At 46.4% G+C, this 138,171-nt stretch overlaps 21 protein-coding genes; 11 read left to right on the forward strand and 10 right to left on the reverse strand.

Annotated features, from left to right (window-relative positions):
* Positions 1-29,146: 29,146 nt before the first annotated feature.
* GSTUM_00009449001 (ubiquitin-60S ribosomal protein L40 fusion protein) lies at positions 29,147-30,292 on the reverse strand (the record flags this gene model as incomplete). XM_002840711.2 has 6 exons in its annotated part: positions 29,147-29,473; positions 29,530-29,640; positions 29,707-29,804; positions 29,877-29,959; positions 30,092-30,150; positions 30,248-30,292. The coding sequence occupies 6 exons, from the start codon at positions 30,290-30,292 to the stop codon at positions 29,387-29,389; spliced, it is 483 nt and encodes a 160-aa protein (XP_002840757.1). The 3' UTR covers positions 29,147-29,386.
* A 588-nt stretch (positions 30,293-30,880) lies between these two features.
* Positions 30,881-31,684, reverse strand: GSTUM_00009450001 (uncharacterized protein). XM_002840712.2 has 4 exons: positions 31,617-31,684; positions 31,339-31,566; positions 31,144-31,276; positions 30,881-31,082 (listed from the first exon to the last, which is right to left on the reverse strand). The coding sequence occupies exons 1-4, from the start codon at positions 31,640-31,642 to the stop codon at positions 30,999-31,001; spliced, it is 471 nt and encodes a 156-aa protein (XP_002840758.1). The 5' UTR covers positions 31,643-31,684; the 3' UTR covers positions 30,881-30,998.
* Positions 31,685-31,876: 192 nt separating this feature from the next.
* Positions 31,877-33,584, forward strand: GSTUM_00009451001 (uncharacterized protein; the record flags this gene model as incomplete). XM_002840713.2 has 4 exons in its annotated part: positions 31,877-32,667; positions 32,724-32,910; positions 32,970-33,414; positions 33,471-33,584. Exons 1-4 carry the CDS (start codon positions 31,965-31,967, stop codon positions 33,582-33,584), a joined length of 1,449 nt encoding a protein of 482 aa, XP_002840759.1. The 5' UTR covers positions 31,877-31,964.
* Positions 33,585-33,731: 147 nt separating this feature from the next.
* Positions 33,732-34,205, reverse strand: GSTUM_00009452001 (uncharacterized protein). XM_002840714.2 has 3 exons: positions 34,176-34,205; positions 34,015-34,116; positions 33,732-33,960 (listed from the first exon to the last, which is right to left on the reverse strand). Exons 1-3 carry the CDS (start codon positions 34,183-34,185, stop codon positions 33,923-33,925), a joined length of 150 nt encoding a protein of 49 aa, XP_002840760.1. The 5' UTR covers positions 34,186-34,205; the 3' UTR covers positions 33,732-33,922.
* A 190-nt stretch (positions 34,206-34,395) lies between these two features.
* Positions 34,396-36,204, forward strand: GSTUM_00009453001 (uncharacterized protein). XM_002840715.2 has 5 exons: positions 34,396-34,442; positions 34,517-34,903; positions 34,956-35,029; positions 35,085-35,585; positions 35,637-36,204. Exons 2-5 carry the CDS (start codon positions 34,531-34,533, stop codon positions 35,874-35,876), a joined length of 1,188 nt encoding a protein of 395 aa, XP_002840761.1. The 5' UTR covers positions 34,396-34,442; positions 34,517-34,530; the 3' UTR covers positions 35,877-36,204.
* A 174-nt stretch (positions 36,205-36,378) lies between these two features.
* On the forward strand, positions 36,379-37,186 carry GSTUM_00009454001 (uncharacterized protein). XM_002840716.2 has 4 exons: positions 36,379-36,476; positions 36,527-36,586; positions 36,642-36,767; positions 36,864-37,186. Exons 1-4 carry the CDS (start codon positions 36,446-36,448, stop codon positions 36,917-36,919), a joined length of 273 nt encoding a protein of 90 aa, XP_002840762.1. The 5' UTR covers positions 36,379-36,445; the 3' UTR covers positions 36,920-37,186.
* Positions 37,187-37,352: 166 nt separating this feature from the next.
* Positions 37,353-39,359, reverse strand: GSTUM_00009455001 (uncharacterized protein; the record flags this gene model as incomplete). XM_002840717.2 has 2 exons in its annotated part: positions 37,353-37,974; positions 38,032-39,359. The coding sequence occupies 2 exons, from the start codon at positions 39,357-39,359 to the stop codon at positions 37,512-37,514; spliced, it is 1,791 nt and encodes a 596-aa protein (XP_002840763.1). The 3' UTR covers positions 37,353-37,511.
* A 735-nt stretch (positions 39,360-40,094) lies between these two features.
* On the reverse strand, positions 40,095-44,154 carry GSTUM_00009456001 (uncharacterized protein). XM_002840718.2 has 5 exons: positions 42,560-44,154; positions 42,037-42,483; positions 41,385-41,898; positions 40,639-41,340; positions 40,095-40,576 (listed from the first exon to the last, which is right to left on the reverse strand). The coding sequence occupies exons 1-5, from the start codon at positions 43,374-43,376 to the stop codon at positions 40,168-40,170; spliced, it is 2,889 nt and encodes a 962-aa protein (XP_002840764.1). The 5' UTR covers positions 43,377-44,154; the 3' UTR covers positions 40,095-40,167.
* Positions 44,155-44,461: 307 nt separating this feature from the next.
* Positions 44,462-47,527, forward strand: GSTUM_00009457001 (uncharacterized protein). XM_002840719.2 has 8 exons: positions 44,462-44,907; positions 45,009-45,042; positions 45,103-45,257; positions 45,318-45,500; positions 45,553-45,718; positions 45,796-45,939; positions 46,048-46,818; positions 46,869-47,527. Exons 1-8 carry the CDS (start codon positions 44,737-44,739, stop codon positions 47,246-47,248), a joined length of 2,004 nt encoding a protein of 667 aa, XP_002840765.1. The 5' UTR covers positions 44,462-44,736; the 3' UTR covers positions 47,249-47,527.
* Positions 47,528-55,292: 7,765 nt separating this feature from the next.
* Positions 55,293-58,277, reverse strand: GSTUM_00009460001 (uncharacterized protein). XM_002840720.2 has 12 exons: positions 58,032-58,277; positions 57,907-57,974; positions 57,703-57,822; positions 57,407-57,646; positions 57,077-57,352; positions 56,894-56,926; positions 56,568-56,825; positions 56,413-56,511; positions 55,965-56,357; positions 55,744-55,911; positions 55,572-55,694; positions 55,293-55,519 (listed from the first exon to the last, which is right to left on the reverse strand). The coding sequence occupies exons 1-12, from the start codon at positions 58,219-58,221 to the stop codon at positions 55,349-55,351; spliced, it is 2,139 nt and encodes a 712-aa protein (XP_002840766.1). The 5' UTR covers positions 58,222-58,277; the 3' UTR covers positions 55,293-55,348.
* Positions 58,278-58,351: 74 nt separating this feature from the next.
* Positions 58,352-58,942, reverse strand: GSTUM_00009461001 (uncharacterized protein). XM_002840721.2 has 3 exons: positions 58,850-58,942; positions 58,666-58,780; positions 58,352-58,587 (listed from the first exon to the last, which is right to left on the reverse strand). Exons 1-3 carry the CDS (start codon positions 58,879-58,881, stop codon positions 58,537-58,539), a joined length of 198 nt encoding a protein of 65 aa, XP_002840767.1. The 5' UTR covers positions 58,882-58,942; the 3' UTR covers positions 58,352-58,536.
* Positions 58,943-73,248: 14,306 nt separating this feature from the next.
* Positions 73,249-74,086, reverse strand: GSTUM_00009464001 (40S ribosomal protein S17). XM_002840722.2 has 4 exons: positions 73,965-74,086; positions 73,764-73,900; positions 73,507-73,704; positions 73,249-73,442 (listed from the first exon to the last, which is right to left on the reverse strand). Exons 1-4 carry the CDS (start codon positions 73,972-73,974, stop codon positions 73,344-73,346), a joined length of 444 nt encoding a protein of 147 aa, XP_002840768.1. The 5' UTR covers positions 73,975-74,086; the 3' UTR covers positions 73,249-73,343.
* A 1,913-nt stretch (positions 74,087-75,999) lies between these two features.
* On the forward strand, positions 76,000-77,122 carry GSTUM_00009465001 (uncharacterized protein; the record flags this gene model as incomplete). XM_002840723.2 has 3 exons in its annotated part: positions 76,000-76,027; positions 76,132-76,368; positions 76,422-77,122. The coding sequence occupies 3 exons, from the start codon at positions 76,000-76,002 to the stop codon at positions 76,934-76,936; spliced, it is 780 nt and encodes a 259-aa protein (XP_002840769.1). The 3' UTR covers positions 76,937-77,122.
* Positions 77,123-82,152: 5,030 nt separating this feature from the next.
* Positions 82,153-85,221, forward strand: GSTUM_00009467001 (uncharacterized protein; the record flags this gene model as incomplete). XM_002840724.2 has 3 exons in its annotated part: positions 82,153-82,172; positions 82,239-82,965; positions 83,024-85,221. 3 exons carry the CDS (start codon positions 82,153-82,155, stop codon positions 84,251-84,253), a joined length of 1,977 nt encoding a protein of 658 aa, XP_002840770.1. The 3' UTR covers positions 84,254-85,221.
* Positions 85,222-87,851: 2,630 nt separating this feature from the next.
* Positions 87,852-88,202, forward strand: GSTUM_00009468001 (uncharacterized protein; the record flags this gene model as incomplete). The annotated part of the gene is made up of 1 exon (XM_002840725.1): positions 87,852-88,202. One exon carries the CDS (start codon positions 87,852-87,854, stop codon positions 88,200-88,202), a length of 351 nt encoding a protein of 116 aa, XP_002840771.1.
* Positions 88,203-88,317: 115 nt separating this feature from the next.
* Positions 88,318-89,760, reverse strand: GSTUM_00009469001 (uncharacterized protein; the record flags this gene model as incomplete). XM_002840726.2 has 5 exons in its annotated part: positions 89,681-89,760; positions 89,521-89,625; positions 89,220-89,466; positions 88,580-89,137; positions 88,318-88,514 (listed from the first exon to the last, which is right to left on the reverse strand). Exons 1-5 carry the CDS (start codon positions 89,705-89,707, stop codon positions 88,318-88,320), a joined length of 1,134 nt encoding a protein of 377 aa, XP_002840772.1. The 5' UTR covers positions 89,708-89,760.
* Positions 89,761-92,474: 2,714 nt separating this feature from the next.
* Positions 92,475-96,092, forward strand: GSTUM_00009470001 (uncharacterized protein). XM_002840727.2 has 6 exons: positions 92,475-92,847; positions 93,010-93,373; positions 93,436-93,465; positions 93,523-93,547; positions 93,595-93,742; positions 93,833-96,092. The coding sequence occupies exons 2-6, from the start codon at positions 93,040-93,042 to the stop codon at positions 95,771-95,773; spliced, it is 2,478 nt and encodes an 825-aa protein (XP_002840773.1). The 5' UTR covers positions 92,475-92,847; positions 93,010-93,039; the 3' UTR covers positions 95,774-96,092.
* Positions 96,093-96,702: 610 nt separating this feature from the next.
* Positions 96,703-98,265, forward strand: GSTUM_00009471001 (uncharacterized protein; the record flags this gene model as incomplete). The annotated part of the gene is made up of 5 exons (XM_002840728.1): positions 96,703-97,010; positions 97,112-97,363; positions 97,439-97,707; positions 97,782-97,969; positions 98,020-98,265. 5 exons carry the CDS (start codon positions 96,703-96,705, stop codon positions 98,263-98,265), a joined length of 1,263 nt encoding a protein of 420 aa, XP_002840774.1.
* Positions 98,266-103,482: 5,217 nt separating this feature from the next.
* Positions 103,483-106,943, reverse strand: GSTUM_00009472001 (uncharacterized protein; the record flags this gene model as incomplete). XM_002840729.2 has 5 exons in its annotated part: positions 103,483-104,817; positions 104,859-105,536; positions 105,612-106,022; positions 106,085-106,367; positions 106,437-106,943. 5 exons carry the CDS (start codon positions 106,941-106,943, stop codon positions 103,778-103,780), a joined length of 2,919 nt encoding a protein of 972 aa, XP_002840775.1. The 3' UTR covers positions 103,483-103,777.
* A 9,129-nt stretch (positions 106,944-116,072) lies between these two features.
* Positions 116,073-118,262, forward strand: GSTUM_00009473001 (uncharacterized protein). XM_002840730.2 has 3 exons: positions 116,073-116,227; positions 116,276-117,951; positions 118,006-118,262. Exons 2-3 carry the CDS (start codon positions 117,451-117,453, stop codon positions 118,009-118,011), a joined length of 507 nt encoding a protein of 168 aa, XP_002840776.1. The 5' UTR covers positions 116,073-116,227; positions 116,276-117,450; the 3' UTR covers positions 118,012-118,262.
* Positions 118,263-119,162: 900 nt separating this feature from the next.
* On the forward strand, positions 119,163-121,686 carry GSTUM_00009474001 (uncharacterized protein; the record flags this gene model as incomplete). Its single annotated transcript, XM_002840731.1, has 4 exons — positions 119,163-119,409; positions 119,484-119,585; positions 119,656-120,164; positions 120,244-121,686. 4 exons carry the CDS (start codon positions 119,163-119,165, stop codon positions 121,684-121,686), a joined length of 2,301 nt encoding a protein of 766 aa, XP_002840777.1.
* Positions 121,687-138,171: the final 16,485 nt, after the last annotated feature.

Raw genomic sequence — 138,171 nt, forward strand, 5'->3', positions numbered from 1 at the left:
AACCAGATCAACACGACCTTCTCCAATCTGGGAAAGATTCAGGGCACATCCGGCCTGAGATTGGTTGTATCTTTTTAACCCTGGCGGGATATTCTGTTACTGAACTAGGCAACCAGCTTGACAAGGCAAGGCTTGACCTGCTTAGAGTATTGTTACTCCTGGAGTTCGAGTTCCAGAGGAACCTTGTCACAAATGTGGTTTGGCAAGGAAAAGGTTTTCACATGACCATATGTTGAGTGGAGGAATGCGTGGCTGCACAGAAGATGTGGAGCAGGAGTATGTTTGTAAGAAGGATTGAACTTAGTTGTATTGCTCAGGCAGTTACCTGCTGGCTAAGTACAAGTGGTAACCATCGTGCATACCACGATCTAACCCTATATCTATAACTATCTAAATCCTAATACTACCGGAACACATCCCACAACTCAGGTCATTGCCCGTACATAGTAACAACACTCAACACTCCCCCTACGGGCATTACCGTCCACTGATATCTAAGTAAAAATAGAAGTAAAAAAAAAGTAAACACAGACGAGAAAGGTAAAAGTGTGAAACAGGAAACTAAACTAAACCAGACTAGACTACACATATGAACGAACTCAACATGCTTTACCAAAATTTAGAGGTTTCGTCAATCCATCTGCGATCATATTATTAGTTCCTACGTACTTCATAGTAACATCCTTTCTATCCTCAATAAGCTCTCTCTGATCTGACAGGCGCGTACCCCGATATGTTTGCTGTGAGATTTATACATCGTGTCTTTGAACGTAGAAAGCGATGCTTGGTTATCGTTGAAGAGCCTACTGACTAGGAGGTCGTTTCCCATAATTTCCGCAACCAATCATTGAAATCATACTAGCTCCTGTATAGCAGATGCACTTGTGATGAACTCTGCATTGGCGGTGCTGGTGGCGGTTATTGATTGACATTTCGAGTGCCAATGAATTATACCGAAGTCAAGAAGAAACGCATATCCAGACGTAGACTTGAACGAGCCGGTGTCTTCTGCGAAGTCTGAATCGACATAGCCTTCGAGAGACAGCTCATTATCTGTTTCTCCCCCCAGACTGAGCATGAGTCTGAGATGTTTCGTTCCTACCAAGTAGTGTAGAACCTGTTTAGTACAAACCTAGTGCTGTTCCATAGGCTCTGCATTAAACCTTCCAAGGTACAAGACTGCGAACGAAATATTGGGTCTTGTGCCAGTCACAATCCATCCCAGGCTGTCAATCAACTGTAGATAAAGCGTCTTATCACAGAGGACGTCGCCTTCACGTCGCAATCCAGGTTTCTCCTTTTCCATAGGCGTACAGACGGGTTTGCTTCCAGCCATACCGAACCGTTCCAACACTCTCTCAATATAATCCTCCTGCGTAAGGGAAATCGAGAATGTCTCCACCTCTCTAGCCACGACCATCCCCAGGAAGTGATCAACTGTACCGAGATCTACCATCTCAAACCGTGCCTTCAGCTTCTCACCAATGGAGACCACATTCAGAGCGGTCCCTGTGATAAGTATGTCATCGACGTAGAGGGCCAGTATCATGCTGTCTTCATGCTGGTAGATGCAACAGTCGAATCTCCCCCGATGGAAGCCCAATTTGTTGAGAAAGAAGGAATCGATCGTCAAGTACCAGCAGCGGGGTGATTGCTTGAGTCCGTAGAGACTCCGATTTAGGTGTGCAAGGCATGCCCCAAAAATATGCCGTCCAGTAATGTTATGTAGATTTCTTCCTCAAGCACGCTTCCCAAAAATACTGTCACGACGTCCATCTGTTGTATAATGAATCCTTTCTTGGCCACGATCGATAGGACGATTCTTATGCTGGCCAGGCTTGCCACAGGTGCGAAGGTGTCTGTGAAGTCGGGTTCCTCAACCTGACAGAATCCCTGAGCTACCAATCTTGCCTTGAACTGGACCGTCTCGCCGGACAGATCGAGTTTGCGTTGCAAGATGAGCTTCATTGGAATTGCTTTCTTGTCCTCTGGGATCTCCTCAACCACCTTTAGTACCTTGTTCCTTACCAAAGAGGCGTACTCGGAGTCGATGGCCTTCTGCCACTCCTTTGTATCTTCAAATTCCATTGCTGCTTTGTAACTTCGCTGTCCAGCTTCCACCATGTAGACTACGGATACCATCGCACTGCTCGATCCAGCAGAAGATGACACATTCCTACTGCAAGTCCGGCGTCCTGTTTCTTTGATCACTGCAAGCTCGCCTTTCCTTGCATTCTAGAAGGCACTTTTCCTATCAGATTCCAATTCTTATAGTATCTTGGGTTTCTTATCTATGGGTCTGGCTTCCGGTTCTGGGTCTGACTCCTCACGTTCTTCCTCCTCTTCACTTTCATATCTGAGTATCTCCTTAACTTCCTCAGCCGCCACGCTGTCATCCTCCTCATCGAACTCGTCACCCCAAGCCAGCTGTTCTTCCCACAGCTCGACAGCCAGAGCTTAGAAGCGTACAGGCACCTCGCCTTCAGCTGTCTGAAAGCTGAAGTAGGATGTAGATTCCTCGAATTGAACCTCACTGGAGATGATGAAGCGTTTTCGTTGCAGGTCATAGAGGCGATACTGGGAGGTTGTTTCTATATACCCAATGAATATGTATTTCTTCACCGTCTTGTGGAGCTTCTTTCTAGTCTCCTTGGGCACTTGTGCGTAGCAAACGCATCCCCAAACCCGGAAGTGCTCGTAATCTGGTTTCCTTCTGTACCATAACTCGAACAGTATACTCCCGAGACGAATTGCACAGGGTGGAAGACGGTTTCGAACGTACATTGCTGTTATAGTGGCCTCAGCTGAGTACTGCTTGGGTGCGTTGACGGCGTGCAGTGACGCTCTGGTTGTTCCTATCACTGTACGGTTTGCCCGCTCACTGACACCATTAGACAGCAGGGTGTACGGGGTCATTCTCTGCATCTCAATTCCTTCCTGTTGAAGTAGATAACAGAACCTGTTTAATGTGTATTCGCCTCCCCCGTCTGTACAGGTTTACAAATTGATCTTCCTTGTTGCTTCTTGACAAGTGCTTTGTATTCCTTAAAGCCGGCGAAAGCTTCGGACTTCTTCTTCAGAAGGTAACCTATTTTATATCTTGTAAAGTCATCCGTAAACATCAGTAAATAGCTGGATCCTTGGAGAGATTTGGGTTCAATTGGTCCAGCGATGTCACTGTAGATCAATTCCAAAGATTGTGTTGCTCGTGACATTGCGGGGACAAGAGGGAAAGGTTTGCAGGCCATTTTCCCATAGACACAACTGGCACAAACACAGCAGACCACGCAGTGTAGTCTTGGGATCTCATTTTTCTCCATAGAAAGACGTCTAACCGCGTCCATTCCCAGATGTCCCAATCTAACATGCCATAAGGCGGCCACTTTCACCGCTTTTTCATCGTTCATTGGCAACTCTGTCTCACTCATCAAAATCCAATCAGAGCTCACGCTGTGCTGGCAGGTCTGAAGGACTTAGAGTCCTTCTCTCTCTATCACCTCAATGTGAGTTCCGTCCTGTTTTCATAAAATAGCCCCTCTCCCTGGAAGGAACTCCGTGCAAACACCGGTTAACTTCAGCTGAGAGACAGAGAGGAGACTATACTTGTTGCAAGCCGGAACATGCAGGACGCCAGCGATGAGGAACGCTGTTTTCCGTTTCCTAGTGCTGTCCTAGACCACTAGCTTAACGTCGCCCCGTCCCAGCGCATCAATTTCCATGTTGTTCGCTACTTGAATCCAGTGTTCGTCCTCAGGGATCGGAGTGTAGCTGATGAAGTCTTCCCTTGCACCTGTGATGTGGGTGCTACAGCCGCTATCGAGGAGCCACTGCTGGGTGCTCACGGTGAAGGCAGATGAACTGTACGCCGTAAAGAGGGAATTGCTGCATTGGTTTGCTTGTGCCGCCTGGGCGGCCGTGGTGACTTTCTCTTGCCGGGTGCCCTTTGCAGTATCTGCCTTAAGCTTTCGACACTCGCTCTGTCGATGCTCCTCCTTCAGGCAATAGTAGTAGGTCATCGATTCCTCCCTGCTGGCTTCTGAAGATCCATGCCAGGATTGTCCATTCGCACGAGACCAGGTCTTCGAATTTCCGAAAACCCTCCCTTTCACTGCAAGAACTGAGTCCTTCCCTGCGGTTCCGCTTCCGTCGCGATTAAGCGAGGACTCGCGTGCCTTGATTACTGCGATCAGGTCTTCCAGTTGGTCGGGCTTGATGATTGTGGCCTGCAAGTCTCTCTATTCGCGCCAGGATGGAGGCAGTCCATTCAACAAGTAAAAAGTCTTCTTGCGCGGTTTGATGGCTTCTTCAGCCTTGCGTAAACACTTGATAATACGCTCCAATTCATAGATGTATTTGATGGCCATTCTGTGAGCTTTGAGACTGCAGTCGAAGAGTGAATGGCAAAAGTAATCGAGTTCTAACCCAAAGACTTTACGATACCCCTCTACGAGCTTGTCCCACAATGACTTGGGATCCTTGTCATAGTCGTCTGAGGTATATTGTGCACAGATGTGCGGTTCCATGGCGTTGCGGATCTTCGCAGTTATCCAAATGCACTTGCGCTAATATTTTAGGTAGGCAGCCATGACGGCCGCGTCAGAACTATCTTCATCAGGCACAATTTCCTTCCCGGAAACAATCCACCACATGTCTAGCGCTTTCAGTTGGTCGGACATTCCTGGCACCAGGGGCCGAAGTTCGTATCACATACGAGGGGGAAGGCAAGACGGCCCGTCGAAGAGTATCGACAAATTCAGACATAGTGTAGAGTATAGAAGAAAAAAGAAAAAAAAGAAAGCAATATCGCACATAGCTCATGAAGTGTATAGTAGGTCTAGAAATGATCCGAAAAGCAGCACAGTATTGACAACTGTCCATCGGATGGGCGATTTCTGATAGAGAGTGGGGGTCGCGCAGAGGCTCATAACCTGTTGAGTGGAGGAATGAGTGGCTGCACGGAAGATGTGGAGCAGGAGTGTGTTTGTAAGAAGGATTGAACTTAGTTATATTGCTCAAGCAATTACCTGCTGGCTAAGTACAAGTGGTAACTATCGTGCACACCACGATCTGATCCTATATCTATAACTATCTAAACCCGAATACTAGTGGAACACATCCCACAACTCAGGTTGTTGTCCGTCCATCGTAACAACACTCAACAAGATAGTTATGAGTCACAGGAATGTTATTGTTTCACACATATGACTCATTCAAGTCATATGATTTGTTATATGTAGAATTTGTGATGCTTTTACACATGGCTCAAATATGAGTCATGGGACGTGAGCCGGGCGAGTGTGTCTAGCGAGTGTGCCTTGCACATATGATTTATAATTCCCACATGACCTCATTATAAGGTTATGGGTTTCACACATATGACTCAGATGAGTCATAAGACTTGTGTATTGCGTTAAGATTGGCTTATAGGTTTTTACACATGACCTCACGATGAGGTCATGGGTTTTGAGCCTATGACCATTTTAGTCATATGAGTAGTTTGTTATGATTGGGTTTTGCACATGTGACCACTTTAGATCATATGACTACGGGCGGGAAGAATACTATATGAGGAGGCCAATGCGGCCGAGGAGGATAGGTTCTTCACGCTTTGTTCGAAGTACTTTTCCTCGTCCTTGCCGTCGCTTCGCCCCGAGCGTTTCTTTCACACTCATGGTAGGCCTTGATGCCTTTGATTCTGGGCAAGATATGTGAGTTCACTCAGTAGTTCCTGGGGTCCTTGGTGTTGAGGTCTGTTCGCGTTGCGTGGCGGATTACTTGTTTGCTTCTCGTTTCGTGGCCTGCTGGGTGTCTCACAATACTAGCACTTTGAGCTATTCATCACGGTCGCTTATGAGCCCCTTTCGGTAAAATGTCTTCGGCTTCCTGTCTATCGTCTACTCGCAGGTTTTGTGTTCGTTTAGGGGGATTGAACTTTGTATTTGGGGGGTTCATCCTTGTCGTTCTCTGGGCCAGCTCATGTTCTTGTTGGGTTTTAACAGAGTCCTTAGTTTTCACAATACAAAAGCCCTGGGATTAGACTGATAACCTTCCCAAGTCTCAACTCATCGTACCGGCCACATCTTTCCTCAGGTGGCAGGACGGTACCCGCCCAGCCCCTCCTCGTTATGTTTTCGTTTCTACAGTCGGAATCTTACAATGTTGTTTATTACCGTTCCCTTGGAGCTTTTGTCCTTGCGGCATATATGGTGGTTCAGTCAGGTGTCTCCTCCTCGCTACGGTAGGGATGGCTTTGACCCTGAAAAGTCTTACCCCCTGGTGTGGTTTTACATTGCTACTTGGGGTGGTGTGGGACAATTGGCTACCAGACACTTTGCATTTTCTGTTCATTTAGGTGGTTCGGTTGTAGTCTGTAGTTAGGAGCTTCACCCATTGCAAGTGGGGCCTACCTTCTGTTTGTCTGCTTCTGTTTGTTCGCTCTCTCCATTCTTGTCGCGTCAGTTGGGAATACCTCTTGCCTGTTGTTCGGACCGTGCCTGTTGCCGGACCTGTAGGGCTAGCTTTGGCTGGCTCTGCCTACTCTTTCCCGGCTCGGTTAGACTTCGGTTTGGCTGGGTTGGACAGTCTGGCTGGTGCCTATGCCTTCAGGTATTAGTGCTGCCTTCTTTGTGGCTCTCAGCTGTGGCTAGTGGGCCCCCTTCAGCTGTGCGGTGTTGAGGGTTGGGACTCTATTCGTGTAGCCAAAACCAATAGCTACCTGATAGGGCTAGGTATAGGTTGTCCTGTGGCTATCAGATGGTTGATCTGTCTGAGGGGCTGGGGGGCTGGATGGGCTCTGTGGTGTCTGGCGTGTGGGGCTTGAAGGGGGCTGATTGGAGGGAGGAGAGGCACCTGCGAGCACTAGTCAGTCCTGCGTTAGGTTGGGCGAGGCCAAATCAAGTGTTTCCAGTCTGGCTTAGGCTATTGGGCGAAGCTGCTGAGTGCTGCAAAGCTCCCCGATGGACCGGTTAGCTGATGGCCACCTGTGTGGATAGTGGGTTGCGACCACCTGGTTGGACTTGTTTGGGTCTTGTACGCTGAGTTTTGTAGAGTTTGTTTGGTTTCTTTGGTTGGGCTACGGGTTGGGCAGGAGGAGGCATGGCAGCACAGGTGGGAGATAGGCCCCACTGACCTTTTCAGTCTGTCACCACCTCTATGTACTATTTTTTTGTTTATGTTGGTTTGTTTGGTAAACAGGCAGCTGGTACGGATCCTCCGTACCAGTACGCTCTTCAGAGGCAACCGACAAAGTGGGTTCATAGGATCGACGGCCAGGCATGCCGGTGCGAGAGGTTGACATATTGGTTGCCTCCTCCCTGCCATTGTGTCGCATGTAGTATTAGTTTGTGTGTGTTTTGTTGGTTTTCTACTGTGGAAGAGGTTTTGCGTGACAGTTTTTGGACCGGGTGGTAGTGATTTTATGTTTGTTGGACGAGGAACCTGGTTAGGCTGGTCTTTTACTCGGCTTCAGCTACACTTAGTACTCGTTGGCTTCATACTAGAGGGGCTACGAACTTGGACCGGGGCGGGCTCTAAGTTGTTTCATGGTCTTATAATTAGTTCTCGTGTGGGCATGACTCGAGGATGGTAGGTGCGGGGCCGTAGACTTAGTTAGCTTAGAATTAGTGGTATACCGGTTAGCGGTATCTCTGTACCGGCTGGGGCTCATGGTATGCCACTGTTGGCAGTACGAGTTTAAATAAAAGTAGATTGAATTCTAACTACTTTTCCTACTTATTACTTTAACGAATATAAAACACCTTTATGATCTTTATCTTTATTGCAACATTATTATTACGCCAAGGAAAGTCCTTCAAGAAGAAAAGTTAGAGAAAGCTTACGATAGGCATTCTGGATAGAAGAAAAAGGTCTTGTACTATCGGTAACGTAGGCAGAGGCCTAGTGCTATTGTAAGAATAAGGAAAGAAACAGAAAAAGAGCAGTATCATTCCCCATTGCCAAGAACTAACTATTCAAGGAGGGATCTTTACATTACAAAGATTCACCTAGTGCGACACCAAACAATCCAAGATGGCATCCTTCAACCCAGATAGGACAGGAGATATCAACATTGACGATCAAAACCTAAACCTAAGGGGATTCAGCGGCACACTAGATCACATTTCAGCAGAGCCCTTAAGGGCAGCAAGCCCAGTAAGCCCAGAGAAAGGATCACCAATCGATTGCTCTCCCGCATCATCTCTAGGACCCAAGAGAATGTCGGAATCACCAGTACCTAGGCCATAGGCCCCCACTAACCTGTAGTAGGCACTAGCATACTTGGAATGACTGAGAATCAGTTTCAAGCATTTCTAGAAGCAACACGAAACACAGGACAAGGAAACATCCAACAACCAAAACAAAAAAACCTGACACATACGAAGGAGCCAAAGACAAGCTACAAATATTCTTGGTACAATGCGAAGGGTATTTTGCCGTTAAGGGATATGGAGAACACCATGATGAGATCAAGATTCCATATGTGGAATCTCTACTAGGGGGACTTGTGGGGCAATAGATCATACCCTTACAAGATGGAAGAAAACTGAGAGAATGGGTCACTTACGAGGAGTTGAAGGCGACACTCTTCGAGTAATTCGGGGATCCCAACGCTAAAGAGACAGCAAGAAGAAAGCTGGAAAAATTCCGACAAGGATAACAAACCTTTTCGGCATACTGGAACGAATACCGACTACTAGAATACGAGGCCGAGTTTGATGATGCTACCCTCTACATCATCCTCCTAAGAAACTATCCAAGAGACGCCAAGAGGCATGGGGAATCTCCAACTTACGCTACACAATAGGAGAACAATTTAGACGATGGGCGATCGATAAGGAAAGCAAACTAAACATGGTTCAAAGCAACTCGGAAAATACTATAGCAAACAGGGTAGTCTAATCATTCAGGAATGTGGACAGAACCTTCAAACCGCAAGCAGCTCGAGGTGAAAATCGAGTATTACCACCCGGTGAGCCAATGGAGTTGGACAAATCAAGAGCAGAACCTGCTCCAAACCTGTCTAAGGAAGAATACGTCAGAAGAATGAACGGGAAACTCTGCCTAAGATACAGAAATGGAGGACATCGGATATGAGAATGCAGAAGCCAACCCGACAGTGGGTACCAAGGCACCAAAACTGCTGGAAATAATCGCTTCCAAAATCAAAAGAGGAGCAATATTCGCAAAATAATCACAAAAGATTCAGCAGCAGAAAGCGACGAGGGTCTCCAGTAAACGGTGGTCTGGGAGACCCAAGATGTGGACCTGGAAAACCCATCAACTTAGCGAACTACTACGCGGCACTACACACACAAAGAGGAGATGAAGACAGAGATCATGTGATGATCAAGATGAAGATATACAACGAAAAAAATGAGGAACAATATATGCTATGCTCGACTCCGGGGCTACAGAAGATTTCATCAACAAGAAAATTTACTACAAATATGGCCTCCACACCAAACAAGTAAAGAAAGCGAGACATGTAACGTGTTCGCATGGTGCTAATCACGTTATCGGTAAAGGTACGATAGTTGGCAGGTGGCCTGCTCTTCCAGAGAGGAGGCGAGAGCTGAGAACTAAAGGAGGCTTCGAGGGTGTACTGAGGAACAAAGAAGTAACCGTTCAACCAAGTATATTGAAATACTGTCTGTCGAAGTCTGCCTTTTCTATCGTAGAAACAGGAGGTCTTTAAATACAGAAATCTGTTCATGTCTAGCATGAACGAAACTAATCAAAGGTATCAAGCGATACACTTTGGTAAAACTTCTTAAGTATCAAAGCGATACTTAAAACAAAACATAAAACAAAACCAAGTATCAAATGATACTTAAAACAAACCAAGTATCAAACAATACTTAAAACAAACCAAGTATCAAAGCGATACTTGAAACAAAACATAAAACAAAACCAAGTATCAAACGATACTTAAAACAAACCAAGTATCAAACGATACTTAAAACAAACCAAGTATCAAACGATACTTAAAACAAACCAATAACCGAGTACCCGTACCGGTTACATTCCCCAAAACAAAACAACTGTTTAAACAAACAAAACCTAATAATCATCAAAAGCGGATTCCGAGAAACTCATGGCTTCAGTTTCCGCAAGAAATTCCTCATCATAAGTATCACACCAGGGACAAGAGGAAACTCTAAGGAAACACTTAGACTCGAAGAAATCTAAATCACAGTAGTCACGAATACCAGATTCGTGCTGTACATCAACCCAAGCATGATCGCAATCAGGACAGTAGTCAATCCAGAGGATTTTGAAGTAGGCTTCAAGTTGGATAACATCGCGGTTCAACAACAGTCCAACAATCTGTTGTCGCTGCCTCACATTGAGCTCCACATAGTTTGACATCGTTATGGTATTCGGATGGTGATAGGTGACTAGATAAAGTTGTCAAAGGCCTGCTCCATAGCTTGATTCTCCTCATCGCTGCTTTCGAACTCTGACTCAAAGTATGGTGCCCAAAATCCATCTCTAGCTTCGAGTTCTGCGTGCCATCGCTCAGTTTCTGGCATTGTAGGTGTCCAGCACATGGTGATATAATTGATTGTTGGGGGGAGGGATTCATTTGGCATGTTGTCTTTCCACCATCCGTTCACCATATCCATAGTGTGCTCTAGTCCTTCCAGTGGTTCCCAACTGTTTTCGCTTGTCGGATATCCTTTCCATTGGACTAGGAACTGATCATTTCCATGCCAAATACGGTGATCTCTGATTTCTTCAACTTCCCATTCATCCTTCTTATCGATGATGATAGGTGCAGGCCGAGAGTGGGTTCTTCCAGGAAACTTGGAGTCGTCATTTGGATGGAATCGCTTGACAGCTGAGGCGTGAAAGACTGCAGTATTGCGGCGGTTCATGCGTCCATCCATCTGGACAGTGTAGTTCTCTGTATGCTCGTCAAAGGATATGACTTTGAAGGGTCCGCGCCATCGGGGTTGCAGTTTCTTGCTGCGTCCAACATTGGTAATGAATATGTTACCGTGTACCATCAGCATGTCTCCTGGTGAGATGGGGACATGTTTGCATCGTCGTTTCTGGGCAGTAGTGGTGCTTCAGAATCGGGCAGCCTTAACAGCTTGGAAGGCATCGTTCCGAATTGCTTGGTGGCGGTTTAGATGGTCATCAGAGGCAGGGACTGAGGAGTTCTTAAATAGTGTTGTAGGTAGGAGGGGGTATTGACGACTAAAGACTGCCTTGTATGGTGACATCCCCAAGGTTTCTGAAAATCCGGCGTTGATATATGCAGCGAGCTCAACAAGGGCTGGTTCCCAGTTGGTTTGTCGTTCATTGATCATATTCCTAATTCCGGTTTTAACTTCGCGGATTTTTCGTTCTGCTTGGCCATTAGTCTCATGGTGTCCTGGGGCAGCCATAATGTGGTTTATTCCGAGGGAGGTCAAGGTTTGCTTCCAGAATCTGGCGGTAAAGTGGGGATCAGCATCACTGACAATAGATAAGGGGTACCCGTGGGGGGTAAACAGGTATCGTTGTAGGTTATTCCAGGTGTCTTTGGAGGAGTCGGTAACCTTCATTGGTATTAACCAGGTGTATCCAGAGAATCGATCCACAGCTACCAAGATGGTGTCATATCCGGCGGACTTGTTGAATGGTCCTGCGAAATCGATGGCATATGATTCGAATATTTCACATGGTAGTTGGAGGGTCTGTGCCTTTCCTTCAGGTAGTTGTGTTCGCTCCTTGTTTGCCTGGCAGAGTTCACATTGTTTGACAAAATCGCGGATGTCCTTTCGCATTTCAGGCCAGTAAACATATTCTGAGGCATATTGAAGGTTGCGGTCCGCACTGTGGTGTCCTTTGTTGTGAATCTCGGATATGACATATTCTCGAAAAGTCATTCCATTGAACATATGGCCTTTTCGTATGTATAGGCAATGTTCACCGTAACGGGTACTGGTAAAGACCATTCCGTTGGATATGTTGTAGGGGGCGAGGTCTCCATGCCTGGAGCTATCCATGGCTTTGAAGTAAATCGGGTCATGGCAATATCCTGCTATCATGTGGCTTCGGAAAGAGGAGGTTAATTCTTCTGTGGTCTATCTAACATCTCATTCATCCTCGATTAGGGATCCTCTTGTTGGTTCGATAGGGGCTTCCTCTTCCTTAAAGGTTTCGTAGAGTTGACGCCGATGCTTGGGAATAGTAGTGGACATGACCGAGACAATGGTTTCATTGTTATATACTCGTAAGGGTCCACCATATAGTGGTCGTCAATCGATTATGGGAGGAGAGGATGGCGGGGCTGACTGTGGGGGGTGTAAATAGGATATTGCATCCACGTAGGCTGCTGCTTGTTCGAGTTCTTCAAGACCTTGGTATCGTTTTGGAACAGGATTAAGGGTATGAGGCGGTTGGGTCGATTCATCTTCATTGATCACCTCTTCTGCTCCTTCTATGGTGTCGAAGCTGGTGTCTTTGGAATCCTCAGCAGGCATATAATACAGTCGCTGGTATCTGTTGCCGAACTTGATCTCAGTCTGGTTAAAAGGGCAAGTGTCATAATAACAGTGGGGCCAGTGGAGTCTGCTTTGTTCAAGTTCGTGAGGAGGTGTGCTGCGGAGCGTGCAATTGTCTTTCCATTCTTCACCAATGTCCTTTCCTCGTTCTGTTCCGGCAGCACTGTACATGGTGTAAGAGAAAGGATTGGAGGGAGTGGCAGAGCTGGCGGCAGCCATCGATGGTTCTTGTTCATAGGAGGTGTCGTCAGGGCTGTCCTCACTTTGTCTTGTATGGTCGTGATCAAGGGAAAGGTTTGCGAGGTCTTGATTCTCATATAGGCGGGAGAGAGCATCAGCTAAATAGTTCGTTCTTCCAGAGGTGTAGATAATTTTTGCATCGTATTTGCTGATTTCGCCTATCCATCTTGTTCTTCTTCTTCCAGGTATCCTTTCTGTTTTAAGATTAGTGAGAGGTTGGTGGTCGGTAACAATAGTGAAGGTATTGCCCATGAGGATGTGATTGAAAGCGGCAAGGGCATCAATCACAGCAAGGGCTTCCTTGTCTGTTGTTCCATAGTTCATCTGTGAATTAGTGAACTTTCTGCTGTGTAAAGCCGCCGGTCTTGCCGTTTCATGGGAGGCTCCTTGTCCAACCCATGCCCCAACTCCAACATCCGATGCATCAGTAATCAGCCATATTGGTTCTGGTTTGCTGTAGTCGATAGGTTGTATAACGTTGGCGTTTTTTATCAATTCCTTGATGTTGGTAAAGGCTTGGTCATGAGTGTGGGTCCAGATAAATTCTGCATTGCCGGTAAGGTCTGTGAGCGGCGCTGTCACAGTGGCATGGTGTGGTAGGAACTGGGCAATATAGTTGACTAGTCCTAGGAATCGCATGAGTTCTTTTTGATTCCGGGGTGTCGACCATTCCATTAAACAGGCTATTTTTCCTGGGGCTGCATGTATTCCTTCATCATCTATAACATGTCGTAGGATATCGAGTTTATCGGCAAACAGGATTGATTTGTTTCTGCTAGCATAGAATTTAGCTTCCCTAAGTTTGGTACAGACCAATCTTATATGGTAGGCATGTTCTGTTTCGGTGTTCGAGAAGATGAGAATATCATCAATGTAGACCCAAACAAAATGGTGGCGGTATTCGCTTAGGAGGTTTTTCATAATTTGCATAAAGGTGGCGGGCGCATTCATATCACCTTGTAACATAACTCGGCTAATGAAACTTCCGAAGGGTGTTTTGAAACTGTTGTAGCATTCGCTTTCTGGATCTAATCTTGTTTGGAAGTAGGCATCGCTTAGGTCAATCTTACTTCGGAATCTAGCCCGTCAAACTGCATTTAGGATCTGAGTTTGGTTTGGGATAGCGGAGCTGTCCATAACTATGTGTTCGTTCCGTAGCTTGAGATCAACCAGGGGGCGGATTCTTTTGCCATCTGCTTTGGGTTGAACAAACATAGGAGCGGCACCTGGGGCTTCTGCCCGGTAGATGACTCCTCTTCTTTGTTGTTCGTTGATCCAATCACAAAGTGGGCTTTTGTATGCGTCAGGAATACAGTAGGTGGGTTGGTTTTTGAGATTGGAGGGGTCTCGGAGGCGGATGTGGTGGTTCACCTCCCTCATAGGCGGTAGTTCTTCGGGTATTTGATCAGGGAAAACATCAGAGTATTCATCCAATAGTTTTTGGGTAGTTGCTTCACAGACTGCGGCTCGGTACTCTCCGCTTGTTGGCTTGCATGAGACTCTGACCTTCTGGTCTGGGAAATCGATGGTTGATTCCCCACATCTGATTATAGCTTTGTGGCAGTTCAGGAATGGCATGCCTATTAGGGCATCGTATTTGGCTAAATTTCCAATCAGCATTTCCTAAGGGGGTAGTATAGCAGAACCAAGTCGAATGGTGGCACTACAGGTTTTATGGCTTGTGGATCGTGATCCTTTTACTGCCATATTGACTGGTATGGGTTGGTTAAGGTCTCGGGTTGGGAGTCCATGGACGGAGACAAAGGCATTACTGATCATATCTCTTCCGATTGCACCAGTGTCAAATAGGACTCGAGCCCTTTTGCCATTGATCAGGATAGTACCTTCCAGAGCGGTGTGTGCTTTGAATGTAGCCGGAGGTCGAACACTGTTGCATTCCACATTGATATATCCGATATGGATCTCTTCATATTTACTGGATTGGGCCTTATCGCTTTCAACATTGTTGGCCGATGTTTCTTGCTTAATTGCCTTTCCTTTTCCTTTCTTCGTAGGACAGTTCTTTGCCATGTGTCCTGTTTTTCCACATTCAAAACATTCTCCTTTTTGCCGTCTCGATTCTTTGGAGGATTTTGTTTTCTTCTTGAAAACCCGTGGGGTATCGTCTTCAGAGTTGCTGGAGGCTTTGTGTTGTGGCTGGCTGTTCCTACTAGAGGATGTCTGTGTTTTGTAGGCCTTGGTCTCATGGAGAATGGCGTCCTTTCGTTCTGCTCTTGCAATTATTACTGCAATATCATCGCTGTCTTCCTCGAGTGGTTCTACTTCTCGCCGGAGGGTAGGGTGCATGGTGTCGTAGAATCGTCGCTTCAGGATGTATTTGGAGATACTTCCTCTCTCCATCCGGTCCTTATACATTATTAGGTCCGTAGCCACATCGGTGATTCGCTTGACATGCATTCCGTTAACTTGCTGGAGCTGGGTTGAATTGATGTTGTATCAGGAGCGTTGTTGGTTATAGAGGATTGGAATCGTCCTTTCAGGTAATCGAGAACTGTAGATCCTCTTAATCTTACGTTCCCGCCGAAATCCTTATAGCATTGGTGGTATGCGTCGGTTGCCTTTCCTTCACAGAATGATCCAATGATAAGTCCGGTTGTAGGATCTTCCACATCTTTTCCTTGTAAGAGTAGGAAGTGTGAGAGTTCTGTTGCCCATCGTTCAAAGGCTTCAGGTTTGAGGTCTTTTCCTTCTCCTGTGAACTTTGCTGGGAGGTGGAGTTTAAACTTAGGGGGTTCAAATGCTGCGGGTACCTCCTCTTCTTCAGGCCTTGCCCTAGATTTCCCTCCTCCTGAAGGCCCTCCTCCTGTGCTAGCCATATCTGATTCGCTACTAGATTCGGGGTCGATTGGAGGTTCAAAGGAAGGCTTCTTTGCTGGGGTAGAAGGGAATTCTCCTGGAGGTTGTGTATCTTCCATGTTTGCAGGATCGCCCGGCTCTTTAGCAGAGCGCTGGGGTTGTTTCTTTCTTGTTAGGTCTTGCCGTGGGATTTGCTTCCCACTCCTGGTCGTTAAAGACTCTATCTTGGGTTTGAGATGAAGCCGAATGTGCTGTGATTCTGCCGCTTCTCTCCGCTAGCGTTCTCAGGTGGATATCGATAGGTTGATCAGGCCTAAATCCCGGGACAGGTTCTTAACCACTTGCTGAGGTTAAAAAAATGTAACGTGTTCGCAAGGTGCTAATCACGTTATCGGTAAAGGTACGATAGTTGGCAGGTGGCCTGCTCTTCCAGAGAGGAGGCGAGAGCTGAGAACTAAAGGAGGCTTCAAGGGTGTACTGAGGAACAAAGAAGTAACCGTTCAACCAAGTATATTGAAATACTGTCTGTCGAAGTCTGCCTTTTCTATCTTAGAAATAGGCAGTCTTTAAATACACAAATCTGTTCATGTCTAGCATGAACGAAACTAATCAAAGGTATCAAGCAATACACTTTGGTAAAACTTCTTAAGTATTAAAGCGATACTTAAAACAAAACATAAAACAAAACCAAGTATCAAAGGATACTTAAAACAAACCAATAACCGAGTACCCGTACCGGTTACAAGACAAGTCTACCTAGCAGATGGAAAGCCAAGCACAATGGGTCCTATAACCCATACAGTGACAGTACCTATGAACATTGACAGCCATAGGGAAATGGCAACCTTTCAGGTACCAGATCTCAAGAACCATAAGATAGTCCTAGGAATGCCATGGTTATGAAAATATAAGCGGACGATAGATTGGAACGAGAATAAGATGACCTTCATCAGCGAACTGTGTACTTCATGATGTCTCAATGGTGCACCTGTAGTCTACTCAATACCGATACAGGAAGCGGAAGAAGAATCTTAGCATGCAAAGTTCGCCGAGATGCGGCAAGATAAGAGAGTCCGGATACAAAAACTGGACCCAGAGGCCAAAATGCCTACCAAGGGTTCGAAAGGGGCAGCAGGACACGACCTGTATGCCAATGAAGGAATCAAGATACCTACCAATGGGCAAGTAAGGATAGAGACAGGAATAGCCATCAGACTACCAGAAGGCATCTATGGACGGATGGTACCCCACAGTGGTCTAGCAGTCAAACATCGACTCATGACCACGGCAGGGATAATTGACGTCGACTATACTGGTGAAATCAAAGTGGTCTTAGCCAACCTGGCTCAAGAGAACTACGAAGTCCAGAAAGGCAATCACATTGCACGGTTGATCATTGAAAAACTCAACAAAGAGGATCAGCACAAAGTAGATCTACTGGAAGAAACCACAAGAGGAGACAAGGGATTTGGAAGCACAGACCAAAACCCGCCCGATACAACAAAAAGAATTGAGATCAAAGAGATTACAGTACAAGCCTTTAGACGGTACTATTGAAGAGGAGATACAACAGGAATTCTCAAATGGACATACAAAGACGAAAAAGTGGTGCTAGCGAAAATCAACATCAGCATGGAACTAGCAATTCAAGACAAGAAATACCTAAGCAAAAAAAAATAGAAAGAATTGATTCTAAAGGAAAATCATCAATTCACGAACCTATTCCGAGAAGAGGAAGCTACAGAGCTACCACCTCGAAGACCAAGAATCGATTACGAAATTCAGCTGGACAAAGATGAGAAAACTGGAAAAACAAAAGAGATTCCCTACAAGAAGTTATACCCACTAGGAGAAGCGGAGCTCGAAGAACTTAGGAAGTACATTGAGCGAAACCTAAAGTGAGGATGGATTAGAGACTCCTTTGCATCAGGAGGATCTCCAATACTATTCATCAAAAAGCAAGATCAAAAAATGAGACTCTGTGTAGACTACAGAGCTCTCCATTCAGTTACCAAGAAAGATCGATATCCACTACCCTTAATTAGAGAGGTACTAGATAGACTACGGTCAGTAAAATACTTCACCAAGCTTGACATCAAGGACATATACCGCAATATACACATCAAGGTAGGAGACGAATGGAAGACAACATTTGCCTCGAGATACGGAATGTTCGAATACTTGGTTATACCTTTTGGACTAACCAATGCACTGGCTTCATTCCAAAGATGGATCAACAGGGTACTCAATATATACCTGGACATATGTTGTATCGTATACTGGGATGACATACTCATCTACTCGGAAAACATGCAATAATACCAGAACGATATCAGCGGTATCATGGCCACAATACCGGGATCGGGAATGAAGATCAAACCAATACAATTCGAATTCCATAAAGAAGAAACAGAATACCTGGAATTTATCATCAATCGAAGTGGGGTCAAGGTCAACCCAGTCAAAACAGCACCAATATGGGATTGGGCCAAACCAAACAACAAAACAGATGTCCAATGCTTTATGGGATTCTGCAACTTTTATATAAGATTCATAGAGGGATTTAGCAGGCCTGCAAAACCACTCTATAACCTAACAAAGAAAGATAAGAAATGGGAATAGGGAGAAATGGAACAGAAAGCATATGATACAATACGAAAGCATTTAACATCGGCACCTATATTGGTTGATTTCGACCCAAACCGAAGGACAATGATCGAAACGGACACCGCAAAATATGTGTGCTCAGGCATACTATCACAATAATGCGAAGACGTAAAATGGAGGCCAGTGTCTTACCGATCCAAGATAAGGACCCCTGCAGAGTGCAACTACGATGTTGCGAACAAAGAACTATTAGTGATAGTTCAAGTATTAAAGGAAAAAGGAGATGAAAGGAATTGCTCTGGGTTTATGCCAATGGGAGGATGAAAACATGTGGTACAACAGAAAACAATAGATTCCAGAAAAAGAAGAGATAAGGACAGACATCATATGATAACACCACAATATCTGAATGGCACGTCATGGAGGAACGGCTAAAACTACCTAATTCATCACAAGGTCATTCTATTGGCCAGGACAGCACGAAGATGTCAAACGAGATGTCAAAAACTGTAACATATGCCAAAGGACGAAAACGGCTAAACATGCACTATATGGATTACTGAAATCAAACTAAGTTCCCGAATGACCATGGGAAACAATTACTATGGATTTCATCACAGACCTACCGGCATCGGAAAATTGCGATAGCATCTTGGTCATGGTGGATCGTCTGACCAAAATAAGTCATTTCATTCCAGTCAGAACAGCTATCAACACGAGGAATTTTATACAAACATTCTTCTGAGAAGTCTTCCAACTTCATGGCCTCCCAAAGAATATCATTACCGATCGAGGAATACTATTCACATCAGGACTATAGAAGAAAGTAACAGGAGATATGGTGATAAAAAATAGGCTGAGCACAGCATTTCACGAGCAAATAGATGGACAAATGGAATGGGTAAACGCGATACTCGAACAACATTTACGAGCCTACGTCCATTACCAACAAGATGATTTTGTACAAACTGCTATCTATGGCTGAATTCGCATACAACAAGGAAAAACAAGAAACTATCGGCACGACACCCTTCTTCGCGAATTACCCACAATATCTACAAAGTCCAACCACATATCATACGATTAATAGTATAATACCAGACAAAACAGATATGGGAAAACTACAGGAGACATTACAATACGAAATGAGTGAAGCACAACAATGGTAAAACGTATAATAAGATATACACCAAAGACGTGATCCAAACATACAACTGGGAGATATGGTATGGCTAATATTACGCAATATCCATACAACACGACCATCAAAGAAATTGAGCTACAAGAAAATCGAACTATTCAGGATACTGAAAAGGGTAGGCAGCCAAGCTTATAAACTCAACCTTCCACTCACGATGCGAATACACAACACATTCTACATCTTACACCACGAATTACACAATGATAATAAGTTTCTCTTACAAATAATTATTCCTCCTCCTCCAATCGAACTCGACGGAGAACCATAATACAAGGTCAATGAAATAGTCGATTCTCCCTTCTTCCACCGTCACCTCCAATAACGCGCAAGTGGACGGAATATTCGCCCGAATACGATAAAACTTGGTACTTCGCATACAACTTCGAACACGTACAAGATGCCATCTCAACCTTCCACCAGTAATACCAAGGCAAGCCCAGCCCAGGTAACGATCATGTTCAACCAAGACAAAGGCAAGGGAAATGCTTCCACGCTATTGCAACAACATCAGGGCTGGGGCGATAGCCTCAGCCAAACCACACTGACCAGTCCTGAATATTCATTCATGGGACCGACCGACGAAGAACTCAGGGAAAGGGAAAAACAAGCACAGTATAACGCCATATCATGGTCGGTATGCTACGATGATGGATGTCCCACACACTACGGGGACAAGGAAAATTCGGGATAGTTCCCAAGAGAATACAAAAAGTTCAGTCCGCGCCCAGACCATGTTCTAAAGCACTGGAAACAGTGCTTCAACACCAGGTGCAAGATGCACAGGATGAAGAAAATCTCTACAGGATACTATCTGCAGAAGGATGGGACAAAGACAGAGTTGGAAGGAAAAGATGCCACGGTATGGCAGAGAGCTAGGGCCTCGAGGATGAGGCCCAGGGAGGGGGGAGCTCAAAACTCCTCAACGGAAATGGAACTGGATGTCAGGAGCCTATACAGGCAACTCCGAGGACTCCAGGAACAACTTGGTCTGGCTGAAGCCACAATTTCTGCAAATGACAAAACGATCGCAGAGCTATGACAGCTGAACAATGTTCAGAGGCATACGATCGAGATGGCAAACCTCACCTTGGAAATGGTAAGGGTAAGATGGAGGGAAGCGAACGACAAGTTCAATAGGCTTTGGAGGTCCAGGCACTCAGCAGGACAGAAACTATTGAAGCTTGGAAAAAGAGCCTGATAGGACTCAGGCTTAGGTGGAGAGGAGCTAATGTCATGAATGTACCTTGGCGAGGAAAAGGTTTTCACATGACACATGGTTATGAGTCACAGGTATGTTATTGTTTCACATATATGACTCATTCAAGTCATATGATTTGTTATGTGTAGGATTTGTGATGCTTTCGCACATGCCTCAAATATGAGTCATAGGACGTGCGCATGACAAGTATGCCTTACAAGTATGCCTTGCGGGTATGCCTTGCACATATGATTTCTGTTTCGCACATGACCTCATTATGAGGTCATGGGTTTCACGCATATGACTCAGTCAAGTCATCTGACTTGTTTATTGTATTATGATTAGTTTATGAGTTTTGGCACATAATCTCGCTATGAGGTCATGGGTTTTGAGCATGTGACCACTTTGGTCACATGACTAGTTTGTTATGATTTGGTTTTGCACATGTGACCACTTTGGGTCACATGACTACAGGCGGGAAGAATTCTATAAAAGGAGGCCGATTCGGCCGAGGGGGATAGGTTCTTCACGCTTCGTTCTAAGTACTTTTCCTCCTTCTTTCACCCCGTATCAGTAGTGAAGGTTCGGTGTCAATCCAATCAGAGTCCTTGATTTCTATCTCACAATAGGCTTCAAGTTTTTAACTTCGAATACCTTTCAGGGACTTTATTGTTATACCTCCTCCTACGTTTGCTGGAACTCTTTTCTTCCTTCTATTGATTCTTTCGGTTGATCACTACGGTCACCTCCTCATGGTCGCAATGGCTAAGCGAGTCTCTGCCCCCTCTGCCATATCTGCTTTATGTTCGTCAGTGGTTCTGTCTCATGCCGTCAAGAAGAACTTCGCCCTAGAGGCCGAAGTCTCTCGCCTTCGGCATCACATCTCCATCCTTTCTCAGCGATTTCATTGCGCTGAGAAAGAGATATCTGCCTTGTTGGCTACCCTCAAGAATGAACATGCTAGTAATCGCGGTTATCTCACAATGTTGGCGGCTAAAGTTTCCACGGTTATCTCCATTTCGCCTGCCCCCTCAGTCACTTCGGTTACTACTGTGATCTCAGTTGGGTGGGGTGGGCTAGACTCTGAGAGTTCTCAGGGTCTAGCAGAGGAGCTCCCTGGGGGGAATGTTGTACTGCTGGTTATCTCGGCCCCTCCTGCAGCTTCGGTTGAAGTTGGTGGTATGGATGGCCCAGTTCCTGATTCATTGGAGCTGGTTGAGGCTCTTGCTCCTGGTTTGGGTGGAGTGGATCCTGGTATGGTGACACCAGCCGCGGTGGTATCACTCCCTTCAGGGGGGCAGGTCCCTGAGTCCTCTGGGGTTGAGCCTGTGGCTGGTTGGGGTAACGCTTCTGGTGGCGTCCCTCCTGTGGCGGTGGGTGGTAATGAGGGTCACTCGTTCACTCCTGTTACTAGACCTGCACCTGGGGGTGGGAAGCGGAAAAAAACACAATGTGCCGGGTCAAACAAGACCAGATCTCACCAGTGCCACTTGTCCCCAACTCAGAAGGGTCATCACCTTCACCAGTTCGCTACCGCAAACCAGCTACTACAGAGTCCGCGGCGGGTTTGCCGCCTGAGGAGCGTGCTAAGGAGTTAGAGGAAGAGTTAAATACCTGGGCTTATTCGGTCAAGTGACAGCGGCTTGGGGACTATTTCGTTCTGGCTGCTTCCGTCGAGGTTTTTGGGCTACACTGCCACTGTGGTGCCCTCCTGATTCTCTACAATCGTTCGTACCCCCTCAGCTAGGTAGCCTTTCGTCCTGCAAGTCGGCTTTCCCTCAGATCTACCCACTTGGGAGTTGGGTGTTTCTTTTGTTTGGGAATGGGAACAGGTACCAGGGTGGTCAATGGGGTGTCCCGGAATCATTAAGTGGGAGCACTCAGATGGGTATCTACTGTGGAGGAGGTTTTTAAGGGGTCACATTCAGGTAGCAGTAGTGGAACTTTTGTATTTTGGACAAGTAACTTGACTGGCGGGTAAGCTGGGCTGAGGAGGACTTTTCTTTACCGTTGATGGCTTTGTATTTAGTGTTCATGTTAGGACATAGCACAGGCATGTTTGAGGTACAGGATTAGAGATTTAGTTAGTTCGTAGTTAGTGGTATCCAGGATGTGACAACCTGGGGGCCCAGCCCTGGGGTCCATTGTATGCTAGTATTGGCGGTACGAGTTTAAATAAAATTGTATTGAATTCTAAGTACTTTTCCTCCTTATTACTTGAACGAATCTAAAATACTTTTATGATCTTTATCTTTATTGAAACGATATCATTACGCCAAGAAGAACTCTTCAGCAGAAGAGTTAGAGAAAACCTACCATAGGCGTTTCCGATAGAAGATAAAGGTCTTGCACTATCAGTAACGTAGGCAGAGGCCTAGTGCTATCGTAAGACAAAGAAAGCTGGAGAAAAAGAAGAGAAGTATCGTTCCCCATTGCCAAGAACTAACTATCCGAGCAGGGATCGTTATATAATGTCACAAATGTAGCTTGGCATAGAAAATGTTTTCATATAACGCATGATTATGAGTCATAGGTATGTTAATGTTTTGTACATATGACCACTTTGGTCATATGACTTGTTTATGTCATAATTTTTTATGTTTTGTGCATAACTTAATTATGAGTCATGGGACGTACACCTGGCGAGTGTGCCTTACAAGTATGCCTTGCAGGTATGCCTTGAGCCTATGGTTTATGTTTTGCATATGACCTCATTATGAGGTCATGGGTCTCGTGCAAATAACCTTTTTAGATCATCTGACTTGTTTATTACATTATGACTGGTTTATAAGTTTTCGCACATGACCTTGCTATGAGGTCATGTGATTTACACATGTGACCACTTTGGTCATATGACTGGTTTGTTATGATTTGGTTTCGCACATGTGACCACTTGAGGTCATATGACTTGGAGCAAAGAGAGCACTATATAAGGATGCCTGTACGGTCGAGGAGGATAGGCTCTTCACACTTTGTTCTACATACTTTTCTTACTTATTACATTAACGAATATAAAACATTGTTATACTCTTTATCATTATCATGACCTTTATTATTATTACGTCAAGAAAGCTCTTCAAGATGAGTTAGAGAAAGCTTACAGTAGGCATTCCCGATAGAAGGCATTGGTCTTGTACTATGGATAACGTAGGCAGAGATTTAGTGCTATTGTAAGGCTCGAACAAGAAAGACAAAGTGTAGTATCATTCCCTGTCGCCAAGAACTCACCATCCAAAAGGGGATTGTTACATAACCTCCTATACTACTTCCAACTTCAAAGTTGTATTACTCTATCAGATCTGGTCCAATTTCCACAAAATCACCAGGAGACTATTCTCCTGGTTCTCCTCTACCCTCCTTTACATCCTACAGACAATTTCTGGTCAACTAGATGGTGGGAGCATATATGGTGTTACAGGAGCATCTCTGCCAGTAGACTTTTACTAGACTGATAGCAACTGTCCAGGCAGTAGCCCATGATGCTAGGGACTTATAACAAGATAGGAGGGGCGTGTTAGCCACGATACCTCCAAGTTACAGCTTGCTCAGAGCTTAACTGGTTGTGCGGGAGTGATCTGCACAACCTGAGATTTGAACATCCTATGTAATTTTATGTGATAAATAATTTAGTAACTTCTCCTGAAGTCCTATCTAACAAGTTACTTTTAAGGTAGTGTAACTTGGCTCTCTAGCAGGTTAACTCAGGGCTTACGGTAGGATAACTCTGGTTTGAAGGTAGGGTAGCTCTACACAGACTTACTGTCAAGCAATTCAGGGTAACTACTGCTCCTCACTAGTACCTATGAACTTCTTAGTATAGTATAACATGTCCAACTGATGTACCTAACTAACACTACCTCTACTCAGTAGACTTTGGGCAACCACTGTCTACCACTATTCCTATTGTGATAATCTCTTGATACTGGTATTGGTATAGGTTTGGCTAACTCTAATAGTACTCTGTAGAGTCTCGTTACAGATATCTTTGGCCTAGGCTATAAGTAATAGATCATTTTTATACAAAGATATAATATTGAATATTAGAGGTTTTCTATGATGAGCCAATACATTCTCATCCACCCTATAATAATTAGAAGAGTTTAGAACTCTCAGCAAGTACAACTAAAGAAGCCAATAGACTTAGTGTTATGTTACAACTAGGCTAAGGAATTTTTCATGGTTGCGGGAATTATTACCAATACCAGATAAACAACTAATACTCTATTGCCTAGAACAATCAGGAGTTACCAATCAAGAGATGATCTGTCAATCTGGTAGAATAGCTTTCTATGAAATATTAGGAAGTGATTCAGAGATTATTCATCAGTTGGATCAGCAGTTATGGAGGTTTAAAGTTAGTGACCTAATATGATTGCATCATTGACTACTTCTGCAGACACAATTCGCAGATGAAACTAATCATTTTATCCATACAGGAGACAATTGGAGCCAATACAGCTTGACATGAGAACTATGCCATAAGTCTAAGAACTACAAAGTTCAGATAATTACAATTGGAAACTATACTGTTCCCTCATTGGTATAATAGTAATTACTGAAGAGGGCATGATAGTTTCCAGAGTCTCCTTGTATTTGCTCTTCTGGAGAATATCCAATATTATGAGTTATAGTTAAAGAGGTACATAATTTGTATGAGAGATAGATGTAGTCTGTAACCGGTATGAGTGCTTGGTTATTGGTTTTGTTTTATGTTTTGTTTTAAGTATCGTTTGATACTTGGTTTGTTTTAAAGTATCGTTTGATACTTGGTTTGTTTTAAGTATCGTTTGATACTTGGTTTTGTTTTATGTTTTGTTTTAAGTATCACTTTGATACTTGGTTTGTTTTAAGTATCGTTTGATACTTGGTTTTGTTTTATGTATTGTTTTAAGTATCGCTTTGATACTTAAGGAGTTTTACCAAAGAGTATCAATTGATACCTTTGATTAGTTTCGTTCATGCTAGACATGAACAGATTTGTGTATTTAAAGACCGCCTGTTTCTACGATAGAAAAGGCAGACTTCGACAGACAGTATTTCAATATACTTGGTTGAACGGTTACTTCTTTGTTCCCCTGTACACCCTCGAAGCCTCCTTTAGTTCTCAGCTCTCGCCTCCTCTCTGAAAGAGCAGGCCACCTGCCAACTATCGTATCTATTACCGATAACGTGATTAGCACCTTGCGAACACGTTACATAGTCTGTAAATACTCAGATGTGGAATATATATATCAAACTACCTTCTGAGCTTTTAGATATTATCAAGTAACAGAGAAGAGATCTTAACAATATAATATTGTTTTTACAATTCTATATTCCTTTATGTGGTTCTTAGTAGTCATAAACGAATTGAGCACACCTTGGATGTTCTTAGACAAATCTCCATCTACAGAAACAAATCTCAATCAACCTAGACAACTCTGAGTCTATACGGGTTGTCTTCACCTAACAGCAATTGAACTCTCCTGTGCAACATCAATGACTGCACATTCTATCGAAGTGATATCTTTTCGTACTCTCCCCCCTACCAGAATCCTCTTATTTGTACATAATTCTTTCCTGACAAGCTGCATTTTGAAGACTAATTGCACGAGGTATGGTGGTTTGAAGAAGGTAGGGTGGTTGCAATCAATGTCATTACTCAAACATGGTCGCACTTTATCCCTTGGACGGTGTGAAACAGTAAAATTTGGACCATGCTGCACTAGTCTGAAAAGGTATACTTGGCACTTATAAATGCACCGAGTGATATCAAATGATGGCGGTTGCAAGCAAGCGAGCAACTCAGTCAACAAACAGCTCCGTGAGCCAGAAACCCAGGTAGATACCACTATTATACATGATATTAAAGTAATAAAAACACAAAAGATAGAGAAAACAAATACAGCTTTAACCCTGTTGACTGAATATCTGTTTATGTCAAATCGTAAAACAGCTCTCACAAAGGAAAATCTCACCGCCCCGCCCCGTACACCCAGACTGTATTCGTGGTGCTCAAACTCCTTTCTGCTTCATTCCTCTTAAAGTAAATAGACACACAGTACATGCAATGCAGGAATCTGGACCTTTTATAAATGAAAGTCTATGGTCACTTTTATTGCCAACTAGTGGTGGAAGAGAGGTGTGGTGTTGCAGCTTGCTATATCGAGGGGAGGAAGTCTTCCGAGCATAGTAGGACTTTCCTGGCTGAAGCTGCCTTTGACTGTATTTTTTAATAATGGACTCGGTAAGCACTTGACAAAAAGTACGTGATGAACCAAGCTGGTAGATATGGGAAAAAGAAGGAAGATGAGAGAGTAATAGGTAGGAGTTAATAACCATTGTATCTAAAAGCCAGTAGAAAATGAGAGGCCAGTTTCGTAGGCATTTTAATTGCGTAAAATAGTAACTCCAATATTGATCTGCTAGATCTACTCCTACCTTATACTGGTTGTAGTCATTGGTGATAACTGGGATGGGAACCTTAACCCGTTTAAGTGGACCAAAAGCGCGACGGATAGCAGGACCATTACTACTAGTCTGCCGAGGTTTCTTCCGCTCTGAGATTATCTTGTCTTGGAGCATGTGAATAGTACTTAAGAAATAAACAGCACTGTTATTCTGCCATTAGACCACAAGGACTTTGCCTGAGGAATCAGTAATTCCACCAGAGACTTCATTCTATGGAATAATTTTCTGCTTGTCATGAAGCTCTTGGGGAAAAGCTGACTGGGTAACTCTTGCTGTACTACAAGTTCCAATTCCTAAATCCCTGAGCTTTGCTAGCAGTTGCTGTGAGGTGAAGTAGTTGTCCATATAGATATTGAAATGTGATCCAGAATTATAGGACAGACTGTGGGCAAGCTGGAACACAGTTGAACCAGTACGGGTAAGGTCTTTTTCCAAAATCACTCCCGTAAATGAATCTGATCGTGATGCGAAGATCTAGTTATAGGTATACCCTATATCACATAAGGCAAACACCTTATAGCCCTCAGTGATTGGCTTACTTGGCATGCGGTACGTATGGTGGCTGTGGCCTCCAAATCTTATCATCATTTCGTCGATTGTAACATTGGAAGCAGGAAAATAGAAGTGTTGAGATCGAGATTGAATCATCGTATTTAGTGGCTCAAGCTTCTGAAACCACTCTGCACATGACAGTGGCAACTTTGGGTCTGATATATGTAGGTATCGCTTTATTTGAGTGAAGCGTTCCTGGCTTATCACACGCATTATTCTTCCTTCTCCTCTCCAGCTCTTGGCCCAAAACCCCCTACTTCCACTCTCTCTCTGCGCTCCCATATAGATTAAGAGAGCCGAAAACACCTGGATTTCAGCTTCAGTTACTTTCCTCCATGGACGACACCAGCATGAACACATTCCACCTTTAGCCTGCTCTGAACACCCTTGTCCTGCACCTTTCTCCTCTGCATATAAATTGGTACCATTAACTAATACATCCACTACTGCTGAATCCCAAAACAGCTCGAATACCCGTAAGCCATTGGCCTTGGTGTCCTTCCAAGGTAGCAAAGGCTATGCAATATGATCAATTCGAGGAGCAAGCGGGTGGTATGAGTGAGTTATCACTCGTTGGTGTATTTTGTTCTTTGGATCGGCACCGTAAAACGAATTAGGGGAGAGAGAAGAATGAGGTTCTCGTAGTTTATTTGGCATCTCTGATATTGTATAGGCTTCTGGTGCTGAACTTTGATTTTTTCCTTGCACCAATCTATGATCTCTGACATTGTCATCTACCAATGTGACCTTTCTTTATCCAGAATAGTGTCTTCTGTGCTAGGTATAGCGTGACATGGTCCGAATTTTACTGTTTCACACCGCCCAAGGGATAGGCCCGAGTGGGACAGTACTTTTGACAGGGCAGTTTATGTGAAATTTTTTTGAATGGTAGACTATGTCTCAGCCAAGGATGGCATCCGAATGGTATGCACAAGAATGCATAAAATAACACCTGATCGCTCATGGTTACAACGAGATCGAAAGGGTAAAAGTCCTTAGGTTGCTCACAAGTCACAGGGCAAATCTGACTAACCCATCTTCCACTTAGATAGAAATAGGAATCCTGTGAGCTACTTCTGCTGGACTTTCCCTTAGTCTACCCCGTGTCAAGGGATGAAGTACCAGTCCTCGGGTATGAGTGTAAATATTTACTTAGTATGGTATAATTGCCATAAAGTACTGGGCCGCAACAAAGGTACCAAGACCAGCCTCGGCCAAACATCGACTTATAGAGTACTCGAGTATACTGGAGTAGTTGGCAGATATGATTCTGGCATGCCTCTAGTAAGAGACTATTGATGGGGGTTGTTAGTTCGTCTCTCTATGTCAGGGGCTCTGTCAATAAAGTTTTGCGCTCCGAGTGTCCTTAGCACTGAGGGACAAAAAAAAAAGACTTAGCGCTCGGGGATGGATCATTTGGTAGTCAGCCACCAGGTTGTGGGCAACGATGCTCCCCACTATGGTGTGATTGCATGATCTGGGGGATCAAAAAAAGGATCCCAGAATACTCCGAAGAGGAATCTAAGGCACCACTTTTGGACCGCCGTGATGAAATATCAATCGAACATCATCTGTGCACAAAGAAAGAGAGGACACCAGAGGCTTATGAATTCACTTCCCTCCTAGTCTACAGGCCCAGGCCAAAAGAAAACAAGCTAAATCCATTAAGTAGGCTCCGAACTTCTCTCTGACCCACAACGCCCCCGGGTCCTGCCGCCGTCGTCATTTGTTCGGGAGAGGCAAAAGGAAAACTGAAACACAACCTCCGAAACCCAGAAAAGAATAAAAGAGAAACACCACGTTTTTGATTCGGGAGGCGGGGATCGTTTATTTGAGCTTCTTCTTGGGGCGAAGCTGATTGGTGTGTCCGCACTTCTTCTTGCGGCAGTTGGTGGCTCGGGGTGGCAGACGGGCCTAATACAAGTTAGTTAGCTTCATCCGCTATAATTTGTAGCCCAGAAGATACATACGTAGCACTTGCGGCAAATCATCTTCTCGCAGTTGTACTTCGAGGCGAGGGCTTTAAGGGAAGGCTCTATGATACCACCACGGAGACGGAGGACCAAGTGGAGAGTAGACTCCTAAAACACACAAATCGCGTCAGCCGGCTACCTCCACCAGCAAAAGCAAAATTTGCGGACACATACTTTTTGGATGTTGTAGTCCGAAAGGGTCCTTCCATCCTCTAGCTGCTTTCCGGCGAAGATCAAACGCTGCTGGTCTGGGGGGATTCCCTCCTTGTCCTCTATACTTCCACAAACACATTCTTAGCCTCCTCCCTTCCTTCGTTAAAACATCTAGGTGTCGGGAAACGTACGGATTTTGCTCTTGACATTGTCGATAGTGTCCGAGGACTCGACCTCCAGGGTGATGGTCTTGCCAGTCAAAGTCTTGACGAAGCTGTACAGTATGTCCCGCGGTTAGTTTTACCGTAATTTCTTGCAGAGCTGGATCCAGATTTTTTTGTAAAACACTCACATCTGCACTGCTTCATTTGTTAGCTTGCGTTCTATCAGGGCTTCTAGGATGCACGTACTCTTTGCTGTTTGTTGGGGGGTCGTTAGTTGGTGGAGGTTCGTGATCGCTACCTTCTAGTAAATTAGACGGTCGACTTGGGAAGTTTGAGTGGTCCGGAGTGCGGCGCCACGTGTAGGAAAGCAGTCACGGCTATCGGCCGTGAGTGAATACGGGCATTACCCGGCTTTCAAGTTGAGGATGGTCAGCTGACGACATAAACTTACCAGTATGATACGAGTACTGTAAATCTATGATATGATACTTGAGTTAATTTTTTTTCTAGGCATCAGGGCAAACGAGTTTAGTCTAGACTACTAATTTAGTACTAGTACCATACTATGATAAGCTTGGGCGTTTTGGGATATGGTGACTAAGCGAATACTGAGTACGGTACTATGAGATAAAATTCTGGCTAATGATTAAGTTGAATTGGTTGGGTTTTGCCCGGCACAGTGTGAGTGAACGCTCTGCAGATATCATAATATTATGATATCATACTTGTACTTTGATTAAGGATGCCGGGCATTGGGGGTCAGGTTATATGGTGCTTACAATCCAGCTTGGTACCTGCGGGACCTAATATTGGAGATCTAGGCGACGACATTGAGTACTCTGGATTTTGCGCCAATTTTCCTCTGGTTTTCATAGTTTGCTGTCTTCGTATAACTGGACTATCTAATACGCAAAAACGTCCTACTTTATATACAACTCAACCTTATTGATTTCGTAGCTTGCGGGTTGGACAGGCTGGTGGGAGTTGTAGCTAGAGGGTATCGATATAGATTAACGTAGATATATCCGCGATTCTATGATATCCTTGAATTGTTGCCCATGTACAAAAACAAATATCAGAGGTTGTGGCATATACCACTCCTGGGTCAATGACCGTGCCTCCATGCTCTAGGTAGATCGGAGAGCTATCTTATTTTTGGCGCCATATCGGGCTCTCCTTGAGATGTACCGGAACCTCACCCTTTGGTGTATCCGGAATGACTTTCTCGAGTTTCTATAATACGGAGATTTAGCATTCTAGCGTCCTAGCTCATAAAGATGGAGGGTAAGCTTACCAAGTTATTAAAGACACACTTGTTGTATGGCTTCTCTTCGGCTCTGCACGAAAAAAGCTTGTGGTTTGCCTGATCCAGACATTCCCAATGCGCTCTGAATTCCTTCAGACAGTATTTATTGATATCCTCAAGCCTACATCACATAGTTCAATTGGTTAAGCAGAACGTGAACAGGCCCGGATAAACGATACTTACACTGAGGAAGCACATCTGGTAACCTTTCTCCCCTCTCTTAAGCAATCAACTGGCCCCCTTCCCTTGGCTTCATGCTTGCAAAGCATGTAGTCCTCGTTATAATCCTTGCATCTCGCCCCGATGAAGTATGACGCCGATAGGAGCGGGGCGGATGTTGCACCCACTTCCTCAACCTTAGGGACGGAATCCGGTAGAGGGGTCGTATCTATCAAGACAGCGTGATGGAACCTATCCTCCTCATCAGTCTCACTCAGCTGCCGAAATTGGGGAAGACGAACTGTGGTTCTCGAGGAGAAGTCGACATGGCGAGTAAGGGGCAACTTGTTTCAAACTGTCAGGAACGCCGTGGGGACACTCTCTTCTCGCTTCAACAGGGAACGAGCAACCGGCTCATTTGCTGCTCAGCGGAATGCCCACTTTGATGAGTAAGCAAATTTGCTCCCCCCACAAACGCCAAACCCTAGAAGCGCCCTCTTTCCCACGCGTCGCCCTCGCGTAGGAGCCATTTTCGCTCCTATAGCTGCCCACACTCTTGCATCTCCCATCTGTTTTAGCTTCCCACTCTACTTCCCTCATCCACTTTTCCTTCCCCAAACACATCTCCACTATAGAGAATCATCGCGATCATGTCCCTCTTTGGCTCGACCTTTGGTCAGCCTCAGCAGCAGCAGCAGCAATCCCAAGGTGGCGGCCTTCCCGAACAGCCAGCTGCGCAACAACCACAACAGAGCGGAGGACTCTTTGGTGGCGCTCCTCAGCAGCAGCAGCAGAGCACAGGCGGTGGTTTATTTGGCAGCCAACAGCCGCAGCAGCAGCAGCAGCAAGGCGGGCTTTTCGGGAAACCTTCGGGGCTTTTCGGCCAACAGAGCACCCCAACAACCCAACAAGGAGGTGGCTTATTCGGAGGTGGTCAGTCTACTCAACAGAGCACTGGTGGCGGCCTCTTTGGTGGCGGCGGTGGCGGCGGTGGGCAACAGAGTGCGGGCGGAGGAATGTTTGGCAGTCAGCAGCAACAAGGTGGGCTATTCGGTGGCGGTCAGTCGAGTCAACCTACTGGAGGTGGGCTCTTCGGAGGACAGTCAACTCACCAACCCCAGCAACAGTTCGGCCAGCAGGGTGGATCACTGTTTGGCCAGTCGCGAACTGGGGGCGGCCTTTTCGGTCAGACGCCATCTCAACCTCAGCAGCAACAACAGGGTGAGCTATTTAGCAATTCAACTGCAAATCAAGGACAGCAGCAAGGATCCTATATGAATTCTACTATGGGCGGATATGGACAGCAATCTATGTTTCCTATGATGTCGCAGTCTATGCGGGTTCAACAACAGTGTACGTGCTGCGTCAATGCCCATCAGATGCTCCCAGCACTAATTTCATGATTGTAGCTGCAAATGTGATCGTCGATAAACTTGGCAGAATAAAAAATGCTTGGGATACAGGACATCCAGACTATGCCTTCAAATTTTATCTCTATAATCACGTTGGTGAAGATAGGGCAAATATGTACCAGAAACCTCCGGCTGATGATTTGGCGGAATGGGAGAAGGCCTGGGTCGAGAGACCCAATAAAGGGTGCGTTCTATTTTTATTATTTACGCTCCTGAAGAATTTGCTAACCCTGATATCTGTAGATCTGTTCCTGTCCTTGCCAAAGGTTTCAAGGACCTTGACTATCGTGTCAAGTCCCAAGAGCAACAAGTTAACCTGTTCCGACATCGCCTTCACGAGATTCAGGATAAACTAGCTGCCCTTCAAAGCCGCCATGATTTGATGACAAGTATCAGACTCGAAGATTGCCGTCGTCGACATACTGCCCTTTCCCGGAGGGCCCTATCTCTGGCAGCCAAGGTTCAGGTAATGAAGAACAGGGGCTATGCTCTTCAGCCCGAAGAAGAGCAATTGAAAAAGCGTCTAGAAGCCCTCTCAAGGGCTGTGTGGGATCCAGCAGTGAGGGGCAGAGTGAACGAGATTTGGGCTAGAATGATGGTTGTTAGTGAGCAGGCGCGCATGATGGAGGCTACTGTTGGCAAGGTCGAAATTGTTTGGGATGAAAAACAATTACAAACTGCCGGAAAGGTTTGTCTTCTCATCAGGCGTTCCACACTATATGGATGGCTAATGGTATGGAATAGCTTTTGCAAACCAATGCGGCGGGCTTGGAACACCTCAATAAGGAAGTCAGAGACATTGAGAAGGCATTTGACCAATGGGAAGAAGAACAAAAATCTCGACCTCGGGGATTCTAGTCCCCTGCCTTTTGGAGCCCTGTTGAGAGTGATAATATCTGGTGGCTTTTTCTTTTCTTTTTCGATCAACTATTGCCTGGGTTTCAACCTTATCTTCGCAACTCCTTTCCAATGAGCGGGTATTAATGATATCTGTTTCGAAAAAAATGTATGATAGATGTGCAGCAATTTTATTTTCCTCAGTGGGGGACGACTTGCTGGAGATGTACAAATAATACAAAGCGCTTCGCCCTCAATGATGATTTATACTTCTACCCCTTAACCCATAGCCTCTCGGATTAAACATGTACAATGAAAAAATCGTTGGATACATATATCATGTGTGATGCAGGCACTTTCTAAAGGAAGCTCTTAACGTAATCAACAACGAAGGGTGCTAAATCACAATTAGTACTCTTGAAGCGACCTGTCTCACCGAAGGCAAACATACACAAGTAGAGAAGGATACAAGTCTTAACAGCCCCTTGAATGGCGTTTTTTGCTTCTCGTTCTTGCTCTCTGATTTCCGCCGCTGATGGTGGTGGGGGGCCGACTGAAGGAATTCATTAGCAAGTCGATAGGCTTCTTGGGATCATTTAATAATGGTGGTACCTCCGAACATGTTTTGGTGGATTCTGGGCGATGTCCGTTAGGTGTTGATGATTGAAGTTGGATGGAGAAAGGCTGCAAACAAATGTTTTATCATACGGTAAGCCCTTTTCTATCTGATTTGCATGTGAGTCAAATGTGTCTTGGCATTGAACATGCTTTCTTTGTATGATAAAAGCGCCAAGGTTTTGCGCGAAAGTTGGATACAAAGACCCTGCAGTGACAAACCTCAACTCACAACAACTACATCGCCCACCCACCCCACCATCCGTGAGTATATTTCTTTCAACTCCGTTAAAGCCCCACTTGGTCCCGCTTCCATTCTCACTGTCCTGTGGAAATAGCTGCAGACACTCTAATGTCGGAACTCGAACTCCTTGAACATCGCGGCTCGCCGCCCCCCAATGCCCTTACGGAGGAGAACCTCAACACCCTGAGCCCTGCCCATGAGGAGGCTTCGAAGGCATCGGACAATGAATCCGTTCTTTCCGATATTGACGAAGGAATCTTCCAAGAGTTTGACGACTCCCTCATCGGCAGGATTGTGCCCATCGACGAGGAAACCGTTCACACTATTGGAAAGTACAAAAAGAAGCTTGATCCAAATCAACTCGCAGAGAAGTCTGGCAAAAAGGAGAAGAGGAGACGGGATATTAAGAGGAGAAGGGACGATGTTGAAGAACGCACTGGCGAGTCGGAGCCGCAAGAACAGGAGCTGACTGCTGAAGAGAGTGGGTGTTTCCAATAGTTTGCTTTACCTATCGTCGCTGACATATTACGTAGAAGCAAGGAGGGAGCTTGACCAGCGCATGGATGCTGCCCTAAAGGGTCCCAAGAAGAAGAAGAAGAAGGGTGAAGTATGTTTAATTGTGACCCGGTGCCCTGGAATCGCTCTAATTATTTTGGGTATAGGATCTTGAGGAAATGAACGACGACTTGATCATTGCTTTGAAACAACGTATGATTGACGCCGCAAACCGTGACCAGGAGGCGATCGTCAACGGTCAACAAGCTGTGCATAAGTTGGCGATGCTTGAAGAGGTTAAGGACATTCTCCAACGCCCAAATCTTATGGCGACTGCAATGGACAATAATCTCTTGGAGGCTATGAAGAGATGGTTAGAACCTCTTCCTAATAAGGCTCTTCCAGCATACGGCATCCAAAAAGTCATGTTTGAGATTATGGGCAAGATGAAGATCACTACCGACTACCTTCGTGAGAGCGGTATTGGGAAAGTTGTCGTGTTCTACACCAAGGACAAGAGGCCTCAGTTACATATCAAGCGCGAAGCCAATAGATTGGTTAGAGACTGGTCTCGTCCTATCTTGGGCAGAAGCGACGACTACCATTCTAGAGAAATCCCCATGGCTCATAACGGGCTCGTATACCCGACCCGAGATCCTCACTCAAGTGTTTGCTAATTTACATATTTTTTTAGTGACTCTCGCCTTCCCCGTCTCAAGCAGCGCGGCGATAATGAGGAAGCCAACCCTCTCGCACCTCCTGATCGTAATAAGAACCGCACTCGCGTTCCTCAAGCCATGCCTCGCTCATACGAGATCGCTCCTGCCAGCCGTGTCGTCCAAGGACACAATGCATACGCCAGACCTATCGGCGCAGCAGGGGACGATATCATCCGTCGTATGAAAGCTAAGAAGCAAGCGGCTAATAAGGGGAAAAAGAGCGGTATGATCATCGGTTAGGTAATTGGCGGGGCGTTTGGGGAAACGGATTTGGCTTTTTTCTTTCTTTTTTTTTGTTACATTTTGTTCCGTTCTTTTCACTTTTTTTCTTCTCTACCTCGTTTTACTTTACCCTCCATGTCTTCATAACTTTGTCAGGTGGGGGATTTCCCAATTTTCTAAAAATCGGGCTTCTGTTTCTTAGGTGGCTACCAAGGTTAGAATGTATTTCATTACAGGCATCTGTTGTTTCTTGTATCAATGGCTACCCTAGTTCCATTACGAAATTATCATTCATGTCAGTGCTGTGCGAGCACGATATCATAATATTATTATGAATGTTAGACTACTGGTACTCGAGCGCTGTGCTGGTTTGATATTCCCGCAATCTCCCATAAGCATTCAATGTAATCACGTGATATGAAGCCAATCTGTCACCCTATCGCATCTTAAACCTTGCCGTCGCCGCCCTTCGTTCCTTGAGAATATGTATCATAAACCAAAGCTCCCTCATTCATTCTCACCCTCACCCACCGACCTGAACAACCCACCCCTACTACAGCTACCTCACACACCCAAAGATCCCCAAAATGTTCTTCGGCCTAATGCCCCTGATCAAAAGTCCCCCCCTCTCCATCCCAACTCTAGCTCCCAACTAACAACCACCATAGTGACAATCCTAATGATAAACGCAATAGCGATCCTCTCCGAAGACCGATTCCTAGCAAGAAGTACTTTCCCCCTCACCGGTGAACTCTGCCACATTCGCTAACTGCTTTTGCACAGTCGGCTGGAGTACCGCCACCCCCATAGAACCACAATCATTCGGAATGCAGCAGCAGATCGTCGCGAACGAGAGCATTAAGGCTAAGACTATGAATTTGATTTCGGCGACGAGGACCTTGATGAGGAGTGAGTTCTTTTTCTTTCTTTCTTTCTTTCCTTCTGCGTTTGGGCGGGCGGTGGTACAGGGGGATGTGGGTTAATGCGGGTGGTCTGGGGGGATAGTACCGCTCATTGGGATTAATTCGCTGTTGATTGTTTATGAGCTTTTGCTCGGGTAGAGGGGGAGGGGTGCGGGAGCTACGGTGTTTACTAGGGTGGGATCGGAGGTGGTGGGTGCTAGACTACGGTCGGAGTGATGTCATAGATGGAAGGATGGAGTGTTGCTTTGTTTTGCTATAATGCATAGGGAATGAAATGGAAGGCTGCTGGAAGTTGCTTTCCTTGTCCTTCGGTTTCTTCCACGCTGCTGAGTGGGCTTTCGATTGTACTTGTACGATATGCTTGGAGTGCGTTCGTGGCCTTGATTGAAATATTGTCTCTATATCCAACGGTTGATCTAGAAGGTTCGGGGTGGTGAATTGTTTTTTTTGGGTAGCACTGTGCTGGTAAGGCTAATGGAAAAAGCCGGCTCGGGAGTTGGTGTCCTAGAAACTTGGCTGAACCGGGATTGGGCTTCGAGTGATAGCGGGTGAAGGTCATTATCTCTGGACCGGATTTAAAGGTGTTATCATAACCTCCCTCTATCATTGCCAGGAAGCGCTAATGTCACCTATTGATTTCTATCCCAAGCCCAAAGCCAATCTCCCAACATCACTTCAGCCTATCTCCCTTACCGTGCCCTTTTAAACGCTAACAAATCGTCCTCCCCCGTTACACCACCTCCCTCAAAACCTTCTCCACGGCAGCCTCTACCCTCTCTGCCCTCACACTCCTCGCCAACTCCTTCATAACCTTCCCGACGAAAAAGCTCGCAAGGCCCTTCCTCTTCTCCCCTCTCCCCCCCCCATCCTCTTGTAGCCCACGAAGCTGCACCAGAACACCAACGCTCCGCCCATCGTCATCATCGCTCGTCACGGTCCGGCGCACAATCTCCTCCAGCTCCGCTTCCGACAAGGCTTTTATCGCGAGATTCTCCTGCTCGATTATCTGCTCCACGGTTCTGGTTTCGCTGGGAGAGAATAGGGTTGTTGACAGGAGGGATTTCGCAGTAGCGGAGGTGATCTTGTTGGTTAGGAGGTGGGTGATTAGTGATGAGAGAGTGGTTGGTGTGAGGGGGTTAAGGGGCCAGGGGAGGGCATGGGTTGTTAGCGTTCCGCCGAGTCCGTGGATTAGCCTATGGGAAAGGGGGGATGTTAGAGTTGTGGGGTGGAAATTGGGGGGGGGGGGGTACCAGTTTCCAACTATTTTTCCGACTTCTTTGCCTTTCTTTTGTTTTGCTGTTTCGGCGGTTCCTAACGCGGTGGTGACCTTTTCGACGACGTCTTTGTAGTAGGATATTACCCCTACTTCTCCTTCGTCCCACATCATTAACGTTTGTGCATCCCTCACGTTTAAGTGATATCCCGTTCCCGTGAGCTGTTCGAGGACTTCATCAGGCAGCAGTGGCAACTCCTTCCTCACACTCTCTACAACCCCCGGCGCAATAACCACAGGACCCAGGTCTGGGTCAGGCATATACCTATAATCCACCCCCCTTTCCTTCCCTCTAAGCCTCTTCGTAGTCCCCTTCTCAACATCCCAACCCCTCGTCTCACCCTCGACCACCCCGCCGTTCTCCAAAATCCGCACCTGCCTCTCCACCTCAGCGGTTATCGCCTCCTCAACCAACTTCAGCGAGCTCAAATTCTTAATCTCGCAGCGCCGCCCAAGCTCCTGCACGCCCTTGGAGCGCACAGAAACGTTAACATCAGCGCGGAGCCCTCCCCACTCCATACCCACGACACAAGCCCCCACGGAACGCAGCGTAGCCTGCAACTTCTTCATAACAGCCGAAGCAAACGCCACACCGGGAATGTCAAATGGAGCGGTAATAATTTCCACGAGCCCCGCGCCAACGCGGTTGAGGTCCACCAGCGAGACATTTGCGCTAGCAATCGTCTTGCCAGTGTCCTGCTCCAACTGAACTTGGCGAATGGGCACGCGGACCCCCCCGCTACTCGCGTATGGGGTATCGTGCGGGTACAGCATTACGTGCCCGTCATTCGCGAGGGCAGAGTAGAACTGCGTGATCTGGTACCCGCTCGGTTGATCCCAGTAAAAGTAATGCTTCCTATCAAACCTGGACACCTCATTCACCCTGCACCGAAGTGCGATCGCTGCTCTTAGCGCGGGTAGTAGGACAGATTTATTAAGCCTCGGTTGCGACCCTGGTAGCGCTGCGTCGAAGGGCGCAATATGTGTGTTTGGGGGGGCGCTGATGCTCGTGCTTGACCGGCTGAAAAGCTTTCTAGCGCAGTTGAGTTGCGCGTGGATTTCTAGGCCACAGGTTACCACGTATGCTTCCGGGAAGGTCCTGCACTTTAGGGATTGGCGGGATCTGCGCTCGGATTTTAGCCTTGTTTTCAGGTCTTTACGGAATGTTCCGGTTTCGGGGGATGGTGGAGTGGTGGTTGTCGTCGTTAGTCTTCGGAGGGGGATTGAGTGGAGCCGGAGGCGGAGGTGGAAGGTGCGGAGACAGGATTGGCAGATATATGCCGTTGCGGGGGTGCGGGGTGGCATTTAGGGGGATTCAAGTGTGTGGTTAGTGGAGTGATGGGGGGGGAATGTTTGACGGTTGAGGATTGGTTGGCGGCGGTCATTAGTGATGCAGGGTAACTAACTCTGTACTGTCGGTATGATACTGCTTTAAGGGGAAACCAAGCAGCCGGCTTCTAAGGTATGGATTCCAATTCACGAGTCCCTTCCCAATGCTCTATAAGGAGGGGTGGGGCCTCCTCACTACCTTTAGATTTTCTTTTAATGGTTAACCTAGGAAAAGGATATTGAATGTTCAGCGATACAAATTCTCAGTCGGAGAGGCGAGTGATGGTATATGATCAAGCGGGGCATTTTTGGGAACATGTTGGAAGGCTCCTCAATTCGGCCAGTCTTGACTAGATATATACTAGAGCGCGCACAACTTCCGGACCCTTGGCAGCACCGCCGACTGGATGATAGGTGTTGCCCAAACCAACTTCCCTTGTATCATAAGCCGGATCTCGGATGATGTTGATAGGGCCCAGTTTAGCAACGACCGTTCTGCTTTTATGTCAGCACGGGCTGCCCCAAGCAAGAGGATCTGTTTTTCGTGACAGTAATTTGGAGCGTCCTAGGTGGTCGTGGGACTACAGTATCCCTTACAATTTCGCGAAACGACAGGAGACGGGTAGTCATCTACGAGCACGCAGTGCAACGCCAGGGATAAATCGGGAGACTCCCTAGTTTAAGCTACAGTACCCATCGACTAAATACTAGCCCAGGAAGCCAAACGACCGACTTATCTCTCCCAACGACAAATTTTCCCTTTCACGAGTGACTCTCCACGACTTCACCCGTCCCTGACAATCTCTCCCATAACCCTCCTCTGGAACTCTTTGATAATAGCATCGACCCTTAGTAGTGCACCGGAAGCCAGACCCAGAACCTTGCTCCCGCCCCTTCCAGCAATAACAATCCCACCGAGCCATTCCTGCGTCTCAACTAGCTCCTTGGGATGATCCCTCGCGAGCCCTACTCCGTCCTCGGAGTTCAACTCCAGCATCGTCAGCAATGTGAACAGCAGTCCTTCTAGCACGGTTTCCTCATCAGTGTGGCGGAGGCTGAATGTGACCTCCCAGATCTCTCTGGTCATTTGCGGAAGTGCGGGTGCGGAAGGACCGGTTGCGTGGAGGATTATGCCGAGAGTTTTGAGAAAGCTTGTTAGGAGGAAAGGGGTAAAGTGGATGCCGCGGCCGGAGCTGTTGGGTGTTAGATATGCTTTTTTACAGAGTAGTGATAGAGAGAGGGAAGGGGGACTTACTAGTCTTTCAATGCCGCCCACCATCTCCCCGTCAATGGGAAAAAGAAAGCCTCAGCAACTACTTTGCTGAGTTTGTTCTCCGTAGGTTTTGCACGCTTCTTTTCCACCTCAATTCTACTAGAGAATACACGCACTTTGATGACATTCGGCCCTGCAGCTTTATCTGATGCTTCTGCTGCCATAGGCTGGATCATGAGCCGTTCCAGAGTGCTTGTTATTCTTTCTAATGGAGTTCTGGGCTTAGCCTTGCTCCATATGGCGTCTCCCTTGGCGGGAAGGCGCTTGGAAGGGAATAGATCTGTGCTGCTCTTTCCCTTAGCTGACTCGATGCTGAGTGGGAGGTCATCATCTTTAAATCCAGCCAGCTCCCTTGCACCAATTCCGATTGCAGATAAAATACCGGCGCGTTGTCCCATAGAGTAATCCCCTTCGAAGAACAGCTTTGCTAGCAGTGGCCCCGCGATTGTTGGGAGAGAGACAACCAATGCAATTAGAGCTTGCATACGCATCTCTTGAAAGTTGTCCATGTCGTATTTGTCGTGCATCCCCGCGAGGTGTGAGGTGAGCTCGAGGGCATGATCTGTGAGTTCTTTTCCAAAAGCCGCTTTCCGCCGGATGAGGGAGGCAGCTGATCCTAGAGATAGTTGTTGACGGTCGTAGGATTCTGTATCGCGAAGCATAGATAGGAGATCTCGGATGTAGCTGTTTCTGTTAGTGAGTGATGGCTTGTGATTAGCGGGACTTACACTGGTGGGGTGTCCCGTTTTCTGACAACATCTGCTGCATCCTCTTCCGAGTCCTCTGGATCAGAATCTGGCTTTGCGTAGGGCACCAAGTCGTCGTCGTCTTCTTCCTCCTGGCCACCCTCTTTTACCTCTTCAATTACTTGGATCACCGAAGTCATCCTTGCCTTTGGCTGGATGGTTGGGTGCCTTTTCTTGCTGACGATTAATCCTGGAGGGGTCAGTAGACCCGATGCAGACCCGACTGTGTCTTCTATACTAGGAATGCCCTTCCACCATTTAGCCTCTTCTGTAGAAGTTTCATGGACTCCGAAGTTCATCTTGCTCCCTTCCTTATCGACGAGACCAGAGAAAGACTCCCCGACAACCATTCCAAGGAATCGGGCTCGTTCGGACGTAGCTCCAATCCGATTAGATATCCCATTTAAGAACGTTGAAGAACGTGCCATACGGGTCATGAACGCAGGCATCTGGCGATGGACATATCCGGCACAGAGAAGGAGTACCTGAGTGTTCACTTTAATGAATGAGACAAGAGAGAAAGAATAAGCATTTAATATATTTATAGTAGCAACAAATAAATGCACTAGAAGCAACCGCCGACCACCGAGACGGGCTGGCGAGAAGATCAAGTACAAAGAAAGGTCAGACAAACCTTCTTGCTGTAATATGGGCGCGTGTTTGATCCATAGCTGATTTGAAAAATGCTGCAGACTTTTTTCAAACAACCCTTTGAGAGTTATAGCATCCTTCGCTAGAATGGCGATGAGGGCTCTCCGGATTCCTATAGGCTCCCCGATTCCACCGCCTTGACTACCGACCAACCATTCCACTACTAAAGCTCGAAGATCATCATCGCCATCCACTAGAGAGCCTATGAGGCCCGCAATGGATGATACCTTGGCAGCATCCTCTTTCCACCATCCACTCTCGTGATACATCTCTGGCGATATAGAAAGGTGCTTCAAAGATAATTTACGTAGTAGAGAGGCCAAATATGTATGCTTGTTATGCGCCGGAAGAGGAAATATCAATTTGTGTAGTTTCTCTAGTCCACCTTCGGGGCGAATATGAGGGTAACTAAGGTTTTCCACGAATTCATCTGTGATCAATCGACATCAGATGTATTCCCGGGTAATAGATCCGCAACTCCTCATGTGAATGATATGGATATATACCACGATGTCCCAAACTAAGTGCCCTCACAATCACTGAATCTAGAGCCTTCCACTCGGCTTCGTTTGTAATGTCAGCTTTAAGGCTAGCCCAAGCAATCTCCTGACCAAGCCAGGATGTAAATAAAGATTCGTTCCCTATCCATCTCCCCGCCCCTTCATTGTCTGTGTCTAGAAGCCTATCGGCCTCTGCAGCGACGGATAGGAGCTTCCCGCCAGCTATTAACGAAGTAAATTCTTTCCAAGCCACTATTCGTTTTGAACCCGCCGAACCGTGACTTCCCCACTCCCAGATTTGATGAATAAAGCCTTCGACTCTTAAAACTGAGTGTAGAAGATCAAAAAGCTCTTCCATTTGTACGTTGAAAGAGCTCTCACTTGGTGTATCTCCCTTGCCCTTAGACAAAAACCGAAGCCTAGAAACAATTCCCCCAAGTCCCGTAATCGATCTAAGGCATTCCGCTAGCTGCTTTCTCTCCCTTTTCGGAAGGAGGTTCCAGAAGTTGGGCACGGTAATTTCTAGCAGTGTGTTGACAACTTGCGAGGCCTTCGGTGTAGGAGTACGAATGTCATATGAGGAGTGAGGCTGAGCATCCGTGGTTAGCAGGTCAAGAATTCGGAAAAGAAGCTCAGGAGAGGGCCTCGAGCGGAGAATAGAAAGGATATCATCCAGATCGGATATGGATCGAGAGATGGATGCTGGGGTGGTAGGGGCTTCAGGGGAACCAGTCGGCTTGGGAACAGCAGTGAGAAGGGGGGTATCGTTTTGTTGGGAAGAGGGGGGAAGGGTTGAGATTCGGATGGGAGCAAGAAGGTCCATGGTATCCGCCACACGGGTAGGATGTGATGTTTTCCTTCTCCTAACTGTGTAACCGTGTTGATTTGTTTCGGGAATTTGGATTGGAAGCTGTGAGATGGGGTAGGTGCTTGGGCGAGGTGCTGCCTATAGATGACAGTGCTTGTATCATGCCGGTATGAAAGGAAGAGGTCGAAAGCGGAGGATCTATACCGGTACCCTGCCGAAGTGTTGTCTTGGTTTGTGTCCCACTCTCGCACCCAATCTTTGTCCTAGCAGCTGGCTAGCGAAAGTGATCTTGCCCTCTGAGTACTGTATGTGGGAACTTGATTTGTGGTATACTCGAAGAGTATCGTGACTGTTGAGGGTAACTTTAGATCAGTTGTTGAATTCGGAACTTTGCTGTAACCAAACAACACCATAATCCTGGTCGTAGTGCAGCATTGATCATGCCCTCCTTTTGTACTCGTACTGTATGACCCCGACTTGTTGATACTGTACCGGTACTCTTCTCTCCCCCACCACCGCCGATACGCGATCCTTTTTTGCCAATAGTTTGTGCGTTGGCAATAGAAGCTTTGAAATTCGGAATCGAACGAAGGGATTGGTTAGTATCTGTCCGTCCTTCATCAAATCTACTCTCATAGTACTCGTACAGGTAACAGCCTCAGCTGGGACCGATACCAGGTACGGTCAGTATTACTGTACTGTACCCGTACAGTACATTCATCAGGACCTGGAGCACCGGTACCAGCATCTAATCACCCCGCCCACCTCCGCATTTCCGGGGATTGTGGAACGCAGGCCTCTCTGCTCCATTCACAGCATAGCTTACTGGTATCGGGAGGTTGTGAAGCGTGACAATGAAATTTCTCCGTGACCTTGTGACAATGGGTGTGTTTCATGCTTTTGGGTATGGTATTATCATATTCCACATACAAGTACGAGTACTTGACCATACCGGTACCGGTATTAATTACAGGGGCTTTCGGCTTTGTTCTGCTGAACGATTCCAACTTCCGACTATTATCCCTCTTTGACATGTGACCATCGCCTTGTAACTTACGACCTTCCCCCCCCCCCGACAATAGCCTACTCGTAGGGTCCATCATCAGAATGTCCAAGGAATCATGCACCTGTAAAGTGTTCCTCGGGACTCGGTGCTCTCGGCTTCACCGAAAAAGAAGAAAAGAAAAGAAAAAAAAAGAAAAACTCTAGATTCACGCTCTCCCACCTGAACCTCGTCTCCTCTCCCTTTCAAACTTACCCTAGACCTTCTTTCCCTTGACCCCTCTTCCCTTCTCCGTTGCCCCCAGACGTTGTGGTCGTTCTAGGATTTGAAAGTTGGCTAATCGGTAGCTCTCTCTCACCCTCACAACTCACCATGTACACCGATCCTGTTCTAGAGTATGGAAAGACCTTTCTTCCTCTGCCTCCTCCGGGAAGTCCCCATGCTGTTTCGGTACCTGGATCTGAGGAGGAAGGGCACACGCCAGCCTTTCGCCACTGGCGCGCCGATCCTAAGGGGGAGTTAATGAGATCTCTTGACCCAAAGGTAGGTCTCTGTAGATTTGTTTCTTTGAGATGGTGACAATTTCCTAGTATCCCATCACCCAGCTTGAATGAGCAATTGCCAATGTATGCTTACATCTCTAGATAAATACCATTTACGATGCTTTCGAGGCAGCTTGTACGGCCTTCCCCCCATACTCGCCGTGTGTATTATTATAGACTGACTGGCGCTCAACAGGCCAAAAATGGCCCAATAACAAATGCTTAGGGTGGCGAGAACAGAAAAATGCAACCGGTCCCTGGGGTCCTTATGTCTGGATGGACTACGAAACTGTCCAGAAGAAACGTGCAGATATAGGCGCTGGCCTTTCCTATCTACACACAGTTCATGGCGTAAGTTTCTCTCGGGATGAGGAGCCTCAGAACTTTGGTGGCTAAAGTCGAGCATAAAAGGTTACCGAGAAGCAATATGGTATTGGTTTATGGTCGCAAAATCGTCCGGAATGGCAGATTGCCGATTTGGCAGCAATGTCCCAATCACTTTACACCGTTAGTATCTACGATACTTTAGGCCCAGAGACCACGGAATACATTATCAACCATGCCGAGCTTCACTCTGTTGTTTGCAGCTTAAATGTATACACCCACACACCTTTATGTTGACCACTTACGGACTAAATCTTTATAGCATGTTCCTGCCCTGCTTTCCATGAGAGACAAGGTACCAGCCCTCAAATTCATCGTTTCTCTTGATCCACTTGAGCGGGAAGGAGAACCTTCCGGAAACACCAAAAAGGCTTTGTTGGGCGCTTGGGCGGAGGAGAAGGGTATTCAAATCTACTCGTTGGCAGAAGGTAGCTCTTTCTTTTTTTTTTTTTTTTTGATATCTTTTGGCCCGATAACCGAAAATTGAGCTGACAAGATTTGAAAGTCGAATCCATTGGGCGACAGCACCCAAAACCATGCGTACCGCCGACCCGAGATGACCCTATAACTATAAATTATACATCGGGCACAACCGGAAACCCCAAGGGTGTATGGCTGACCCACGGCAACGCCGTGGCTGCTGTCACATGTGCGATGACTACCGTAATCCATGGTGGGCCAACGGATGTAATGCTCTCGTATCTGCCGTTGGCCCATATCTTTGCTCGTCTGGCCGAGCAAGTTGCTTTGTGGGGAGGTTCAGCCATTGGCTACTTCCATGGTAATATCCTTGAGCTCGTGGATGATATTAAGGCGCTGCGCCCAACCACCTTCATATCCGTCCCGCGTCTTTACAATAGATTTCACACTTCGATTAAAACAGCCACGATGGAACAGCCCGGAATCAAGGGGGCCTTGTCACGTCATGTTGTGAACACCAAACTTGAAAATATGGGGAAGACTGGCAGTAATAAGCACATGCTCTATGATCGCATCTGGACAAATAAGGTCAGGGCGGGAGTTGGCTTTGATCGTCTCCGTGCGAGTGTAACGGGTTCTGCACCGATCTCACCTACGGTCCTCTCGTTTCTTCGTGTGGTCTTTGCGAATAACTTTTATGAAGGCTTCGGAATGACTGAAACGTATGCTGCGACTGTCGGCCAACTGGGTGGTGATAATTCTGCTGGAAACTGTGGACCTCCCTGTATCAATGTTGAGGTTCGACTCAGGGATGTCTCTGATATGGGATACACCAGCAAGGATAAGCCATACCCCCGTGGAGAGCTCTTGACAAGAGGTCCCACGGTTTTTAAAACTTATTATAAAGCGCCGGAGGCGACGGCTGGCGTATTCGATCAGGATGGTTGGTTTGCAACAGGAGACATATGTTCAGTTGATGAGTTGGGCCGGTTCAAGGTCATCGATCGTGTTAAGAACCTGTTGAAACTTTCTCAGGGAGAATATGTGTCTCCCGAAAGGGTGGAGAACGCTTATCTCGGAAACATGAATATTTTCGCTCAGGCATATGGTAAGTCAAATTTCCTTAAGGATTATCCAGAAGTTGACAAGAAACTCCAGTCTATGGCGATCCACTTCAACCGTTCCTTGTTGCCATATTTGGTATTGATAGAGATCACTTTTCAAGCTTTGCTAGCAAAGTCCTCAGGAAAACTGTCTCTGCAACCGATGAACAGGCTATCAAGGCGGCCTGCGGTAACAGGGAAGTGATCCATGCTGTCCTCCGCGAGATGGACCGAGTCGCGAGGAAGACCAAGATGGCCGGGTATGAGAGGGTCAGGAACATCCACCTCTGCATAGACCCCTTCACAATTGAGAATGACCTTTTGACGCCAACTCTGAAGCTCAAGAGACCCCCGGTTGCGAAAATGTACAAGAAAGAGCTTAGCGTCCTTTATGAAGAAGCACTGGCAGCGCAAGCTCCTAAGGCTAAGCTGTAGACGCTTTGTATACTAGTTTTTATTTGTTTTTGTTTTTTTGTTTATGCACGGGCATTCACTTTTCTTTTCTGTTACTTTGTGGGTAGGGTTGGGTGCACGGGATTACGCCGCATATGCTGGAAAACTAGATAATGCAGACTTTTGACTGGCGTTGTCTATACATATTTTCTTAGGGAGGATATCAGGTGGAAACATTCTACTTGTGTATCATATCTAGCTGTGAACCTATTTTTTTTCTATGGCCTAGGCTCTAATGAAGATGTCACTTAATCTATTTAGTGTACTAAGATCCGCTATCGCAGTAGAATCTTCCTAGATATGACCGGGCGGGCAGGTTCCTTGGATGCCGTATCTGCCTACCCATGGTTACTGTACAATACATCGTACTGTACAGAGCTGTGTATACATCCGTTCTGTGCATTCACACAATGTCACTCGACTCAACTCACATTAATTACTTTTCTGTGCATGGCTTCCCGATGACGAGGGATGTCGCGGCCTTCATATCTCAAAAACGCACACACATATATATACGAGAATGGACCACACTCGCTGGCATTCCATGACGCACTTTACTCTCCCGGGCTTTGCTGAGCGTCCTTGATAAGAGGACCTCTATTGTACCCTGGTTTTATTCTTATTCTCTCTTTTCTCTCATATATTTCACCAGTGCCCTCCGGTCACTTTAGCTCCCCTTGTCCTAACGACACCGTATTGTTTCACGGTCCGAGGAAGGAGGGGTCCGGTTTCTCGGAGATTTCCTGCTTGAAGGGAGAAACTCCGTCAGGGCCAGGAGGGGAGTTTAAGTGGAGGCACAATGCCGGTGGGAAACGAAGACTCGAGTGCAAGTAGAGCCCACGGAGAAGTTGGTGGTGAGGGTGAACCACTCGGGACGCCAGCTCCTATTCCCGATTCCGGGTCGGTCGTGGGTCAGCCCTCCTCTCTAGATAGAGGCATACTCTCTTCTTTGGACCTAGACGGGGGCATGGTGGAGGATTTAAGGGAAATTCCTACGGATGTTCATATCGCTCCGAATCCTGGAGGGGCGGGGCCAGAGATCCTGCCGTCCGAGGTGGGGGCTCCGCACCCAACTCGTGAGAGCCCCATGACGCGAGGAAGTGGGTCGGGTGTTGATGGAATGCGTCATTATCCTCCTCCTCCTCCTCCATCAGTAACACCGCCCAATTTTGGATTGGGGCATCTTCTTTTTGGGCTTTCTAGTTCAGGTTCACGGTTCCTTGAGGAAGGGATACATTCAGGAGGGGCTGTGGGATCTCCTTCCTTGGGCTCTGGTGAGAGTTACCTGAACGAAGGAATAAGAGTTAACCCACTTTTCACAATAGAAGAGGAATCCGAATCCTCAGGGGGAGATGCACCTCCAAAAGAGAGCGATACTCCTGAGTTTATAGATGGCTCACTGGACCTACAAGGAACCCAGGAGGGACCGGATACCATTAGGGCGGCACGGGCTACAACTGTGACGGTGACGGAGGTCCCAAGTGACGATGAATCAAGCCCAGACCCATCTAGGACGGAGGCTAGTGGCCCGGTTCATCCTGGGTTTCGGGGTTTTGTGGGTCCCGACCATCAGTTTTCTTGGCCCTCGCATGTTTGGCCTGGGAGCCCCAGAGTAACCCAGGAGGGGCAGGTCTCCATAGATTCAGTACTTGCTGGCGTAGGTAGTGTTTCTAGCGCTTCTAATTTTCCCACCTCTTTCGAGGGGGAGCGACGAGCGATACACAGGGGCCATCCTCGCCCCCCCGATCCCATTCACAGAGACTCGCAAAGCCAGTCTCCAACCCCACAAACGCGCCAGAGGAGCCATTCTAGTCCAGAACAAACACCACCTAGCCCAAGAAAAAGGGTGTCCTGGGCCCCAAGCACTTTTCAACCCCCCATCATGAGTAAAAGTCTCCACAGGTCTCCTAGCTCTCACGTGCCCCTGAATACTTTGTATCCTCTCCCCGGGAGCCAAGCTTCTGTGGGAGCAGGGAACCCAACTCCAATGCCGAGTCCAGACCCCGGACCATCCAGGGCGCAAACCCCTCGGCTCCGTCCACCTACCCCCGGGGAGGTTAGGGCCTATTCCATTCCACTCTCTAGGGCCCCGTCTCCAAGACCACAAGTTCACCAAAATTTTAGGCCGGTAAGCCCCAGGCAGCCTCCAACTTCAACGGGGTCCAGGTGGCCGAACCCCGGCCTACCAGTTTCAAGTATAAGTCCTCTCGGGGCTCCTAGCCCCTCCCTACCGGGGAGGTATGCGCGGCCCCTTGTTTCGAGCCAGCCCCCAGGAGCGCCCCCGACGAGCCGGGAGATGGCGCGCCCTGGATCCCCAGTAGGTCTTGGGCCGCCGATAACGAGGCTCACCCGGAGTGCCAGTACTAGTTCCCCCCCGCATCCCGGACGTGGTGACCACCACAGTATGCTGGTGCTGATGGGGGGGTATTCCCCTACACAAGGGACGCATACCCGGCCCAGTGTTCCGCCCCCGCATGAGAATGTCCTGCCCCGGAGAAACACTTCCCCTCAACCTCTGCGAGGGAATGTTATCCCACAAAGATCTCCCACAGCCCAGGTAACTGCTCCCCCACAGGTAGGGGCTCCCGCAGCTCAGGAGGGTTCTCTCCCACAGGTGGTTCGGTCCCCGCGTGTGCAGCCGAGTGCACCGCCAACACGGGAGCCATTACCACCGTCACAACCCCCATCACTACCACCACCGGTGCAAGGGGCGACAGCGGCAAAGAAGTCTAAAGGGTGGAGGCATGCGGTGGCGAAGAAGGTGCGTAAGATTTTTAAAGGGTCGCAGGGAGGTGAAGGACCTGCGGCTTGAGGTCAAGATGTATCATGTCATGGGCTGTCACTCGATATGTTTTGTTTGTTGGCCAATTAGTTTTCTTATGATGGGGGTGGGGTGAATAGCTGGTTGTTAGCTATTAGTTAGGCAGAGTGCTGGTACTCTGTGTTTTGTTCTTGTTATTGGTTGTATGGGAAGATGTGAAGGGTGGGCGGGATGTTGGTTCTCTCTGTGGCCGAAACACAGTGCTGTAGTTTGTGAAAGGTATATGATGTAGTAATTACCAGTTTTTGGGAAGGGAGTTGTCATCCTTTTTCTTCTCTCTTCTCCGAAGTAGACGTTGTTTTGGAGCTTTTTAATTTTTTTTTTTAGATAGCATTCGCACGGTCGTGACTGGGTTGGCACCCATTGCTCGAGAGAATTGCGAATACCCTTCTTATTTATTGTTTGTGCATGGATGATGTGCCCCTCTAGACGTGGCCTGCACACTGCGCTGCCGCTCGCGTTATCGGGTGACCCGTTATGCTTTGTGTTCGCTCCCAGGTACGGAGCGGGTTTTCCGCTTTGCGATGGGAAAAATGCACTTTACTTGTAGCGCTGTGGTGGTTAGTGGGATGGTGGTTGGTGATGGAAGGATTGACGCCGGCGGATTGTATCATATCGTAGTCTACATAGTTGGCCCCTCACTCACCCATCCACGGGGGTGATATCATATGTCGAGAATACCAGCCACTAACTACCTCCCATAATAAGAAGGGATTGGGGGGACGGGGGGGGATGGATACTTCGGCAACACCTTGCTCTCCCAAGACGTCTGTAATGATATTGTATCGAAGTCTGCGTGAGGAGGTTAGTACTGTATCGGTGAGCAATAAGAAGCGATTTATCACTTCATATTATGAATAAAAATTTATAATGGACGATGGTTTTTACTTTTGTTTTTATCATAACTGGGGTGGGTTGCGGTGGGTACTGTAGGTTGGTAGCTTGGTGGTAGATGTTTTTTTTTTCCCCTTCTACAGAGAAGCCTGACGGATTGAGAGCAGATTGATACATATTATAATAGAATTCCTAAGAATGCTGCACCGGTACGGCACAACAGTTCAATCGGTGAACTCCTTCTACATCTTTGTTCGGATGCGGACGGGACGGGACGGGACGATATGCGGTGGCCTTGCGGCGTTCTCTCTCCCTCTCTCTCCCCCCCCCTCTCTTTTTTGGCACAACTTGTTGAAATATGCTTCTGGCACTACCGTAGTATCACTCGCACTATTGATTTTCTCCTTGCATTAGTCTTGATCGCCATCTCAAAACCCCCTTACAATATTGGTACTATTGAACATACCTCCTTGCCTTTCTTTTCTTCTCTCTGTTTCTGTTTACTTCCTACTGTTGATTTACTCGCAACTTGTATCTCGCCCTCAACAGTAGATAGTCTGGGTAGTTTGCTCTCTACTGAGAAGTCAATTAAGCAATTCATTATTCTTCTCGTCACTCAACCAGTTCCAAAACCATCATTCCGTTCTCACTGTTTCAACACAACTGCCGTGATGCGTGAGCCTGGACAATGTCTCGGGGAGACTTTTTCTCTTCCCTTCTCGGGGGTTATTGTGAGTGAGTGAGAGTGCGTGTCTGATGTTGGAGTGGCACAGTATTGTACTGTACACGTACTTGTAAGGTACTACTTGTACCTTGCCTGCCGTGCCCGAGTGAACTGCCGTGACTGGGGGCGAAGGTGAGTCTACAAGCACGACACCAGGATAATTGACTTGATTGAAAGGGTATGGGCGGATCGCACTGTTGGCTTTTTTGCACCACAATTTTGGGGGACGGGGTGGCATCTACGGTACGGTACCGTACTCGAGCAGACAAGAGGGTAGTATCCCAGTGGCCGGCAGTTTATCAGGAATTCGAATCAGGCGCCCTTTGATCTCCAATCTGCGGTAATTTATTGTACGAGCACTCGTACTTATCCCCACGATACTTGTATGTCTGCCGCCGATTGGAAGATCCTTGAGCACCCTGGCTTCGTCTTACCTCACATTGTCAGCGCACACCCCTTCTACGATCCATACCCGTACCATTTTTTCCCCCTCATTCCTCTGGTTGCGGAATTGTCAGGGATGAGTTCGGCCGACGGCTTGCATTGATGCTGTTTGCAATACCGGTCTTGTGCGAATACAATTTACCCCCCCTCCTCCTCGTAACAAGCGGAAGCGAGCGGGCTACCGGTATTCAATAGTGGTAAGTGAGTGCGAAATGGTCCTCAATAGCCCCGTCGCACCGTTTCCGTGCAAGGTACTATGAGTGCCGTTGTCAATATTACTACGCATCGTTCTACGCCTGCTTGTTCCACCCTTTTTAAGAATCGTCTCACCTTTTGAACTGAGGCATTAAATTTTGTCGATACGACTCATCGGAGGTGTAGATTATGATATTTGGGATTGCGCGGTCGCCACCATCCTTCTCATGGCCTGTATCTCCTCCTTGCTTACCATGTGATGGAATGCGTGCTTGTTTCCTCTCCTCAAGTCTTATCGTGAACCACAGTAACTTTAATCCCTCCCTTCCCTCCCCTCGCTGCCAGGTTTTCGCGTTATTTTAGCGCGTGGACCAATCAATCAGTGCTGTTTAGCTACCCCCTCGTGATGGTGAACCGTTTTTGGTGGGTATTGTACTAGTACCGTACTCGAGCACTGTGCACCTCCGCTAAAAGTAGCGGTGGAAGGACGTAAACCATACAGTATGGTACTGGTATTCCACGGCAAATCAATGTGTTCCCGCTTTGCTGTGGGTTACCGTAACGGACTGGGAGTGCGGGGGCGAGGAATCAAAAGTTAGGAGAACCCCGAAATGAAAATGCCGGTAAACTCCCTGTTAAAGGTGGAGTTGACGGTGTGCACATACGAGTACTTGTAGAAGGGGGCTCCAGCCGCCCCGTGCACAAGGTTAATTGTGGTACCGTACGGTACTCGAATAGGCGTTTGTATCTTGATCAGAGATGCGCCATGTGGTAAGCCGTGTTGGCCAGCCAGCGCGGGGCTCCGATCCATTTTGCATGCGGGCAAAACAGCCTGTGCAGGTCGCCGTGAGTGGATAGCCGAGAAATCCGCCACAGTGAGATCGCCATCCCTTGAAAATCAATCTCCAAGCACACCCACCGGACATCCAGCCCGATGAGACTTCTGGCTCGATATGATAGAATATCCCACCGATTGACAATCGCATCCTCTTGGAAACCGACTCCGAATTTTAGCACGAATCGCTGAGAGCACGGGGGGCGTCTAACTTAAACCCCTCTGATAATCGGCGTGAGGATTGTCGTGTTTTCGTCGTAGCTCGGAGCTTGCGCGTGGTCAAGGGGACGAGCACGGGCACGCACTTCGGAGGATACAGTATGCGGGGTTTCGCATTTTTTCACTTCCACCGTCATCACCATTCCCTATGCACACCCTGATCTCCCCTAGTTTCTCCGTGGCTTCTATAACCTTACCCCAATCGGTATCAATTAGTAACTACCGGCACTCTTTTAACCTTATTTGTATGATATGATACTCTGATTTACCCCATCAGCCCCGGCTCCCCACCAAGTCGATAATCCAAAAACGAGGCGAGGGATGAACCTGTTATCGCACTGCACCCCACAGACCCTACTTCAATCAGGTACTCGTACTCGTAAATTATGTGCAACTTCCATTCCACAGTTGACAAGTCATGAACCATATCTACCGATAATCCATTCTGAGACATAGTATCATAGGCGAAATCACCTGATACCGGCAGATTACTAATGGCCTTTAGCCTAAAAGCTCCTTACGTCAGACTTGCCCCGGCTCCCAGGGCAATACTAGTATTTAGATTAGTCCTTCCCCGGATGCATTTCTCGCCCTCGATTTCTCTTCAATGTTCTTTCCTTGAAAGCACCGCTATAACACCACTGCAATTCCACTTTATCCACACCTCACGTTACCTAATCCACAATCCTCGATTCCACCTTCACAGGGAAGGTGAAAGAAGAAGAAAAGAAAAGCACCCGGAATGACCCTAACAATCCTCCCAGCCGAACTACTCTACCTAATAGGCAGCGCCCTCCCAACACCCTCCCTCTCAGCTCTGACCCGCGCCTCAAAGTACCTGCACGCCCGTCTCTCCCAGGAACTCACCAATCGCACACGCACGCCCGGCGACGACCACATCAGCGCAATCTACCATGCAATCCTAGCTCCGTCGCCAGCTCTCCTGACGGACCTCCTGTCACTGACCCCCCACCGCATACACGGATACAAGTACCCGGCAAACCACACGGCGGGCATAAACGTGCAGGACCTGGTCTCCTACGTCCTGCGCAAGGGCGCGGGGGCGGATATAGTCGGCAATGCAGCGCTGTACTTCTCCGTCACGCGCGGGAAGCTCCGTCTCACACGGCGGCTGCTGAAGGGGGGGGCGGACCCGTGCCTACGGGAAAGGTGCGACGTCAGCGCCCTGCACCTGGCCGCTATGGAGGGAGACGTGCACATGATGCGGATGATGCTCGAAGAGTGCGGGGTCAATGTCGGCATCGAGGACGTTTACGGACGCACGGCCCTGTACACCGCCATCACGTCCAGGAAGGTGCAGAGCGTTAGGGTCCTACTGGATGCTGGAGAGGATGTTAACCGTCGGACCTACGTGCACAATGGTAGGACGGTACTGAGCTTTGCCGTTTCAAGGGGCGAGGTCGAAGTTGTGAAGCTGTTGCTCGAGCGCGGCGCGGATGTTAAGAGGCTTGATCGCGGTGCGAGGAGTGCGCTCGGTATCGCGGTTTCGAATGGGAACGCGGAGATTGTGCGCATGTTGTTGAAGGCTGGAGCAAAGGTTTCCGACGGAGCTTCGGGGCACTTGGCGGAGGGGCCGTTGGTCGTTGCCCAGCGTTTGAAAGACCCAACCATCCATTGTATGCTGATTGATTCGGGGGGGCTGGTCAATGGTGGTGATGGTGACGAAAACTAGTTTCAAATCTTGGGCTCCAATGGCGCTTGCGGGGAGTTTTATGTGAACATTTCCTTGGCTTATTGCTTCGATGTATCATGTATTAGTTATTAACTGCCCCTTTGTTCTGGAGCCGCGCTGGTTTCTCTCTCACGATAGCCTGGATGATTGTGTCTTGTATTAGTAACGCTTTACTCCATTCACGTTTCCATTTGTCACAGAATACACGGCGTCTGTCTTTACTCTCTCAAGCTTCTCATCACATCACTGGAACTAGAGGAATGGATTAGCGAGTGAGGATTCATGATTCTATCGTAGTGAAATCCGATAACTCTATGCTACCGCTTTTTAGCAACTATTTTCGGCGCCGAAAAAGAGGGGTGATATCTCTCCCGGTCTATCTGAACATCCAAAAGCTCAGGAGTTGCTCTGCCCTCCTGGAGCGCTTTAGAGAGCACTGCTGTTGCCACTCCAACTCCAATGCAAGACCGCATCATCTCGCGCATGCTCTGGGCATATGTTAATGATTTTTTCTACAAAAAGATGGTGGGATTGCGGTACCGTTCTGTATCGCTCTTCGCACAAAACAGCGCGGGCGGTTCTGGCATCTAGTTTGCACAATTGATCAAAGTTCTTCCTCGCATCCGTCGCGCTCTCGGAGGCCATTTCGAGGAGTTCGGATGTCTAAGGCTAATAAGCGAATACCCCATTTAATAGAAAAAGGGACGCTGACCTCAATTTCCTGACTGCTGGCCAGGGACTGGAAATCCTCGAAGGGTACCACCTCTGGGCAGCCGATGGTGAAGAAAGGCTTCATTCTTACTTCATACCTTAGGGCATCGCTGCTGAAGGGTTGTGGCGGTTTCTTCAGCAGATCGAGTCTTGAAAGAGCGGTGAATAACTGGGAAGGTCAGTTTACGAATCCACAAACTAATTCCCAAGGAATGCACTTACAGCAATCATAGCACCTGCCAACTCTTGCACCCCAGCGGCTTCCAGCAGATAAAAATTCAAGAGTGATAAAGTCTTTACCTGCTGCGGATTTGAGCGCAGTTCCTTCCTCCTTTCTAATGGAGGGCCAGAGATAGCCCTGCTCGCAAACTGCAGCATTCTTTCGATATGGCTTATCCTTGTGCGGGTGTAATGCTGCAAATACCAGTACATCCCAGCGAACTCGTGCGTCTGGAAAACATCCAACTCAAACCCTAGAAGCATGATCCATTCCATCTGCCGTAGCTTGTAATGATAGACCCACGAAGATAGTGGAAACGCGAAGCTAGGTCCATTTGGAGTCATTACTGCCTCTTCATTTGTAAACTGGCGTAACTCTGAATCCACTTCTTCCGCCTAGATGACCACCCTGTTAGATAAATCAATTCTTCTGGGCACGGGCTGACATTACCTCGACTTGGAGGGAATCCCAGTCCAGAATAGAATGGCATAGAGTTCTACGTAATCGCGGTCTATTCTGGCAGATGTTTCGAAACAATTCCATGAAAGACTGAGAGGGCAGAAAGTTAGTCTTTATCTCTCCTGAGCCCGAGGATAGAATTATACCTTTCCAGCTCTCTCTACGAACCAACTCATATGTTTGGTTATCTCGAACCTAGGGTCTTGTGGTGCCTCAACTAGGTCATTCTGAGGGTCTAACAGGATATCTGCTGGATAACAAAGCTCCTTGAGATCATCGTAGAGAAGTTGCTTTATGGAGAATTTTCCTGGATTCTCCACCTGTCCGAAAAACACGGATTGGAGGAGCGATCGAATGTACGGCGAAGGGGCTGGTTGGCGAGTCGTAAAACCCAAAAAATAGTTCTAATAATATGGGCAAGGGAGTCTGGTTAGTAGACTGGCACAACATCCAGAACAAGATAATTACTCACAACCAAGTTTGTTGATCCCTCAAAATTAAGAATCTTCAAAATATCCTTGCCCTCAGCACAGAACCTCTTTAAATCTGAGATAGCATCCCTGAATGGATAATTGACCATTGCTCGTGGTGGTACTTGACTGGCCAACTTCCTCTGCACGGATATGCTAAACGCGGCAGGAACAGCTCTACCTACTTTGTAGGTTTCTTCAACCCCTTTCACATGTTCAAGAGATGTATCCCATATCTCAGTAGTTTCGGCAGACCATTCTTTGGTTTCGCTAGAAAATACAAGCACTAGAGACTTGCGGAGCAACAATCGATGCTTAAAGGCATCGCGGATCCCCTCAGAGTACAAATCCCCAGTTCCCTCCAGCCACGACAAAGCACTCTCCAGGAGGGCCACAATCTCTTCGGATTTCACTCCTTCAAACAGATTAACGCCGTAGACCTGAGTCACAAAGTCTTCTTCCTAAGAAAGCGTTAGCTTGATATCAGGGTTGAAAGGGCGAGCAACATTACAAACCTCATAGATTTGCTCTGCCAGTATCTGATGGTTGACATGGCTGCAGCATTTGATCAACCCAACGCAGAAGGGTTGCAGCACATTTTCTACCAATTGAGCCTCAGGAGTATCGGTTTTCTTTCCATGAGGTCCTCGGAATGTCGCTTCAGCAAGGGAAGAAGGGCCAGAAGACAGGAGCCTATCTATGTAAAGTGAAGTAAATAATGTCTGTGAAAGAGCACTTCCTCTGTTCCACGCCATCTATTTCTAGAACGTCAGAAGCAAATATGTTGGTCAATGCAGGTAATCACCCTTACCTCATGGCATAGGAGTTGATCCATAATCCCCACAACCTCCTCCGGTAGTCTTGGCTGTAATGCATCGAATGATTCATATTCTGCCCGTAGCATCCCACTATCCATCTTAGGATCCATAATCTGACAGTGGCAACCAGAAACCGTCAGTAACACACTTTGACAAGCCCAATGAGAGGATAGGTGGGAAAAGTAGATTACACGAACCTCCAAAGCGCCGACTGCTTGAAGTAGAGTAAAGTATGGGTCTTTGACCAGTTGGCCGATCTCCAGCACTAGATTTTTGAAGGGGTTAGCTCCAGAGTTTCCGTCACAGGAAAGAATTGGCATACTCTCTGAAGCCTCAAAGAATTCTGCCGTAACATCTCGAAAGGAGTCCATAGTGGCCTGGGGAACTGGGGTTATTGGGTTGGTTGTTGGAGCTGGGGTAGGATTCGGCCCTTTTTCTTTGATGGTGAGGCGTTCGAAATCCTCGGCGGGGTAAGCCAGATGATTGACCCCGTTATCCTCAGCCTCTCCCATGGTGATGGGGGGTGGGAGGAATCCGTCCCGCAGTGCTGGGGGTTTGTAGGGTGTCTATGCAGTGGGCTTGTGCAGCGTGTAGACTCTTTTTGGTTGTCCTTCACAATAGGCGAGATGTGCTTTGAAACATAAAGGAATTGAGGTGTGATGGAGGATCTCGCCTCTATTTCAGTGAAATCGGTGGATTCTACACTAGCAATGCCCTCCTTTCCACCCCAAACACCGTTTAAAAAAAGATATCTTCTACATGCTTGTACGATAATAGGAATTGGGGGGGGGTTAAAAAAAAAGTAAACCGATAAAAGTCCCCCTCTACTACTCCGCAGACTCCTTGGCCAAGCTTTTTACATCACCCTGCTTTCCACCCTATTTCGCAGAACAACAATGTCAACCAAATGATCTGTGTCCCACCAATAAACGAGCAGGATAAGGGCGTGAACAAACCTCCCACTTCGCAAACTTGAGTTGCATCTCTCCACGACGCTCGGCAGCAAGGCGAGGCTGTTCCTTAAGGGACCTGCGCACAACTCTTGCAGCGATGGATAGGTATTTATTGTAGCTGTTCAGCCAAAGTTACCTCCAATTAACGGCCGGGTCATCGATAGGAAGGTCATAAGGATAAACGTACGTAAGACCAGCAGCTCTCCAGGCGGCGACCATTGTGAATGATGGGGAAGGATCGGTTCTGATTCAAGTGTTTTGTCGGAGACTTTGCTTTGGGTATTTTCGGAATGAGGTTTCCTGAAACAAGAGTCTATCGGGAACGGCCCATGTGCCGTACTGCCCTAACCCTACGAACAGCCAGGATAGATTATGTAAACGGGGAGGGGCTTGGCGAAAACAACATGTACTCGTACAGTTCCGGACGCGTGAAACCAACCCTGAAGGGGACAACAAAAGAAGAGAACAAGACATGAACAACAGCAACACAAGATTGATGTTGTGAAAAAAATAAGAGCATAGAAATGAAGAGAAACAGTGTGAGAATAAAAGTATGAATCTAGTTTATTAATTAAGTGCATGGTGAGGGCAGGCAGTAGATAACAAGAAGTGAAAATTTTGTATGAGCAGAAAAAAAAGTGAACAGCCAAGAAAGTGCCTGATTAGGAAGATCGAGTGATATCTGATGATTTGTGTCAAGATGTTACGTAAATGCTGAAGAAGAAAAAACCGAAAGTGGAATTGGCTCAAATAAAGGGAAGAGAAGGATTTTGGAATGAGAATAGTCACAATGCCTCTATCAAAGAAACGTGTTTACCATTTGCAACTATGACAATTGACAGCAGAAAGAGCAAAACGCTGAAGGGAGATATTTACTGATAAGAAGCAGTACAAAATCCCCTCCGTTCCCCGACCGCAGGCTGAAAGACAAGGCGATGCAGAGTCAGAATCAGAATCAGAAACTGATTCAGCATTAGATGAAGAGGAGGATAGTGAAGCAGAAGTGGATGAAGATATGTTAGCGAGTAAAAGCTACATGGAGGAGAGTAATAGTATTGAGAAGGAGAACTTACATGAGAAAGAGTTCCGAGCATTACAATGGCAGGAGGGGGCTGGATCATCACTATCACAAGTAGTGCGTGGAGGCCCAGTTGGACAGATAGCCTTATGGAAGTGGGGAGTAAAAGCAAAGCAACTAGCACTTGAAGGACAGAAATCATATCGGATTACAGACTTGTGTGAAAGGCAAAAAGAATTAGGAATTAGTCTGAAAAAAGAAGCAGAGCAAGAAAAGAAGGTTTTAGAAGAAGGGGAGAACTCAGCAAATATAGCAGAGGAGGAGAATTTTGATAGGAACTGGGACAAGCTATCACTACAGTTGAGCCTTACTGATCTGCCTCGAGGGTTAGCTACAGTTCCTGAACCAACTGAGAAGGAATGAAGAATTGAGAATCGGAAAAGGGCCTAACAAATGATTCGCCATTTGCTTCAGAGAAAAAAAGACCAGGTTGTCCTCCATGGAAAGGAGGGGATAACAGGTTACTTGTATAAACAGTCTAGCCTAGTACAAATGTTTTTAGAGCTGCAGAAAAAGTACCCAAAATCCCATCGCCGCCAATTAGCATTATAGGCTTCCAAAGTAGTAGGGAGGGGGATATATACTATACATAAAATTGTGCAATAGGAGGTAGAGTTTTTGGAAAAAAGATACATTACCCCAAGTAATATAGGACAAATTGTGAATAAGATATAATCTTTACTAGAAGATGAGGGAGTAGAGTTGGCCTTGTATAACTATTTTGCTCGAGCTGGAAAAGGAAAGTAAACTTATCATTTCAAATATTGTTCTACTAGTATACGAATATGTATAGCTAATATGATACGTCAAATAAGTTTAGCTATAACAGCAAGTAAAATTGCTTAAATTATCAATAAATACATGCAAGAGACATACCGGGATTAGTCCAACAACCTCCAAACTGGTAATTTAAACCAGCTGATAGGTTTGATTAGTATTGAGGACAATATTGGGAGAGGAGGAATATAGAATGAAAGATCTGGAGCTAGCTAGTGGAGGAGTACCAGAGAAGTAAGAAAAAGAAAAAGTGTAACAGCACGAACAATTTGGAGATGGTTAAGACGAAATGGCTACAACTATACCGATGTCCAAAAAGAGGTATATGTTGATGAACATGAGAGAGAGGATATGGTGGCTTACCAGGAGTAGTTTATGAATACACTGAAAGGCTTGTGGCCCTTTGTAGTAGAGTTTGAGGACGACGGGAGTATAAAAAAAAAAACTTATTCCATGGGATGTGAGGTTGGAGGCTTGACAAGACCAATTATTCTAATTACGCACGATGAATCAACATTTTTGTTAAATGATTCACGGAGGCAAGCATGGGTCAAGTAAGGCTCATAAATAATCTGACCAAAAGGCTATAAACATGGGATTATGGTATCTGAGTTTTTGCTACCTTAGCAGAGGCTATTATTAGATAGCATTTTCCATCAAGAGCGACAAGCTCTTGGTCTACCTGTACAAGCAACTATCCTATTCGAATATGGAAGAGAAAATGGCTACTGGGAAGGTGGATATCTAGTCAAGCAGGTAACAGAATTAGCTATCCCAATTGTACAGGCAGCCTACCCTGGATATCAATTTTTATTTCTTTTCTCCAATTTCTCCCATCATAGAGCCATAACCCAAGATGCCTTACTTGCTCAAAACAAGAGTCTGGGGCCAGGAGCGAAGCAGAATTGGCTATAGGATGGGTAGTTTGGGGAGTCAGGTTAGCATGGGCAGAGTATATGGGAGTTTTATATCTGTAACGAGACTCCACAGAGTACTATTACAGTTGACCAAACCTATACCTATACCGGTATCAAGAGATTACCATGGTAGGAATAGTGGTAGACTAGACTCTACCAGCTAGAGGTACTGTTGGTTAGGTACCTCGGTTGGGCATACTATACTATACTAAGAAGTATATGGGTACTAGTAAGGAGCAGTAGTTACCCTACTCAGTAGGGTAACTTAAGTAGTCAATTTGGGAGTTGTCCTGAATTACTCAATGGCGAGTCCGGGTATAGTTATCCTACTCTGTAGGGTAACTCAGTATACTGTTACCCTACCTTTGGACTAAAGTTACCCTGCCTTGGGCTATGGGTTACCCTGTTATGGAGCCAAGTTACCCTACCTTGAAAGTAACTTGTTACGCAGGACTTTAGAGAAAGTTACTAGATGGTTTGTCATATGAAACTACATAGGGTGTTCGAATTTCAAGTTGTACAGATCACTCCCGCACAACCAGTTGAGCTCCGAAGCTGTAACTTGGAGGTGTGGTGGCGAACACCCCCCTCCGGCCCTGGTATAAGTCCCTGGTGTCATGGGCTACAGCTTGGAGAGTTGCTGTAAGCCTAGTAAATATCTTCAGGTGAAGATGCTTCTGTAACACCGTATACGTTCCCACTGTCCGTCCGACCGCAGGCTGTCCGCAGGATATATGAGGGGGTAGAGGTGAACCTGGAGAATAGTCTCCAGGTGGTTTAGTGTAAAAAGAACCAGAACTGATAGAGTAATACTACTTTGAAGTCTAAGGTAGTATGTGAGGTTACTGAAGGCTAGTAGGTGAGGTAACTGAAGTCCGTTGCCCTGAAAGTGTAATAGTATTGGAGAATAGTTAGGGACTCTGAGACACTAGTCTAAGGTTATGATAAGACCTGTTTCTAGGAGGGTTGACTGTGGGTAGCGCCTATTAGTAGTCAACATCTGAAGGGGTCTATCGGAGGAGCTACATGGCCATCATCCGGAGTGATATAGAATAGAGTAGAACAGGATAGATGTTCAGGGGCTGCAGATGCTTGTAGAAGACTAAGTGTATATGGGTAGAGAGTTCTATAGTTGGTATCGCATCTACTTAGGCATGACAGCTTACTACTGACATGTCTGCGATATGAAGAGTTTTTACTCCTGCAGTTGCATAGTAGATGTAGCGGCTAAAATACTTCTATCAGGTGGATGTTAAAAAACTACAAGAGTAGTCTAGTTCGCTATGGGGGATCTTTGGTCCGACCCTTAGAGGTTAGCTAGGCAGCCCAAGGGAGTTGGGTGCTCGCGAATACAGAGTAGTGATAGGGAGCAACAGGCAGTATATGAAATCTACTTAAATATATACGAGTTCTTCTTTACTCTGGCAATCAACTACCTCTCGAGATCAGGACTTAATTGAGTAAAAGCTGTGGCTTAACGATATTAAGTTTTACCATTTTGTTTTTTCAAATTCTACTATTAAGACCTTTGACGTTTATTATATTTGTTTACTTTACGGAAGAATTTATTTTGGTACAGTCGCAACCTGGGAATCCATCTTCCCAGAGGGAGTCTCCATTATAATATCAATGAGGAGGGGATAGAGGATATAAGACAAAAGGGAATAAGAAGGGTACTGGAGGAATAAAGTCTATAGCGGAAAGGAGGAGAGGATAGGCTACTTTTAGAATGTGCAAAGAAGCTTTGTGTTAGTTGCATGGCAGTTAAAAGATGCAAAGAGTGCATTTCTGGTACTCGATGTATGGAGTGCTGGAAAGAGACGGTATGCAGTAGCTAATGTGCAAGGAGGCGGAAGTAGGATGAGTGCGAACAGTGTCGTTGTAACGATCCCTCTCTGGATAGTTAGTTCTTGGCAACGGGGAACGATACTTCTCTTTCTGTCTTCTTCTTTCTTTATCTTACGATAGCTCTAGGCCTCTGCCTACGTTACCGATAGTACAAGACCTTTGTCTTCTATCAGGAACACCTATCATAAGCTTTCTCTAACTTGTCTTCGTGAAGGACTTTTCTTGGCGTAACAATAACGGTGCAATAAAGATAAAGATTGTAAAGATGTTTTATATTCGTTAAAGTAATAAGTAGGAAAAGTACTTAGAACAAAGCATGAAGAGCCTATCTTCCTCGGCCATAACAGCCTTCTTATATAGTACTCTTCCCACCCCAAGTCATGTGACTAAAAATAGTCACATGTGCAACCGCAAATCCTAACAAACTAATCATAATGCAATAAACAAGTCATATGACTCGACTGAGTCATATGCGCAAAACCCATGACCTCATAATGAGGTTATATGCTAAACATAAATCATATGCACAAGGCCTACCCGCAAGGCACACTCGCAAGGTATACTTGCCTAGCGCACGTCCCACGACTCATACTTGAGCCATGTGCGAAAGCATCACAAATCCCACACATAACAAATCATATAACCCGAATGAGTTATATGCGCAAAATAACAACATACCTGTGACTCATGACTATGTGTCACGTGAAAACCTTTTCCATGTCAAGCAATGTTCGTGACATTAGCTCCCCTCCTCCAATGCCTGAGTCCCATCAGGCTTTTTCTCCTAGTTTCAATAGTTCCCGTCCTGCCAAGTGCATGGTCCTTCTCAACTTGTGGAACTTTTCGTCTGCCGTCCTCCATCTGACCCTTACTGATTCTAGGGTCAGATTCGCCATCTCAATTGTGTGCCGCTGATTATCGTTCAGCTGTCTTAGCTTCGCGATCGTTTTGTTGTTTGCTGAAATTGTGGCCACAGCTTGATCAAGTTGTTCTTGGAGTCCCCGTGTCTGCCTGTGTAAGCTCCTGATGTCCGGTTCCATGTCTGCTGAGGAGTTTTGGGCCCTTCCCTCCCTGGACCGCATCCTCGCGGCCCATGCCTTTCTGGAATCCTCGACTTCCAACTCTTTCCTGCTTCCATCCTTCTGCAGGTAAAATCCCGCAGATATTTTTTGTGCCCTGTGCATCCTGCACCCATTTCTGAAGCATTGTTGCCAATGCTTTAGAACATGGTCTGGGCATGGACCCCGCTTTCGACATTCCCTCGGGAACCATCTCAAGCTTTCTTTGTCGCCAAAGTGTGTTTGGCAACCGTCATTGTAGCATACCATCCATGACATGGCGTTATGCTGTGCTTGTTATTCCCTCTCCTTAAGTTCTTCGTCAGTTGGCCCCATGAATGAGTATTCGGGGCTAGTAGGTGTGGTTCGGTGGGGGCTATTGCCCCAGCCTTCTTGTTGTTGTAACGGTACGGTAGTCTTTCCCTCACCTTTGTCTTGGTTGAACGTGATCGTCACCTAGGCCGGGCTTGCCTAGGTATAGCTGGTGGAAGGTTAAGATGGCATCTTGTGCGTTTTCGAAGTTGTGTGCGAAGTACCAAGTTTTATTGTGTTCGGGAGAATATCCTGTCCACTTGGCTCGGTATTAGAGGTGACCATGGAAGGAGCGGAAATCGACTATTGCGTCGAGCTCCTATTCTGGTTCTCCATCGAGTTCAATTGGAGGGGGAGGAATAAGTGTTTGTGAAGGAAACTTATTGTCGTTGTGTAATTCGAGGAGTGAGATGTGGAATGTGTTGTGTATTTGCATTGAGGGGGGAAGGTCGAGTTTATAAGCTCGACTGCTCACTTTTTCCAGTATCTGGAATGGTCCGATTTTCTTGTAGTCCAATTTCTTTGATAGTCGTGTTGTATGGATATTGTGTGGTATTAGCCATACCATATCTCCAGGTTGTATGTTCGGATCTGGTCTTCGGTGCTTATCATATTGTTCCTTCTGTCGTTGTTGTGCTTGACTCATTTCGTATTATAATGTTTCGTGTAGTACCCCCATATCGGTTTTGTCCGGTATCACATCATTAATCGTATGATATGTGGTCTGACTTTGTGGATGTTGTCCATAATTTGCGAAGAAGGGTGTTGTGCCGATTGTTTCTTGCTTTTTATTATTGTATGCGAATTCGGCCATAGATAGCAGCTTGTACCAATCATCTTGTTGGTAATTGACATAAGCCCTTAAATATTCTTCGTATATCACATTTACCCGTTCCATTTGTCTATCCGTTTGTGGGTGGAACGCTGTGCTCATTCTGTTTTGTATTCCTATTTCTTCCGTTACTTTCTTCCATAGTCCCGATGTCAATAGTGTTCCTCGATCGGTAATGATATTCTTTGGGAGGCCGTGAAGTCTAAAGACCTCTCTGAAGAATGTTGGTATAAAATCCCTCGTGTTGATATCTTTTCTAACTGGAATGAAATGACTCATTTTGGTCAGACGATTCACCACGACCAGGATGCTATCGCAATTTTCCGATACCGGTTGGTCCGTGATGAAATCCATTGTAATTGTTTCCCATGGTTGTTCAGGAACTTTGTTTGATTTTAGTAATCTACATGGTGCGTGTTTAGCTGTTTTCGTCCTTTGGCATATGTCGCAGTTTTTGACATATCATTTGACATCTTCGCGCAGTCCTGGCCAATAGAATGACCTCGTGATGAATTCCGTAGTTTTAGCCGTTCCTCCATGTCCTGCCGTTCGGATATCATGGTGTTGTCGTAGGATATCTGTCCTTATCCCCTCTTCTTCCAGGATCCATTGTTTTCCATCGTACCACATATTTCCGTCCTTCCATTGGCATAAACCCAGAGCAATTCCTGTCATCTCCTTTTTCCCTTTCTCCAAGGCTTCTCTTATTGCCTGAATTGTTCTGTCTTTTTCGTTTACGTTCTCAATTCCTCTTTCCTCCTTAGATGTGAATTGGATAACCTCCATTGCCTCGAAGTAGGTTTTTAGTAATAGTCTTTGTGTTTTTTGTTTTATTCTTTCATCTTCTTTCGTTTGTAGTTTGTCGCTTGCAATCCTTGTGAGAGCATCTGGCTTTCCACTCTCTTTGCCTGGTCGGTATTTGATTTTAAAGTTGTATTTGCTGAGGTGTTCCATCCATCTTATCTGGTGGTCGTTCAGTTCTTTCGTTGTCATGAACAGTACCAGGTTTTTGTGGTCGGTTAGAACTCTGACTGGATGGTCGTTGTTCGAAATGTATCTCCTCCATTCTTTTAATGCTTGAACTATCGCTAATAGTTCTTTGTTTGCAACATTGTAGTTGCACTCTGTGGGGGTCATTGTCTTGGATCGGTAAGACACTGGCCTCCATTTTCCATCATCGCATTGTTGCGACAGTATGCCCGAGCTTACATATGTTGAGGCATCCGTTTCGATCATTGTCCTTCGGTTTAGGTTGAAATGAACCAGTATGGGTACCGATGTTAGATGTGTCCGTATTGCATCATATGCTTTTTGTTCAGTTTCTCCCTATTCCCATTTCTTGTCTTTCTTTGTTAGGTTATAGAGTGGTTTTGCAAGCCTGCTAAATCCTTCTATGAACCTTCGATAAAAGTTGCAGAATCCCATAAAGCATTGAATATCTGTCTTGTTGTTTGGTTTGGCCCAATCCCATATGGCTGCTGTTTTGACAGGGTTGACCTTGACCCCGCTTCTATTGATGATAAATCCGAGGTATTCTGTTTCTTCCTTATGGAATTCGCTTTTTGTTAGTTTGATCTTCATTCCTGATCCTTGTATTGCGGCCATGATATTGCTGATATCCTTTCGGTGTTGTTGTATGTTTTCCAAGTATATGAGTACATCGTCCAAGTATACGATACAAAATATGTCGTGGTACTTATTAAGTACTTTGTTGATCCATCTCTGGAATGAAGCCGGTGCATTGGTTAGCCCGAAGAGTATAACCAAGTATTCGAACATTCCGTATCTTGAGGCGAATGTAGTCTTCCATTTGTCTCCTGCTTTGATACGTATATTGTAGTATGCGTCCTTGATGTCGAGTTTGGTGAAGTATTTTGCTGACCGCAGTCTGTCCAGTGCTTCTCCAATTAAGGGTAGTGGATATTGGTCTTTCTTGGTAACCCAATTGAGGGCTCTGTAGTCCACTCAGAGTCTCATTTTTCCTTCTTTCATTTTGACGAATAGTATTGGGGATCCTCCTGACGCGAAAGAGTCCCTGATCCATCCTCGCTTTAAGTTTTGCTCAATGTACTTCCTAAGTTCTTCGAGCTCTGCTTCTCCTACTGGGTATAACTTCTTGTGGGGAATCTCTTTTGTTTTTCCCATTTTTTCATCTTTGTCCAGCTAAATTTCATGATTGATTCCTGGTCTTCGAGGTGGTAGCTCGATAGCTTCCTCTTCTTAGAATAGATTCGTGAATTGGTGATATTCTTTTGCAACCAATTCTTTCCATCCTTTTTTGCTTTGGTATTTCTTGTCCTGGATTGCTAGCTCTGTGCTGATGTTAATTTTTGCTAGAACTGCTTTTTCGTCTTCGTATGTTCATTTGAGAATTCCTGTTGTATCTTCTCTTCGATAGTACCATTCAAAGGCTTGTGCTGTGATCTCTTTGATCTCAATTCTTTTTGTTGTGTCATGCTGGTTTTGGTCCATACTTCCAAATCCCTTGCTTCCTCTTGTGGTTTCTTCCAGTTGATCTACTTCATACAGATCTTCCTTGTTGATTTTTTCGATTATCGACTGTGCGATTCGATCGCCTTTCTGGACTTGGTAGTCCCCTTGAGCTAGGTTGGCCAGGACCACTTTGATTTCACCTGTATAGTCGACGTCGATCATCCCTGCCATGGTCATGAGCCAATGTTTGACAGCTAGACCACTGCGGGGTGCTATTCGTCCATAGGTGCCTTCTGGAAGTCTAATGGCTATTCCCGTTGCTATGGTTGCCTGGCCGTCGGCAGGTATCTTGATTCCTTCATTGCCATATAGGTCGTGTCCTGCTGCCCTTTTAGAACCCTTAGTAAGCACTCTTGCCTCTTGGTCCAGCCTTTATATCCGGACTCTCTTATCTTGCCGCATCTCGGCGAACTTTGCATGCAAAGTTTCTTCTTCCACTTCTCATATCGGTGTTGAGTAGACCACAGGCGAACTGTTGAGACATTGTGTCGCACATAGTTCGCTTGTAAAGGTCATCTTATTCTGGTTCCAATCGATTGTCGGATTATGCTTTCAAAACCATGGCATCCCTCGGACTATCTCATGGTTTTTTAGATCTGCTATTTGAAAGGTTGCCGTTTCCCTATGGCTGTCAATGTCCATAGGTACTGTCGCCGTATGGGTTATAGGACCCATAGCGCTTGGCTTTCAATCCGCTAAGTAGACTTGTCTCGCTTTCTTCGCTTATCTGGTGTGGAGGCTGTATTTGTCACATATTTCTTTATCGATGAAGTCTTCGGTGGCCCCAGAGTTGAGCATTGAATATGTTGTTGTTTCTTTGTTTTCTTCGTTGTATATCTTTGTTTTGATCATTACGTGATCTCCATCTTCTTCTCCTCTTTGCGTGTGTAGTGCCATGTCGTAGTTTACTACCTTGATGGGTTTTCCAGGTCCACATCTTAGGTCTCCCAGACTACCGTTTACTGGGGACCCTCTTCGTTTTCCTCTGGTGAATCCCCTGCTATCATTTCGCAGATGTTGCTCCTTTTTTGATTTTGGAAACGATTATTTCCAGCAGCTCTGTTTCCTTGGTATCCGTTGTTGGGTCAGCTTCTGCATTCTCATATCCAATGTCCTGCTTTTCCGCACCTCAAGCAGAGTTTTCCATTCAGTCTTCTGGCGTATTCTTCCTTAAACAGGTTCAGAGCCAGGCCTGCTCTTGATTTGTCTAACTCCATTGGCTCGCCTGGTGGTAATACTCGACTTTCTCCTCGAATTACTTGTGGTTTGAAGGTTCCGTCCACATTCCTGAATGATTGGACCACCCTGTGAGCTATAGTGTTTTCCGAGTTGCTTCGAACCATGTTTTCTTTGCTTTCTTTATCGATTGCCCATCTTGCAAATCGTTCAGCTGTCGTATAGTGCACGTCGGAGATTCCCCATGCCTCTCGGAGTCTCTCGCTGCAGTTTCTCAGGAGGATTATGTAGAGATTAGTATCATCAAACTCGGACTCGTATTCCAATAGTCGGCATTCCTTCCAGTATGCCGAGAATGTTTGTTTTCCTTGTTGGAGATTTTCTAGCTTTCATCTTGCTGTTTCTTTAGCGTTGGGATCTCCAAATTGTTCAAAGTGTGTCGCCTTGAACTCTTCGTATGTGACCCATTCCCTCTGCTTCCTTTCATCTTGGAAAGGCATGATCCATTGTCCCGCAAGTCCCCTGAGTAGAGATTCCACATATGGAATCTTGATCTCATCATGGTGATCTCCATAGCCCTTGACGGCAAAATATCCTTCACATTGTGCTAACAATATTCGTAGCTTGTTTTTAGCTCCTTCGTATATGTCAGGCTCCTTTGCTTTCAGTCTTTGGACATTTCCTTGCCTTGTATTTCGTGTAGCTGCGAGAAATGCCTGAAACTGATTTTCAGTCATTCCAAGTATGCTGGTTCCTGGTGCCGGAGTGGCTGGGGCCGGTGGCCCAGGTACTGCGGATTCCGACATTCTCTCGGGTCGTGGAGTTCCTGTAAGTGAGCTATCGACTGGTGATTCTTTCTCTGGGGTTACTGGGCTTGCTGCTCTCGAGGGTTCTGCTGAGACGTGATTTAAGGCATCGCTGAATCCTCCTAGGTTAAGGTTTTGATCGTCGATGTCGATATCTCCTTCCCTGTCTGGATTGAAGGATGCCGTCTTGTATCGTTTAGCGTTGCACTTAGGTAATACTTTGTAATGTAACGATCCCTCTCTGGATAGTTAGTTCTTGGTAACAGGGAACGATACTTCTCTTTCTGTCTTCTTCTTTCTTTAATTTATGATAGCTCTAGGCCTCTGCCTAATTTACCAATAGTACAAGACCTTTGCCTTCTATCGGGAACGCCTATCGTAAGCTTTCTCTAACTTGTCTTCGTGAAGGACTTTTCTTGGCGTAACAATAACAGTGCAATAAAGATAAAGATCGTAAAGTTGTTTTATATTCGTTAAAGTAAAAAGTAGGAAAAGTACTTAGAACAAAGCGTGAAGAGCCTATCTTCCTCGGCCATAACAGCCTTCTTATATAGTACTCTTCCCGCCCCAAGTCATGTGACTAAAAATAGTCACATGTGCAACCACAAATCCTAACAAACTAATCATAATGCAATAAACAAGTCATATGACTTGACTGAGTCATATGCGCAAAACCCATGACCTCATAATGAGGTTATATGCTAAACATAAATTATATGCGCAAGGCTTACCCGCAAGGCACACAAGGCATACTCGCCCAGCGCACGTCCCATGACTCATACTTGAGCCATGTGCGAAAGCATCACAAATCCCACATATAACAAATCATATAACCCACATGAGTTATATGCGTAAAACAACAACATACCTGTGACTCATGACTATGTGTCACGTGAAAACCTTTTCCATGTCAAGCCATGTTCGTGACAGTCGTACCTGTTCTTTGTACACTAAAAAGATATACTGTCTACGTTGCTGTTACAATAGTACTAAAGGATGTGTAGATTGTGCGAACTTTGGTGCTTGATATGGGGGGACTAGTAAGTATTTCTATTATTACTCCTATATATTCTACCTAATACCATGTAATGTATAGATTAAGCATTAACCAATACCTGCTTTTATTTGAAAAAAAATTACAGAACTAATGAATTGATGTATCTAGATTGCTGCACATGATCACTTATGGCATCACAATCAGACTTCCAGCTTCAAAAGTCAATGCTTGTTAAAGAGATAGAACAAAGTGGTCATTTAGTCATGTTCTTTCCGAAATTTCATTATGAGATTAACTGGGTGGAATACTTTTGGGCCCAATGCAAGAGATATGCCCATGAGTATTGCGACTATACACTTACTGGGCTACGTACTCAGATTCTGGATACCTTAGCATCAGTTAAAGCGACTACAATACACAGCTGTTATCACCAATGCCTATGGCGAATTCAAGCGTTTCATGGTAGAGTCACCTATGGAACTCCCAACTATGACAACTATGTCAAAGAATATAAGTCACACCAGAGAGTATACTTTTGTGAGGAAGATTTACAATAGTCATGGTTTTTTTTTTCTTTTCACATTTTATTTTTAAGTGAAGTGGAAATGAATGGATAGGCAGGGCATGGGTGAGAGTTCTACGGAGGTGGGCAATACAATTTTCATCAGCCTAAAAGCTTAGTCCTGTGATAGTAGCCCTCAACTTGAAATTTTTCATTCTATATATGCTATCAATTCTTTCAGTTTTCTTGAATTAAAAACTAAAAATATTTCCTATTTCTATCTTTCACCATCATAGTGCTAGCCAAGGATTGCCAACGATTACCAAGGAATTTCGTTTTTATTGCAAAAACAACCCTGTTCAAATTCATGAAAAAGTGAACAAGAGGATCGGTTTCAGACATCCGGAACTATACAAGTACTGATAGCCTGTTACCCTGACTGACACAACCCCGATGTTGAGCTAAGCTTTAAGTTATGATAACTTCACCATCTCATAATATTATCATAGCTATGATATGACACGGTACAAGCTTCGATTCTGAGCGGCGAGGCTCTCTAAGCTCTTAAGACCCCAAATTTCTGTGGTCTATGGCTGATTATGGCCTTGGTAATGAATGATTACTCAACGGTCCACTCAGTGTTGGTTGATCTGATCTATCCGTCCCATCCTTGTATGATACGAATATAATTTTACATTGACACGCAGGACGCAGCATAGACACTGGGATATTATTTGTTTTAGTTGACGCGTTCAACTCTAGCGATCACTGCGGCGGTTGACGTGCCATGCGGTATACCACGGCGGGATACAGTGCAAACTTCGGTATCGCACTATTCATGCCATCCACTCCTGAAGCAGATTCCCTAAGTATCATATTTGACCAAGGTACATACAAGTAACAATTCCATCAACTACTCCGCCTTCTCTCACTCACCGACTACCTATTGATATGGCATCCAAAATTTCAAATCCACATTATTAAGCATCAGCGGCGTACGCCATGAATCCAATTCAATTGCCCTACGGTACTCCATTCTCCTTTCCACCTTCTTCTACTATCGGACACAAAACGACAACCGTCACAGCTACCAAGCCAGCTGTGACCATCAACTTCATTGATCCCTACTGCTAATCGATCGCTATCAGTCAGTTCTGAAAATGGGGCCTTTGCGTACATGTTTTCTGAGGATATCTGCCGAAGGTAATTGGTTTGTTAGGCCCTGGAAACCAGGGAATTTCTCGCTGGCAATCTTAAATGTGACCGGCTCCAGAAAGGCACCCGTAGAGAGGTTTGGAAAGATCTGTTGGATTGACGTTGCTTTTGGTTTTTCTATTTGAGCACTAGGACTAGAGTTACGAAAGCTGAGGGAGAGTTTGGTGGGGTTGGAGGGGTGGGGGACACTATCGGGCGGGCGAGGTGTGGGGGGAGGAAGGGGTTGAGCAATGCCGTTCGATTTAGGCCATGCCTGGATAGGTCGAATTACAGGTAATTGGTGTCCACTCGTCTTATCGGATAACGTTGTTTTGGGTGATACGAAGCTAGGCATCGTTATTCCCAAAAATATGTGCAGTCCACACAAGTGCCACCATACCACATGGATGGCGGAAAACCGGGCAGTTTGACTTTCATCGTAAGCCAAGACTGAAAAGGCCACGAATAGTGTCGAAGGGTTCAAGCATTGACATTACAAGCACAAATTTCGCCAAGTTTACCACAGATCACTATCTCGGCACCTATCCAGCGTTTGATGATGATATTGTTCCCATCAAGAACAGAGAAGAAAGAGATTGTAGGAAAGCTGTTTATTTGCCGCAAACCCAATTCCCCCACCCAGGCGAATTCGATATTAGCCCCCCCTCCAGTTTTAATTTTAATTTAAGATTTAATCTCTCCTTGGGGGTCTGTTCCCACCGCCGAACCTCCTGTTGTCCTGAGGTTGTTGTTGAGCCACAGGGATGACGGTGACAGGGATAGCGTCAAACTAGATATCAAGAAACTTTCAGCACAATTCTTAAATCGAGGTCCAGGAAATAGTAAAAACGTACGCCCAAGTGCTTCAACAAGTCCTTGGTTTCGGTATCAACTTCCAAGGTAGCGCTATCACTCGCAGCGTAGTCAAGAGCCGAGATATCGGGAACATATTGATCCTTCCTCTCACGCTCCTCCTCCTGAAGCTTGAAGGAGATGCCACGGACGGGACCTCTCTCGATACGCTTCATCAAATGGGTGGTGTATCCGGCGATCTGGATGCCCCTGCGGGTCAGCAAACTAACCGCCCCGAATGAAGCCGAAGAAGGCGCACCTTGTTCCTTAATCTCTTGGAAGCGATAATAGCGATCTCATCGCAGATTCGCTTGTTGGTCTCGAAGTCAAGGGTAAGCTTGGGGTAGTATCTCTCAATGATGATCTTGGAAGACTTTTTGACGGTCTTTGTGCGAACTGTTGGACACCCCACATTAGCCTGCAACCCAATTAAGGGGAGACCGGGGCAAAAACTCCGTACCGCGACCCATGATTTCCGATTTTGTGGATACTGGATGGTTAGTCAAGAGATGGGTTTCTGGTGGTCGTCGGTCGGCTGGTCGTTATGTTTGGCGTGGGAGGTTCGAAAAATTTGGGTGGTGTGTGAGGTATGGTTGTGTGGGTAGCAGAGTGGGGTTGTGCCCTAAGACTGCTTTGAATTTGTGGCTTGGCGCCTTTCTGTATTAGAATGGACGAAACCACAAGCCACTCGGACACCCCCTCACTCGGACGGCTACAGTAACTCGAAATGGTGCAACTACGATACGAAAAGACTCCTAGAAGATCAACCAATTAGCGCCTATCCGAGTGGTTTGTGGTTTCGTCGATTGCGTGCTCGGGAATGATACTCGAGTACAAGTATTTGTAATGCACGGCACTGGTAATTTACCGATATCATACAATGAAATGTTATGGGCCACTATCTAAAAGATCTAATCAGATATGTTGCACTCATCTCTTCCTCCTGTCCACAACCAAACATTGCACTTGGTATTGCTTACCGGGAATAGATCTCCATCCCCCGCCAAAAAATATGTCAGCCCTGGAAAGGCGACAGAACGCAAACGAGGAAGAGAGTAAGGTTTATAAGCGCGAAACACCGGAATGGGCCCAAATATTACAGTGAGTAAGACACTAAAGCGAGCCAACACCTTACAGGGCAAGAGGCCACACTCGATGTCTCAAGTGATGCCTTGCTACCGGTTGTTTCTTGGCACTATATGCCCAGGTTTTGCAACGTTCTGTTTCCGAGGGTACCTGGGAAGGGCCAAATTACAAATTGCTCTGCGCCTCAAGGATGCTCTGGCGCTTAGGATTTGAAGTTTTAATTCACCCACGCTTCGGCGTTATCACAGTCATGATATGTCACTCGATTGGGTGCTTTAGGCTTATTCTACAGTTAGATAACACGTCTTGGCTTGAATATAAAAGTATGGTAACGCTTACGGTACTTGTGCTCCCCGACTTGAACTCAGACGGCATAAGTGCCCTGAACGAGGGTCATAAATATTAACACTCTCCTATCATACTATGATACATTTTTCAGTCATCCGCATTCAGTCATCCGCATTCTCCCCTACAAACCAGATACGAGTATGGTACTGTATGCAATGGGTTAATACGAGTGATTCTCCACCGAGACCCTCGTTCTTGAATCTAGAACAGTCAGCCAGTGCAAGGACTATCTCGCTCACATATAATAGGGGCGAGTGCTCGGGTTAGCAATAACAAAATGTCCGTTGGAGAAGAGGAGCAAGTAATTTAATCCAGGCTCCTGCAGTTCGGGCACGGTGCTTGGCCCCTCCTTGATCGCAATTGGGTCAAATTTTTCAGGCACTGGTGATTTGGCATACGAAATCAGTTAGAGAATATTATCATCCCTTGCTAGGTGAATCAAGATATCGCACGGAACCAATAGCAAGCGCTCGAATTGGAGGTAAACAAGGAGACATTCCGGGAAGTGATTTTTCACTAACGAACTAGGATCAATATGCAGTTTTCCACTTATGTATAGTACTGTACTTACAACCTGGGGTTCTTCACTCCGTTCTAGATATGGGTGGCGGTACCAGCTTTGAACTGGCTTGAGACCAGTAGTACCGCTGTGGAGTGAAGACGCTGTGGGCTGCAGTGGAAAAACAGGTAGACTAACCCTAGGAAAAGAAATCAGTTCAGGACATTACAGTAGGAAAATGTATAACTCTGCACTCAAAGGCAGCATATTTGCCCAGAGCCCTTTATAGTGAAGGTTAGCCTTTCTTCCGTGTATGATACAATATCATCGCGGCTCGCATGATCATAAACTGTTGCGCCAATTAGGACTAGGCCTCGGATAGGGAGAAGGCGTATCTATAGGAGGGGGTCCAACTAATAGGGGTTCAAACTTTACCGCTTGGAAATTTTCATTGTCTTTCGTGTGCTATGCTTAAGTATGACGATTACTTGAAGTCGTACGCATACTCACCCCATTCAGGAGATAGGTGTGGCTTAATATATCAGTCAACGAAGTCAACAGGATGTCCGGGCAGATCCTATCCTTCTTTAGTATTCTCCCTGTTTCTTAGGGAAGGTTTCGCTCCTCCATAACTTTGAACCCTATAGGGATTCCTTCCTCAACTCTTATTATTATACCTCCCTATATTTGTTAGAAACCGGTCGTCAAACAGCTATGGAGAGAAAAGATAATGCCCAAGCCCCTGAAACCAATACCGAAAACCAACAAAAATATGCTCCCCCGCAGGGCCCCCCTCCCCCGATAGTTCCTGAAGGCTGGATTCCCCAATATGATCCAACATATCAACGATTTTACTACGTGAACCTCGCCACTCAAAGATCACAATGGGAAAAGCCACCTGGAACTGTTGATGCCTCTATAGTAGGAGCAGGTTAGTCCATAATCTATCTGTAATGTGTTAAACCAGACTCTAACCATCCATAGCATCCAACGGAGGTAGCAATGCTTGTTATCAAACTCCCCCTGCGCCAATGCTAGTATCCCAAACTTCAACCCATGAAGACCCAGCAACTTCTCATATGGGTTTCTACAATCAACAGATGGCGGAAAAGGAACAGCAAAAGAAAACAGGGTTCGCTAGCCAGGTCTCGTCGTTTTTCAAGCATGGGTCTTCTAGGTCAGAGCCACAACAGCAGAACCCGCCCCTTGTGTATTGCTCTCCTCAGGTACCTCATCCTCAGGCAGCATACATGCCGCAGCAAAGGTCCAGTGACCTGGGCATAGTTGGTTCTTTGGCTTTGGGTGCTGGAGGGGGGTTGTTAGCTGGGATGGCCTTGGAGAATGCTATCACCAACGGTGGTGACGAGAGATATGACCAGGGGTTTGTGGATGGTGCGGATTATGCCGGAGAGAACAGATATGGGGTTTCAGAGCAGTTAGAGGAAGAGAGCATCCAAGGTGAGGGGACGGACCCAGAAGGCTTTGGCGAGGATAGCTAGGGAGCTGGCTAAGGAGTAATACCGGTGCTGGAATCGGAATTAATGGTTTGCTCTTGTTTAGTTTGCGGTGGCCAAGGCTCCTAGGAACTAGTTTATGGCGTTGTTTGAGCGCAGTAGTGGAGCAATTGCGGGCTTGTTTGGGCTGTACTGTATCATATTTGATTCAATGAGGACAACCCTTAAATACCTCATGAGAATTCCCTAGGGTTCATTGGACCTTGACTTACAATAAGGTAGAGAATCACCAGACACTTACTCGGATCATCGAATCAAAAAAAAAGGGGGGGGGGACATTGTTGGTTCCAGGATAGAGCCTAGAATAGCAAAAGTAGAGCTACCGGTAGTGCTGCTGGTATCCGAGAAATATGACAGGATAGAATAGCGGAACGTTGGTCGACATGCACGATAAACCCCAGCTCGGATGAACGGTTGCAACCGTGACCCCACGCACGGGTGGCCACCTTGGTGCTATGCGGGCATAATGGTGCCGTCTCCAACCGACCGACCAGACACACCACCACAGCACACAACTACTACGATATGGCTGCACGGCAATCCACCCCCCTACCGCCGCCCCGCCAAATAATCACCTCCCTAGTCAATCAAATTAAATCCCTCCCCCCACCTTCACCAGCTGTATCTCCACCCTCCAACCCCCTTAAAACTGTCCCCGCATCAGCCCGCCAACTTTTCATGTCTGTCCACTGCCTATTGCCATCCGTGTTTCTTCCAGCTCTTGATCTCCTCGATAAATCCCTGGTAACCAGGTACACAACCGACTCCGGCAAGTCAGTTCACTACGTGAAGTCCACGCAGTCGCTGTCACGAGGGAAGTTTTCGGTTGCTGGGCCCGTGTATGAGGTGAGAACTAAGGCGTGGAGCTGTAGTTGTTCTGGGTTTGCCTTTGTAGCTTTTGGGGGATTGGGGATTCGAGAGGGGGATGGGCAGGAGGGGGGTGGGCAGGAGGGGGAGGGGGAGGGAGAGGAAGGAGAGGAAGGGTGGAGCTGGGGCGGGAAGATAAGAGGTGGGAGTCCGCCGGTTTGTAAGCATCTTGTTGCTTGCGTGCTGGCGGAGAGGTGTTCGGAGATGTTGGGGGGGTATGTAATTGAGAAGAGAGTGGGGTTGGAGGAGTTGGTCGAGATGGCGTTTTTGTGAGTAGGAGTTTAGGCTGCGGTGGTGGGAGGAGGGTGGGGAATGGCTTGGTTCGGGTGAATCTTTAATTGATATTAGAGTGGTTTCGGGTATGAAGCGTTGCGTAACTTGTTCACCGGCATTTAGTGATTTCCTTGGAGCCTATCTTGAATTGAAGCTTTAGTACAGTACCTGATTAGCTACCGACATTGGTGTAGGAGATCATGGAATAGAGTTCCTGTGCAGAGTTTGAGCTTTTCCCGAATGTCAAATACCAGTGGAGTAGTCATTGGCCGCATATAATTCGATCTTTTGATGTCAGTCAATGTCACAAATCTTACTTAACCACCCTTTTTCAACATTTTCCTCGACCCTCGATCTCCAATAACACCATGCCATGGGTACCCTGTAAGCCAAAAGATCCAGCCTTAAACGGCACTTTATCCTTAGTGCAGGGGCAATACGGGGCACATCCGGTACCTTGGCTTCTCTTATGGCGGGGACATGGAGGTACGGTGGGTATGGCTTCTCTCCAGTCTTTAGGTGGCATTGGTGGATGTCCGATAAATCGGTGACAAAACCGGAGTTCAGATTGGGCTCTGTTTGTATTCTCCTGTGTTTTCCAGGAGAGCACCCCACTGCTTGTTGCTACAGGGAATCTCTTTTCATCTCCCTTCTTTGTCCAAAAGGTTCTTTGTTTCCGCAAGCATCACTCCTGAACCTTGATATCTGGGAAAAAAAGAAGAAAAGGGGGGGCGAAAGTGCAAGAAAGAAGTGTAAAGAATCAGATGTCCTCAGAGCCATTCTGGCGTCGTTGGAGATTCCGGATACTATAGTCTGATTTTAAAAGAGTGTGTTGCAGATTGCTAATACAAAGGTGCATGTCACGGCCGCCAGAGGAATTTCTATTAATTATGATATTATTATATCTTCGCAAAGGACCTCCTAATCAACCCCTCTCCTGGAGGTGGCACCGGTGCCAAGCACGTAGTAGCAGCAGCAGCCTCATCCTCCTCCCTTGGTAGAGAGAAGACTTTCTTGAGGGAAGTTGGATAATCAAATCGCATGCCTAATGCACCTACGAAGAACTCGTTGCCGATCCGAACGTAGACATAATCTGCGTAGCCACCCCCATTCACACTATCTCCATAACTGCTCGTTTGCCCTGAGTGCAGATAAACCAATCGCCTGTGAGAAGACGTTCACTGGACGCTTCTCGGACGGAGATACTGGTGGACATTTCGAGGAAGAAGGGGATGTTTCTTATGGAGGCGGTATGGACGAGGTACCCTCCGGTTGGCATTAAATGGGGGGATCAGGCAAAGGGTGGGGAGAATGGGGAGCTTAGGAGGGTTATTGTGGATCTGAGTTTCGCTCAGCAGAATTCGGATCCGGATTATTATAGGATGATTAGTCCAGGCCTTGTGGGTGGGGCTTTGCTGGATCGCGGATTCTTCTCTTCTTATTCATATCTCCGGTTCCATATCGACAAGCTGGCTATCGTAGTTGGCCACTATTGTTACTAATACCTTTCGAAGCACACTTGTACGAGAGCAGGTGCGGATAACGTTGTGGTAGCTATCATACCTTCCCGAGGCCAATCGGAATAGCTATCATACTGTACTAGCGGTATCTGCGTAGCTGCGGACCTAGGGGTTCGTGGTTCAGTGGCTATCAAGACACAGGGAGCCGAAGGAGAGGTTCGGGTTGCCCATCCGGCGTACCGCTCGGGATCTTACACCATCCTTCCCACCGATACGAACTCGAACCCGAGGAATAGGCAGATTCATGTCCCAGCTGGGCATTGAGTGCACAGGGGGCAGATGCCTAGTTAAGACGTTTGAGGGATGGAAAGTTAGAGAGTGAGATCATTTTACTCGAGGAGAGTATTTTTAATTTTTATCATAGCCATGGATAAGGTTATATAATAAGGAGATTGGGGACTTTAAGTATCCAGAGAGGGTTGAGTTCACATATTATTGGGTCGCTTTCCTGCTAATGTCGCTGGGGATTGTGGACAGCCTTTGCTTGGCAACCTATCACTTTGTTTACACCCAGTACTGTAATAGCACCGAGAATTGAGTGCAAGAAGGACAGCTATTCTTGCTGTTCCGCTTGTTCTGTAGAACGGTACTGGTATTGCCTGTTCAAAGGGGTATTTCTCTGTTAAACAATTAAAAATTTAATTGTATCCATCATATCTACTCGTATGGCGCCCACGGCTGCCCATGCTTGGCTGAAAACTGAGCCCGTAATGGGGGCTGTAAGAGCTGATTTGTGCCGTTGGTAAGCGATTGGAATTCCTCACTGTCTAAGAGGACTCGGATTGTGGGATTCTGATATCGTGGCACCCCTATAAGCACAAGTCTTAAGTTGGACCTGCGTGACTACGGTAGGCGATAGATTCAACACAAACTGTCGTAGCCCCGGTAACTTTTCTGTCTTGCACAATACAGCACCGTAATGTGGTGTAATTTACTTAAATCCCGGCACCAATAGTTGTGCTTCATGACTATTCTCAGCATACCTAATAAAAACTTCCGAATCCGAGTACTTGATCACAAATACTTTTAGTTTAAAGGTTCAATTTTAGCAGGAGGGATAAGCTCGTCCTAGAAGAATTGCTGTAGGGGATTCAACAGTATCCGAACCAAAGATTAACTTGATATACTAGCACCAATGTCCCTAGATATCGCGGCAGCCACCACAAATACTGCCTTGAGTGATGGTCCCTGGCATTGAATAGCTAGTATGGATTAACCTTTAATGGGCTTAACTACCATAATCGAACGTGATGTATCGTAGGAGTACTTTATACCCCTCTGCTACCAATTTTTGTTTGGATACTTTTGAATTCCTGCGACACCCCTGCCGTACTATAATGAGGCTTCCATACCGCTACTTGTACAAGTATGAGTACCGGTAATTGCCAAGCAGACACAGTTGCTTTACAGTGCAGGATGATAAGATCAGGTTAGATAACACGAATTTGTCTCTCATGTTCATCTTTTCCTCGGGTGACACCAAGTCAGGTGTGGCAATGCCGCCGCCACCTCTTATCCGGCAGCAAGGGCGTCTGCAGTCGATTGGGGAAAGAGAATTTCGAAGATTTCTTTTCTAAAAATCAATTTTTCAAGCTCTCGAGACCTAATCTGCTGAAGGAGCCATAGAGAGCCCGCTGACCGGCACATCTGTGCTGGGACACGGACATTGACTTACCCCCCCACCGTTGTTAAACCCCTTCTGGGTGATACAGTGCAACGATTCTTCTCTTGCACCTCCGCACTCCAACCGTTCAAACACGGGACCAGCCTACAATCACCCCTGACATCACGCTCTCATCTGATTCGGATCGGACGGGATTTACCTTTCAAGTGTTCACAAACTCACACGCGTTCTCAATCCCTTATACACTTTCGTTTTGCTAGGTTATCTCGAGCATGAGTGGTTGGAGGGGTCCAGCAAGGGAAAGAAGCCGCGAAAGTTCCCGTCAATACCATCATTCAGGTGAGAGAGAGAAGAAAAGAGAGTACGACCGGGGCCATAGCGGAGGTGACGAGCAGAGAATAGACAGGTATCGAGATTGGGAGCGACCTCAAGGCAGTGGACCGCAACAGCCACGCCATCCCCATCATCCCTACAGCGGACCTGGTAGATCGAGAAGGGCTTCGGGCGGCGGTTTTCACCAAGAAGACCCCATCCTCGAACATCGTCGGGAGTCAATCGGCGGTGCCAATCAGACACCGTTTAGCGATACGGCTCGTCGGGGCTCAGCAAGCTCAGCTGCCTCGAAAGCGCAAGATCCGTTGCACGCTTCCCCTAGAGAACGGGGAATGATCGAACAATCTGGACACAAACGAAAACTAAGTCCTGGCTGGGCACGCGGTGGGGAAGCGACGAAGTTGCGCGGGGACCCTGATAACAGGCGCAGTTCCTACGAGCGACCTGACCCTCCTTCAATTGCTGCCTCACCCCACGACCCACCACTTCACTCACCATCCATAACAACTCCAAAAACACCAATGATTTCCTCGAACAACCCACGCCCGTCCGATCCACGTCTCGCCGCAGCAAGCACGCAGAAGATGCCTAATAGCTTCGCCAGGTAATTTTTGTTTTTAATTTTCAGGTTTAAGCTATCGATTAACTAATAGTGATGCTGCGGCGTTAGTATCTTCCAAGAGGCAGCATACGCATTTATTAAACGCGAGGATGCAAGAGAGGCTCATAGTAAGGCCGAGGCTGATCGTAACAAAGTAGCTGAATATTTCAACGCGTTTCCAGTAATGCGCGATAGATACGAGGGGCGTTTAGAGAATACACGAAAGGAGCTTGCGCGAGCCAATAGGGGTTTGGAGATCAAATCCAGGCCTTTGGAGACTATATGCCTTGAGTTTGCGAGGGAGAATTGCGCAAAAAAGGAACTAGAACCGATGGTACCATTTCTTCGACAACTCAGGCACGAGTTTGGGACCTCCGATTCCCTTGCACAATTCCTAAAATCATCCCTATCACCTTCCACAAATCTATCGCAGCCTCAACAATCAGCTGCCAAGCCTGATGAGTTGCAGAGGCTCAGTAGTGAGTTGGCAAACTTAAAGAAGCAGCAGGACGATGAGGCGAAACTCCGCCGAGAGCTCTCTGGAGACTTCCGTGAATACAAAGATAACTCAAGCAAGCGTCTCAAGACTTGTGAAGACAAATTGGAGGATGTTGAAACTTCTCAACGAGACCTACGGAGTGAGCTCGACCAAACAAAGGAAGAGATGCGTAGGGTTGTCGATGATATTAGAGGGGTTCAACAGTCCTTAGCTCAGCTTCAAGAAAGCAGTACTAAGAACACCCAGAACTCCGTGCCTACTGCCACTGGAGCCAACCTGAGTTCGGATGTTGCAGAGGTAAGTATCGGTCTCGGCGAATTTTGTATTCCTTTGAATTTCTGCTAACGTTCAGTAGATCAAAAGGGTTGCACAGGAAACCGTTTTAACACTCGTGAGCCGTTGCGAAAATCTGCAGGAAAAATATCTGCAATTTGAGACGAGAGTGAAGGAACTGGAGTTGAAAATTGATAGTATCGACGCCAGCCCTGTATCTTCTGACGCTATTGCCCGACTCGAGAAGCAGTTGAAAATCCAAGATGAAACCATCGACAGTATTAGACAGAGTGCGGAAAACGATACTGAAATTATGATGGAACAATTCACAACTATTGATGCCAGCATTCAGGAAAACAAATTTCAAACCTCTCAGCTCTCGGCGGACTTGGAAGAGCAAAAGGCAGTAATTAGGAATGGGATGGGTCAGGATAAGAATGCTTCGGAAGTCCAGGCAATCCTCGGCGAGCATAGGACGAATATCAATACCCTGAAAGCGGAGCTCCAAAATCTCATAACCAGGCAGCATGATTATGCCTCCAAACTTCATGACTTGGACAGAAATTTTTCAACTATCACGCCCAAACTTTCGAAGGAAATCGAAGCCACTCAGACAAAGTTGGCAAAATGGGAGAATAGCTTGGACGGTTGTCTTACTGCTGTCGCACACTTGGATCAGAAAATGTCTGCGTTTACAACCAAGGATTTCTACGAAAGAGTTGTTTCATCTCTTGTTGCCATCAATCCGTTGCTGTTCAACACTACCGGCCAGCTTCAACATATGCTTAACGAGAACAAGAAGGTTTCCACCACTGTTCAAAGGTTATTGGTAGAACATCAACAAAATCAAGCAAGTGAACCTACCCAGCAGCAACAACAGTACCAGCCCCGGCAAGGGGCTCCAGATCCATCCTCAACCAACACCGAAGCCGCAAACGGGACTGCTAAACCTGGGGAAGCTGTGCCATCCGAGGGACCTGGGTCTTTATCTCAAGCCCTAAAGGATATAGAGTCCCACACCCGGGCCCTTGAGGAACTCACTAGGCGCGTGGATCAGCACATTGAAACCTACAACGGCAAGATGAGCGACATTCGCGAGTGGACTATCATTGCAACCAAGAAGCTCCAGGAGAATTCGGATACATGCGGTGATATGGCGAGGGAGGTCAACCTGATACAAGCTTTTCTCAATTCAGCCAATGAAAGCGCACCCCCCGCCGGCTCTGGACAGAACCAATCTCAGTGGCGCGCCGTGAGTGCCTCCACGGCACCGCGTAACCCTGGCCTCGAATCTGATGTGCAGTCTGAATAAGAGGATACTGGAGATGAAAGCTCTTAATACAGTGTCTTATCTTCCTCTAACAGATCCGTATTCTGCTTCTTGACGAATGGGGGGAAAAAGGAGAGGGGATATTGCTTTTCTTAGTCTAGTCTTTCTTCTTCCCTTTCTTGTTTTTCCTTGTTTTTCTTACCTCGCTTCTTTCCTATGCTTCTCTACCCCGCAATACCTTACAAAAGTTTCCGCCTCATCTCGTTTTCCCTCTATAAGCTCTTCGGGATCCTTTTAAACGCAAACTATACACAATCCATGATAGCGACGTTATACCGTCAACTTCCTCCTCATTGTCGCTTACCTTTTGCTCATTTATTCTTCCCCCTCTTCCCTTTCCCTACGCTTTTCCAAGCGTTCCAAGATATACCTGTATTAATTTCTTTTACACCGATTCACTCCTTCCCCACTTCCCACTTTCACAATTGGCATAACTCTCTGTTCTTGTAGGTACCATAGCTCGCTCCTTCTTGCAACATCTTTTACTAAAAAAAAAAAGCTACCAATCAAGAGTGACCAGCACTTCCATTTTCTCCCCATTTTCTCTTTTCCTTTCACACTGTCAAGTTTTGTTTTTCCGGTTTCTACTCTATTCGATTGGATAGGATGGGGGTTTGGGGGCGTTTGTTCACTTTGCTTTGTTTTTGCGTGGGTTAGGTTGGTTTTTTTTCTTCACAAATATTTCGTTCAGTATGATACAATACGTTTTTTCGCGAGTTTGCTAGGGTATGGTTGGGAAAGTACTCGTACGAAGTATAATGTTCTGAGCCCTGAAAAGGGTGTTTTATACCACACAGAAAGGTGGCGTAGGAGACAATGTGAGAAGCGGGTTTGCTCTCGATTCCTTGCTCCTATATTTGTTGGGTGGAGCACTCTACACCGCAGGTATCATAGTACGAGTAGGTTAAGTATGATCGATACGGGTATATCTGCGAATCGAGGATATCGTGAGATGCTGAATTTGTCGAAATTGTCATTATATCATACTCGCCCGGCTGTGTTCTCGCTATGAGTGAATGTAGCATGAGTTTCCCTTGCCTCGTTGGTTTGGGTAACTTGATCGTTGTTTAGAGTTCTCAAGCGCTGCAGCTGATTCCGAGTCTCGTATCATAACAAACCCACTGCTACATAAATCTCATTTTCTTTTGATATCATACAAAAACCCATTTTTTTGTCACTTCTAGCTTGCGACACCACACCGGTATCATATACTCGAGTACCACTACCACCGCCACCACCCAAATAATATGGTGATGGTAACCGCGGGATAGTACGGTAAGGTCGGTACCAGCACCAGGTCAAAACGTTTCGTCCGACCCAGGCTTTACACCAAAATTTGACACTTTCAAACAGACAATTACCCACGCTACCTTCCTGAAAACACCTTAAATTAATCTATCAGTTTGACAATCACTACTTGTACCTATTTAAATCACTTGAACCAGAACTGCGTGGGATCAAAACTGTGTGCATTATTTACAATTGCGTTGACTAGTGTATCATAAAAGTGACCCAAAATTTTGTATGGGACTCCATACAAAAAGGTACTATACATTGCAACCAATATGATACCTCACACTGAATTCACACTTTCTCAGCCAATTTATAATTTTTAGGAATTTCACAAAATTTCCCTTTTTGTCTACAGGCTTATTGATGCTCTGCCGAATTTTGGCAGGTTCTTATGGCCAGTGTGCTCTGGGGGAAGGTGATGAAAGTGGCAAATTTTGGTGTAAAAATGGCATCGAACGAAACGATTTGACCTAGTACTGTACTCGAGTATTTTAGCAGTTGTTGCACACCGTCAGGAATCCTGAACGAACAAAATAGACAACCGAGATTGTATCTGCCCCGAAGCCATCACACTCTCCCGAGTACAGAAAGTGAATCAATCACTGCGAGTCGTAAAGGGCGCTTAATCGGATGCACCACAGTTACTAATAACGGTACGGCCCTGGCGACAGTGACGGAAGGGGTGTCGGAGGTGTGGAGCAATACCGGCACCCAGGCTTTATGAACACGACACAGCAAATCGCGGTGACTTATCGCCAGCGTACCGTAGGCGACAGGAGTAGAGAGTGCATCGAGGTGGGGGAATCTCGGGTTTACCTACCAGCCCAGCCCAGCCCAGCCCTGTTCGATTAACATTCCCGTTCACCGGACTTCTGGCGGTCAGGCGAGTGATTCCTCGTGATGACGCGTAACGTATCCCCATCCTGGAGAGTGTATGGGATATCATACTGGTAGCTGGGTTTCTGGGTGATGGCGACATCCGTGTTGTTCCCCTTTCTCTAACCATATCCGCAGCGAATGCCGCACAAGGACGAGAGGTTGGTCATCGGTTCTGTTTACAACTGGGCAATTCTGGGAAGAGGACTGGGTGGGGTCGAGGCTCTGCTTGTGGTTGGTGGTGCATACTCCGATAGATTTGGTCGTTCACGCTCATTAGGGATGAATGAATGGGGGAATGGTAGGGGGAACTGCTACGATGGGACTTCAATTGGGGAATGGAGTGGGGGGTGTTGGTGGAGTGTTTGTGGGGAGCATATCCATACGAGTAAAGGAAATGAGAAAAAATATCGGTTTTTGTGGTTGTATGATATCATAATATTACTTGTATCAAGATACTATATGGGTAGCTGGGCGTCGGTGATAGATTAGGTTTACCATGTCTGTTCCATCCGCCTCGCATCCACCCCACCACCCCACCACCCAATGCGGCTCAAGCAGATCGCCAAGAACAATACCATCCACCAATCTACGAGTACTGTGACGGTACAGTACCTGTAGACTATCCTGCCCACCACCAAATACAATATCCCACGGCGAAAAGGGAAAGAAAGGAAAAGAAAAAGAAAAAAGCATGCCACCCCAATCCCTCCACCACCGCCGAACCCACAACCTCCTCCTAATCACCCGCCTCCTCTCTGCGTGACGGGGTATCCCCATTCACGCTACTACTAGATTCCCTCTCGCAGTCGGCGCGACCGCTGCTGCGAGAATACATCCGGCGCCAGCAGAGCGGTGCACGGGTAGTGTTTGTTTCCTTCGAAACCGCGGTAGCGCCGGAGGGCGTGAGCGTATTTATTAGGGCCAGCATGAAGGAATTGGCCAGTTTGCAGCGGGAAATTGGCGGTGCCGCTGGTAGTGGCAGCGGCGGTACTCGTTCGTCTCCCCATCTGTCCGGCCTGCAGGGGCGGGAGGAGGAGGACTAATTGGCGGGGTGATAGGAACGTTGTTGATATTGGATAGCTTGAATACCCTGTCGACTGTACACCCGCAGTCTCTCACGCTATTTTTATCTTCGCTTTTGACCCCTGGGATGGTGTTGGTTGGGGTTTACCACCTTGATCAACCCGTACCTTCCTCCTCCTTCTCCTCCTCCTCCTCCTCCTCGACTCATATAGGTCCGCAGCCACTCACGCTGCTGAAATATCTCTCCACAACACTCTTAACGACTCACTCCCTCCCGCATGTCCTCCTCCAGAAGCGGCACAAGGACGTGTCCCTCCCGCCGCCAATATGGGGGCTTGATGAGGGCGTGGAAGGAGTTCTGGTTGGGCTGGGGTCGAACGCAGAAATGGTTGTTGAAATGGAGTACAGGAGGAAGTCCGGACGGGCTGTGGTGGAGTGGTTCGTTATAGGAGGGGGGCAGGGGAAGGGCGGGGTTATCCTTTTGGAGGATCATCCGCTTTGGAGGGTTTCTGAAGGGGTTAGGAAGGGGGAGGCTGGAGAGTTAGAGGAGAACAACGGGATTGATGGAATCACGTTTGAACTGGGGATTACGGAGCGGCAGAGGAGGGTCCGTGAGGAGGTGCAATTGCCGTATATGGATGCTCAGCGGGAGGGTGGTATTGGTGGGGGTGGGGCTATATTGTTCACGCCGGAGAAGGAGGCGGATGATTTTGATGAGGAGGAGGATGAGATTTAAGGTTTAATACGATGGGAGGGTTGATTGGTTTGGCGCTTTTGTGATATGGTAGAGGGAAGGAGGCTATCTGACATCCCCCGCGTACTAGTGTGTGTGAAAAAAATAGAATACAGGTTTATTGAGTATCCATTGCGTCTCCTTCTTCATCTGCGTCCGGATTCTCGGCTTCTCTCGCGCGCCTTGCGTCAAGGGCTTGCTTCCGCAGCATCTTGTAAATATCTCTCTTCAGGTTTATGGTCTTCGCCTTTAACGTCCCGACTGCGGAAAGGAATATCTCGTCCGCGTCGAACTGTCCGGTTGATTCCACTGAAACTGTTCACCCGGGCCGATCTATTAGCCACCTGTTTCCGCTCATGAAAGAAAACTGAACAACCTACAAATAAAATGATCCCTAACCCTCCCCAACTCCACTATCCCTTTAAATTCATCATGCCTTAATACCTCCCGGGAAACAGTATCATTCCTGACATTATCCACAACTGCCTCCTTCTCCCCGTCCTTCCTCTCCCGGATGGCAATCACACCTTTAGGAAAACAAGCAGCAAACCTCTCCGCAGCCTTACCGCGAATCGGTTTCTTGATCTTGATATCCGGCAAAAGCCTGTAACTCGCCGTAGCCACAGGGGAAAATTTAGCATGGTCCTGGCCGATCCCCTTAATGCAATGCATAGTTAGATCGATCTCCTGCCCGGGTCGGAGTTTCGCAATGAGGATGTCGGGATTGGCAGCGCGGACGGGGTCGTGCGCGAAGGACTTGATCTGGCGGCCGGCAGGTTCGAAGAGTATGTCCGAGGCGTAAACATTGTGGTTTATGTAGAGTTTGTCGGGGTCAGTGTCCGTCTTTTTCGCATCGGGATTGCGCTCGCAGGCCTTTTTGAGGTACAGGACAACGGTGTCTTCGTCAGTTGGTTCGCGGGGAGCGGAGTCCTCGCCGCCTATAGTTCGCGTGTACGCATTAGTCGTAATTAACTTCCGGAGGAAGACATTATGGGGAGAGGTGGAGGGGGAGGGCGTTACGCAGGTACCAAGACAGCCCCTTCAGCGCATCCTTATCTCCGCACAGCGGGATGAGGCCCAATCTGTGCGCTAGAACTTCATCTTGAATTATTGAAGTGTTGTTACTGACGTAGACGCTTTCGATCGCGAGTGTTGGCACCTCCGCAATCATGATCCTACGGAGGGTGTTTGCGATTGCGGCGTCCGTGTGGATTAGGTCGAATTGGGAGAAGAGGGGGGTGTTGCGGAAAAATTTAACTCTGAAGGTCTGCTCCCTGGTGTTAGTGATGAGGAGGTAGGGGGCGGGGGAAGGGAGGAGGACTCTTCGAAAATGCTTGATGTTCCATGAGTGGTCTTCGCCGGGCCAGTGACCGGGGAAGTCGGTCGAGGAAACATTGGTTACAGTTTCGGCTTTGACGCCGACAATCTGGATGTCTGTTAGTTGGGATTAAGCGGGGATATTTCATTGTATGGGGAGGTACATTCCGGCGGTTTGAGGCGGCGGGCATTGGTCGGAGGTTGATCAAGTTAGTCGAGTTATGATGGTGAGTGCATGAGTATGTGGTGGGTTGGTGAGACGATGGTGATAGTACTGCAGGGATAAAACGTCTTTTTGAGCCGCAAGGCCAAGTGGAATGACGGCCAAGGATGCCAAGATGTGATAATACTCGTATGAGGTATGGCAAGATGGGTCATAATTTAAAATATCGAGTCAGATTTTGTAATTACGAGAAAATTTTGAGGAGCGTTTAACTGGGTTGTTTGATCTCTTGTGGTCATACTGAGAGGGAGTCGATGGATGTTCTGTTTCTCTCCCTCTTTTCTCTTTGGCCCCACTGCCTGGAGGTTGGTGGTCTTGAGTAGAGTCAGTGCCCGTAGGGTGTTCGAGTGCTGTACCGCCCTACTGGCGCGGATCCGCAAGTACTCGTAGCTATCAAACCATCAGCAAACTAGTCACCAGTAGAAGGTCCATCACCAGGAAGAATATCGATATCCAAGGTATGATAAACCATTAGGGTCCTCAAGGCCACACCGCCCCCAGAACCTCCCCACGGTTGGAGCAGGGGGAATGGGGCATCAGTCAAGTTGGGGCAAATTACACTCTTCTCAAGTTCGCGTTGATCACTATCTTTCGAAAGTGGGCTGACGAAGTGTCGACCTTGAATGGGTCGCCAACTCGATAGTGTTTCCTACTTTTCTTGTTTTCTACAGGAATGTCTGACTACGCGTATTGGGATATGATATGATATCCTGGCTTATTATAAGACTGAGGGAGAATTGAAGGGAAAAAACGGAGTGAGGGGTTGTGCCGGGGGTGGCCAGGTTCACGGGTTGTCACTTGTGAAGCTTCCGGATTATGGATTGGTTCTTGGGTGTTCTGGGGGATGAGATTGGAAGCGCAGTGCCTTTGGTCCTCAGAGCTCCCCAAGAGGTTGGTGGAATGGGTCTCAGTTGTAAAGCCTAGTACTATAATTTATTACCAGTTGGGTAGGGATACTTTCCAGATTCTGTTTTTTCCTGTGATATCCAGGTCTCTTGCGCGCAGCATCCGGGTGACTATGGGGTATACTCGAGTGCTCAAGTAGCGGTCGCTCATACTTTCTAGTGTAGCAACTTGCAAGTCACCGATAGATGTTGTATGATAGCGACCCTCGTGGTGGCAGAGGACTCTTAGGGGGTGCTTAGCATACCAACTTTTGTAAAGTAAGACCTTACAAACTGTGGTTTATAAGGTTTCCCGAACTGCATTTTGTACCATAAAAGCTCCTTATGATGTTTGTCAACGCATACCCTGTATAAACTGTAGTTTGGCATATGATATGACATGATACCTTATGATATCATAATAATATTATTATAACGCGGGGGATAAAAATGAGACTTTTTGGGTCATATCATACCCTGAAAAGGTGAGAAAATGTGTGGTAAAAGCAGTCCAAAGGTTTCTTAAACCCAATGTTGCTGTGTTTTTTTCAAATTGCATTATAAAGCGTGCAAATTCCGCCTTTCAAACGAGATGCTGCCAAACACTCCAGACCTCATCATACGAATTTTGTCGTACCAATCACCTCCTTAACTCTCTGCATCTATCCCTCCTGCTCCCCTGTCTCCTGAAAACGACAACATGATTTACTGAAACCATAGCTCACTTTTCCCCTTGGCTCACTGTGACTGCAGGAAATCCATGATTTCGAAAAAACGTGGTTCTGTATTTTGATTACCGCCGAGCAGCCCCCATTCTTTACACCCAATCAATAGTTCGAGGAATACCGGTACCCTATGGGCAAAATAAAACACAACTGGGAAACAGTGGGTGATATTCCATGATGCCAGTTTGGTATGATACAAAAAATCAAACATCACGCCACCACCATCAACCAATTGGGGGGGGGATTCTATCCGCTCCCGAGGTGGCCGTCTCGATGCTTGGGCTGTGACGGTTTTGTGTGTTCGTTGTGTCTGGCAAAATATATTGTAGACCCCGCCACCCTGCCAGGCTTTGGTTCCTGGGTCCCTGTTGTGCTAATTAGGATTATAGTATGATACCAAGTTTCGGCAGCGAGCCTTCCCATGTGAAGGCTGCTGGGATTCGAGATGTCTCATCTGGAGGGAGTGGATTTGTATGCGGTACCGGTAGTTTGTGTTCTAGTAGACTTTCTCTTCTTTCTTGTTTGTAGGAGACTTTGAAGTTTTGTAAGGTTAAGAGGATGGTGGTGTCGAGGTTTCACAAGGCTACAACGGGGTAACCGTAGTTGTGCTGTAAATTTATTTATGCAGTATCTATCCCGACGAGTAATAACAATCTTCAAGTTACATACGTTCCCTAGATCTTGACGAAGACGGTTTTAAATAATTTAAATATTTTGTAGGATGCCTTGGTGCCGGTACCATACATTATTTAATATCGCCAAGTTTCGGTTACCACAGCTGTGATAATGTTATGGACTTGTACTGTATTTGTTTATTTGCGAGTAAGGTATGAGGAGGGGGAACGAGTGGCAGGCACAGTGTGTTCACCTGCCGGTGATGTTGCTGTCAGCTAAACGGCACATGCCATCTTGATCGAGTGGTTTGAAAGACAGGACCTGGTGACCTCATCCCTTCTGGCTTCCTCGTTGTACAGTAATCGTCCACCTCGCCTTTCCATCCCCCCCCGCACCCCCGCACCCCGCACCCCCGCCATTGGTCAGTTGATTGGAGAAAGATGTGGGAGAATCGCTCTCCCGGTGGTATATTTGAGTGATAATCTTCAAGTCGAGACGTTTATGGATGGGAGGATGAAAGGATCTGCTCGGGTATGATTACTGGCCAGTGGAACTTGCAATTTGAGTGCCCGTTTTTGGCATAACTCTCCTCCCTTCGCCCGCGATTACTGTAACAGGCCTTCTTCCCCACCAATACTCGAGTACTGAGTCTGTCAACTTTATTGTGCTCTACTGTACCCATCACCCACCTTCAATATTGTCAGGTCTCCGCACTCTGGTTCCGATTTCAAGCGCCCGGATCACGGGTGTTTTCTTCCACTGGTCCGAGATACAGGGACTCCGCCAAACCCGGGAGGGCCTGAACCGGAGGGAAAAGAAGAAGAAAAAAAAGAACACTAGGTCTCTGGCTACTCTCCCTGTCTACTTAATCTTATGGTTATAAGGTTAGCCCTATATCCCCTCGCATTCCTCTTGTTTTTAAAAGCTCCCTCGAATTCTACTCTCTACACGTGGTCTTTGTTTTCTTCTGTTTGGTCGTCTAGAATAAGCTATTGTTTCACTGCGAATTCTGGAAGAGCTAACTGTACAAAATGGCTCCTTCTAAGATCGCTAGTCTAGCTACTAAAGTTATCACCATGCCGAAATCCCTTAGCGAGTCGATCGCTTCGGGCTCACCTCAAGAATCTGGTGCTTCTTCGGTGAAGGAACCCACAGCAGGGCAGCTATCGGCTGGGGATGTGAGGCCGGGTGCGACTTACGCATACCAGGACCAGCTGCAGAAGCTACCCATCCCGGACTTGGAGAAGACATGTCGGAACTATCTGGAAGCTGTTAGGCCGCTGCAGACATATAGGGAGCATGTGGAGACAAAGGCTGCTGTACGGGAGTTTTTGAAGACGGATGGTCCGGAGTTGCAGGAGAGGTTGAGGAAATATGCCAGTAGCAAGAGTAGTTACATTGAGCAGTTTTGTGAGTTTTATTCCGCAGGCTTATCGCAGGATTAACAGGTCTCTTGTTAACATTTTCTTTAGGGTACGATTCTTACCTCAACTATGATAACCGTAAGTTTTCGTTTGTGAGCAAGGGTCGAGAGAGAACTCAAGCTAATATTACCATAGCTGTCGTTTTGAACTTGAATCCATTGTAAGCTACCTTCACAATACCTCTAGTCTAAGACTGAAGGAGTTCAGCTTTCTCTTGGAGGATGACCCTACGCCAGCAAGGAACAATCAAGTCACCAGGGCAGCATCTCTCGTTGTTTCCTCTCTATCTTTCGTAAGGGCTCTACGTAAGGAAGAGCTACCACCAGACGAATTTCGTGGGACCCCGCTGTGCATGGTAAGGCACCCTGCATATGAATTATCTGGGACAGGACTCTGGGATTTTCCCTCGTGAAATAATCACATGTGCTAATAAATCACGTGACAGTACCAATATCCCCGGATTTTCAGCACAGCTCGGATTCCCACGGAAAATGGCTGTGTCATGCAGTCTGACCCGGATGCTCGTCACATTGTTGTTATGTGTCATTCGCAGTTTTACTGGTTCGATGTCTTGGATGATAACTCGGATATCATCATGGCCGAGAGGGATGTCGCACAGAACCTCCAGGCTATTGTTGATGATGCTGCAACCACACCGATTCAAGAGGCTGCCAAATCCGCCGTTGGAGTACTTTCCACTGAGAATCGAAGAGTATGGGCGAGTTTGAGAGAGGTTTTGACTAGAGATGGAATGGGAAGTGACAATACTGAGTGCCTGAGGATTGTCGATACTGCCTTGTTCGTTCTTTGCCTCGATTCAACATCTCCTAAGAGCGGTGCTGAATTGAGCATGAACATGCTTTGCGGGACTAACGTTGTTGAGAAGGGTGTGCAGATTGGCACATGTACCAACCGTTGGTATGACAAACTACAAATCATTGTTTGCAAGAATGGATCTGCTGGAATCAATTTTGAACACACAGGTGTCGATGGACACACTGTTCTGAGAATGGCGAGTGATGTCTATACCGATACAATTCTTCGGTTTGCCAGAACTATCAACGGTAATGCTCCTAGCTTGTGGGCTTCCACCTCTCCTGACCCGAGAAAGCGTGATCCGGCCAGCTTCGGTGACGTCTGCACAACCCCTCACAGACTTGAGTGGACTATGGTTCCGGAACTCTCACTCGCTCTCCGCTTTGCAGAGACTAGGTTGGCCGACTTGATTCAGCAGAACGAGTTCGAAGTTTTGGAATTCGAACATTACGGAAAGAATTTTATCACATCCATGGGCTTCTCACCCGATGCATTTGTGCAAATGGCGTTTCAGGCGGCGTACTACGGGCTTTACGGCAGGGTTGAGAGTACTTATGAGCCAGCTATGACGAAGATATACTTGCATGGCCGTACTGAGGCGATCAGAACCGTTTCAACAGAATCAGTCAATTTTGTGCGAAAGTTTTGCGAGAATGCACCCGCTGCTGAGAAGATTGAAGCGCTTAAGAAGGCTTGCCAAAAGCATACAACAATCACGAAGGAGTGTGCGAAAGGATTAGGCCAAGACAGACATCTGTATGCGTTGTTCTGCGTTTGGCAGAGAGGCCTGGATGAGGAGCCCCAGTATACCGATGGCTCTCTCAATGGTATGAGCAGCGACGGATACGGATCCTCCCCGATTGAGGGCAGTTATGAGCAGAGCCCACCAAATAGAGGACATTCAAGAATCTTCTCGGATACCAGCTCAATTTCTGGGTCCGCTAGAGACCAGGGACAGAAGCCTCCTCTAAATGTCCCAAGCATCTTCTCAGATCCAGGATGGGATAAGATTAACAACACTATCCTAAGCACCAGTAACTGCGGTAATCCTAGCTTGAGATTGTTTGGGTTCGGACCTACTAGTGGCGATGGCTTTGGCATTGGGTATATTATTAAAGGTGATAGTATTTCCATTTCAGTCAGCAGCAAACACCGGCAAACAAAGCGATTCGTAGATACCCTTCAAAGTTACCTCTTGGAAGTGCGACACATGCTTCGACAGACCCAGCGTCGCGCTGCTGCCTCTCCCACCAGAATTCGGGCGAGAGAAAATGAAGAGCCGGCTGTTGATACAACCCGCCCACCGTTGATGACTACGAGGATGAAAAGCCGTTCAGGAAGGGCCGTTGAAACAACGAGACAGCCTGTTCGTGCTAGAGACGGTGATGAAAGTGCTTCAACGACTAGTAGAGAGGAAAGCGATGGGGAGGGGGGAATGCTCGGCGGCTATGGATATTTTGACTCCGGCAGTGTAAAGCACTTGCTTGATAACGAAGTCCATCGAAAGCCAGCAGAGAAGACTGCGTCAAGAAGGGTAGTTGGGAGAAAGTTGAGGTTGGGAGAGTACTAAAGGCTTGTTCCTTTCGGGTAGTCAGCGGGGGCGGATGTATTCTATCGATTGCTGTATGACTGTTGGGTTTGTGATATTCGGAGTAGGGGGGTGGTGTGGGTTTTTGTTTTATTGACGCGTTTTGTTTGCCTTGAGCGAATTTGTCCCCTCTCCTTTGGTCATTCGTTGCGTGTCAAGACACTTGTTAGAAATGAATGATACCACTTGTTTTGGCTTCGTTTTGGCCGTGGTAGTTTTGGCATCGGTTGAAATATGTATTGCATTAGGGCGAAATAGTTTTCCGTTTTCTATGGAATGCGCAGAAGGACTTTTTAGACTATTCTTCGGTTACCGATACTTGGGCTTGCTACGGTGTCAGTTGAAAGCTTTAGGTTGGGCCATAGGTGTCCAAACCTTTCTCGTGCTAAACTTTATTATAGCCTACGTGGTATTGTGTAGGTATCGTGAAAGCGCCCTACCGAACCATGGCTATAGAATCACTTTTGGTTCACTTTGGTCTAGTAGTTAGCAATTGCGGTGCGGATTTGTTTTGCATCATCAGTCGTGGCATTCTGATCACAATTTATCAATCGGTACTCTGTACTAGGGGACTCACGATCAATGGACAACCGAGCCCTCACACAAAACACACAGTGCGTTGCTGAATAGGGAGGATAATGAGGTTCCAAGGACACCCTGCCCTTAGCCAGTGTTTACACAATTGCTCACAATTTGCTGCCTTCGAATCTGGCTCAATCGAATCTCGTCTCTTTTCTTCTCTTATTTATTCCTCCTTCCCTTCCTCCTTCCCTTCCTCCCTTCCTTCTTCCTCCTCCACGACCACAACTACCACAAAATTTCCCTTTCCTCAGCATCGGGACGTTCCTTCTTCGATAAACACGACAAGGGTCCAGTTTTACACATAAAAACTTTCCTCTCACTCACCAAAAATGCCTTGCCATAGTGAGAGTACCCGCCCCTGCGGCGACTGCAACGGCTCGTCCGGCGATGCTTCTCTTGTCGCCCGAGCCCTCACCGATGCTCCAAATGGGAACGGAACTTTGGTCGATGTTATGTTTACTGGTGCTACCTGTGAGGACAACCTAGTTGACATTCCTCTTGCACATCCTCTTGTGGTTGGCCGTGACCGTCTAGACTCTATCCAGGAGCCAAAACTTGAAACAGGACAAAAGTTAGCCTTGCTTCCTAAGGTCATCCGCAATTTTTCCCTTGTCGGAAAAGTTTGCGTTGTTACTGGGTAAGTACACAGTTTCTCTGTCGGCTCAACCGTCTATCTGTCCATATACCCATTCATCCACCTCACCCAGTAATTCTGGACGAAAACTGACCTTTCATCAGTGGAGCTCGCGGACTGGGTTACAATATTACTGAGGGCTTCCTTCAGGCTGGTGCCCAAGGTGCCGCGATTCTAGATATCCTTGAGGACGTGGGAATTAAAGCCGCAGACACACTCGGCAAGCGTTATAACACCAAGGTGTTGTTTTACAAGGTTGATATCACCAACGATGAGTCTGTCGAGAAGGTGTTTAGCCAGATCTGTAAGGATTTGGGTAGTATTGATGTGTTGCTCTGTTCTGCCGGAATCGCGGAGTAAGTATTATTCCTAACGTTTTTATTTATTTCCCCTAAGAATTTATTTATGGTTGTTGTAATGCGTTTTGACAGCTCCAACATGCCGGCCGAGACTTACTCCATGGCCCGTTTCCGTCGTCTTATGGACATCAATGTCAACGGTCTTATGAAGTGTTCCCAAGAAGCAGGGAAACAGATGATAGAGCAACGCACCGGAGGATCCATTGTATTGATAGCCTCAATGTCCTCACACATTGTCAATTATCCTCAGGAGCAATGTTGCTATAACGCCTCAAAGGCTGCTGTTAGACATCTCGGTGCATCCCTCGCCCTTGAATGGGCCAAGCATGGTATCCGAGTTAGTGAGTATCTTCTCTGTTACTGAAACTACACTCACCATCACCTAAAAATTGACCAACCAACCAAAACTACACAGATTCGATTTCTCCGGGGTACATGGATACTGAACTCAATCGCGCTCCGGCCCTCGAGGAGCAAAAAGTTATCTGGTGCGATCGTACCCCCATGAAGCGCCTTGGTCAGGAGGATGAGCTCAACAATCTCGCGTTGTTCCTCGCCTCTCCCGCTAGCTCCTTTGTGACCGGAGCCGATGTTATCATCGATGTAGGTCACAATTTCACATTCACACGCTCCACTAAAATGGCTCCTAACAGATACAATACAGGGTGGGTATTGTATTCCTTAGGCATCACCCTAACCCACAACTCGACGGTCTTTTTCTCTTTACTTTACCTTCTATTTTTTATTTTCTTCTTTCAATATTTCCCTTGTCCCCTGGTTTCTTGGGTTTTGAATGTGGGGAAACTAGTTGGGGCATCTGCACAGGAGGAATCAAGATAGTTAGTGGAAGTGAGACAAATTGCGAGTTTGGAAATTTAATTTGGGATATAAATAAATAAAAACGGTATCTGCATTATTTTCTTTCTTTCGTACTCCTTTACTTCTTACAGTGCAGTGCAATGCCTTTGTGAAGCGAAGTGAAAACATTCAGGTTTCCGCAGTCACTACGAGTCACTCGACAGGTTCAACAATGAAAATTTTGTCGGTTTTTTTTTTTTTTTCCCTGAAAGTTGATGAAATTTTCTTTATGGCCTCCACATTTGAACAAATAGCACTTGCGGGGGGAGTGAATTGATGCCAACTTCGCGCGGAGTTGATGTAAACCAAATCCTTGCATGGACGGGCTAGAGAGCAACTATCTGGCTCTTGTGAACTTCTCTGTCTACCCTTCCTCCTACCGTCAGAGACGATAGGATCAACTGCAGATTGAAAGCCATGCGAAAACAGCATCCTTCATGATATCTTGTATGGCTTGTTTGTCAAATCCGCTCACAGTCTGCTCCGCTAGCCTGATCAAACTGCAGGCTGCAGAAATAGATTCAAGGACGGGAGGGAAGGTATGATACTATAGGGAGTATCATAAATTATACAGTCGCTTAGAAACCATGATATACTAGAGGAAGTTTTGCCCTACTGTATTCGTTAGGGTCTACTGTGCCATTACTGTTTGCTGACGCCACTTACCTTCTAGGTGATGCCACCTCTGCCATTCTAGGGCTCGCACTGAACATGGGCTTATGGTGGCCAAGGAATATTCTTCTGAAGACCCTGCGATAGTGCTCACGAGAGGCTGTGACAAGCTCTTCGGTAATCCCAATTGGACTTTATACTAGCGGTATGTCCATCACATCCGCTGGATTTCTTGGGGGTAGCATTCGAATGTCGCCCCTGCACAGTAGACTACTTTCTATCCAAACATTGACTTTTCCACAGCACAACACATTAACTGCGGAAGCAATAATTTACTTTACAAAAGAAATGATATCGCTTTAGCCTCGACGCGAGAGCATTGCTCGAGCAGTAGTTTGGAAAGAGCGATACGAGGGTTGCTGCGCATAAAAAAAAAACCTCTCTTTTCAGGGTCTCCGTGTGTGTGGTGGATGCGCAGCACCGATAGTAGGTGGTGGTGGGGCAGGCTGGCTGCAATGCAGCTTTCCGCGCATTTTCGTGCGCAGTGGGTTTTGACGAATGCCGGTAATCGGAGCAAGGCTTCTCGGGTGAGTGAAATGGTATTTTGAAGTATTCTGGCACATTATGATGGCTATACTCGAGTACAGTACTGTACAAGCGCTCAAGTGCCATAGTGCTAGTGGGGGGAAACGTGCCGGAAAGGGTCTGCTGTCTTAATGGGGGGGGGTAATGGGTAATGCTGTAGTTGCGGGTCAGGTTGTTGTCTAAGCCTGGATGGAATTGTTCAATAATGAATGAAAGCGGTAAGGTGAGGCTTTCTGTTTTGATTTCTGGTTCATATCAGATCAATTATATAGTACTAAAGAGTTAATGGAAATCCATATTGAGGGAGCGGATGCGCTGGGAGATAACACATAAAAACTTCTTGAAATATTTCCTCTATTGTGGTATAAGCTACCAGGTGAGCTCTGTCCTGAGCTCGTTACTAGATAACTTGAACTCTGAATTACCCCACCTGGTCACTCAGAGCCTTTGATCAACCGACACGTTCATAGATACAAGCCTATCCACTCTCCCCCCAAACCGCCCAAAACTCATGCACCATAGTGCCCAAGTGCGGATGAAGCCTTCATACGTGTATTGTACTGTACATTGCATGCATACGCATATACATGTGGAGATATCATACCAGGAAACATTGTACCTAGTGATGGCTCATAATAAATAATTGTTATGCTGCGATCACACAACCTCGTGCTGGTATTGGTAGATCCGCTCAGCAAAGGTTTTCTTTACCACAGCCTTATCGTGATCGCCCGCAATATATATCCACCTTTCGCATACGCACTCACCCACACGTCCATATATCTGGCGAAAACTCCCTCGAGAAGCGCCCACGATTACTTTCCGTTATTCTTCCCTTCTTGTATCCCTATCCCGAAGAGGTCCATTCCACCTTACCGACACCATGAACGGTGTACAAAGTAGAGCCGCCGACAAAGATTCCAGAACCGCTACTGACAATGACACACACCTGCAATGGCTTATCCATGAGCGGACCCAAATGGTGCAGTCTAAGTTTGTGGGTATGGAGAGCGTCGAGGTTTTAGCGATGTGGAGTGGATCAAGTGGGGTCACCCTCTGCCTCCTCCCCTCCTCCTCTTTCTACCACTAACAACCACCTAGTGGTTCAAGCCTTTGGCGAGTCAGGCAAGCCCCGCCGGCGAGTGATGGACGCCTGCTTCCGTCCATTGGGAATCGCTTTACCAACCTTGGTTGTAATGTCCGGCTGGTCAGATACGAGCGAGGACATGTTCAGAGATATGCGGGACTACATGAATCGCGGGAATGGAACGATTAGGACAGTAATTGTACTCAAGTGGCATATTGAGGGCTCGGACGCGGTGGTAAGTTGTAATTTGAAGGTTTACGAGTATGCAAGAAATCGGCCGGATAAGAAGGCGTATATCAAAACGCAAGAGGAGGTATGATTTCTCACTTTTCTCCCTTTCCGCCTTAAAAATTGTTGGCAGTTGACAATAGGGGTCTATACAGGAAATTCTCCCGGGGGATTCCTGCACGGGAGGCATTAAGATAAAATTGGGGGATATATGTTCTACAAAGTTACCTCCTGGGGAAGATGCGAAAAAGGAGTATTCTATGTCTCTTCCACGATTACGGAATATGGCGTTGAGGTTTATTCGTGAGGATAAGTTTCGCCCGGATGGAAGAGAGGATGTGGGCGAAGATTCAGACGAAGTAGATGATGAAGAAGAAGGAGGAGAAGGAGAAGGGGTTGACCCAAATAATTTCCTGGTGTCTGGAGTTGGCGGATATATGGCGGTAGAGGCCAATGTTACCAACGGGAGCAGTAACCAGAGCCATATCTCTGGTAATAACTCTGGCAATAGCCTTAGCAATAATCTAGAGTGCTTCAATGAGAGCTACAATGCTAGGAGATTGTCAGTTATTGTATGGCTTTCCACTTCTGCCCCCTCGGGCATGGATAGCTGACTAACCATAATTCACAATGGTAGAAACTGAACCTACCAGAAGAATTTCTCGGCCATTCCCTCAACATTGCGGAAAAGAAGAAGCTAGGTGCATTCTTCAAGTCCCCGGGACGCTTCTTAAAGAAACTGGCTCGTCGATGTGCCGAAACTGGACGACAGGTCTGCGACAACATGCAGGTGTCTTATGACTACATCCCTGACCTGAGCAAAGTCGCGCTATACGACACCGTTATTCTATGCGGTACTCTCCCTCCCCTACCGAGTCCATAGTCGCTAACAATTAGAATAGACGATTCGGGCTCCATGAAGCACGACGATCGCTACGAAACGATGCGAAAAACTGTCTTGAAAATTTCAGACGTGTGCACCGCCTTCCGGGACGAGGGCATCTCCGTCAAGTTCCTGAATTTCAAGGGGGACAAAGACTACAACGGTATCTGTGATAGAGAGGCATTGGATCAGGTCGTCAGCAGTGTCAACCCTAAGGGCGGGACAAGACTGGGAACCGTACTCCGGAACAAGATTGTAGGGCCATTGATTATTCAGAAGGCGAAGGAAAAGTTGTTGGATAAGCCTGTGCTTGTCACCATCATCACTGATGGACAGGTTTGTTCTCAGTTACTCTTTATTTTAAGGGAGGGATGGTAGTTCATTACGTGGGGATCATAGCCAGCAGGTGAAACCCGAGGTGAACTAAAACGGACCATACTTAATTGCAAGAGGGAACTAGCCGGCTTAAAAGGGCCAACTGAGGAGCTATATGGAGGGTCAGGTCTGGTTCTCTCGCAAACATTCAACCTTCAACCTCAGACCGACTAAACCATCATCTCTACAGCGGTGGTCTTCCAGATAAGTCTCATCGGAGACAGTGAGGATGCGCGAAGCTATGTTAAAGAATTGGAAGACGACGCAGAGATCGGGAACTCGGTTTTCTGTACACGGGGTATAATATTCATTCCTTTAGTGCTGACTCACTGTTGTTCCTAACAGCATGATTGATTTGCAGAACGCCTCGACGTGGTTAAGGGCAGGATGAGTGATCCACAGTATACTGGTTGGGTGAGTGATTTCTGATGATTTCCTCAGGGAGACTTTTTTCCATTTTCTTCTGTTCCGAGATATGTTGCTGACGAAGAGTATAGTTAATCCAGTTGCTGGCGGCGGGGGTAGATCACGAGTAATATTTAGTGTAAGCCGTAGTTTACGATTCTCTTCTCTTGTTGATCTGGTGGTGGTGGTGGTGATATTTTGGGTCGGTTGGTTTTGTTCAGTCTCGGATGCTTGGTAAATTTTATGATAATATTATCATGCTTTCAAACGAAAAGAGGATCGTATGAAGGAGGGATAGGATGGTTCACTTTGCCTGAGGTTGTTCTCCCACCGAAGTGGAGCATAGCGGAGCAATAATTATATAAAAGCAACAGTAGGACGACAAAGAAGCACAGGCCACCCCCAAGAACGGACAACTCAACGCTACTCGAGCGCGGTAAGAAAAATACTTTACTCGTACATTGACAAGATTGTGTGCGCCATCTGTACTTGATTGGGTCCATAAAAGTTATGGCACTATGATACCACGGTAGCCGAAAGATCACACACCCGTAGGGTACTGTACTTGTACAGTACCGGTACCCAGCCCGAGTTACCGCAAAACCCAAGCAAAATCACAGATCAATTCCAACAGGGTGTGTGTGTGGAATTAAACGACAGAACCCTCCTCCACACAAAAAAGATGTCCAGGGGATGTATTTCCCAGTGCTGGTATCACCCACCGAAGCCGCTTCAATTGGTTGCTGGCCGGCTTCTCGCTTGCTGGTGCACTCGAGTATTACTCGGAGACTACGAAATCATCTCATTGCCCAACGTTTCTACCCAAAAAGTATTCGACTTTTGGCGTGGAGGGCACAACACAACTTGGGTGCTCGAGTACGGTATGATAGGTACGATGCCGTCATGGCCGAGTTAGGCTACAAGCGTGAGGATTGCGGTATTGTTGGGGAGTGGAAGGGTTCAAAGTTGGAAATCACAGGCTGTATTTTACCGTGTCCCGGTGGTGTACTGTACTTGTGGGGGTTTGGTGATGATTCTACCGCAATTATATCATACTATGTCATACAAGTGAATTGTTTTGGAGGCCGTGGATATTATGATGTTGCTATTGTATCTTAAATACCGGTATTGCCTGAGATCCGCCAATCCCTCCAGATCGGGGGGGGAAGAAAAAGAAGAAAAAAGAAGAGAAAAAAACATGCTAGATTAGATAGATGGCAGGAAAAAGCAGTGCAGTGCAGTCTTGCAGACTGATAGCAGATGAGGAAAAAACCAGAATGTAAAGCAGGAAAACCCAGGGCATAGATGAAGAGCTTCGCAGCTGACTACCGAGAAAAGGGGCCATCCCAGACGCCCAAGCGCATAGGCCAAAGACAAATTACCACCTGCAATAATCTCTACTCCCCTGAAAAGATTCCCGTCTCCCACCATAAAACGATTCCCTCCTCCCACCCACAGGCACCCGCCTCTCATAAACAGACTCTCGCCTACTATACACAGACTCCCTCCTGCCATTGCTAAAAGACCGGCTTCGGCCAATGTACGAACCACATCTTTCGGAAAAGGTTTCGGATCCTGTACTCCTCCTCCGCTCGTGTCTCAAAACCTCTTGGTCGTACTCCTTCAGACGCATAGATACATCCCAGAGGTCTACCGTTTCGTCCTCAACATCATTGAGATGCGAGCACCATTGGTTGTATCCAAAATACTCGTGAGACATGCGCCCCGTGCCCCATCTTCCAGATTGGGATTCCGGAGATGCGGGAGAACGTGTATTGCGGTGGACGAACGGTGGTCTCATGAATGACGCACGGTGAGCATATCTCTGGTCCGAATTCCATGTCTTCAGTTTAGCTTGCAGCTCCATTTCGGCGGAATGGTAGAAGTCTGAGAATAGTGCTCTCCCAGGCACTACGAGAGTATCGTGTCCGTCGGCGATTCGATAAATAGCCGGGAAAGTGCATAGGACTGGGCGAGTGATACTTTCTACCTGCAACACAGAATACCCTCTTACTCGGGAGTCTTCGGGGTCCATTTTGAAGTTTGCTGTTCCGTTTTCAACGTCAACCTCCGGGATCGTCTGAGCCTTGGACTTGAATGTGGGCTCCCAAGCCTCTTGAGCGGACTTTACAAGTTCCTGAAGAGATTCTGCGAGTGTAGCTGCTGGTGAGGCAGATATGGCCCCTATACTGGCAAGGATTTTATTGACTGTCTTCTGTCGCAGCTTTGCGGCCGCCATCTCGTGCTGTGGTAAGGCCTCCAGCGCTTCAACAGTTAGGCGCTGCCAAAGTGCTTGTTTCGATGGGTCCAATTTCAACAATTCTCCTGCTATGGCTTCCATATTGAAACAGAAGCTAGGAACAACGGCCGAGAAGATGTTATTGACAAGATGGCGGCAGATTATATTCTGAACGGCCGCTATGCGTAGTCTTTTCCCAAGCGAGGATGTGCAAAGAAACTCCGGTGGGAATGGCGATCTATCGAGAGAGGCAGAAGACTCAAACTACAAAAGTTTGGTAAGTTGTAATTGTTCAAGTTCCGAGGTAACTCACCATCCTCAAACTCAAGGGGAGCTGACTGAAATGCTCTACAGCAAACTTCCTGATAAGAACTTCGAGCTGCGAGAACCGTTCTGGGCTGGTTGAGGCATAACGTGTTGTTGTTAGCACCAAGAATACCGCAATTCCTAAAAGGACAGCAATACCTTATGAGACCCGGCTCATCCATAAAACTATGGGAAAATTCCTCCCGCTCTTCCTGTATTACACTCTGATATCTCCCGCTCTGCATCCCCCGCACGGAAGCACCAGGTGGGCCATAGGGTGGGACAAGCCTACCGCTCACTGGATGAGTTCTCCCTGCGGGACTTCCACGATGTATGGATCTTGTATTCCCAAAAGCATTAGGGTTAGGACTCTCGGCCGTGGTGAGAGTGGGGCTAAGTCTTGCAGTATTTGACGTATGAACACAGGACGCGTGCCCCGACAAGCATGGTGACTCTGCTCCAACACGAGGAGTACGGCCAACCATAGGAGATCCAGTGTTGCTGCGTTCGCCAAGTGGCCCAATAGCTGGAGTTGGAGCTTCTTTTCGCACCGAACTTGGCCCAAAGAGGGGTATTCCCTGAGCATCAGACCCTATTCGGCAAATTACAGCTCGTCAGTATGTGGTCGGCAGCCAAGAAAGCAGTCGTAGAGCAGGCGCTAACTTACATGGGAAGAAGTTTGCTCGAAATGGAGATCTCATGGGGGATGGCACTATGGGTCGATTGACCATCCACGCCTTGGGACGGGAAGCTGCCAGAGACTCCCTATCTTCTACCTCATCGGATACCCGCCCGCAATAACTGGCCGCTGCGATTTGGACCGCCTCATCTCTGATATCTGCAAATGGAGATTCTTCATAGTAGTACTCTGACGCAGGACTGGCTCTAGTTAGTGAATTTGCTTCTGCCTTAATAACCCTTCCGCCCGATGCCGAATGTTCACAATGAACCTCAGTAGACATTAATGAGTACACATTATCTCCGAGTTGAATACCGATACCAAGGGGATCTCCTGCATATGGGCCCCCGCTAGCAATAGAATTTCCTCCAGCGGTAACGGGTGGCAGAGATTGCTGGTCTTCGAGAAATCAGCTTTTGCGCTTTCCGTGGTTTCCAGCTAACAATACAGGGGCGCCCTACCTGGCGAACTTCCAGCAAGACTACTCGGACTCTCCGATCTCTCCACCTTTTTCCCTTTTACTATGTCATCCCAAGAAACCTTTCTCTCATTCAGGCTCCTAGACCGCCGAGAGTTGGATGATTTAATCGCACGGGCCGGCTCCTGTGGAGTGAGGACAGTATCCGTAGCTTCGTGTACTTCCGGAATACTAGCCTGTGAGGGTGCCGTAGGAGGCTTTTGAGATGCTGGTTTTCCCCAGAGCGACGAGACATAGGATAACGCCGTGACCAACCTACTATTAGGCTGAATATCAAACCACCAAGGTCAGCACTCTATTATCGCCTAATCGGGTATTAAGAGTGCATAATTTACCATTGATTGCAGGTTACCCTCCTCTTCAAGAGATTCCGGAGTTCCAGCTGGTGCTGCAGCCTGCCTACATGTTGGGCACTCGGGTGCACGCTGATAATACTGTGGAGTTGGCGGGGAGGCGGTGGCTGTACAAAATCCTGCGGGTCCTACCTCCACCTTCTGTGATTCTGTTTCATCAACCCTATGAGTGCCATTTTGCGAACCCACATCTGATTCCCTGGCTTCCACATGCGACTGGGGGTTAGTGGATCCTTCCTTCTCGCCCGCGATCCCGCCCCGGCCAAAGCCTCCATCTATTTTGGCTGCGGTCGACTGGCAAGGAGTGCTGATTTCAGTGCCCCTGAGAGAACCCACCTGACGGCTATGAGGTGTGTCTGGTGGTTTCGATAACGTGGTTCCACCTTCACTACCCATAGCTCCGGGAACTTCAACCGAATCAGGAGTGTTTCCGGGAGCATCGGAACGTGTATCGAAAAACTCCCCGGAGTCCCCCTTCCCAGGAGACATAGTGATACCAAGAGCGGAAGGGATCCTCGGAGCGCTTTCAAGCCCTTCTGTAGAATTAGGTACACCAGCACTATCACTGGAAGAAATGTTCTGGTCATTACTCCTTGTAAGTCTCAGAGAATCAGGCACGAAGACGCCCCCCGCTTGAGGTTCGACCGTCGGGAGATTCTCGGATGCCGAGCCCCCGGTCTCCTCCCTTTGCTGTGCACCAGGGGCTCTGAATTCCTCTTCAGTATCCAAGAATATGCCCTCGACCACCCCTGTATCTGCAACTTCAAAATTTTCGACATCTGTTAAGACGGAACCACCTTCTAACGCACCATCTTGGGATGTATTCTGGGTCACAAAACTTGGAGGCAGCTTCGGTGATACGATACCCCCCGAGAAAGAGACACCGTCACCGATGGCATCATCCGTGGCCCCGCCGGCCAGGGCTGACAGTTCACCCTGAGCACTCTCGGCTACCGGGGCAATTGAATCCAGTGAGGGGGCTGTCGTAAGGATTATTTCTTCAAGGGAATCGGGCCCCGCCCGATCGATACCGGTCTTACCAAACTCCTCAGTAGAACCGGCGGCAATCTTCGGGGCCTCTGATGGTTGTGGTGAGTTCAGTACTGAGCTCGCCTCTTCGGAAGGTTTATAACAGGTCTCCGGACCCCTAGCCTCATCGGTATTCTCACCACTTCCAAGGACCTTAGGTTCCCCTATATCCGCTGACTGAACCTGGAGTGGGTTCACCCCCTCCGAAGATTCAAGGTCAGTATTAGGATGGCTGCTAGAATCTAACTTCTCAATACTGCCAGACCCACCGACGGCCTCCAGGGCACCCGAGTCAATACACGTAGCAGCTTCCAAAAGACCTGAACCCTGTGAACAGGGAGGGGGAGATTCCAAGCAGCCGATATTCTTCTCAGGTGGCTCAGAACAGCTCTTAGGACCATCGATAGGACCAGTGCCCCCAACGGCATCCGTATCTCTCAAGGTTTCCAAGGTATCTATTTCTAATGATGGGTTAGCCTCCTCGAGAGATTCTGAGCCAACCCTAGGATCAATGATGGGATCAGTTTCCCCCAAGACATCGGTATCCTTATCAACCTTCGCGTCTGAGATGTCTGAAATGTCTGAGGTGTATGAGATATCCGACAGATCTGAGTCCTGTGAGGGGCTAAGCGGTGGACTCCATTTCCCTGAGATTCCTGGAGCGGCATCGAAATTAAGAACAGAATCAACTCCCACGGTAGCTCCAACATGTTCAAGAGACGCGCTCACTCGTCCTAGGGGTTCAGAATCGGTATCATCCCCGTTTCCCTCATTGTGAAATTCAGGACCACCGACAGGACCAGCATGAGTGGGTTCGGGGTCGCGAAGGCGGGGTCCAGTCTCTCCAGGAGAATCTACAATACTCTCGGATTCCCTTTTATCTAGAATATCTTTCGTTACGTCCAGTCCCTGATGTGTGTCCTCGGGGGTTATCTGGGCATTTGGCTCATCGAGCAAGGTAACACAAACGTCAACTGCGGGTCGCTCCGGAACATGTGCGCCGCTGGACGAGGAATTGTCGCTTGGATTTTCGGGGTTTTCTGTCTGAAGAATCAGAGTAGGGAAATCGGGGTCTCCCGAGCCGCTCGGTCCCGGATCGATCTTTTTCACGCTCTCTACCTCTGCTGGTGTTGCACGACTACCACCCAGCGAGCAAGTCTTGTTCTCACTAGATCCGACCTCGGGCGGCGAGTCATCACCCTTCTGCGGAGCTTCTGAGGGAATACCGGTACCGGTAGTCGTGTTGCTTGGAGATGTCAGGGGTTGGGGAGCATCCAGATGCTCTCTATCGGGTGGAAAACCTAGGCCACTACCGGTATCGTTTCTAAGTGAGACATCCCCACCATTTTTCTGGTTGTCTATGCTCAGAAACGGTAAGGCTGATGATGCTAGAATTTTCCGATTATCGCTTGGCTCTCCCGTTCCAGTGCTTATAGGATCTACCGGTAGGTTGCTGTTGTCGACGGCTGGCGCACTGGGAGCTTGTTCTAGACTTGAGATCTTCTGTCCGAAATCTCCTGTACCAACCGCTGCAGGAGGTATCTGCGGCTGCAGCTGGTTTCCCTGACCGGGTAGTTGTGATGAGGGTGGGAATTGAGATACCGGTAGCTCTTGGAGGATCGAATTATCGGCCCTGGCCAATGCTACTTCTTCTGCGGCTTTTCGATCGGATGCCACTGTCACTGTCCTCAGTCCATAGCCGTCCTCCTCAATCACTTTCTTAGCAATTGCACGCAACCGACCCAGCGAGAAAATATAACTAGAATTGGGATTGGTGTCCGGGAATTTCCTTCCAAAGATTTCGCTAAATAGCACTGTGACTACCTGCAACTTGTCTCGATCCTCCTTTTCCGGGAGCACAACTTTATTTTACCAATTAGCAAAGTTCTAGTGCTAATAAGTGTAGTGGGCATTAAAAAACGCTACCGACCTCTTCCTGTGAAAGGCGCTCTGTTCTGGTCGATTTGTCCCACTCATAAACCTCCAAATCACATCCAACCTCGTGTAAAGGTGTCTTTGACCACCTGAGCAAAAAGACCTTTCTGACACCACCATTCCCCGACCTTATCCAGTGTCGAGCATCCGAAAGCATTTTCCCATAGGCCTCCGTCCAGCCGGAGACAATAGCCAGCGACGGGAGAGGGCTCCCAAGTGGTCTGAGACAGATATCTAGCTCATCCCGTGGAATTGGGCCATTTTTTATTGCTTCGGATACTGATCAATAATTTCTGGGTTAGATAAATTTAGAGGCTTGAAAGAAGCGATCTTGATAAGGATTACCTTTACCGGCCCAAAACACAAGGTTCTGGTCCTGTTTCTTAGTTACAAAGCCCAACCGCATCATATTGAGCTTCTCCTCAAGTAACCACTGATAGTGACAGTTGCTATGGGTCCGCGCTAATGATTGCTCTATGGGTTCCCGGGAGGTTTGTTCACCCTGCATATTAACTATATAATTCGGGCTACCGAGATTGTGTTTTGTGTTTGTTGCGTATCAAGAGGATGTCAGGGAGCTGGGGAGGTCTTTGGAGAAATTCCGGCACCGGGGATGATTCACTTTTAAGGTTCGAGTTAACTACTGGTCTGCGTTTGATAGAACTTAAGTGCTCTAGTGGGAGGGGGACGTCCCTTCCTTCACCAACTCCAACCGGTATCTCTCGAGGGGAGAGTTCAAGGCTGCGCACGCTGAGCCCTGCCTCACAATTGGAGAATAGTCGAACTCTACCACACCCCCGAATTGGTATAAGAATTCACACAAGAGTATCACCTCATAGGGCAGAGAATTGCCGATTATCCCACTTAATACACGTATCTTCGAGGCCACTGAGAAGCCGCGATTAGATCTTTAGAACCTCTGGCATGGCCTCTAGTGAGATGCTTCCCCTTCGGTGTCATGTGCGATACGAGCACAGTACGTGGCAAAGACCTACGAATAGCGCTACAGAGTGAGAACCCATGACCCCTTTCTACATTAATAATCTTACTATGATACCCCGTTTTCCTGCCCGTCACCCCCCTGCCCTATACTCGAGTAGCGGAAATGGCTTCATTAAAGAATTCGATTAAAGGATATGGTTCGCCGGCGCTCTCATATCCCCATGGCCCTTCGTACATAATACAGGCATTCTATGCATAGAGTACGAGTACAGTGCAGTGCAGATGACTCCCTATCCCCGGTTAAACCGCAAGCACGGAAAGCACCATACCCTAGCGATGGGTGCTTGACTCCAGCCTCGGATTTGGGGGTTATTAGAAGAGTCGGGATAACGGGTGATATAGCCATAAGAGGAACTAGGTTTTTCAGAAACACGGCCTTTGACGTTCCGGCTGAGTTGTAGCAATGCCGGTACTATCTGCGCCGAGTCTCGAGAGGGGCGCACAGTATTGGAGCCTACCGGCAGTAACACGACGTCAATTGGCGCATTCCCATGCCCGATCACGCTCCGTCCAGATTCTGCTGCACTTTACTGGTAGTATCCTTTTTTCTACAACTGGCGGGCCAGTCCGCAGGAGGCGATAATTACCATGGGGGGGTTGAGGTAGTTGCCGCCTGCAGCTTGATTGTTTTCCCCACCCTATCCTCACCGCAAAAAAAAAAAAAAAAAAAAAATTTTTTCTTCATCCCCTTCACACAGTCCGACACAATAATACTGGTAGTCTGAGAACCCATCCGTTTCAGTTGGGATATTTTTGGGTGGACAGTGTTCTCCGATCTTCCAGAACCTCACCTAACAATAACTTTTGATATAATACCATTTGCCCTCACTCAAATTCTGTGAGCCAGCAAGTTCGGATATCCGGGGCAATCATGACCCAGCAATAGTTGGATTTGCTCACGTTAGTTCGGCCCATTCCCAGGAATTTGCGAATATCATGTGCCGTTGCGTAAGGCCGATATAATTGGGTTACCCCCATTTAAAAAAGACCGGATGAACTACTCGTACAGTACTCGCAGTATGATGCGCTGTCCCATCCCATTGTTTATCTCGAAACAGAGGTCCCAATGATCTCCTCTCGATTTCTCCTTACGTATCAGCCTCATCGGTTTCTCCCATGAATAGAGGAGATAATCTCATTACTTTTTTTTTCTTTTTCTTTCTTCTTCTTCACCGGACGATGGGCATCTTACACTCATCGAGCTCATTTGTGTCCGCATGCCTCTCGAGGGATTGGGGTATTCAATCAATGGTTTTCTCATATCCGGATGCCAACTCTAATTCGTGAATTCAGGCTACAGACGAAACTAACTAAGTTATAATGATTCGTGATTCGTGAACGAGTGATTTTCTATGTGAGGTGGCTCAAAAGGTGGCCCCCATGCGCAACCGAAACACAATTCCCAGGGCCAACTTGCGACAAGAACTCTATTATAATAAATTCGCCCATATTGCCATATTATACACGTGGCTAAGGAAATACTGAACTTGTACGATATGGGCTTCTCGTAGTTCTTGACGGATCAACTTCCGATCCACTCCTCAACCCCTAGAGTTCCACCAAGTTCGGATTACTCCCCAGAACTACAAAAGGCATTCACAACGAATTTTGCATAGCATACCGCTTTCAGTGAGCCCCTCGGAATGGGCGCCCAGAGCGGTTGTCTCTCTTAGACAGGCTACAGTTTGCCGTTGAGTGAGAGGACATTGGCAATATAGCAAAAGCAAGTTGGCAACCCCTCCTCCGGTCAACCCTCCCCTCATTGCCTCCGATGTAAGCGCTCTCGGTTGTCAAGTTACTTGTAAACTCGCCCTCACGGCGATACGGGGGAGGGCGGGGGTCTGCCCGATTGGCTGGTGACGAGGTGGAGTGCGAAATGTGCGAAGAGTTGAGAGCCGGGAATAGTGAAGTCCTGGGAACATGCAGTTCACCATCTCTCCACCAAACAGGGCACTCGAGTGCTGTACTCGAGTACAGTATGGTCCTAGGGTGTGCGCAAAGGTCTGCCGAACTCTGCCCTCATAGGCCGAGTCTACTATGATATGCTTGAAATCATATATTTATCCTAGTCAAACCTATCCGGCGTCCACTAGCAAAACACAACCAGGGAAGTTATGATACCTGAACAAACAATTGGCGGATTTCCTCCTCGCAATCCGGTGATGGGGAAAAAAAAAAAAGTCTGTCGAACTCTTGACGCAGTGACTGAGCAAATACCGTTCTCTGAGTGGCCAAGTATGGCTGGAGCGAATAGGGGGAGGTTCGACAGACTTACCCGCAACCCCCGGGCACTTTGCAGTATGAGTGTGATATACTCGAGGACTCAAGTGCGGTACCAGGGCTGTATGCGGGTGCAAGTGTGGGGCTCGTTTTTGGGGCGAAGAGGAGACACAAGGCGTGGATAGATGCTCCACCGTCGTAGTAGTATGATACAGTATGATGCTACCATAACAGCTACAGGGGAGGCCTAAATTGTTGTTTGTGTTCGATTACGGCAGGACATACGTTTTGGGGGGCCCTTGAGGGGAGCATGAATGGATTTAATGGTAGAATGTAAATTGGGAGACGAGGCTAAAGGCACTTCCTCCCAACACTTCACAGAATACTTGTACTCGTATCATACTGAAACCGATTTCGGTACTCTCTGAGGAGCGATATATGATGGGCTTAGGCATGACGCGATCGGCACTCCCGCTCAACTTACCGATCGGGCCCAGGGGGCGGTTAGTCTCAGGTTGGGTAAAGTGCAAAGTTAATGCAAACGCCGCTGTTTATCTACTGCAAGTTATACTGACCGGTACAGTACATTACCCATCAACTGGCGGCGCGATGACTCGTAAGAAAGCCAGCCTTTCAACACCCCTAGCCTCTCTTTGTGAGTGTGTTGAGGATGCCCAACATAGAGTATTTACCTACCGCGTGACCACCACTATGCGGTACCGATGTTGGATGAATGTGAGATCTAAATTTACCCTATGATTCCAAAGTCTGAGAATCATGGAAACAGGAAGAGCTCATGCGAGTGTTAGTTCTTTGTATGGGCAAATATGTAACTTATGACCCATTTCTTAACCGCGGAAACTTGTCGATCCATTTAGCGCATTTTCGATCCCGGCCATTACCCTCCCTTCATCACCCGCACAACCACCACCCCGCGAACCAATACTCGTACTCGAGTACTGAAGTGCGACGGAAGGGTTACTTGCTTCATTGGCATAATGCCAAGCCACGAGCGACGTGGTAAACTACTTGTGTGAACCCCGCTTTCGAAAGCTGAATGGGGAAGAAGGGTCGGTTGGAAAAGATATTGTACGGTATGTTTTTTTTTTTTTCCCAAGATTTCCTGTGTCCAGGCAGCACGCCAAACTCATTTGCAGGGTGGACTCTGCATCGAAGGTTATCATGGTCCGAATTCTCGGCGGGGAAAGGTTACCCGTATTGTGAAGTCATTGCTGGTTTGGTTGGGGTCCTCCCGCGTGGCGCTCATGCGGGCCATCAAAACCACCCTGCATTAGGCTTAGCTTCACATTTTATAGCTGCACGAGACCCTGAGTTCTGAGTTGTTTGTTTGATCTTTCTTTTCACTCACGGACGCACCCTCATGTTTGAAATGCTGGAGTACCGGTATCTGGAAGCGATAAGACTTCTGCTTTCCACCTATGATACTTACACCCTTTCCCATCTCTTCTCACGTGTTTCAAGTCAAAAGATAAATCGTTTCTTGAGGCTTTTTTGTATTCGTCGAACTCACACCTTTTCCCGGAGCAAAAATGAATGCTTCGAAAAATAAATCTCTAAAAGATTCCTCACGTGCATGCACCATATGCAAGAGCTCTGATGCGTGGAGGAGTACGTACTCGTACCGGTACGAATATTCTAGCATTAAACAAACACGTGGAGTGATAAGGTATGTGGAAGAATCTTGAGAGTGGTTGCCCAATTGACTTGGGTTGGAATGAGGGATCGGAGGAGGCGAGTTGCCTCCGCCTCTGCTGGTGTCTTGGGTTGGCGGCTCGGTATGGCAAACTCCTTGTGCTGAAGTAACTCCTTGGGTACCGTTACTATGGACGAGGTTGTAACGGATCGATTCAAGTACCGGTAACAAGGCTTGTCAATAATGCGGATACGGGTACGGTACAGGTACTCAAAGTCACTGCTCTCGCCGATACTAGGATACAAATTTCCTCAAGGGTGTACCGTGCTACCGGTATCGCTATGGTGGAAACAGAGTTGGGCTTTCGATACGATGGCTTATCGGTACTCAGGGTGCTAGATTTTTGGGAGTTTCAAGGAATGCCTAAGACTCCCTTCCTTATCTCGGGAGCAGCGCGCTGATAGTAAGGCGATTTGCAGTACGTTAGACTCCTTTGGTTTGGATCCTCCCTATCTGCTTTGGGACCATAGAAGAACCCTCCTCGCACCTGCTGGGCCGGACCCACGATCAGACTGGCTCATTCGGGTCGGAGAGGAAAGAGATGGAAATTCCTAGGCTATGATAAACTTTGGGGGGGGGGCAACAGGATAGAGAGAAGGCATCAACTTGCACATACCATGCCAGAATACCCTATCGCGTACCGGTATCCAACAGGCAAGCATACTCGGCCCGACAGTGTGGGGGTTCCCTGGCGATTGCCACGGCTGAGCGGGGAACCTCGTGGCCAGAACATATCCATTCGAGCTAGAACATTCCCTCAAGAGGACGGGCTAGGGCGTAAGTAGGGGGACTACGCGCGCCAATCGATTGCCATCCAAGACATATACTCGGACATGGAAGTAAAAATCGAGCAAAACAGGGATATGAACAAGGAATCTCGGGAATCTTGAAATTGACATCATAGAAAAAAAAGGGGTATGGAGAAAGTCAAAATACGGGAGCTTTGCATCTTTGATCATTGTGGAAGCTAGCAGTTACTGCTATCATTAAAACACTTACAAAGTCCCAAGACCCTAATACCCCAACTTCCTATCAAACTTTAGAAGCTCAGGTATAGAAAGTAAAAGAGGGGGAAGCAAAGAAGAATCATCAGTCCCATGTTGCACCTGATAAAGGCTGGTATGGGTTCTTGTGTACTCCAACTTGCCGATCTTTTCTACAATTCTGGCCGCCTCCGTACTTCAATGCAACGACAGGGTTTCTTGTTTTGCTCGATTTTTACTTCCATGTCCGAGTACTATTCTAAGCTGACCACCCTCGCGGCTGAGACAGGATAGCCTGCAGGAATGGGGTACTCTAACTTACTCGAGTAAGTGATCCTGTACGAGTAATTCTGGGACTCGTGCAATACGGTAGTGCATCGACTATCGTCCAAGACAGTGCTGTAATCTATCGGGTACACTGCGCACGTTCAGTGATTAGCTGGAGCTCGCATTACCAGTTGTCGCTTTCTGGACTCAAGAAACTTGCTTGTACGCACGCTTGTTGTCGTCCCCGTGCTCTTGGCTGCCAGGCCCTAACTAAAGTTTCGGTAGCGGCTGACGAGGCTTCCGAGCCGAGTTTCAAGCATCTTCTGGACGTAAGGACCCTGGGCAGAGGGAAATCTTCGGATCGCCGGTTGCCTGCGTGTACCGTAATTGCTCTATTAAAATTTGGGGAACCACGACTGGGGTGGGTGCTCCCAAGGGCTTTTCCACTCTCTCCCTCCGGGTTCAAACCAAATTTGGTGTCGTGTACGATTGATGGCTCTCAATCACTCCAACCACAGATTCCTATGAATGGACCCAAAAGTGTGGACTACCGGCACCGGTTCCCCAGGTTGGAATTTTGAACAGAGATAATATAATATGTCTTGCTGTTAGTTATGCCAAAGGTGAGATCTCCTGACACACGAGAGGCCACCCACCGGCTTACCTACTAGGGTGCACTCCCTTCTGGAAAAATTAATCTCTCCAATTATGTGTATGGGTGCGGTAGACTCCGGTATGTTGGAATACAGGCTGAGGATTTACTTTTGCTTTTAGCAATAAGCACCACCCGAATCGCTCGTAATAAATTGTACCCCCATCAAGACGTGTTCTGGCTGCTGGGCAGATCAGAACCTCGACCACACCACAATCTTCCTAGAGCTAGGCGCGAAAAGCACCTGAACCGCCCCCCCTTCGCCCTCGAGAAGATACGGTATCCTAACACAAGCGAATCACCTATTCGCCGCATACACCAACAAACAAGGCTCGAAATATTACCCTGTTTCCGGATTAAACACCTTGCCATACAGGGGAACAACTCGCACTGCAGCTCTTGAAACTTATGCTGTGCTCGAGTAGTGTAGGTCTCGATAGGGGATTCCCGGCGGGTACAAGTCTCTGTGGTTCTTCTGCTACAGTACGAGTACTTGGAGCTCGGGGTGATTCATTCACTTGACTGGGTGGTGCCGCTGCTTCCGAGTGATAAGTTGGAGATGCCAGTGACAAACAAATTTCCCATCAACTGGTATCAGTAGCCTCCAACCCGGTCACTACTTCTACCTCTGGTGTGGTACGATAGTCTTCGGATTTTGTGACACCCTCTCAACTCGAGTATGGAACCCGTATCCCGATCTCAACATGGAAGTCCACAGCCCCACCACCCCAAGAAAGAGAAAACAGAAAACAAAAAACAAAAAATGCACCAACCATAACGGTGGCGCGCGCGCTTAATTCTCGCGAGTGCAGCCTGTCATGGCTAGGCAGCAATACAGTACAGTGCCGTACAAGTACCCAGAACCCATAGATCCAATTATGGTTTGCCACTCAGCTTCGACTGAAGGTTCATGCATCCATCTCGTCATCCTAACCTCTTCTGGTGGTGGTGATCCAGGGCCTTTCGACTCCACCCCAAGGAAGCTGCAAAGACCTCTTACAAATATGATAAGGTTCATATTTCCTTATTCTTAGGGGCTGAGCTAGTATATAAAGGGCACTTGTTGTCCCCCACCTTGGTCAAACAGCAAGTCCCCGCTCGAATACCTCACAACACCCCAAATTACAATCTCCAAACCCCAATACCAACTCCATCATCTTATCTTAAGCCAAGCTCCCCCCCACACAAACGACCATGTCTGGGCCCTTCCAATCATACATTTCTGGCAACTACAGTGGCAACAGCGGGAGCAACAACACTTTCGGGAGTAACAACTACAACAATAGTCACAATACCACCATCGGAAACCACAACTCGAACTGTGGCAATACAAATAATTCGAACAATAGTACCTGGAATGCCGGCGGGAATTCCTATGACCAGAGACAGGATTATTCAGGACAGGACCGCCGAAAACAAATCAAAAACAGTGGCACCTGGGTGGAGGGCGGTCAACACAGAACAACCAACGTTGCGGGACACGGCGGCTTCACGAATAATGGCGATGGCCCCATGAACAACAACGCTGAAGGTGGTTACATGAATACTGGCGATGGCCCCATGAACGTCAACCCCGGCAGTGGTTTCATGAATACTGGAAGCGGTAACATGAACAACAATACTGGCCGCGGCAACATGAATACTGGCAGTGGCAAGCAATACAACACTGGAACGATCAAGGGTAATCCCGTTTACGTAAGTGCTAAGTAACTCTACCTTTAGGGTTTATGAAACTAATAGTTTCTTTAGAACTAACATCGCTGCTGGGTGTTAAGGATTCTTTTTCCTCATTTGGGGGTGTGAAACTCTATGGATTTCTCGCCGCCACTGTTGCCGTTTTCTGGTGGTTTCTAGTAGCGCAGTAAAGTCGAATTGTTCATCTTCTCCTTCCTTCCTGTCATCTTTTTCTCCTTTGGAAGGTTTTCTCTGGTGCGTTCTTGGGTCTAGTTCGGGGGGCTTGTTTTTTTTTTTTTTGGGGGGGGGGGAGAATTTCAATGATTTCGTTACTATACTCCGCCTATTTATCTTCGTGGAGTGATATTTCGTGACCGTTTTGATATAATACCATATTTGCTCGTGATCCCCTATCTCCGGCGCCTGTAACCTCTGTATTCAGGGATGGTCAAAAGCACCAGAGGGGGATTAGTGTTTTCCCGACACGGTAAATATCAACCCGCTGGATGTATTGGAACTCATTAACTGGTATTCCCAATACTTTTAACCAATGAAGCTAAACATGGCTGCTGATGAAGTGGTGGTGGACGGCAGTTAAGGTGTTGTGGTGCAGCTCTCTCACCGGAGTTGCAAGCTTGCTTCCTATTTGTCACCTCAAGTGCGACCCTCTTTTATCTGTTTACTCCCCACCCGAGAATACTGAACCATGAGCTGTAGTGGGATGCCGTAGAATTTGGAATGAGTGTATTGGAGCGGATAAGTGAGCTTGGTATCATACGAAAGCACTTTCAAAGTTTCCTTTCCGGGATACTTGTATACTGTACGCGAAGGGCTAGTACCGGTAACTTAAGCCAATAGCGCTGGTGGCTCTAATGAAGTAGGGTAAACCTAGCATTGTGGTACTCGTAGTGCCTCGTATTTTGTCGGATTAACCGGTATGATACGAGCGGGGAAGGAGATGGGTTGGTCTTCGCCCAAAAACTTTCTGGATATGCCCTAGTTATTATAATTACCTAAGCCGGACGTTGCGGCTCCGATCTTATCGGTAATTAGCTTCCAATTAATTTTTATTATCCTGGTATCAAATGATAAGTAGCGGACAAGGCTCAAGTGGAAGTTACCCTCCTCAATTTAACCAATTCTGAGCGGGTAAGAGAAAATAATAAATTCCGTATCTGCTCGCCACAATTAATTCACTTCTATTCCCTGGGCAGGGTATCCAACACTTCACAATGTTTATGTCTCGGTTCTTGCCACCGGTTGATCGTGCGATGCGCACACTGGATCGCGCTTTTTTCAGGAAGGTGGTCCCAGTTACTGCTGCGCGGGTACTCGACTCTGCACTGGTTCACACCATCAAGGAGAAGATTCTAAAAGACTTGATCCCCTTCGAAAGGTTCAATCAGAGATACGACTTCAATTCAAAGCTCAATGTCGAAACTCCACTGCTAATTCTACAGCCCCAAGTGAAATACGGTGGTATGGAAGCCTATTATTGTGGTCCTGGTTCTACGGAAGGAGTGTTTTTCTGTTAACGAGAGTATTTTCGACAGATCTCTCAACGGCTTCGGGTCCCACGCAGGAATATGTGAAATCGAAAATACTCGAATTGGTGCCCTATGATCTGAAGTTGGAGTACGGAGATTGGGGTTATGGTATGAGCTCTTCCTCCTCCTCCTTTCCCCCCGCAGAACTTGGCAGCCGTTAACGTAACATGGTCCACAGAGGAAATTATGAAGGCCGTGCTTCCCGAAGATGTCAACCCCCCAAGTATCGATGACTTTCCTCGAATTGGTCCATTATTACACCTGGATGTCCCAGAGCCTCTGCGGGAGTACAGGAATCTTATCGCGGAAGTTATTTGTGACAAAGAGAGAGAGGTGCAGACGGTTTTTGGTGAGCCTGAGAAGGTAGGAGGGGCGTTAGAACTTGGGTTGGCAAACGAAGTTCTGGCGGGTCCTGAAAATTACCGGGTGGAACTCAGTCACCAGGGTTCCAGTTTCACTTTTCACCTCGACCAAGCCGGGTTCCGTGATGTTTATTTCGACACTAAGCTGGCGACTGAGCGGCAGCGTCTTGTGGATACTTTTGGGTTGGGGGAGTGTGTGGCCGATGTTTATTCTGGTGTTGGTGCGCTGAGCGTGGCTGCTGCAAAGCGGGGAGCGATAGTCTTTGCCAATGAGCGGAGGGACAAGGTTTATCAATTGCTCGTTGAGAACCGAAGAAACAACAAGGTGAATTGATTAACATTTGCTAAGCTCTCTTTATGATTGGTTTTGGTGGGTATGGGAGCTCATGCTCTAGGCACTATAGGTCAAGAAAAACCTCTACCTTAAGAGCCAGGCTCCGGCTAGATTCGTCCAACAGCTTGTCCGAAAACTTTTCGAGAAAACAGTGGACTATAAACCCCAGAAAATTAGCAAGCTTGGAAAACTTATCAAAAATCCTCTCAAGAAGGGAGATAAGAACCTCCCCGCCTGCGTTTCTCACATCGTCTTCAGCGACCCTGACCAATCCCTTACACACCTCGAGTGTCTCAGGGGTATATACACGAAGCGAGAGAGACTCTTTGCGAACAGGGGGGGGAGTTTTTGGAAATTAGATTTTCCGTTTGTTCATGTCTACGCCTACCACAAAGCTCCAGCGGAAAAAAAGGCGGATGCGGTAAACGATCTTCTCAAGAAAATCGGCAAGAGGATTGGCCACGACCTGAGACGGGGATGTGTCCAACAGGCGCACTTTGTTAAGAAAGGCTCAGAGGATAACCTTTATTGCATTACATTTAAACTTCCGCCACCTGTGGCATTCGATATTAGAGAGGAAGAACTACATCAAAAACAGCCGGAGATGGTCGACCTCGCCGCCTCGAAGGAAGCCGCGATATCTAAGAGCGATGATAGGCAACCGGGAAGGATATCAGTGCATAGAACATATCTACCTTCCAGAGACCCAGATATCAACAGGTTTGGACCATCAGGAAGGCCGCCATCACAAGTGGAGGGTAGAGAGGAAAAGGGTTTAGAGCCTACCCCCTTCCCTGGAGCGCCTACTCAGATAGCGCCATCGGCAACACCCCCCACTGGTCTACCAGCACACAGCCCCGCAAGTATAACAACCCCTCCAAGGCATCTGGTATATACCCCGTTGGCAAGCTTTCAACCCCGCGATGCCGGATCAGTGGCTACAAAACAATCACAAGGGGCCCCAACGGATAGACCCCCAATGGGTGGAGGGCCTTCGATGACTTCAAATTTAGGATTAATCAAAACCGAATCAGAACTCGCGAAGGAGTTTGCAAAGACCTACAAAGTGCCTCGGGGATTACCCCCCTGGAAACAGAAGGTCCACCGTAAGGAAAAGAAAGCAGCTTGGATGGCGAGGCAAACCAGGAAACAGCAGGAGCAAGCGTATCTAACACAGGGAAGCTTTAATAACCCTCACCGAAACGATAATGGACAACGAGGCCCTGAATACTGGGCCAGCAGCCGAGGTGAGAGGAGGTTCCATTCCGACAATTCTCCCACACAACCAGGATATGGCCCTTACGGATATACAGAATGTGTCGCGGAAAGCGTCGACAGACACTCCGTCTCGCAGCTAGCCGCTGGGTCTAAGGACGATGGCCATGCGAATAGGGAAGAGACAGGACCATCTCGTCCGCTCATTAGATTCCACATCGCCGCTAATAAAACACCCAAAGGGGGTCCAATGATTCGATGGCACCAAGTCGATACTCACCCGAAGATGTTCCGGTAACAGGAGATGCGTTCGTTCAGGAAGGGGGGGAAATGGTTCGACGTCAGTTTTTGCAGGCGAGTTTTGCGGAAATGGGGGCTTTCTGGGGGCTACTAGTTGAGGTTTTGAACTGGAAAAGGTCCTCACGCGGGAGGACCTTTTTTTGTTACTTTATTCTGCTTTGGCTTTATCTTTTTCGCTCTTTGAATTGTAATGCACTTTTATGCATCTGCATCTGCGTCTGTATATAGACAGAATCTCATCCCATCATCACAGACCCAGATCTGGGTTTTTCCTCCCGAGAAAACCTTCTCTAGTACCAAACATCCCAGACTGATGGGGATGCGATATGACACAATGCCATCATTCCATCCCAGGGAAACCGAGCCCTCCTTAGCTCCTACAGAAGAGTAGGCACAAAAATTTCCCCTGTTTTCTCAAGAAAACCCGGGCCCTCTTTCGCCCACGGCACGCCGGGTTGGGCCGAATTTGTACTGTACTGTATCATACAATGGGATACCCAACTATCTTATCGTAAATCCGGGACGGGACATCTCGAAACTCCTACTCATAGCTGTCGTCATCCGGGAATTCCGAGAAATATCTGATTCGTAGACAAGCTAATACATGGTATTGCGGTACCTTTCTCAGCCCCCAGTTTGTTTCCCTCCGAGCTAGGGAGGTGTTTTATGGTAGACATGATAAAGTGCTGTGCACCACGATATCATCCCATCACAGTACAGTACTCTTTTCCAACTCCCGCGGTGTAGAAGAAAACAAAGTGTGCAAGTCTCACCACCGTGGTGATTGGTAACTATTCCGGCCGTTGGGAAAAAGGAAGAAAAAGAAAGAAAAGAGAAATCGAACGTTTGACGCCGCTAGCCGGGCATTGCTTCCTGTGGGGGCTGGATTTGGGGAGCGTGGAAGGCGTGGTGGGTTCGAGGAGAGTATGGATGCAAGAAATTGGAGGGATAGAATGGTCTCTGCTGGTGGGAGGGCAAAGTGATATAGCTCGTGAGTTAGGTTCGAGTATGCGCAGGTGCCGGTGCCGATTATGCCTTGATGCTCCGGTTAGATTTCCGGCGCCGTGTTACGTTCATCAATCGCTCTGCGTCTACCAATGCGAAAATAATGTTCGGTATGATGGGTGCTCTTAATTTACACCGTCCTTTGTAGAAATACTTGGCAGTGGATAAGAGGTGGTGAGGCTATCATACTTGGAAATGGAGAAAAAGAGAGGTTTTCGAGACATTGGGGGCAACGTTTTGCCTCTTCTCCATATCTGGGAGAAAGGTGGTATTTAGTTTGGTAGAGTATTGGTAAATATGAAGTTGGTGGAGTCGTGGGATTGATTATAAGTTTTTTTCTTTTTCTTCAGTGATAGTAAAGTACCGGTACAGTACTGTACAGTAGAGGGACAAAACTTTTCGCCTGGCACGGCAACGGCAACCCCAATACCGTTATACAGGTGGGACCATAAAAGTAACGGGGCACGAGCGGTTTTACACCAAGAATGGCAGGTTTCACAACAAGATATTACTACAGAGAAAATTCACAAAAATACAAACTCTCCCTAGAACAATTGAAAACAGTAATAAGAACATTTTCTATATACAGATATCTGCTCATTTTGCAGATCCTCAAGAATGGAATGCTATTAAACTTTCAAATTTTGCCAAGACACAGTTTTCCCCCCAAAATCAATGGTCTTGGCATGATTTTGAAGAAAGTTTTGTTACCTTTTACTACTACTCTTCAGAGAACTTAAATTCCCTGAAAGTTACAATAGAGGCCAAGTAGTCTACATCTTTTCTGAGGACTATGAAGTTATGCTATCTTTAATTCAAGTATTTGTGGCTGAATAAGTGTGTGGAATTGGCCATTTGTGGTATAAAATCACTTGTAACCCATTACTTCGATGGGCCCACTTGTAGATTTATTGCCTATGCAATTACAATGGTTGTAGTAAACTAGAGATATAGGTATATATCCATTAAACATAGGAAAATCTTCATGTGAAATTGCAGAGAAAAAAAAAAGTCAATACTTAGTATACCATTCCTTTACAAATAAAATAGTAGCCACTTTCCTAGGCATAGACTTCTACAAATTTTTCAAGAGTTCCCACACAATATTCTGAGTCCAAACAACATTTAGAGCTTCTGCTAAACATCTCCTAATAGTATCTAGCCCTCTCTTAGTCTTGTGAATGTCAGGAAAGCACTGATGTAGCTTTTTCTTTAACCTCTTCTAATAGTACTTAATTGTTTTAAAATCTGCTGAATTGTAGGGCCATTTCTAGGCTTTGTTACAGGGCCCTATTTCTCAGGAGCGTGGACAAAATAACCTCGGTTAATCTCATTAACTGGGTAAAAAGATCAGCCAAATCAGACCAAAACTGACAGAGATAGTGCTATTTAAAGTTGTTGAACTTCAAAGAGCTATAACTCACTCAGTTTTGGTCCGATTTGTTTGTTTTTTTCTTTTTTTTTTCTCTTTTTAACTTGAAGTTAATAGCCTGCTCTTGGCGCCCCAATTGTAGAAAACAGGGTCCCATAACGAATGCTAGCTATTTCATAACTGGTACGGTGAAACCTCTGATAATTCCAGTAGGTAGGGAGTGGCAAAAAGCTGGAAATAAGGTGAGGATAGAAACTGGAGGGGTGTCTTGGCAGAGGGGAGGGCTTGACATAACTGTCTAAATTGAGTGATATCCCATGATGGCGAAGAAAACAGAAAGATTTGCATAGAACTTGGACATAATTTACAAAAAACTGAGTAAAGAGTATAAATTAAAAAAAAAAAAAAGAGCATGCCTAGTTAGACAAAACTAAAGACTATTTTTGACCATGAAGTATGATAAAAGACAGCTTTGGACAGTGGTTTCCCAAAGTTTTTGGACTCTCCAGGTCTGCTCCAACATCTACAATGGTTCAATAGCCCTCAATACCGTACTATTAACTTCTTCATACTCCAATAGCCTCTGAATCAGTCCCTGAGTTACCATAAATGCCTCCTGATTAGATATTACTAATTTAGAGATTCCTGTCTCCTCATCAGATTCATTCTCCTCTACTCTTTCTTGATTTTGAATCTCTATTACAATGTCTCTAGTTTCCTTATGATAAACTATAGCAATGCTTTCCTCATCAGTTAACTCACCAGTGACTTGCTTTTTAGATTCTGTATTGAGAAAATAATAAATGGATATAGGATTGTGTACCTGTAGGGTTTTAAAATTGTGCTCAAGAGAGTGGGCAAGTTGTTCTGCTTAAACAAAATATAAGTGAAGGGAAGATTTATTTGAGCTAAATTGGATTAATATACTTCTTCTTGACAATCAGGAGCAAGAAAAAACTGGTCAGAATACTATAGAAGAAGCTCTTGATGCTGTTGGTAAAGGTCAGAACTTGGGCCAATAGTAGAAAAAGAATTACTGAGACGTTCCACTGGTAGGCTAGGTTCAAACGTACTTGTGAGTCTGACATGTTTCTAACAATTCTCAATCATAGATGGAGTAATCAGATTTCAGGCAATTTTGGCCATCTCCATAGCCTTGAGCTGTGAGATTTTGAAGGGATTTGCAGTGACATTTTCTTCATTCCTAAGAATTGCCAATTGAAGAAACTGGTAGTGGTAATAGGCTTTGAATGTTGGTATAATACCAGTATTAAGAGGCTGCAGCTGGGCCGTAGTATTAGGAGGAAGAAACTCAAGTCGAGTGACTTCGAGATCAAATTCAGACTTTAGATGTGAGGCACAATTGTCAACCAGTAGAATAACTTAGTGGTTTTGCCTTTCCATCTCTTTATTAAACTTCTAAAGCCAGTCTAATCAAATCACTCCTGTCATTCAAGCTTTTTTATTGTTATAATAGAAATTATAACCTAGATGGCTAGCAGGCTACTTTTTAAAGTAGTATGTGCAGTGGGCATGGCCAATAATTAGAGGTTCTTGTTTGTCGGTACCACTTATATTGACACTAAAGCCATAAGTGAGCCGAGTCTTATCTTCTTTCCTTTCATGAGCTTCCTGTGTCGCAAGACCAATTGAAGATAGAATTCGATAAAGCAATCCTGTTTTTTCAAAATTGTAGCGGTTCTCTTCAGAGTAATCGTTACAGCCAGCATTAATTTCATCGATTCGATCAATATGCTCAGCCAGCTTAACTGAGTTTGACTCGCCATAAAATTGTCTCTGTTGTAGTCTGGTACACTGCTTGAACTTAGCAATCTACTCATAGCTCTATTTTAGGTGCTCTGGCTCTAGAATAATTTCAAGCTCATAAAACCTCTTTGCTTTAGCTTAAATAAGGTCCTCTGTAAGCATAATCCCTAAAGCCCATTCCACTAGGTTAACACTACAACTATATTAAAGGTACTGCTGTAAAAGCTCAGGTATAATAAACTTGCACAGCTTATAGGATATATTAATACCTTTTCCTTCACATTGAAGAATTCATAATCTTAACATTTCTTCTATTTGAGGAAGTTTAACCAGAGCAGCTCTCCTCTGCCTAGACTCATTTCTGTCAATTTGGCACAATGGTCGTAACCCTTTGTTAAGATGTTAATAATGGTCTTGCTACTAATATAATATGCTTCAGCTAGAGAGGAATTCGAAGAAGTTTTAGATCTGGTTTGAGGAAATTTATGTTGATAGAGCTGAAACTTTGCCTGATTTGTCAAGTTTTGATACTTGCGTCACTGATGTTGCTCTCAATTCACTTATTATTGAACTCGACTAACCTGTTGGCAGGCTATTTTGCTTGGAGAGTTTAATAGTCACGGTGTTGATCTTTACTCACTACCCTCATGACTGTTTTATTCCTCTGAATCCTCCTCAAAATCTCTGTCAACCTTCATGCAAACTGGGGTTGTTTGTCTTCTTCTCTTTCTTCCATCTTTTTCCTGCTCTTTTTTTTATTTTTTAAGCCAATTTTCACACTTACTTTTCCCAGATAGGCGTTTGATGTGTTGAGTGGAGGAATGCGTGGCTGCACGGAAGATGTGGAGCGGGAGTGTTTGCAAGAAGGATTGAACTTAGTTGTATTGCTCAGGCGGTTACCTGCTGGCTAAGTACAAGTGGTAACCATCGTGCGCACCATGATCGAACCCTATATCCATAACTATCTAAACCTTAATATTACCGGAACACATTCCACAACTCAGGTCATTGCCCGTACATAGTAACAACACTCAACACTCCCCCTACGGGCATCACTGTCCACTGATATCTAAGTAAAAATAGAAGTAAAAAAGTAAAAACAGATGAGAAAGGTAAAAGTGTGAAACAGGAAACTAAACTACACTAGACTAGACCATACATACGAACGAACTCAACATGCTTTACTAAAACAAGAGGTTTCGTCAATCCATCCACGATCATATCATTAGTTCCCACATACTCCATAGTAACTTCCTTTCCATCCTCAATAAGCTCTCTGATCTGACAGATGCGTACCCCAATATGTTTGCTGTGAGGTTTATACGTTGTGTCTTTGAACATAGAAAGTGATGCTTGGTTATCGTTGAAGAGCGTACTGACTGGGAGGTCCTTTCCCATGATTTCTGCAACCAATCGTTGAAACCATACTAGCTCTTGTATAGCAGATGCGCTTGTGATGAACTCTACATTGGTGGTGCTGGTGGCAGTTATTGATTGACGTTTCGAGTGCCACTGAATTATACTGGAGCCGAGAAGAAACGCATATCCAGATGTAGACTTGAACGAGCCCACATCTCCTGTGAAGTCTGAATCGACGTAGCCTTCGAGAGACAGCTCATGATCCATTTCTCCCCCCAGACTGAGCATGACTCTGAGATGTTTCGTTCCTGCCAAGTAGTGTAGAACCCGTTTAGCGCAAACCCAGTACTCTTCCGTAGGCTCTGCATTAAACCTTCCAAGGTACGAGACTGCGAATGCAATGTCGGGCCTCGTGCCAGTCGCAATCCATCCCAGGCTGCCAATCAACTGTAGATAAAGCGTCTTATCACAGAGGACGTCGCCTTCGTGTCGCAATCCAGGTTTCTCCTTTTCTATAGGCGTACGGACTGGTTTGCTTCCAGCCATACCGAACTGTTCCAATACTCTCTCAATGTAACCCTCCTGCGTAAGGGAAATCGAGCGTGTCTCTTCCTCTCTAGCCACGACCATCCCCAGGAAGTGACCAACTGTACCGAGATCCACCATCTTGAACCGTGCCTTCAGCTTCTCATAAACGGAGACCACATTCAGAACGGTCCCTGTGATAAGCATGTTGTCGACATAGAGGGCCAGTATCATACTGTCTTCGTGCGTGTAGATGCAACAGTCGAATCTCCCCCAACGGAAGCCCAATTTGTTGAAAAGGAAGGAAACGATCGTCGTGTACCAGCAGCTGGGTGATTGCTTGAGCCTATAGAGACTCTGATTTAGGCGTGCAAGGCGTGCCCCAAATGCGCCGTCCGGTAATGTTATGTAGATTTCCTCCTCGAGTGCGCTTCCCAAAAAAGCTAAAATCACGACATGCATCTGTCGTATAATGAATCCGTTCTTGGCTGCGATCGACAGGACGATTCTTACACTGGCCAGGCTTGCTACAGGTGCGAAGGTGTCTGTGAAGTTGAGTCCCTCAACCTGATGGAATCCCTGAGCTACCAATCTTGCCTTGAACCAGACCGTCTCGCTGGACGGATTGAGTTTGCGTTGTAAGATGAGCTTCATCGGAATTGCCTTCTTGTCCTCTGGGATCCCCTCAACTACATTTAGTACCTTGTTCCTTTCCAAAGTGGCGTACTCGGAGTTGATGGCCTTCTGCCACTCCTTTGCGTCTTCAGATTCCATTGCTGCTTTGTAACTTCGCGGTCCAGCTTCTACCATGTAGACCATGGATGCCATTGCGCTGCTTGATCTAGCAGAAGATGACACATTCCCACTGCGAGTCCGGTGTCCTGTTTCTTTGATTGCTGGAAGCTCGCCTTTCCTTGCATCCTAGAAGGCACTTTCCCCATTGGATTCCAATTCTCGCAGCATCTTGGGTCTCTTATCCATGGGTCTGGCTTCCGGTTCTAGGTCTGGCTCTTCACGTTCTTTCTCCTCTTCACTTTTGTATCTGAGGATCTCCTTGACTTCCTCAACCGCCACGCCTTCGTCTTCCTCATTGAACTCGTCACCCCAAGCCAGCTGTTCTTCTCACGGCTCGACAGCCGGAGCGTAAAAGCGTACAGGCACCTCGCCTTCAGCTGTCTGAAAGCTGAAGTAGGAGGTAGATTCCTCGAATTGAACGTCACAGGAGATGATGAACCGTTTTCATTGCGGGTCATAGAGGCGATACTGGGAGGTAGTTTCCGCATACCCAATGAATATGTATTTCTTCGCCGTCTTGTCGAGCTTCTTTCTGGTCTTCTTGGGCACTTGTGCGTAGCAAACGCATCCCCTAACCCAGAAGTGCTCGTAACCTAGTTTCCTTCTGTACCATAACTCGAACGGTGTACTCCCGGGACGAATTGCATGGGTGGAAAGAAGGTTTCGAACGTAGATTGCTGTCATAGCGGCCTCAGCCCAGTACTGCTTGGGTGCATTAATGGCGTGCAGTAAGGCTCTGGTTGTTCCTATCACCATACGGTTCACCCGCTCACTGACACCATTAGACTGCGGGGTGTATGGAGTCATTCTCTGCCTCTCAATTCCTTCCTGTTGAAGTAGATGACAGAACTTGTTTGATGTGTATTCGCCTCCCCCGTCCGTACAGAGTTTACAAATTGATCTTCCTTGTTGCTTCTCGATGAGTGCTTTGTATTCCTTAAAGCAGGCGAAAGCTTCGGACTTCTTCTTCAGAAGGTAACCTATTTTGTATCTTGTAAAGTCATTTGTAAACATCAGTAAATAGCTGGATCCTCCAAGAGATTTGGGTTCAATTGGTCCAGCAATGTCACTGTGGATCAATTCCAAAGGTTGTGTTGCTCGTGACTTTGCGGGGACGAGAGGGCAAGGTTTGCGGGCCATTTTTCATTATAGACGCAACTAGCACAAATACAGCGGGCCACGCGGCGTAGTCTTGGGATCTCATTTTTCTCCATAGAAAGACATCTAACCGCATCCGTTTCCAGGTGCCCCAATCTGAAATGCCATAAGGGGGCCACTTTCACCGCTTTTTCGTCATTTGCTGGCAACTTTGTCTTACTCATTAAAATCCTATCAGAGCCCACGCTGTGATGGCAGGTCTGAAGGACATAGAGTCCTCCTCTCTCTATCACCTCAATGTGAGTTCCATCCCATTTTCATAAAATAGCTCCTTCCCCCGGAAGGAACTCCATGAAAACACCACTTAACCTCAGCTGAGAGACAGAGAGGAGACCGTTCTTATTGCAAACCGGAACATGCAGGATACCGGCGATGACAAACGCTGTTTTCTGCTTCCTGGTGCTGTCCCAGACTACAAGCTTAACGTCGCCTCATCCCAGCACATCAATTTCCATGTTGTTCGCTACTCAAATCCGGTGTTCACCCTCAGGAATTGGAGTGTAGCTGATGAAGTCTTCTCTTGCACCTGTGACGTGGGTGCTATAGCCGCTATTGAGGAGCCACTACTGGGTGCTCATGGTGAAGGCGGATGAACTGTATGCCGTAAAGAGGGAATTGCTGGATTGGTTTGCGGGTGCTGCCTGGGCGGCTGTGGTGACTTTGTCTTGTCAGATGCCCTTTGCGGTATCTGCCTTGAGCTTTCGACACTCGCTTTGTCGATGCCCCTTCTTCTGGCAATAGTAGCAGGTCATCGATTCCTCCCTGCTGTCTTCTGAAGATCCACGCCGGGATCGTCCATTGGCACCAGACCAGGCCTTCGATTTTCTGAAAGCCCTCCCTTTCACTGTGAGAACTGAGTCCTTCCCTGCTGCTCCACTTCCGTCACAATTGAGCGATGACTCCTGCACCTTGATTGCTGCGATCAGGTTTTCTGGTTGGTCGGGCTTGATGATCTTGGCCTGCAAGTCTCTCCATTCGCGCCAGGATGGAGGCAGTCCACTCAACAAGTAAAAAGTCTTCTCGCGCGGTTTGATGGCTTCCTCAGCTTCGCACAAACACTCAATAATATGCTCCAATTCATGGATGTATTTGGCGGCCGTTCTGTGAGCTTCGAGACTGCAGTCGAAGAGCGAATGGCGAATGTATTAGAGTTCTAACCCAAGAGCTTTGTGATACCCCTCCATGAGCTTGTCCCACAATGACTTGGGATCCTTGTCATAGTCGTCTGAGGTATATTGTGCATAAATGTGCGGTTCCATGGCGTTGCGGATCTTTGCGGTTATCTGAAAGCACTTGCGCTGATATTTGGTGTAGGCAGCCACAATGGCCGCATCAGAACTATCTTCATCAGGCGCAATTTCCTTCCCAGAAACGATCCACCACATGTCTAGCTCTTTCAGTTGGTTGGACATTTGCTGGCGCCAGGGGCCGAAGTTCGTATCACCTAAGAGGGGAAAGGCAAGATGGCCTGTCGGGACGGTATCGACAAATTCAGACATAGTGTAGAGTAGAAAAAGAAAACAAAGAAAGCAATATTGCACGTAGCTCATGAAGTGTATAGTAGGTCTAGAAACAATCCGAAAAGCAGTACGGTATTGACAACCATCTATCGGATGGGCGATTTCTAATAGAGAGCACGGGTCGCGCAGAGGCTCATAACCTGTTGAGTGGAGGAATGCATGGCTGCATGGAAGATGTAGAGTGGGAGTATTTGCAAGAAGGATTGAACTTAGTTGTATTGCTTAGGCAGTTACCTGCTGGCTAAGTACAAGTGGTAACCATCGTGCGCACCATGATTGAACCCTATATCTATAACTATCTAAACCCTAATACTACTGGAACACATCCCACAACTCAGGTCGTTGCCCGTACATAGTAACAACACTCAACATGCTGGAATTAAGATCTGTCATATGTCCTGTAATTGGAAAATATAGGAGGTATGGAATTTTGAGAGGTATTTCTCATATGTCAAATATGGCGCTTCAATAAATAGTGGAAGTAGTAGGATGATGGAAATTTGGGAGGTGGGAAATATTAGAGGTTACTCCATATATTGTTTTCTTCAAATCAAGCTATAGTATATCTTGTAGTATGTATCTTTCCACTATTTTGATAATAGATAGGATCTCCAACTGTGCTCTCTACCTCCTGCCACAATCAACTAAACTATTTCTTAAAACTCTAACATATACAAATCTATCTACATTCTTGTCAAAAATAGGAATTAGGAGACCCTTATTTTTACTTGAAATATAGGTCCATGTAATCAGCTTTATTCTAAGCTCCTGTATAACTCCTTGGATGTAGTTTATATGCTACTTGCCCTGACATGCTCTGTATACCTAAATTCTTTGAGAATAGTTGGACTTTTTGATAATGAGTTTATTAGTAAAGATAATATTCCCAAACTTCTCCTTTACCAAATCTATAAACTCCTTAGCCCAAACTAGCTGTTTAATAGTGTATTTATCTCTCAGAAAGAGTCTTTTCTTAGCTCTCTACTTTAAGTTCTTACTTAATATTGATCGATGTTAGGACTTACTTAATAGTCTTTAGAGAGAGAGTATATTGAATTTGTAAATATATTAGAAGTACCTAAATTCGATACCTAAGAATTACCCTAAGTAGGGTAACTCCAATTGGAATTAGAATCTCTAGTCTCTGTAACTGGTATGGGTACTCAGTTGGAGGTTTTGTTTTATGTTTCGTTTTAAGTATTGTGTTGATACTTGGTTTCTTGTATTGTTTTAACTATTGTTTTAATACTTAAGTAGTTTTACCAAAGTGTATTGCTTGATACATTGGAGTAGTTTTGTTCATACTAGACATGAACAGACTTATGTATTTAAAGATTGCCGGATTCCACTAAGGAAAAGGCAGACTTCGACAGACAGTATTTCAATATACTTGGTTGAATGTTTACTCTTTAGTTTTTCCAATACACTTTTGAAGTTTCTTTTAGTTTGCAGCTCTCATCTCCATTCTGGTAGACTAGGAAACCTGTTAACTATCGTACTTTATCTTGGAACATGATTAGTACTTTGCAAACACGCTACATTTTTTTAACCTCAGCAAGTAGTTAAGAATCTGTCATGTGACATAGGCCTGATCAACCTATTAATGACTACCTCAGAATACTAGCAGAGAGAAGCAGCAGAATCACAATATATTCAGCTTTATCTTAACACCAATATAGAGTCATTAACGACTCAGAGTGGAAAGCAGATTTTACAGCGGGATCTTACAAGGAAGAAACAATCCCAATACTCTGCTAAGAACCCCAAGAGCGACAAGCCTGCAAGGTATCAAGGACATAGCTAAGCAGAGAAAGAGTCAGAACAATCTGCATACATAGAAACATCATGGTCTCTGGAAGAATTTCTACCTATTCCAGTAAAGAAACTTGTACTTAGACTCACGCTCTGAAGAAAGTCAACAAGAAATCAAAATACCTGACATACCTGAACTCAAACTCCACCTACCATCAAAATTCACAGGAGAAGGCACAGATTTTAAACTGGAGGTATTTGATCGATGGGCAACTGAGCTTACACACTCCCTTCTCTTGAAAAAGGTAGATGTAGAAAATCCTACAACCCACTTATATATAGGATTATTCCATAAAGGAAAAGCAATAAATGCATAATACCAATGCTACACAGAATATGGAGACAACCTAAGGCTGAAAGGATCGATAGTACTCAACTACCTTAAGGAATGTTTCCAATCCTCTATTACAATTAATCTATTTCACAAGAAATTTGATGAGCTTTACTAAGTCAATGGATCGTATATTAAAAAAATATAAGACATTGTAACAGACCTCCTGATGTATAAAGATCGGATGAAGGCTAGACATATCTCAGAGTATATCCTAAGACGATGGTTCTACGATGCCATGTACCTTACACTCTGGTGTGAAATAGAACCACTCAAAGAAGATGGCCATGATATGGCAGTAAAAATTACAAGAGCTGAATGAAAGGATACTATACTCTACAAAATAAGGGCATACAAAACTCAAGGTTCCTCAGACAGTGGTGGGTAACTCCAGCATAAGCACTCTAATAACTGTGATGAAGCAATACATCGATCTTTTAGGAAGAAGACAAAATCTACCAAAGAATAAAAATGTCAGAATGGTGAATATTTTGAATGTGGAAAAACTGGACATATGGTAAAGAATTGTCCAACCAAGAAGGACAATGAAAAAGTGAACAAGCAGGAGGCATTAGCTAATAACATTGAAAGTCATAGTGATGATATCTAATTCAGTGAATATGAGGAGATCCATATTGGGTATATTGATGTGGAATGCAATAATGTTCAACCATCCTTAATATTCAAACTCCACCTTACCCTAGAAGGCACTATCCTAATTAATGGCAAGAAGGCTCATGTCCTGTTCGATACAAGTACAATTGGAAGAGATATGATCCGTAATACCTTTGTCTCAGCTTATAGTCTCCTAACCTGAGACTTTAGCCAACTTTTGCCAGTCAATATGATAGTGAAGAGATTACAGTCTACAACCCATGAAACTTGTAGTGCAACTATCCAGCTTGAATCTGCCACCTTACCTCTATAGGAGATGCTGCTAGGAAATCTTGCTAAATACGATGCCCTGATTGCGATGCCAATGCTAAACTGCTACAAAGCTATAAGCAAACATGGAGAATCTATGATCAGGTTTGCAGAACAGAAGGTCAGAGTCTTGAGTCAACTAACAAACAGAGAATACTGAGCAGTTGTTTGTGAAACAACTGCCTAATACTAATTGGATAAATATTCTGTTGTTTTACTGGATTAAATACCGGAGTAACTAGTACCTATGAGGGAAGTAAACCACCATATGTGCCTATGAGATCCCTCTCATCTAGGAAACCGACAAATTAACTGGATCTCGGATGCATACAAATACTAGCTGTATGATTGGATAAATCAGAACATGAGGAGAGGAATCATCTACCAAGCAGAAGTACCAGGTACTGCACCCATGTTTGTCCAATATAAAGCAGATTGCAAGAGAATCCACCCCCTGGTTGGTCTCAAACTACAGAATGAGAACAAGGTTATGGAGAGTTCTGCTATCCCAAACTGAACCCAAATCCTGAATACTGTTTAATAAGCTAGATTTTGAAGTAAAATCGACCTAGGGAATGCTTATTTCCAAACAAGGTTAGATTTAAAAAGTGAACACTTCAACTGTGCCAAGATATCTGTTGGGGGTTTCATTAGCCGAGTTATGTTACAAGGTGGCATGAATGTGCCTGTCACCTTTATGTGGATTATGGAAAACCTGCTAAGTAAGTATCTCCATTACTTTGTATGAGCATACAATAATGATATTCTAATCTACTCAAACTCTGAGGAAGAGCATGCATCACATATGGGTTTAGTATATACCAAGCTAAGAGAAGCCAAATTCTAGGCTAGCTGAAATACATGTATCCTATTTGCCGATAAGTTCAATGTGCTTGAGTATGGAAGAGAAAATAAGGGAATACACACAGCCCCTGGAAAGTAATCTTGTTTAATGGAATGAACAACAGCCAGGAATCAGAAAGAACTCATACAGTTCTGAGGACTTGTGAACTATATTACCCAGTTCCTATTGTAATATGTTACTATTACTGCACCTCTCATAGACCTTACTATTAATGAAGAATTAGTTTGGACCTCTACCCATAATCAGTTCTTTAACAATATTAAGGAGTTGATTAAAAATGCTGATGTGTTAAGGCCTATTGACTACAGTAAACCAGAACCAATATAGCTGATTACTCATATATCTGATATTAGAGTTGGAGAGTAGGTTGGGCAAAGTGTAATGAGACTCCACTGAGTACTATTACAGTTAGCCAAACCGATGCCTATTGTAATACTGGTATCAAGAGACTACTATAGTAGGAATAGAGGTAAACCAGGTCTACTGAGTAGAGGTACTATTGATTAGGTACCTCAGTTGGACATGCTATATGATGCTAAGAAGTACATAGGTACTAGTATGGAGTATGATTACCATACAGGGTAGGATAACCCAAGTAGTCAATTGGGGAGTTATTATGAATTGCTTGATAGTGAGTTGGAGTAGAGTTACCTAACTCTCTAGGATAACTTAGAGTGCTGTTACGCTACCTTTAGACCAGAGTTACCTTACCTTGGGTCCTGGGTTACCCTGCTATGGAACTAAGCTATCCTGCCTCGAAAGTAGCTTATTACCCAGAGCTTTAGGGGAAATTACTAGATTGTTTATTATGTAAAAATGCATAGAGTATTTGAATCTCAGGTTGTGGAGATTACTCCTGCACAACCATTTGAGTTGTGAATAAGCTGTAACTTGTAGGTGTAGTGGCTAACGCCGACTTCTGGCCCTGTTAGGGTCACTAGTATCATGGGCTATAGCTTGGAGAGTTGCTGTAAGTCTAGTAAAGATCAACAGATGGAGACACTCTTGTAACACCATATATACTCATGCCGTCAGGTTGACCAGAAGCTGTCTGCAGGATATGTGAGGAAGTAGAGGAGAGTTATGAGAATGGTCTACAGGTAGTTTCATGCAAAATGGACCAGATCTGACAAAGTAATACTACTTTGAAGTAAGAAGTGGTATGTGAGGTTACCGGAGTCCTCTAGGCAAGGTAATCCAATCCAATGTCCTGAAAGTGTAATAGTATTAAAGAATCATTAAGGATTCTAAGACACATGTCTGAGGTTATGATGAGACCTAGTTTTAAAAGAGCTGACTATAGATAGCATCTATTAGTTATTAACCCCTGAAGGGGTCAATTGGGGGAGCTACTGTTAGGAATACCAGGATCTGATACCTAAGAACCACCATAGGTAGGATAATCCCTCTCAGAATCGGAATACATAGTCTCTAACACCCTGCTCTGGTCCTATTACAGGGCATATATATCACCATAGATATTGATCTCAGTTGTGTCCTGTGACTCTAATGCTACAGATTTGAAGGTGTCGGAATAACACTGTGTACATCATCACCGTCCATCTGACCAGATCCAGTTCACAAGATATATGAGCAGGGACCTTCAGTTAGGTGTGACAAGTGGAAAGGAGTAAATCTATTGACTACTCAGGAAGTTACTAGGCTTCAAAGAGGAGACATCTTTGACATATGCCATAGGTAATGGGATGTTTTCGTGTGAAGAGATAGTATCGAATGATCAAGAATTTCAACAGGAAATCAATACATTCGCAACTACCTTATAATATCTAGAAGAGTCTAAAACTACAAGGAACTCTACCGTAGGAACCAATAGAGTTCACGGAATATTATAAATGGCTTTCAAAAAATGTTGTATTAGAGAGAATAGATTCCAATATATGAACAATGATTGAAATGCTGCTACTCAGAACAACTAAGGATTGTCAACTGTGGGATTATCAATCAGTCTGGTGGAATAGCTTCCAGTAAATTAGTAGGGAGTTCTCTGGAAGATATCTGTTGACAGAGTAGGAAGTTATGAAGGTTTGAAGTCAGGTGACTTTGAAAGGTTGTGATGATGAGTACCTTCAGAGATATAACGTGCAGATAAAACTGATCATTTTATCAACAATGGAGACAATTAGAGCTAACTCAATTCGACTTGAGAACTAAGGCCATAAGTCTAAATACTCTAATGGTGGAGTAATTACTATCGAGAACAGCATAGTTCCAAGAAAGTTATATTGTAATTACCAAAGAGGATATGGTAATTTTTAGGGTCTCTGGGTGTTCGCACCTTTGAAGAATACCGGTTGTTATAAAGTACATTCAGAGAGATACGTAGTTCTATAATAGATAGATGTAGTCCATAAATTCTCAGATGTGGAATATAAATATCAAAGTGCCTCCCAAGCTTTTAAACATCATTAAGTAATGGAGAAGAGACCTTAACAATATAATATTGTTTTTATAATTCTAACTTACTTTACCTATTTTACTTCACTCTTAGTAGTCATAAATGAAATGAGTGAATTTGAACCTTCCTAGACAATCTCCATCTACAGAAACAAATCATAGTTGGCCTAGACAACTCTATTATCTATCAGGTTGTCTCGACCTAACAGTATATTGTTAGATCTTCTTGTTACTAAAGCTCTCTTCCTATTTATCTACCTCCTCCTACTGTACGATATGATCAAGGTATCAAGTGTCCCACCACAAATTCTCCACCAACAGAAACCCCTGCAAACCCGCACTTTATAGCCTGCATAAAAAGAAAGAAAAAGCTTGTAAATGAGCAAAGGAGATGTCTCAACCTCTAAAGTAAATCACTCCAAGGGAACCGATCGATACCTTAGAAGATAATTACTCTACAATTTTCAATCATTCATTCTCTCTACCTCCGGCTTTCCAGAAACCTTTCGAAGGACCAGTAGGCAAAGTCCCCAGTGTCTCTCTGTTCTCAAGAGCCCTCTCTCTCATTTCGAGATCCTCTACACTACGTTCAAACATCTATGCTGCAGACCTTGCCAGACTTGCTGCTAGGGTAA

This window comes from Tuber melanosporum (assembly GCF_000151645.1).
Source record: "Tuber melanosporum whole genome shotgun sequence assembly, scaffold_57, strain Mel28".
Classification (NCBI taxonomy): domain Eukaryota; kingdom Fungi; phylum Ascomycota; class Pezizomycetes; order Pezizales; family Tuberaceae; genus Tuber; species Tuber melanosporum.

Bases quoted from the DNA above. Each gene is read 5' to 3' on its own strand.
- GSTUM_00009461001 (XM_002840721.2), bottom strand. From the start codon at position 58,881: ATGGTCGCCGCCTGGAGAGCTGCTGGTCTTAC. The intron at 58,781-58,849 runs GTACGTTTATCC...TTGGCTGAACAG, and splicing joins TGGAGAGCTGCTGGTCTTAC to CTACAATAAATACCTATCCA. The intron at 58,588-58,665 runs GTTTGTTCACGC...TCTGCGAAATAG, and splicing joins TCAAGTTTGCGAAGTGGGAG to GGTGGAAAGCAGGGTGATGT.
- GSTUM_00009473001 (XM_002840730.2), top strand. From the start codon at position 117,451: ATGTCTGGGCCCTTCCAATCATACATTTCTGGCAACTACAGTGGCAAC.
- GSTUM_00009464001 (XM_002840722.2), bottom strand. The intron at 73,705-73,763 runs GTGCGCCTTCTT...AGGGGCATCCAG, and splicing joins CCAAGAGATTAAGGAACAAG to ATCGCCGGATACACCACCCA. The intron at 73,443-73,506 runs GTACGTTTTTAC...CTTGATATCTAG, and splicing joins ACTTGTTGAAGCACTTGGGC to TTTGACGCTATCCCTGTCAC.
- GSTUM_00009450001 (XM_002840712.2), bottom strand. From the start codon at position 31,642: ATGTCGACTTCTCCTCGAGAACCACA. The intron at 31,277-31,338 runs GTAAGTATCGTT...TATGTGATGTAG, and splicing joins ACCAGATGTGCTTCCTCAGT to GCTTGAGGATATCAATAAAT. The intron at 31,083-31,143 runs GTAAGCTTACCC...TCCGTATTATAG, and splicing joins AGTGTGTCTTTAATAACTTG to AAACTCGAGAAAGTCATTCC.
- GSTUM_00009452001 (XM_002840714.2), bottom strand. The intron at 33,961-34,014 runs GTATGTTTGCCT...ATTGTGATTTAG, and splicing joins TTGTATCCTTCTCTACTTGT to CACCCTTCGTTGTTGATTAC.
- GSTUM_00009453001 (XM_002840715.2), top strand. From the start codon at position 34,531: ATGTCGGAACTCGAACTCCTTGAACATCGCGGCTCGCCGCCCCCCAAT. The intron at 34,904-34,955 runs GTGGGTGTTTCC...CATATTACGTAG, and splicing joins GGAGCTGACTGCTGAAGAGA to AAGCAAGGAGGGAGCTTGAC. The intron at 35,586-35,636 runs GTTTGCTAATTT...CCCCGTCTCAAG, and splicing joins CCCGAGATCCTCACTCAAGT to CAGCGCGGCGATAATGAGGA.
- GSTUM_00009470001 (XM_002840727.2), top strand. From the start codon at position 93,040: ATGCCGAAATCCCTTAGCGAGTCGATCGCTTCGGGCTCACCTCAAGAA. The intron at 93,374-93,435 runs GTGAGTTTTATT...CATTTTCTTTAG, and splicing joins TAGTTACATTGAGCAGTTTT to GGTACGATTCTTACCTCAAC. The intron at 93,548-93,594 runs GTAAGCTACCTT...GAAGGAGTTCAG, and splicing joins GTTTTGAACTTGAATCCATT to CTTTCTCTTGGAGGATGACC.
- GSTUM_00009456001 (XM_002840718.2), bottom strand. From the start codon at position 43,376: ATGGACCTTCTTGCTCCCATCCGAATCTCAACCCTTCCCCCCTCTTCC. The intron at 42,484-42,559 runs GTATATATCCAT...GATTGATCACAG, and splicing joins ACTTAGTTTGGGACATCGTG to ATGAATTCGTGGAAAACCTT. The intron at 41,341-41,384 runs GTAAGTCCCGCT...TAACAGAAACAG, and splicing joins AAACGGGACACCCCACCAGT to CTACATCCGAGATCTCCTAT.
- GSTUM_00009457001 (XM_002840719.2), top strand. From the start codon at position 44,737: ATGTACACCGATCCTGTTCTAGAGTATGGAAAGACCTTTCTTCCTCTG. The intron at 45,258-45,317 runs GTAAGTTTCTCT...CGAGCATAAAAG, and splicing joins ATCTACACACAGTTCATGGC to GTTACCGAGAAGCAATATGG. The intron at 46,819-46,868 runs GTAAGTCAAATT...AAGAAACTCCAG, and splicing joins TATTTTCGCTCAGGCATATG to TCTATGGCGATCCACTTCAA.
- GSTUM_00009454001 (XM_002840716.2), top strand. From the start codon at position 36,446: ATGTTCTTCGGCCTAATGCCCCTGATCAAAA. The intron at 36,477-36,526 runs GTCCCCCCCTCT...CAACCACCATAG, and splicing joins CCTAATGCCCCTGATCAAAA to TGACAATCCTAATGATAAAC. The intron at 36,587-36,641 runs GTACTTTCCCCC...GCTTTTGCACAG, and splicing joins AGACCGATTCCTAGCAAGAA to TCGGCTGGAGTACCGCCACC.
- GSTUM_00009460001 (XM_002840720.2), bottom strand. From the start codon at position 58,221: ATGGGAGAGGCTGAGGATAACGGGGTCAATCATCTGGCTTACCCCGCC. The intron at 56,826-56,893 runs GTGAGTAATTAT...CCATATTATTAG, and splicing joins AGGGATCAACAAACTTGGTT to AACTATTTTTTGGGTTTTAC. The intron at 56,512-56,567 runs GTATAATTCTAT...CTGCCCTCTCAG, and splicing joins TCGTAGAGAGAGCTGGAAAG to TCTTTCATGGAATTGTTTCG.